At 35.1% G+C, this 110,331-nt stretch overlaps 8 protein-coding genes and 1 long non-coding RNA gene across 9 annotated transcripts; 7 read left to right on the top strand and 2 right to left on the bottom strand.

Moving 5' to 3' along the window:
* The first annotated feature begins 3,069 nt into the window (after window positions 1-3,069).
* Window positions 3,070-5,028, top strand: LOC120329248 (cornifelin-like). Its single transcript, XM_039395812.2, has 3 exons — window positions 3,070-3,420; window positions 3,574-3,716; window positions 3,819-5,028. The coding sequence occupies exons 1-3, from the start codon at window positions 3,147-3,149 to the stop codon at window positions 3,927-3,929; spliced, it is 528 nt and encodes a 175-aa protein (XP_039251746.2). The 5' UTR covers window positions 3,070-3,146; the 3' UTR covers window positions 3,930-5,028.
* Window positions 5,029-15,034: 10,006 nt separating this feature from the next.
* Window positions 15,035-15,592, top strand: LOC120329244 (cornifelin homolog). Its single transcript, XM_078118313.1, has 2 exons — window positions 15,035-15,213; window positions 15,327-15,592. The coding sequence occupies exons 1-2, from the start codon at window positions 15,112-15,114 to the stop codon at window positions 15,435-15,437; spliced, it is 213 nt and encodes a 70-aa protein (XP_077974439.1). The 5' UTR covers window positions 15,035-15,111; the 3' UTR covers window positions 15,438-15,592.
* A 10,816-nt stretch (window positions 15,593-26,408) lies between these two features.
* Window positions 26,409-27,469, top strand: LOC120329259 (uncharacterized). Its single transcript, XR_005567723.2, has 3 exons — window positions 26,409-26,548; window positions 27,010-27,152; window positions 27,279-27,469. It is a non-coding gene; the product is annotated as an uncharacterized LOC120329259 (long non-coding RNA).
* A 3,642-nt stretch (window positions 27,470-31,111) lies between these two features.
* On the top strand, window positions 31,112-32,254 carry LOC144430397 (placenta-specific gene 8 protein-like). The gene is made up of 3 exons (XM_078118327.1): window positions 31,112-31,415; window positions 31,612-31,754; window positions 31,956-32,254. Exons 1-3 carry the CDS (start codon window positions 31,196-31,198, stop codon window positions 32,064-32,066), a joined length of 474 nt encoding a protein of 157 aa, XP_077974453.1. The 5' UTR covers window positions 31,112-31,195; the 3' UTR covers window positions 32,067-32,254.
* Window positions 32,255-37,129: 4,875 nt separating this feature from the next.
* LOC120329250 (placenta-specific gene 8 protein-like) lies at window positions 37,130-39,554 on the top strand. Its single transcript, XM_039395814.2, has 3 exons — window positions 37,130-37,567; window positions 38,013-38,155; window positions 38,359-39,554. Exons 1-3 carry the CDS (start codon window positions 37,348-37,350, stop codon window positions 38,467-38,469), a joined length of 474 nt encoding a protein of 157 aa, XP_039251748.2. The 5' UTR covers window positions 37,130-37,347; the 3' UTR covers window positions 38,470-39,554.
* Window positions 39,555-52,950: 13,396 nt separating this feature from the next.
* Window positions 52,951-69,066, top strand: LOC120329229 (uncharacterized). The gene is made up of 18 exons (XM_039395788.2): window positions 52,951-53,141; window positions 53,779-53,898; window positions 54,172-54,295; window positions 54,939-55,076; window positions 55,303-55,381; window positions 55,864-55,994; window positions 56,525-56,712; window positions 57,254-57,350; window positions 57,939-58,133; window positions 59,007-59,121; window positions 59,596-59,761; window positions 60,203-60,282; window positions 61,454-61,699; window positions 62,359-62,559; window positions 63,014-63,501; window positions 66,133-66,184; window positions 66,591-66,753; window positions 67,764-69,066. The coding sequence occupies exons 1-18, from the start codon at window positions 52,981-52,983 to the stop codon at window positions 67,891-67,893; spliced, it is 2,874 nt and encodes a 957-aa protein (XP_039251722.2). The 5' UTR covers window positions 52,951-52,980; the 3' UTR covers window positions 67,894-69,066.
* A 490-nt stretch (window positions 69,067-69,556) lies between these two features.
* LOC120329257 (uncharacterized) lies at window positions 69,557-71,285 on the bottom strand. The gene is made up of 2 exons (XM_078118694.1): window positions 71,061-71,285; window positions 69,557-70,583 (listed from the first exon to the last, which is right to left on the bottom strand). The coding sequence occupies exon 2, from the start codon at window positions 70,580-70,582 to the stop codon at window positions 70,166-70,168; it is 417 nt and encodes a 138-aa protein (XP_077974820.1). The 5' UTR covers window position 70,583; window positions 71,061-71,285; the 3' UTR covers window positions 69,557-70,165.
* Window positions 71,286-73,955: 2,670 nt separating this feature from the next.
* On the top strand, window positions 73,956-76,905 carry LOC120329904 (bcl-2-like protein 2). Its single transcript, XM_039396693.2, has 3 exons — window positions 73,956-74,326; window positions 74,819-75,298; window positions 75,793-76,905. Exons 1-3 carry the CDS (start codon window positions 74,201-74,203, stop codon window positions 75,910-75,912), a joined length of 726 nt encoding a protein of 241 aa, XP_039252627.2. The 5' UTR covers window positions 73,956-74,200; the 3' UTR covers window positions 75,913-76,905.
* A 707-nt stretch (window positions 76,906-77,612) lies between these two features.
* On the bottom strand, window positions 77,613-82,305 carry LOC120329924 (m7GpppN-mRNA hydrolase NUDT17-like). Its single transcript, XM_039396719.2, has 4 exons — window positions 81,067-82,305; window positions 80,630-80,776; window positions 79,786-80,088; window positions 77,613-79,675 (listed from the first exon to the last, which is right to left on the bottom strand). Exons 1-4 carry the CDS (start codon window positions 81,244-81,246, stop codon window positions 79,235-79,237), a joined length of 1,071 nt encoding a protein of 356 aa, XP_039252653.2. The 5' UTR covers window positions 81,247-82,305; the 3' UTR covers window positions 77,613-79,234.
* Window positions 82,306-110,331: the final 28,026 nt, after the last annotated feature.

The following is a 110,331-nucleotide window of genomic DNA, read 5'->3' on the forward strand; positions in this document are numbered from 1 at the left end:
AAAAAACATGTCTGCATAGCCCCCAACCAATGTAGAAAATTATTGATATTTCTTCTATATCGTCAGCAATAACTTTTAGGCTGGCATGGGTATACAAAAACTTTTTTGACACTGTGCTCACAACAAACTTATCAAGTCAAAGTCGTTTCGCAATATGGAACAGTACAGCTTAATATGCATGCAAAATGTTACATGTACGAAAATGCTGATTCTGGAGATGTTCAGCAGCCTGCGTAGGCGGGGTATAGAAACATCATTGCGCTACTGGGATAGGATTTACATATTTGTCTCGGGGAGAGAAAAGGTGTTAAGACGGCATATTCATATGACGAACCATGGCCTATCGTCCAGTTAACAGTACATGTCGGGTATGGCTTTAGTTAGCCAGTTACCCTACACAGTTTGGGTCAGCTAGGATTAGTTTTGTTCGAGATAATTGCTCGCCGTCGCACGGTATATAAAGAATTGCATACAATGCCATAAGAAATTAGGAATATACCGTATGCTCACTGCGTACTTTGATCCAGTCACAGTTGTGTCACGCCATTGGGTCTGACTCAGCTGCGAAAAAGGAATGCGTACTTCCTGAATGGATAGACACATTTTTACTGATACGTCTCAAACATAAACCTTTATTGAATATATATATGTACAACACCCTAACGCACAATCTATAATAAAGTCTATCGACACGAGTAGAGGCAATACGTCAACATCAGCAACACGGCAGCGATTTCGTACCCATCGTCTTCAAGTTGAAGCGACATGCTAGCTTATCGCGTAAACAGTTGCGTTGTTACTGTGAAACTGAACTCTCGACTAATCAATAAACAGAATTTCCGCCTGTTAAAGTTAGTATGAATTTTCATAAAGCTAGAACATATGTAAGAATGTAAAAATCGTTTGAATGTCGCAAATAAAATGAGAACCCAAGTCTAGAGATCAATTAGGTCATTTTTATGTAAGATCATATGTAAAAAAAGTTCTCGGAGAAGTCCAGTCAAGTCCAATTTAGTGTCTCTTCAGGACGGTGGCATGCTGAAAATTATTTCGAAAATGTAATATTTTACTAAGGGGTTTGAAGTCATACTTCCATACGGCATATCGACTAGGGGAGGTGGTACCATCGACATAGCTGAATAAAACTATGCAATAAACACATTGCTGCATGGTTAAAGCTTTTTGTGTTATGGCTCAATTGATGGCGTAACAAAGCTTGAGGCTGACTTTCCACAGACATATGATCCAATGCAATGTGACGTAATAATTTGAGCTGGTACACGTGTGCACCAGCCGCGTCGTTGTATCTGACAGTTATGGAGTTAGTTTTGTTCCTGATCAAAATTTCACTTTTGTTTTCAGCAGAAGTATGATGGTCAGTGTTTAGTTGAGTTTAGAACATCAGACATGAAGGGGACTTGATTGACAGACATGATTGTTTATAAATACAATTTAGACATACATACATATTAAGGGGCAGATATAGAATCTATTCAGGGTGGGGTACGTTTTCCGAGCCATTTGACTGAGATAGTATAGATGCACCGAACGTTTAACCGACTCTATAATCATGTTAAATTATTGGATCTCCGCTTCTAGGAGACCCTTATTATCAGTCGTTCTGTCTGTGTATCTGTCTGTTTAGTTAGATGTAGCGTCTTAACGTCTGGACCAATCTTGATAAAATTTTCTACGTGGGTTGTCCTGCCACCCTAGTATTGTGCGTTTTATGGAAAGTTTGGATGGAGGTTTTGTTTCCATGGAAACAACGAAAAACGCGCCGATCGTTATGAAATTTTAATTTTTTTCGCAATTTATCGCCGTTTTCTCGCCAACCAAGTCGAAAATTAAAATTCCAAAAACGCTACCTTCTGCATAGCAAAATACTCTTTCCAATAAGTTATCTTTGGTCTCGATACTCCATAAACTGGAGGAGCCTTAGGGATTTTAATGAAGATTATTTTTCAATTTTTAGCCACAATATACCAGTCACGCGAGTAAGACTACGAAACGCGCAGCGTTTGAAATGAACTCAGCGGAACGCGCAGCGTTCAAAATGAACCGGCGTTTTTAGTAGTGTCTCCTATTATCCGTTAGTAAACTGAAATGATGCGGGCCTCAAGCAATGGCGGAGATCCAAATGGGAGCCTACCGGCTTGTTGCTATATTATTTCACCCACAAATGTTTATCCAAATTTGTCCAAAGTGTTTTTGCGAATCGATATGCATAACCGTAAGCTGGGATAGGAATGTACATGTATGCACTCGAGCATGGTATTTAGGTCGTTAAAATCACCACTTTGTTTGAAATTATTCATGCGACTGGGTAAATTTCAGTTGTTGCGGCACTGTTAAACTATTGAGAAAAGTAAAAACGTTGGGGCTCGAAAAAAATCTCTTATGCCCTAGGTAATACAGTATGTATATACAGTATGTATTTAAATGCCGCTACCTAAGAAAGCACGGCAATTCATTCTGAATGTCTATGTAACTGTTCATAATTATACAAAGTACCGTGAAACTAAGAATAAAGTACCCGAACACGCTCAAACCAAACACAATAGATTTGAATTTTATTGACTATACTGAGCTGGTGACTCTTCGCTTGGTTTCTTCGAAACAAAGGAAACTAAATATTTTAAGACTGTCGATACCGGAACCATTGAGCGAAGTGAGAAGAAAAAGATATGAATGAATTGTACCAAAAATTGCTTGCGTGCCCATTTGTTTCATCAGAAATTTTGACTCTTGAAGCAATATTGAGTTCTGACACCTATTATCGGAAGTAATCTGATATTTCAATTACAAAAAGATATATCAAGCGATAATTGGTATTTCCGAGTCCATATCCGCTTTATAGCTCACTTTCAAATTAAGTACAGTATTCGGATGCTGCGGATGGACGCGCGACACTGCGTTAGCAACTTGTAGCAGTAACCTAGTCTACGTTATATCGTGAAAGTATGAATGCAAGAGTAATTTTTTTTGTAATGTTTTGATTACTATGAGTACTTATGCGGTTGCGTACGCAATGCTATACATACGTGTCAATTATTTTTGTTGTTGTAATAGCAATACCAGCGCGAAATTGTGAATAAATGTGAAATTTGATATGCTCATGTAATTTAATCTATAGCGTATAAGTAATGGACGACAAACAGTTACTGGTGTCTTCTAATAATCCTAACCCTTACGATCCTGTTGTAAGCCAACCACACCAAAGTCAGCAGTACTACTCCCCTGGTGCAGCAAACTACCACACCGGGGATCATCAGGTATATGCTGCCCAGAGTCAAGGACAATATGGCGTTCACTCTCACTCAGTTGTTGTGTCTGAGCAACCGCAATCAATCACTAGTTTAGATGTCAAAGAAACTTGGTCGACGGGACTAATGAATTGTGGTGATGATATTCCTTCATGTGAGTCTCGTTTTAATTTTTTTGCTGTTCACAAGTCAATATACATTCAGGTATCAAGTAGAAACACTGTAATTGACTATGACCTCTGTTCAATGGCAACCATTGGATACTAAAACTTATTTTTTGAAAACTGTATCGTTTATTTTATTTTAGGTTTGTTAGAATGTTTCCTTGGTCCGTTTGCTAAAGGAAACTTGGCAACAAGACTTGGGCAACCTTTTATGTATGGATTCTGCTGCGGATTCCATTTCTCGACTGCTATCAGACCATATTTTCGTGCAAAACACAATATACAGGTTAAATCTTTTTTAACGAAATATTTATTTAAGATAACATATTTACTTTTAACGACTGAAAATTTCTTCTGTCTATAATCATAAATCATTGTTTTACATTAGGGTGATTTGCTAAACGATTGCTTCGTAACCGCATTCTGTGGACCATGTGACATGTGTCAAATATCAAGGGAAATGGACAGACGAGAATATCCAAAGGGGTGCTTATATTAGAACTTACAGGAATGCCAATAAATGATGAAAAAACGGAGAATGGCATACCATTCGATGATCTCAACTTCTGCGTATTCAAACATTGGTGTAAATTTTAGCGATACGATACAGCTATTTACCAGTGAAAAAACATTTGAAAATCATCATCGCAATCCGTTTATTACTTTTATTCCGCCAGTCTAGTATAATAAGAGTCTTTTACTATTTATCTCGAATTATATTGTATTGACTTTTATTAGTCATCTTATGGCCTATACCACGTCAGCAAGTATCTTGAATTACAATACTGTCAGTATGACGAATTCAGTCAAAATAATCATATCTGATGAAATAGCAATACCATGAGTGTATTTTAAAACTTAAGGTATTCAAACCGACTTCGATTCTGTAACATTCCCATTACTCGCAGTGAATATTTGTTGTTGTTTTTTTTGTAAAATTCGGCTATACCCGGTTTTTGCTCCATAGTATTATGATATTATATTCGAAATAGAACTTGCATGCAAAGCAAATTGCCGCCTACTCATCGCTGGTTCAAATCTTACAGAAACCAGGTTTTTGCTTCATAGTATTATAATATTATATTCGAAACAAAATTTGTATACAAAGCAAATTTCCGACTAATCATCGCTAGTTCAAATCTCACAGAAAATAATAAAGTAAGGAAGGAAAGAGCACTAATAGTTACAAGCGACTCTGACAATTTACGGATGTATGAGTAAATCTAGTGGATAATATACTCAACTGGCCCCGATCCGAATCCGGGACCTTTCGAGTATTAAATTTGGACCGCAGCTGCTTCTTGATTTCGAATCTTTTTTATTTTATTTCACAGTTGTGATGTAATGAACGCATTTTCGCTAAAACACTGAAGAAAAACTGCGACTTTATAGCAATATACGTCTGTCCAAGCTTGGCTCACTTTACTTACCTTAGCATTTAAGCAAGATGACTGAAGAACTGAAGTTTTAGCGGCCACTCGAACACATTTTTTACGGAATTTAAGCATATTCGTGAACAGTAACTTGTTGTTGCGTTCTACTTATCAGTTTTAGATTGCATTTTCGAAACTTAATAAATAACTCAATTTTGCAAAACTCACATACTGTATACTCTCACTATCTAGAACAAGATTAAAATTCTATGCAAGAACGACCGCCGGACAAATTGCCTTTTTTCGCAGCTAATATATTCTAAATTTCCAGTCTTAAAGATGATTCAAATTTCTTATGGGGCCGAATGTTTCACATGTTGCAGAAAAGTCGGCGCTGGGCTAAACGACTGAAGCTTTGTCATGCCGTTACCACTGCGTGATATTGAAATTTTCTCGATGCATCGAATATATAACGGATTATTCTTTTATTTGTAATTACCGGACCCTAGTAATTCTCAAGTTTCGTGTACGGACCTTTGGTTAAAATAGTTGAGTAGCCCTGATCTAAGGCAGTGTTTTTCAACCGGAATGCCGCGGCACACCGCTGCGCCGTAAAGTATTGTCAGGGGTGCCGTGGGAAATTCTCCAGTTTGTGCGTCTGTGCGGTGTATGGTCCGGAAGAGTAATCATGTAGTACTGTTCCATATCAGCAGGTGGCAATTTGCCTTGTGCTTGCAGACGAGAAAAATGGTCACGCATGGATGCAGCGGCAGGTAGATGTAACGATCATTCTTTTCATAGTGGAATTGCCAACTTATTTAATCATAATTTGAACTAAAAATAGCATTCAGGATTTACGGCTTCCAGGCCATGACTTTGCAGTGTTTTTATTCACTATTTAATACCAAAATAAAACAGCCACAATAGCAAAGTAAAATCATGAAAGTCAACTATCGTCTTCATCAATATCCGCGTGGTGGAATTGACGATTATTTCATATCTTGAACACAAAAACGCTTATCTTTTTATGATAGTTTCGGCGGTCAGAAAAGTCGAATAAGCGTTTCGACGTAGTAAATGCTATGATCTTTGCCATCAAATTATGCTCGGGCCTTGCACGAAATTCAAATGTGAAAAGATACGTCCAGCGGTGAAAAGAAATACAGTTTGTTTGCCTCTTTCATTTCTCTCGCAAATGCCGACAATAACACTATTGAATGATTTTGGCAATGGGAGAAACATATTGAATTGTAACAAAAATGAATTAGGTTGTGAAAAAGTGAGAATACATGTGATAATAATAAGGGCGAGCAAAACCGAAGCGCGTGATCGGCAGTGCGTTTAAAGACCACGTATTACCCGTGCGGCCGCGCAACTTTTACAATAATGTGAGGTGCTCCGAAGACGCTATCGTTTACATTGATATGAGAAAACAGTTGTAATGTCGGTAACTATTACCGATTTGTTTGAACAATCGAGAATGAAAGTTCAATCAACCCGTTGAAGAGATTGACAAGAGCATCAGTCTATTTTTCATTGAATCTTTTCCTGGAATATACGAAACGAATGGTGAATTAGCATATATATCTGTATTATTATTATATCCGACGCCAGTTACAACGTAACGACCAACGGATAAAATCTTAGTTTTTGGGGTCCAGATAGAGAAAACACCGATTTAAAAACGTAAAATATGGAGAAGTTTTCCCATACACGCTATGAATCTGACATAAGATGTAAAAATTCATCAAAAACCGTTCAACATTTTCATTTCGACTCATCTTCGCACTGGCGATCCATGACACAATATGTTTATTCAATCGGTAGAGTCAACCAGTCGTCGTCGAACAATGCCAACTCAAACTATGTTGTTTGACAGTTAGAACCGCACGTGATTCTTGATGAGACGTAATATTTGAGTTGATAAAACAGTCTTTAAGGAGAATTTCACTGAAACCTACGCGTTTGTCACACTTTTTAAAAGTCAGGAAGATAGTGTGACATTTTCAGTGTTATATTGACACAAAAACTTGTTGAAACAGTGAGACACAGGTTGACACTGAAGCCGAGTCTTGTATGACCTCCGCGTGAAACTAGTGTGCCGCGATAACGTGAAATAATTCATTCATCGGTGAAAATTGTTTATAACAACTTTAAACCTATTTAGTGTTTTTAGCGATAATAATTAATAGTTGTAATGAAATACGGTTTGTTTGCCTCTTTCATTTCTTTCGCCAGTGCCGAAAATTACACCGTTGAATGATTTTGGCAATGGGAGAAACATTAAATTGTAATAAAAATGAATTAGGCTGTGCAAAAGTGAGAATACCTGTGATAATAATAAGGCAACACACAGGGGAAGGGCGAGAAAAACCAAAGCATGTTCGCGTCACGTATTACCCGTGCGGCCGCGCATCTTTTACAATAATGTGAGGCAGGCTTGTTCGTGGGACATATTTTTCTGTCCCATTCCCATCCCATAGTAATCATGCTTGTTCCATCCCATTCCATGGGATTCCCATTGGAATACAATTCAATAAAAAATGGTTAATTTAGGTTTAGCGTCTACTAAATAGGACTACATGTACGAAGAGTCATATACAAAACAATAAAATTTACGGACTTCGTTAACTTTATATTAATAAATATTATACATGTGTCAATCAGCCCCTTCACGATGTATATTGTTAATGCTGAATATATTTTGCTCTTTATAGCTTAAAAAAGAGATATTCTCAAATATATGAATAAGAAGTCCAAAACGAAATGTTATACCGTCATTTCCCCGAAACTCATACGGTTTTCGTGTCCCATGGGAAATACAAACTTGTGCTGTCCTACCCCATGGGACGTTTCCCATTGGATTCCCATTACCACGGACAAGCCTGATGTGAGGTGCTCCGAAAGTGGGTCTCGTGTACATTATTGAAAGAAAAATAGTTATAATATCGGTAACTATCAACCATCCACCCTAAATACAGGATATGTTATATCTTCTATGTTTTTTATTATTTTATAGCTAAATGGCTGCAAGAGTAGGAAATGCTCCTGTCTTGTAATAGATGTGCCGCGTATATTTAAATAGCTCAATAGTGTGCCACGACATAAAAAAAATGCTTGGGAACCACTGCCTTAACTAATCACAGACCAGATAAGTGGATTTATGTCACGTTGTTATGAAGTATATATATATATATAGTATGGGAACTTTGGTGTTTAGCAAAAAATTATACGATATTGCGATACTAGCGCTAAAATAATCGCATAATATTGTTGTCAAATATTAAGTACTTTGATTAACATCGAAATAGTACTATATATATATGTCTTGTGTGTATAAACGTATAGTACGCACTTCGACCAAGTAAAACGTTCATTCGGACCATGCTTGAGAATACATAATTCTTGTCAAAGTATGGTATTTTTTGTAGTTTGGAAATGATTAACTAATCAAAAATTCATTGCATGATAAAGTAAATAAAAGGTTACGTCTCGTGCACAGTATGGACTGTAATAGTCTCATGATTAGATGGAGACTTTGATACAGCAATCATACAATAGTGAAGAGGGAGAAAGTTTCATGGACGATTTTGGATCAATTTATCTTCTATATATATTAGAGTCAGATTTTCTCTGTAATTGTTGTTTGCAAGATATAAATTAAGGAGCTCGTCAGTAGGGCAGATAAATGCCCCATTTAGGTACTAAAATTTGTAGAGAACTTTTTGACGTTCGTAGATGAAAATGTAAAATACTTAGAAGCTCAGGTCATCGGTTATAAAACATGGTACAGCTTTGGGATCTTTCGTACCGAGCCCCCGCAACTAATGAAAAAATGTGAGGTTTGAGAAAAACACCCCCGACACGTATTTAGTAATTATCCAGTTGTGGTTACAGGATTGAATTGAATTTCCAGCTCAATCCGCATTCCTATAACCCTAACTGGATAATTACTTATTTTGAGCGTTGGTGGGAGGTGTGTTCAAAAGATCCCAGCTTTGAACTGAAAAATTCAGATAAAGATTGATATTAATTACATCGAAAGGAATGGATCGCAACTTTGTTTACATTTCTGCTTCAAACAAAACTCAAAAACCAGCTGTAGCACATAGAGAGTCTTATCAGTTTTCAATTCAAATTGAAATTGCTTTATATACCGAGCAACAGTACCTGAATACCGCCAAAATGTTACAACTATTGAAAATATGCCTGATAATTATATTCTTGTCCAATCGTCAATTTCTGGCCCTACTTCTGTTACTCTTCGCATTGTTAGCTTACTCATTGCTTTGTTTAGGACAAAATAGATTATACAGGGCACAAAATCACAGTTAAATAGATAATATATTTAATATTCGAATGTGATATGTTCCAATAGGTTGTCTCTAAAATGTGGTGTCGCACTTTTCATAGTTTATGAATTTTACTTCACAGGATTACTATAACTACAAGAGAGCTACGCACAAATATATGGACACGTTAGACCAGAGCGAATCAGTCCTTACCGGTACCTTTGACGCTACCGGTACCCTCAAAAAAGTTCTGAATTTCCAGTAGCAAGAATTTTGCAGAATCAAAACGTACAGCCAGTCATGACACTGACTAAAATCCGTGTTCCCATGGATAAAAAATAATACAGCAAAATTTTAGACGAAATATCAAATTTCATAGAATTCACGCAAAATTTTGAAATAAATAAAAGTAATAGCCTTCTAGCGAAAAATTTAATCTTTAACCACTGAAAATTTCAAAGCAATTGGTCCAGTATTCGAAGAGAAAGACGACTTTTTAAAAACGTGTCAATAAACAAGAACAACAACAACATAATATTGAAACGATCGTTATGTCCACTTCGTGTCCAATAAGTGATATATCTAACTCAGAACATCCCATCCCATCCAATATGCTTACCTTGAGCATTTCTCCAATATCATATTTCCAAACTCATAAGTGTGCTAAAGTAAATGGAACCTATGTAGGGCACTACATTTATTGAGACACCTCATCCCAATGTACATCGTGTTGTTTCAGTTCTGAATATATTTATTCATCTCTATTTTAATAAAAAATCAAATAATTATTTTGTCAGTGGCGTGAGCTTATTTGTCTATTCCTAATCCGACGAAGAAAGTTATCGATAATTGGACACCATGGAAGACAAACAATCTCTTCTACCGCCCACCAACTATAATCCTTATGAGCCAGTGGTCAGTCAAGGTGACAGCACATTTGCACCTACGTACATTTGAACCCGTACATCTGAACCCGTAATTTGAACCCAGGACAATTGCACCTGTATACTATTGCACCTATGGACATTTGCACCTACGGACATTTGAACCCATACATTTCCACCCATGGATTTTAGCACCCGCATATAGATTGAACCCGCGGACATTTGAACCCGTGTACGTTTGCACCCGCGTACATTTGGACCCATGTACATTTGCACCCGCGGACATTTGAACCCGTGGACGTTTGCACCCGCGTACATTTGAACCCATGTACATTTGCACCCGCGGACATTTGAACCCATGTACATTTGAACCCACGAACATTTGCACCCGCGGACATTTGAACCAATGTACAATTGCACCCACGTATATTTGAACCCGCGTACATTTGAACCCGCGTACATTTGAACCTACATACATTTACACCCGCGTACAATTGTACCCACAGACATTTGCATCCATGAACATCTACACCCATGGGCATTTGCATTTACGGATATATGCGTCTTTACATATACACCCTTATCCTTCCATGCTATAGAGTATATACTATAGTATATAGGATTGGAAGGTACACTTAGGATTTTTTGTCCAAATGCATACGTTGCGAAAACACCATGGAATTCTCGATTATATACTCGAAGGCTTTATTACAACTATTTTCTATATATTTAATTTATATTATATATTTATATTATACTCCGTCTGTCATTGTCATCGCAATTGTCGATATCATAAGACTCAATGGACAAAATGTTCCGCTGTAGTATGCGAGCCAAAATTGGGGAGTATGATTTGTGCTTTGAACGGTCGACGACTCTTGAAGAGCGCGAGCAAGGATTTTAATTGATGTGATAGTTCGATCCCGCGCAAAGTTTTTCCACGCATCAATGCCCTTTTCCCCTCGCAGACAATTCCAAACTGTTTCTTTAGGACGTTGCAGCTGCGAAGATGACAAGTCCCTTTGCGAAAATAAGTCGGAAACATGGCGCCTACATTTTCCAAGACCACAAGAGGAAACGACCCACTGATTTACAAAGGCCACGAATATTGTAAGCGAAATGATCGGGTTTCAGATGCTACTCATTGGCGCTGCCGTCAGTTTAGGAAATTTCGATGTAAATCGACTGTTGTTACAATCGTTGAAAATGTAATAAAAGAACTAGGATATCACAGTCATTCTGGCGACAGCATTAAGACTGAAGTTGGGATCATCCGTGCAACATTAAAAGAAGCAGCATCAACACCATCAAATACATCGACAAGATATATTTTAGGTGAAGTATTGAATAATAGATCAACAGATGTAGTAATGCGCTTGCCAGGCAAGTCGACTCTGGAGGCCAATATACGCAGAGTAAGGCGACAGAAAAATTGTTCACGTACGAATCCTAAAAGTGCAAGCTTTGATATTCCGAGCGAATATTTAGATATCATTTTGCATGACACTGGCTCGGAGGATCGTCATCGGATAATGGCCATTGGAGATCGATCACTACTTGCACATCTAGATAGTGACCCATATCTCGGCGACGGTACATTTGATGTGGTGCCCGATATTTTCTTCCAGTTGTATACAATTCACTGTAAAGTGGGCGCATCCTATCCACCATGAGTATATTTCCTATTACGAGACAAGCGACAAGAAACATACGTTCAGATGTTGGAAGCGTTGAAAATCATTTTCCCAAATGCTAACCCCACCAAAATCATTGTTGATTTTGAAATAGCAGCTATCAATGCATTCCATGCACATTTTCCTCTGGCCGATTTTAAAGAATGTTATTTTCACCTGTCACAAGCTATTTCGAAAAGTTGGTTCTATCGGATTAAAAGAGAAGTTTGAATGTTTACCTTCTTTCAATCTGAAAATTAGAAGTTTGGCAGCTCTGGCTTTTGTTCCCATCATTAACGAGGTTGCCGAAGTCTTCCCCTTGCTTTGCGACACCTTTGAAGATTTGCCCGAATGCAATCAACTTTTGCAATATTTTGAATCTACCTACATTCGTGGACCTCAAGTGGGTTCACGTCCAAGAGAAACAAGATTTTCCCCTCGATTGTGGAACTATGCCAAAGAGATTGAAATGGTGCCTTCGGCCCCAAGAACAACAAACGCTGTAGAAGGATTTCACAACGCCTTACAAGGAATGTTCCAATGCAAACATCCGAGTATATATATGGGGTTTGCTGAATGGCCTACGAAAAGACATTGCGGTCCACAAACTGATTGCGGCAAATGCTCATGTAGGAGTTACGGCCCACCAAAGATCAAAGTATGTACAACTTGCCGTTAGGTTGACAGTTAAGTTTTTTCATATGGAACTGAAACCGACAAGCTGAGGTATCTCCACTCAATAGCTCAAATGCAGTCTTTTTGATTTTGATCGTGATATCGTAAAATTTCGTTTATCGTCATTACTTTGATTTGTTGTTTAACTATTGTATCATAATTGATAAATTCCTATTTTGTAAAACGTCCATAGCTACTCTATCTCAAAATTGATCGCCCATTCGACACAAATTTGTGAGTGATAACTTTATTGAGATATTAAAATAAATGTAATCCGTAACCTATGACGTCATTTGTAAATTGCAATATCATATTTAACAGACCCTATATGCTGAATATGTTCGATTCACTCTAAATAGTGTAAACAGCAAAAAACATTTTTGGCCACGATAATGATTTTAAAACTTCTTCACTTTCGAATATTCAACATATTTACATGACTTACGATTTCTATGTATAGTTTTGTTCTGACATTCTAATGAAACAATACTTCAATAAAACTGGCATTTGGCTATGAACATGTTGTTACAAAAATGGCATAGTTTCATTATCTTAATTTCATATTTTCTTAGAAACGAAGAATCTGTGAGTTTATTTATTTATATACAGACAATAGTATTCAATTTATAGATTGATTTTAGGAAAAATGTCAAAACCTGATTTGAGACAACACTCATTTTCAACAGTAAAGCGTGGTCGTGTATGCATACATATAACAATTTTGTAAACATGCTAGCAAGAAAACATGAAGTGGCCACAGAGCTCCCAAATCTCATGCTGGGCGGGATATCATAGTAGGCGTTTTCGGTGCAATAATTCCAGAACAAATTTATAGGAGTTGACCACTAAAAATATTACTGTAAAGCTAGTTTTAGTAAGACCCTCATTTAAGACTTCATTGGTCTGTGAGATATTTGTTCCGTATTAGCCCTGGTTTCAGGTATTTCAACGAAATACCGCTTTCTAGGTCATCGTCTGTTTTGGAGATTGCGGCTAACGAATGAAATAAGGTTTTACAAATGTCAATGTAAAAAAACAGCAAAAGAAAAAATGTTGGCAGAACAATGTTGTTTATATCGTTAAGAGATGTTTATCCCTCGGACTACAATGACACTCAAAAATGCTTGCTTCGTAGAAGCGGATAAATGCATATACACCAAAATTAACTACAAGTGAAACAGTGTTGAAATTTAGAATATTGAGCTTGCGCCTGTAACATGAAAATTATTTGCGACTGGAAATTGCCGTTGGGGCAAACATTTTTTGTGAAAATGTACGTGGGTTCAAATGTACGCGGGTTCAAATTAAGCGAGTTCAAATATAATATACGTTGGTTCAAATATACGCGGGTTCAAATGTCCGTGGGTTCAAATGTACGCGGGTTCAAATATACGTGGGTTCAAATGTCTGTGGGTGGAAATATACATGGGTTCAAATGTCCGCGGGTGCAAATGTTCGTGGGTTCAAATGTCCGCGGGTGCAAATGTACATGGGTTCAAATGTACGCGGGTGCAAGCGTACACGGGTTCAAATGTCCGCGGGTGCAAATGTACATGGGTTCAAATGTACGCGGGTGCAAACGTACACGGGTTCAAATGTCCGCGGGTTCAATCTATATGCGGGTGCTAAAATCCATGTGTGGAAATGTATGGGTTCAAATGTCCGTAGGTGCAAATGTCCATAGGTGCAATAGTATACAGGTGCAATTGTCCTGGGTTCAAATTACGGGTTCAGATGTACGGGTTCAAATGTACGCGGGTTCAAAGATAATGGAACCGTCAGTCAACCCCAAATGGGACAAGGTTTCAATCAACAGTATCAGCCAGGTGGACCAACTTATCAGGCTACAAATCAAGGGTATAATACCGGACAAATTCAAGGACAATTTGGTGCTTCGTTTGGACAAACTACCAGTGCCGTAGTGTCTAATCAACCACAACCTTTAAATATATCTATGTGGTCATCCGGATTGTGCGACTGTAGCATTGACATGAAAGGATGTAAGTGTGTCCAATCGTTTTCTAGTATTGTAACCAATGTTACAGTCACGGGCTGGTGTTGGATGATCACGTTGTGCTCGAAAATGATCTAAACCAGGGGTCGGCAAACTTTTGTCGTTCGCGGGTCAAAATTAAAGGTTGCAAGTCATTGGCGGTGCACATATTTTCAGAAAGTTAAAAACCGAAGGAATGGCCAATGAATCACATTTTTTCACACAGATTTAAGTTAAATTGCAAGCAGTGCGCGAAGACTAATTATTTGAATATTTTCTGTATTGTTAAACCATTTGCACTGAGCATCAACTTTTTTACATTTTGTTGTCATTTGTCTAATTATAATCAATTATAGGCTCATTAAACGAGTGATTGTGAATTCTATACTTGTTAGGTTATAATATAATTTAGTGTCTCAAAACAAATTCTGTCACGTAAAGAATATAATCGTCAATACAACTGTTTTGCTAATCTATTCAGTGAAGCGTCACGGCGTATTATATTGCTCCGCGAGCCGTAGTTTGCCGACCCCTGATCTAAACAATGTGATAGCGGAAATGAGTCAGAAATATATTAATCCTTGTGCATCATTTGGAAAATATTCTTTTATCAAATATTTTTTTAGATTTTCTATCTATAAATAGAAAATGCCTGAACTCGATATAGCTGATTTTTGATCGAAGAAAAGTTTTATACCAAACCGTACCCCGATACTCAGCATTCTTTGACAAGTATATTTCTTCTTTTAGGCTTACTTGAGTATTTCTGTGGTCCGTGTTCCAGAGCAAATATGGCAACAAGGCTTGGAGAATCTGCCCTTCATGGATGTTGTTGTGGATTTCACTTCAGTAGCGTTGTTCGACCTTATATTCGTGCCAAACACAACATTCAGGTAGGTAATCTAACAGTCTACCACGTATGATTCATTTTTATGAAGTTGTGCCTCAAATAAATAAGCAGAATAAAAACCGCTATATTCAGTCACCACATTTATTTTACTTTCAGGGTTCGTTAATGGAAGATTGCTGTATGTCATGTTGGTGCCATTCCTGCAATATGTGCCAAATATCACGAGAACTTGACAGACGTTCCTATCCAAAAGGATGCCTGTTTTAAATAAATGTGACAAAGATCTCATGAAATAAGTCTTAAACCGATTTTCTGTTGAGTATATTTAAAAACAAGGCAGTTGATGTTATCGTGTTTATATAAAGTAATGTTGTACAGATGAAACATATCCTCATTGTTTCATATATGCTTCGAAATTTATAGATATATTCTATGAATAATTATTGTAAAGATACCATTAGAAGTGAATGTTTTGCACTCGACCTTTAAAACCACGCTAACAAGGCTTCGTCGTGAAGATTTTCAATTTATGTATGCTTGAAAGATAATCTTTATATATATGTAATGTTTACAATAATCTGTTTTTTGTCCTTATGCTCCACCATTATGTTACTAATTAAGAATTCAACATTAAGAACTTGAGATTTGTTAAATACTCTTTTGAAACTTTGATGTAATATGATACCTTTTTGCCATTGATTGTCTGTAGTTGGCAAAGTAAGATTTATGTGGCTGAACTATGCATAAATGTGAAATCCTGAATTCATGTTGGAACTGAATGAAGTGAATTATATATATCAATGTTTTTCTAATGTGCAATTATATTTTAAAATATTTCAATATACAGTACTAATACATATCACATTCGAGGTTATCATAAGAACTATTTTACACCCTAAGTTTGCAAAGCAGGGTGATAAAAGAAAGTAAAGCTACGGACGACTATATGTATTCATGACCTCTATCGTAATATACGAATAACCACTCAGGAACAAAGTGATTCTGAACTACTGTATAGAATATAGATGATAAAAAAAAATATAGAAATAAAATGGTTTAACATTTTCTATGACTGTGTTTTCTATGAGGCGGGAAGCCGAATATAGAGTTTTAGGCTTTGATAAACTGAACCCTTAACGAGACTAGATCAAACATTGCATGCTGCTTTTGCCAGTGACCCCCGACATCACATGTAGTCAATTGTTTGTAGTCCGCTAGTTGGCACAAGAGTTATTATTTGCAACAGATTTTCAGGATCTGTATAGGTCTCCTTTTCTTTTTTAATCTGACTCATCTATCAGGCATAGTTTTATGACCTTATTTAATGTTAAGAAAGGTTGAGAAGATTGGTAGACTATAGCCACAATACATAAATAAAATTCGTTCTGCAGTACGCGAAAGTTATTATCTCACTCCAAGGGCAGTGGTATAAATTGTATTCGCAAAGGTAGCAGTGGTATCAGAATGCCCAATTTTTTTTATTCCAAGAGAGCGAAAAATCGGACTTGGAGAAAATCGTAAATTAGATACTGAAGTTTAAGCAGTCATGTAACATTTATGGTTTGAGAGTATTTTTTTTTCGCTGTTTAGATAATATAGATACTTGGCAAGGTTTTATGAGGAATTTTCAACACGTACGACTAGAACTTAGGTAGGCCTTAGATCTGAATTGTATGATTCGAATAAATCTTGAACGAATGATGACAATTTACTCCGTGTACATGTACATAATAAGCTTCTTAAATGGAACATGAAAAATACAATTTTTTTCATGGACTTCGTTAAAAATGCGCCCACAGAGCGGGCCTTTTTGGCAGCGATGGAATTTTTTGTATGTACGTGTGCAGTTATCTGCATATTCATTACGCTTCTGTGTATGACCTTGTCACCGGTCAGTCGATCGCGAGCTTTTTTGAAGATGTTAGTCGATCGCGATGGAAAGCAGGTTGGCCACCCCTGAAATATATCATAGATTTATTTTATAACACTAAGTTTACAATATATCTATCCATAAAATTTCAGTGCTTTTCTTTCGACGTTTAATGTACTGGGCACAAATAACTAATATATCAAAAGCAACATGAATAACCTAATATTATGTCATCAGTTCCATGTCCTAACATCCTTGAATGCAAATGTACAGATTGAAAAATCCATGGTGCAAATGTCCATGTGTAGAAATGTATAAGGGTGCTATTGTACGTGGATGCAAATGTCCATGGATGCAAATGTGCATGAGTGCAATTGTACGTGGGCGAAAATGTCCGTGGGTTCAAACATTCTTGGGTGAAAATGTCCAGGGTGAAAATGTCCCTGGGTGTAAATATACATATGTGCAAATGTATTCGGGTGCAAATATACGTAGTTGCCAGTGGCGTATCTACGTAGAATGGCGCCCATGGCAAAGTCTAAAAATGCGCCCCCACGATAGTTGTTTGACAAATTATGATGACTCTTATTGAATTGATGTACTTGTACGTTATTATTTAAGTAAAAACACGAGTTTCAATTATTCCCAATCTGAAATTATTTCATTGAAACTTTTTATGATTATGCTTTTTTGCAGTCTTTGCCCCTCTGCTCAAACGGCGCCCATGGCACGAGCCATGGCTGCCACGCCCTAGATACGCCACTGGTAGTTGCAAATATAATGGAACCGTTTTTAATGTACATATAGTCACTTTTTTTATTATAATAAATAATATTCCTTTTCTGTAGAAAATGCAACATTATATTCCATTTTGCAAAATGATTTATTGTCATAATAAAAACGTGTACATTTAACGCCATGTTCTCACTTATATAGCTAAGTAAACTTATGTTAGAAAAAAGGGGACGAATATTTTAAAGTAACTAATGGACCAATACAATATTTGATTCCAAATGCAGCATGGAGTCCTTGAGAAGATAAACTCGTTATTTGTGCTATTATCGATGTGTACACAACTACGCAAATTGATATAAAGTACGCCTGGTTTTCGCAAATATTCATTGGACAAGAAATTGACCTTTGAATCTTTTTTTGGACACGTCAGTGTACATAACGATCGTTTTAATATTATGTTGTTGTTCTTGTTAGTCTTCTCTTTCGTCATGATGAAATCGCCTTTCTCTTCGAATACTGGACCAATTACTTTGAAATTTTCAGCGGTTAAAAATTGATTTTGTTGCCAGAAGGCTATCACTCCTACTTTTTTTTTTTAATTTCTGTGGACTTTAAGACATTCGTTTTTTATGTGTTTGTGACGTGTTCATATATTTGAGCACAGCTCTATTGTTGTAATATGTTGTTGTTGTGAATAAATCGCTTACCTATTTTACTAAAGGCTTGGTTGCAATTTTTCTTTACTTTCATACTAACCCTAAAATGTTTACCACATTATATAGTTAACTTCGGGTTCATTTCTAACCGCCTATTTGCATTTTAAGTAATCTGTTTCAGTTTATGCATGTCATTTATCTACTACGAATTACACAAACATAAATTATATCATGCCTGGTTTGGTATAGCTGAGATCCATACTTAGCCAATTGTTAATTTGCCAGGCAAACAAAATTGTTAATATTTAACGGATGCAATGACCTTGAAGGTCTTGTATACTTTCTTTTATAATAATAATATTATATAATAAAGATACTCTGGGAAATCTTTTTATTAAGCGTTTTGTTCGAAAGTACAGTGAGCTCAAAGAATTTACTAATTGCTTATATTAATGCTGAAAGGTATAGTTATAAAATCAGACTGGCCTTGGCAGAAAAATATATCGTAATAGAAGTAACAAAGACATAATAAATGTGTAAAATCCTATTTTTATGATCAAATAAAGCAGTTTCTGAATATTTTACTTCTAACAGATATCAACTCTATAAAACATCATGGAACAGGTTAAATACGAATCAAAGCCAATCGAACAGCAGCCGCAAAATGGTTTTTCGCAGATGACAACAACAATGGGAGATAAACCCAGTTCAATTCCTTACATTCATCAGGCAGATTATAGCCATAAGCCTATAATCAAGGAACCTGTTTCTCAGAAAAAGGACAAATCTTATTGGTCGACGCGATTATTCGATTGTAGGGAGAACTGCACGTCATGTAAGAAAATATATCAGTGTTCAATTTAAGCCAAGGCTGTATATATCTTGATCATTGAATCCTTCGATTTTGAAGCTGGACATGCGGACAAATTGACTCTTGTTTTAGAAATTGAACACAGAACTATTTCATTGTAATCTGTATTATCAAAGATTTGTTGGTTTTTATTTTAAAATTTAGATCCCTAGTAATTTTTCTCACTCCAGATTTCATCTTTGTACAACCATGGCATTTTTGGTAATTAAGCAATTACGTATATTAATTTATCGTAAGTCCAATTCGAACGAAAAAAACGTATCGTAAAAAAGGCAATGACACTATTATTTGAAAGTAGTATAAATGTTCCAACAATGAGTTCCAACTTTGAAGTCAAATTTTCAGTGTTATCTTAGTAGAAAGCAGCAGTAGTGTGATTCCCTTCTGGGTAAGATGATTCCACGCAATTTGCTTTTACACAGGCCTGCTGACAGCATTTTGCCCTCTTTGTTTCACGGCAAACGTGGCAACACGAATGGGTGAATCATGGTTATCAGCATGCTGTTGCTTTTTTGTTTTTGCGGTTCTGCACGTACGTCCCCCGGAAAGGAAGAAAACATCAAGGTATTTATAATAATATAATTATAAGGTAGTTAGCAGTTTTCAGAGTTGAAACGTAGAATATATGTTCTTCATACTTTCTGTAATTATGTTATGGTAATACAGATAACCCACGATAATTCCCAAAACTATCCTCAACGGTTTATCAACTTATGCCAAAGCACTGCACATTTTTGGCTGTCACCATCTTCTTAATTCTTCGTTCATAACAGGGTTCTCTGGCGGAAGATTGCTGCATAGAGATTTTTTGCAGATGTTGCAGAACTTGTCAACTATCTAGAGAACTTGATCAACGTGGCTATCCAAAAAGCTGCTTGTGTGTATAATAAGATACATATTATTTATGCGCGACAGCTGTCATTTCAATCAATCAATCAATGACTGAAATTTTTGTTGCTCATTAGAAAGCAGAAAAACTATCGAAAAACAATGCTTGATTACTGAAACAAATTTGTAGATTATTTCAGGAGATATATTAGTTCAAATTTCTGAAGGTTTTTGGATTTGTTTGGAACATTTGTGTTGTGATCGATATAAACTGTATTTGGTAATGAACTAAGTGTGTGGTGGAGCTGATTTCTGTAAGCATGAACGACAAGTTACTCGGGTTGCAATAGATAGGCTATACGTCTATAGAATAAACAATCCAATTTTAACCAGTTTCAGTTAAAATTATAAAAACAAGGTTAATTTTTCCAAAATTCAAACAAAGACTTCCGTAGGAATCAAATTAGTTCACTTTTGGGAACATAACATGTTTTACCCAGTCATTATCAAATTTCATTTTCCACAATTAAATCTACGGCCTGACAAGTACGGCTCATTCAATTGCTTTATAATTACTGAACTATTATGACGCGAACTCACGAAGTCAACTAAAAAAAAACTAGCTTCGTCTGGAGAAGATTAGGATTCGTTTCTATGTGTTGTGGAAATTTACGAATAAAATCGAATAAAGTTTTCTAACTTCTCTTCATTCACGTGGGCGTTGAAGCTAAAGGGTGAACGTGCGACTGGCAGGTCTGTGGCAGTCTACGAATTAGCAATATACTGTGACATCACATTTATTTACCAATTTATTGTCATACTTCTAGTCTTCTTAAGACTACAAAATCCCGAAAGAAATATTTCATCAATTGCGACCACACAAACAAATGCGTCGAAGTAGGCCTGCAGGCCATGCTTGTGTACATGTTCAGATTATGCCATGCTGTTGAAGATAAGTTATATCATTTACCCTAGGACAATGGTTCTTATACTAAGAGATGCTTGATTCCACTGTCCATGAATGATGATTATTCATCTAATGCAGTGGTTCCCAACCGTTCTACCCTGGCTGACCGGTAAAATTAAATGAACTGTACTCGAGGACCGGCAAAATATTGAAATGAGTGGAACGAAAAGTAATAGCATAATTATATTAATAACAAAGTCGATACTTTGGCACCAGGGTCAAAATCCTGTTGTGCATTACATGGAAAAGAACTTCGCCTTGTGACCACGTGAGATATTCTTAACCTTCTATTTGGGTGGTCATTTTAAGCAGGAAAAGCATGCAGGACAGAAAAAAACGCATGCGACGATCTTTAGGTTTATGAATCTTGCGCTTTCGCGATGAATCGGAACTAAAAAAGCGAAGAGTGTGATTACTCGGCGTCAAGATGTCACCAGGCAATTAATACCGCACTTATCAAACAGCAATATGACGGCGGTGGAGAAAAAACGTAATAGGCCAACGCAACTTCGGGTTCGGTAAAGCAATTGAGACGCAGAAGTTCAACAAAAAAACGAAATTTCTTTCGGACCGGCAAAAAAGTTTCACGGACCGGCACAGAAATGATGTATAATTGAAATTTTTCAATGCTTTGTAAAACTTTTTAGTCTATGCTTTTCCCCCCAAATTTCGTATTGCAACATTTGTATCTTCACATAACAGAAGGGGCCGACATAAAGCTTACGTACTCGAACTCGGCACGGAGGATTCGACTACCCATTTCATTATTTTGCCGGTTTGAAATTTTCAAAATACCTATAGTATTACTAACCTAAGAGTTCAACATGAACTTTTTTAATGAAAAACTGTTTAATTTCCCGTGGCTTGTAAAGTATGATTTACGTGGCTAGACTATGGAAAAATGTGAAATCATTAATCATGTTTCATTCATGGAACTCAATGGGGGGGATTGTATCACTGTTTTTCTAATGTGCTATTATATTGTAAAATATTTGAATGTACAGCACTAAAAGATATTACATCATAAGTTACCATACTACCATATTGCAACATACGTTTCAGAGCAGGGTGAGGAAAAGAAGTTAAGCTACGGACGACTGTATTCGTGGTCTCTAGCCTGATTCCATATACTAAGAATCACTCAGGAATAAAGATATTATACTGAGCTGTGAATAAGAGAAATAGGAATAAAATGTTTAACATTCTATATCACTGTATGTATAAGGCGGAAAGTCGATTATGGCGTTTTAGGCTTTGATAAACTGAACCATTGCAAAGACTAGATAAAACATTGCAATTGCGTGCTGCTTTGCTATTAGACCTCTATATCATTTTGTTGTTTGTAGTCCGCTAGTTGGGACAAGAGTGGATATTTGCAACGGGTTTTCGACGTCATAATGACGTCACATTTTCTTGTTGCACAATGTTTTATTTCAGTTTTTTAATTGTAACCTTCTATCAGACCTAGTTTTATGGGTTTAGTTGGTGTTTAGGAAAAGTGGGTGGCTTGGTAGACTAAATAGCCGCAATACATAAATAAAATGACAGTGGGTGGAAATATCCGGGTGTGCCAATGTCCATGGGTGCAAACGTTCGTGGCTGAAAAGGTTCAGAGTGCAGATGTACAAAGGTGCGAAGACAATGGAACATTACTTTTATGTACATAGATTCATTGTTTTTGAATTATAATAGATAATTCCCATAGAAAATACAACATTAAACGTGTACGTTTACCGCCTTGAAGTCACTTTTTCCTATTATAGCTTTATGAACTTATGTTAAAAAGGGGAAAAGGAATATTTCAATGTAAATAATTAACCCAACGTAAATGACTAACGTACGCAAATTCATATGAAGTATTTCTGACCTGTGGATAGTTTTGGTATTATGTTGTTGTTGTGAAAAAATTTCAATCGTTTATCCCTTTAATTACAAGATTAATTGCTTTGAAATTTGTAGTGGTTAAACCTTGTTGTTGGCGCTTGAAGGCTATTACTTTTACTTAATCATTTCAAAACTTCCTGTAGGCAGTATGGGATTCGTTTTTCACCACGAAGTTTTGTGTGATTACGTCATTAACGTGCCTTGGTTCCGTGATCACATCTTCTATTTTACCGGTATTGTAAAAGATTTATTACTAGTTCGTTTTGACTTTCGTGTTCATATATTTGAGCATTGCTCTCTTGATTTAAAGCAGGGGTCACCAAACTACGGCCCGCGGGCCGGATCCGGCCCGCGGCGTCATTTTATCCGGCCCGCAATAACACGCAAAAATGGCTAAATTTTTTACCGATGGAGATTTTCCCCATCATCGTCTTCCTTGTTTATTTCGTAACATTGGCCAATCAGCAAGATGCAAAAAAGTGACGTATTAATGGGCCTTTTCGCATCCTCTCAGACACTTTTGTCACCCTGACAGATTTTCAGTCGTGGTTGTGAACAATACTTCGTTTTTGCGGCTTTGAATGCTATTCGTTAGTTTTTGGTTGTGTTTCGGAAATTGGAATATGAATCAAATAAGTCAATCATCATTTGCCTCCTTAGGAGTTGTAGTTTTTATATAGTAGTAATGAATAGTAGTATAGTAATGAAAAATTACTCTAGAAATAGCTGTGACAAAATAGGCTAACATTCTCTACCGGCACGCAAAGTTTTATAAAAAGTTTAAGTAAAAAGTTTTATAAAAACGGTCAAGAAATAACGGAGATATCGGAATTTTAGTACCGCCCGACAGGCCAATTATTTCCATAAGGATTGTATTACTTTTTTGATAAGAACTGTAATAAATATGAAAAAAGAACACTTATCAATCACCAATCTTTCGATGTGCGTCACATCAATGGAATATTGAGACTAGTTCAGGATTTTATTCTGGCAACGGTCATTGACACCGCCGAAAGATCGTCGCAAATAAACGCTGGAGTTGTGCATGATAGTTTGACAGTGGTTAATTGTGGGTTATAATTAACGATGTTCTGATTGTACAAACTTCATAAAAATTGGTAAGTATCAAGTTAGGCAAGAAATACACACGTCTATATAAATTTTATTGGTGTCCATAGACAATATCATTAATTTGCACTACGTATAACTGGAGCGTAATTTTTAAAAGCTCCGAATGTTGGAAAATTTATGCGCTAATGGAAAAATTCAAATACCAGATAATAGTTATTTATTTTATCTAAATTATGTCAATTTCATGGAATTCCTAGATACAGTAGGCAATCCGTAGTCATTTTTATGAGCGGTATTCCAACACGGCGTAACGGTATTTTGTAACATTTCTAATTCATGACAGCAACGTTTTAATAACAGCTAAACTCAGGATAGTTGTCTAGATATAGAAATCTTGTATATTTGTTTTCCTGGGATGTTCTCGATCTTTATTCTGCGATATAGATAGAATTTAATATTCAAGTCTTCAGAAATGTAGAATATATATTGTTGAATGAATTCAATGGCTTTCCCAACTTTTGTGAATTTATTGTATTGCATTGACAAAAATATTCATCCGGCCCGTTTCAACACAGTTTGAGTCATACCCGGCCCGCGGTCAAAAAAGTTTGGTGACCCCTGATTTAAAGCGAAAGTGTTTGTCGCTGGAAATTATAATGTTAATCATTCATTATATTCATCGCAAAAATATTTGTTTATTAACCTGCTGTGAATTTGATTGCCTTTCTTAAAATATTTGTTCGAAACATTGTTTGTTTATTGGGTAATATTGAATATACGTTTTTTATTTGTTTACTCAGTCAGGACATTATATTGTATAGAAAAAACGACCTTTTGGTAGCCAAAAAGACGGGTAACCGGTGACATGTACGACCCTGTATTTTCTTTGTCGCCAAAAAATGCTCTGTAATGTTCAACGTCTTACGTGTGACTTACGTTACGCCTATGTAACGCAGCAAAGTTATGTTGGATTCGTTTGTATCGACAGGTTTATAAATTACACGGAAACAGTGCTATATTATAAGAGACGTAACCTCTCTGCTTTTTCGAAAGGCAGCGTCGTCGAATAATCTCGTGTAACTAAACAAGGGAACGATGCACTAATATATGGTCACGAAAACCAAAACGAAGTAGTACAGCCTCAGTACAGGTTTTAAATCTGTCACAGTAGACAATTGGTACCTCACGACTCCGCCAGACAGCAACTCACTTCAACGCGGGACCGCCATAAGCTGCGCAATATTTTAAATTTGCTGACGTCATACCACACAATGAACGAATCCCATAGAGCCCACAAAAATAATATTAAAATAGTAAATGTAAGTACAATCTTTAACCATTGAAAATTTCAAATAAATTGGCCCAGTATTTGATGATGAAGGCGTTTTTTTATTCACAACGAGAAGAAGAGGAATACTAACAAGATGAACAACAACATAATAACAAAATCATCCATGTGTAGCCTACATTTCGTGTTCAATAATGCCGACACTTATGGTTGGTTAATTGTAGGTTTATTTCTGTAATATTTGTTATGCAACGCACAACTAAATATAGAGGCTTTTGTGAGTACAGAAAAAAAAAACTTGATTCTGACAAAGAGCAATCAAAAGTGCGATGACAATTTAGCACAGACTACATGTTTAAAAGAGGCACTTTGTTCAAAGTCAAAAACGAAAACAAATTTTTTTTAACCTGAATGCTTACACACAATTTAGTATTGTGTGTTTCATGGTAAGTATTTGGCTCCAATATCATATATGTTAAATATATAACTGTTAAATATATAATGCATTCTTGGCATTTCGGCTTAATAATTTCTAACGGCCTATTTGCACAAGTAATCTATTATACAAAACAAACAATTTAGGTATTTATTTCATCTGTTACGAATTAAACAAACATAAATTATTTAATGAATGATTTGATATAGCAGAATTCCATACTTAATCAATTGTTAATATGTCAGGCTAAGGACATTGTTAATATTTAACGTATGCAAAGGCCTTAAATATCTTGTTGTCTTTCTAAATATATATATAATAAAAATATGTTGGGAAACCTTTTCAGTTTATTAAGAATTTTATTCGAAAGTACATTGGGGTCGAAAAATTTAGTAATTGCTTGCATTAATGCTCAAACACATATGTGTAAAATCAGTCTAGTCTTGTCAGAGAAAGGTGGACAATGCGTTTATCGAAATAGCGTAATGGGAGCAACAGAGATACAATAAATCTGTGTAAAATCCCATTTTATGAACAAATAAAATCGTTTCTAAATATTTTTCTTCTGACAGATACTAACAATTGAACATAATGGAACAGGTTAAATACGAATCTCCGCAAACTACAACGGGAGAAATATACTGTTCAAGTCCGTACGTTCCCCCGGCACAATATGGCCATACGACTTTAATCAGCGCACCTGTTTCTCAGCAAATGGACAGGACTTCTTGGTCGTCGGGATTATGCGCATGTATGACGGACTGCAGTTCATGTAAGAACATGTATAAGTGGTCAATTCAATCCAAGATTATATATATCCTACCTATTTAATCATTCGATGCTGTAGCTAAACATGCAGAAAAATTGAATTCTGTTTTGGAAGCTGAACACATGACTTTTTGCCAACAATATTGTTGTAAATGCTGTATATCATCAAAAATTTGTCAGTTTGTTTTCCTTAAATTTAGCTGTATGGATTTTGCTCCCGTCAAATTTCAAATTTCGTTCAATAATGGCATTTCGATTGAATCAAAAAAAATTAATCCAAATGAAAAAATGACGTATGTAACGTACAAAATTCAGATAGTAGCCTACTATTATTTAAAGTGGCGTGAATGTTCCAACTATGAGTTCCAATTTTTAGTTTTAAATTAGAAGTTTAAGTTAGAACTTTGGTGATTTGCAGTAATGTAATACACTTTTGCATGAGTAAGGTGATTTGCTTTTACACAGGCCTGCTGACACCATTTTGCCCTGTTTGTTTCACGGCAAACTTGGCAACCCGAATGGGTGAATCATGTTTATATGGATACTGTTGCGCCCCTCATTTTGCCAGTACTGCACGTCCGTACTTCCGAGGAAAAGAAAACATCACGGTATTAATAATAACATAATTATAAAACTAATTAGCCTCTTTCGAAATTGAAAAGTTGATCATTCTTTTTCTATAATTTCTGTAATTAAGTTATGTCTCATAACACTTTTCGATTGGCAAATTTCAGGGTTCTCTGGCGGGTGATTGCTGCATAGGATGTTGGTGCGTATGCTGCAACATTTGTCAAATATCTCGTGAACTCGATCGTCGTGGCTATTCAAGAGGGTGCATGTGTTAATAAGAAGATGCATAATATTTCTACATGACAGCTGTCCATTCAATCATTCAATTAATAATTGTAGATTAATTCATGATATGTATTATTTCACATTTTAACGATTTTAACATTTGTTTGAAATATATTTGTTGTGCTCGATATATTCTTTGTTTGGTAATCAATTCAGTGTGTGATCTATAGTCAGTGGTTTCAGAATAAAGATACTGTAAGAATCAGTGGCGAGCTACTCAGGGTGTAATAACTTAGATAGTATATACCTGGGTGGTCCAAGGTTGCGAGATTGAAGGGCCGCAAAAAAAATTGAGAAGACTTTGCGGGTCGCAGTTGGGAAAACACAAAAGTTATCGACACGGGAGATTCGACTACCCACGTCAGTCAGTATTTTGTCTGGGGTGGATCAAAATTTTCAAAATACCTGTAGCCCACCAATAAAACTGTGAATCATGGTTTCATCACAAATTGCTGTTGGTGATCTTGCGGTTAATCCGTCGTTGCGAAATGTTCAGCGTCAAAGACTCTGCCTACAGCGACGACAGGTAGGATAGAATTACATGTTTATCCCGAGGGAGAGAAAATCCGATAAGACGGCTTAATCATATGGCGAACCACGGACTCTCGTCCGGTTACCAGTCCAGGTCAGATATGGGATTAGTTAGCCAGTTATTTGTTTTCGGAAGCATGGACTTGATGGTGGAGGAAGCCGTGACCGACCAGCGGTTACGTGAACCACCCCACGGCGGCGAGGAGTCCAGCAATCCTCTCGCACATGATCATTCCCGCATGGGATTCGAACCTGCGATCACACGAAGGGTAATCAGAGATGCGGTGGCGAGCGTATTCCTAACGCTTAGCGCGATGCGCCACACCGCCGAGCCAAATTTATTATGAAATATCTAAAAAGCCGTAACATAAGACCCGAGAGCTATGCTCAAGTATATGGTAAAGTAATGTTGTACATCTGAAACATATCCTAATTGTTTAATATGCTACAAAATTTATAGATAATAAGTATGCTTGAATAATAATCTTACATATGTATATGTAATGTTTACAATAATCTGTTTATTGTCTTTATCCACCATATGTTACTAACTTAATAAGAATTCAAAATTAAAGAATTGTTTAATAGGCTCTTGAAACTCGAAAAAAATTTAATGTAATATGAAAAAAATTTGCCATTGATTTTCTGCATCTTATAAAGTATGATCTATGTGGAATATATCGCGGTTTTTCCAATGTGCAATATTATTGTAAAATATCTCAATATACAGTTCTAAAAACTAGTGCATCAGAAGTTAACATAAGAAATATATTACACCTTAAGTTTTCAGGGTGAAAAAGAAAGTAAAGATACGGACGACTATATTCAATATCTCTAGCAACACTCAACATACGAAGAACAACCCGCAAGAGATACCGAACTAAAAATAATGATGAAATAAAAGGGTTTACATTTTCTATGACTGTGTGTAAAGTCGTTTTAGGCGTTGATAAACTGAACCACTACCTAGTCCTAGACTAGATCAAACATTGCAATTGCATTTGCCAGTAGACATCGATATCACTGTGTTGTTTGTAGTCCGCTAGTTGGCAATGGAGTGACTATTTGCAACTGGTTTTCGAGATCACGATGGGTCACTTATTCTTGGCGCACGATGTTTCATTTCGTTTTTTTTTAATCAGACCCACCTATCTGACCTAGTTTTATGACTTTAGTTGGTGTTTTGGGAAGCTTGGTTGACTATATAGCCGCAACACATATATAAAATTCGACTTCAATTGAAAATAGGATAAGATGAAATATATAATGGATTTAAAACACTCTATGTTCACAATACAATATATCTATCTATTTTAGAACAATTCAGTACTTTTTTCGATAAAAAAAAAACGGGTAGAAATATCAATGTGCTATGTACAACTAACTTATTTAGCAAAAGCAACATGAATAACCAATATTATGTCATCAGTAGGGCTGGGAATTTCAGGGAAAACCCTTTAACCGTTAACCGGGTAAAATTAACCGGTTAACCGCTGCGTGACGTTTGATGTATTAATTGATAATTCCAGCTTGTTACGTCACAATGGCTGCAAAGCAATTTCGCGTAATCCCATTTCGGCATTGCTCGAAATTATTGACGAATCAAGATAGATTCTTGTTCGCTCTGCTGCAAAAGATATGCAGCGTGTTTCGGACATGTGGAAGTACTCCAGTACAACCCGATTCCGTTATGAAATGTCATTTATGTGACAAATTTTCAGTGTTCGATGTGCAAATTCTACTTTGAGATATCACAGAGAAAAACAGCATCACAGCGCACTTGTTGGATGACATTGAATATACGATTTTGCAATAAAATCGTGAATAATATAATTTGACCGAAAATTGATTCTGAATTTATCATTGTCAAATTTTCATAATCAGCAATATTGCTACTTAAATTATTTTTCACATGTATTGGGTCCTCACCAATACAGTTAGAAATATTCTTTTGAATTAATCGCCACAGAAAATAAATTTGCGATGACGTAATCATTTTTGAAAAAATTGTACATTACAAAGATGATTTGTACCTGAGATGTGTCAGTTAAGGGCTAAAATAAATCGTAACCGTTAACTATCTAAAATCGATTAACCATTCCCAGCTATAGTCATCAGTTTTATATCCTAAAATTCATGAATGCAAATGTACGCAGGTTCAAATATACATTGGTACAAATGTCCATGGATGCCAATGTATACATGAGTGCAATTGTGTGTAGGTGCAAATGTACATTGGTGCAAACGCCCGCGAGTTATAACAAAATTGGTGCAAAGATCCGTGGGTGAAAGAGTTCAGAATTCAAATGTACGTGGATGCATAAAACAATAGAACCGTACTTTTATGTACATATTAAATATTTATTTAATCATGATAAATAAAAAACAGGGGAAGGAATATTTCAATGTAACTAATTAACCAATGAAATATTTAAATACCAATGCTGCCTGTCGTCCTTGAGAAGATAAAGAGGTTATTTGTGCTATTATCGACGTGTACACAACTACGCAAATTCATTTAAAGTACGCGTGATTTTCGTAAATGTTTATGGTCAACACGAAGTCGACTTGTTGATCGTTTTGGCATTGTTGTTGTTGTGAATAAATCGTTCACCTATTTTACTAAAAAATTGATTGCTTTAAAATTTTACATTTTGTTCGGAGAAGCTATATAGCTATGATGTATTGATGTCACAATTCTTATTCAGTTGTTTAGCAAAAAATGCATTACATCACTACTGTAGAATAAAAAACGATACTTTCCGAATCAAAAAGCACTTAAGTGCCAAATTTAATACTCGAAAGGTCAGGTTTGAATCAGAGTTCATCATTTAAGTAGCCCTGATTTATAGGCTATATCGGGGTGGTCCAAGCCAAGGCTATAAACAGTGAGCTTCGGATAATTTCCAATCGCCTATTTGCACTTCAAGTAATCTATTTCACAAAACAAACAGTTAGGTATATCATCTATCTGCTACGAATTGCACATAAATTATATCATGCCTGGTTTGGTATAGCTGGGATCCATACTTAACCAATTGTTAATTTGTCGGGCAAACGACATTGTTAATATTTAACTTATGCAAAGACCTTGAATATCTTCGATGCTTTCTTGAAATATAAATATAATAAAGTTACGTTGGAAAATATTTTTATTAAGAATTTTGTTCGAAACGACATTGTGCTCGAAGCATTTACTAATTGCTCATATTAATACTGAAAAGCATAGTCGTTGAAATCAGTCTAGCCTTGGCAGAGAAACATCATGGAACACGTTAAATACGAATCAAATCCATACGATCAGCAGCCGCAATATGATCCCGGGCATTCGGCGACAACAATGGGAGATAAACACAGTTCAAGTCCGTACGGTCCTCCGGCACACTATGGCCATACGACTATAATAACAGCACCTGTTTCACAGCAAATGGACAGATCATTCTGGTCGTCAGGATTATGCGCATGTATGACAGACTGCAGTTCATGTAAGAACATATATCAGAGTTCAATCCAAGATTATATATATTCTGACTGTTGCATCCTTCGATTTTGAAGCTGCCCATGAAGAAAAATTGACTCTTGTTTCAAAACTTGACCACAGAACTATTTCCCATTAATGTTATTCTGATTTGTCAATTTTTCCAACCAAAAGGTGATTCCAATCAATTTGTTTTTACACAGGCCTGCTGACAGCATGCTGTACAGTTTGTTTCACGGCAAATTTGGCAACCAGAATGGGTGAAACATGTTTATATGGATACTGTTGCGCACCTCATTTTGCCGGTACTGCACGTCCGTACATCCGAGGGAAAGAAAACATCATGGTATTTATGATAATACAAATATAAGGCTAATCAGCCGTCTTTCAGTATTGAAACGTAGATTATTCTTTTTTCATACTTTTTGTAATTGTGTTATTTCTAATACACCTAACTCGGAATATTTTCAAAAACTATCGCAATGATTTATGAAATCATGCCAAAGCACTTCACCATCTTTTTAATTTTACGATCGGTATGTTTCAGGGTTCTCTGGCGAGTGATTGCTGCATAGGATGTTGGTGCGGATGCTGCAATATTTGTCAAATATCTCGAGAACTCGATCGTCGTGGCTATCCAAAAGGTTGCATGTGTTAAGAATATACATATTATCTTCACATTACAGCTGTGATTTCAATCAATCAATGATTGAAATTTTTTTTGCGTATTGGGAAGCAAAAAACTACTGAAACAATGATTGAATAATGAAATAAAAGTGTAGACTAATTCATGAGATATATTAGTTGACATTTCTGGGTATTTTTAAATTTGTTTGAAATTTTTGTGTTGTGCTCGATATAGTCTGCTGTTCAAGTGTTTGGTAATAAATTCAGTGTGTGATCTATAGTTTGTTGTTTCAGAATCAAGATACTAATTTCTGTAAAAATCAGCGGCTAAGTTGCTCAGTTTGTCATAACTCAGATAGTCTATACTTTAAGACTTCTTGGGATTTCAACAATTTTCACTTAACAATCCTTGATGCACACATACGCTGAAGGAAGTACGCATATTCTTTTTCTTTATAAAGTGGTAATCATTTGAAGCAGTTCTGGGTTTATTTGCACAAGGGCTGATAGGCACGTTCAACCAGAAATGATGTAGAAATATTTTCCAGTGATTAAAAACTCTTTAAGTTCTGCAATCTTATTTCCAAGTTTCGTATAACAAAATCCGTTTCCGCCCCGCATAACAAAAGGGGCTGACGGAATGCTTGCCTAGAGGAACTCGGATCGGAAGATTCGACCCACGTCAATATCTTGTCTGGGGTGGATCAAAATTTCTAAAATACATGTGCCAATGCTATTAAATCTGTGAACCATGATTTCATCACAAATTGATGTTAGTTGTCTTGTCGTTGATCCGGCGTAGCAAAATATTCGGCGTCAAAGACGTCGAAGTTTTGTCTGATTATGTCAATAAAATTTGAATTTACGCGCCGTCCGTGTCGTGGTTCCGTGATCACCTCTCAGTGATTTATCTAGTGCAGGGGTGGGCAACCTTTTTCGGTTCGCTTGCCAAAATAGGCTTAATTTAAAGACAAAATTGTTCCGCGTGCCAACCAAAATTAAAAACAATGCTTTGCCACATTCAAAGCAGAGATATGCAATAATAAACCTTCTAAAACATGCACTGATAGACTCACTAATCGGGAAAATGTCAGCCCGACAAATATATTGGATTACTTTTTCTTATTCTAGTGGGATCAGTGGGACTTCTGCTGCTGCATTATCGCTTTTTTCTGCACTGCTCTCTTGTATTCCCTTCGCTAATCGCTTATATTTCTTTCGAAATCAATTCATAACAGTAAGTTAGCAAGTAACTCTAGCCAACATGAGCTTTACAACTTCATAAATCAATCAGAAATAGAGAAAAACGGTGGCACAGACGAACTGTATTGTGTAATAATGTAGCAAAATCATGCAGCGCTCTTCTCCAAAGCTGACACATTTGTTCTGTCATAATATATTTCTTTGTAGCCATATGCCATGAAAAGACAAAACGAATTTAAATAAATAACGGATTGGTAATAAATCATAATGAATAAACTTTTTTTTTATAAGCTCAAATGTCTCTGCATGGTAATTTGAGATTCCGATATTGATGCGATTTTAATACCCGTCTTATTGGCAGGTTAATGCAAAAATCCCATTTTTTCAGGTTCAAAAACGGGCCTCGTCTTATTTACTGGGCAGACTTATTCCCCGGGAAATACGGTATTTGTTTGAAACATTGAGTTTTTGGTACTCCTGAAATATGCGCACTAAGATATCGTATAACCCAGTGGCGGCGCGTCAATAGGGCCAACCGGGGCAATACCCCGATTGTTTTTTCGGTATAATAAAAAATATTCGAAAAATACCTCAATATCGGTTGCACAGACTGTCTACACTAGCCATATTCTCCCGACATGGTTCATTTTTCGCTCGCAAAGCCTTCGCCGAACGTCGACGGGGCGAAGCCGATTTTGCCCCGGTTGCTCATTGTATATCGTATTCTCTCTTTTATCTTCCACTCGCCGCCATTGTCTCGTTTGTTTTCTGTTTCTTTTACTAAATCACCGGGGCTAGCCCCGAAATTATGACGACACAATGCCGACGTTTCTTACTACAACGTGTTGACATATTCACGCATTCCTTCTCGTTCGTTGGTTGCTTGAAGAGTTGATAGTTTCCTCGCCTTCGTTTTTGTCGCTTGTTTCGCTATTTGAATCAGTTAGAGACCTTTAGTCCATTTGCTTTCGATTTTCCACATTCCTTTTGAGCTCCTCACTTCTTTCCGGCTTCGCATTTCTTAGCCTTAGACCTCATAATGAATAAGGTTGATGCACTACTTCGCACTCCGTTTTCGCAGCTGCCGCTGGAACAAAAATTAGAGGTACAACGTCTTGGGCTTTATCAACCAAAAAATTGTTCACTGGAACAATCCCATGACAGAGGAAAGCGTCGGCGTACATTCTGCGCAGAAACTTGGTATAAAAAAACACGAATGGTTGTGTTACAGCGAGGACAAAAATGCACTTTTTTGTTTTTATTGCCTACTTTTTGCTACCGCCCGTAACTCACGTTGGTGTAAATTTGGTTTTAGAGATCTTAAACATGTTTCCGTGCCAGGGATCATCAATCTTCTATGGAGCAACTGGACAATGCAGTAAAATACCGAACATTCGGAAATGTTAATATTGCAGCACAGTTGGATGAAGGACGCGCGGTTTCTATTCGTCGGCACAACCAAAACGTCGAGAAAAACCGCCATGTTCTCGGTCGATTGATAGATGTTTTGAAGTTCATTGGTTGTCACGAGCTGTCCCTCCGTGGGCACGATGAACGGGCTGGCTCTTCTAATAGAGGGGTATTTTTGGATATGGTGGAATACACCGCATCCCTAGATACAGTATTGAGAGATCATCTTGATGCCGCAACTGTTTCGAAAGGGACATCTAAGGATATCCAAAATGATTTGCTCGACTCAATGTATAAAATTTATTTACAACATTTGGCTCTGGAAATTGAGAATTGCCAGTTCCTTTCGATTCAGTCTGACGAGACAACTGACATCACGTGCGTTTCCCAACTGGCTGTGATTTTTCGGTTTGTGAAAGATGGTAAACCTACGGAGAGATTTCACAGCTTTGTACCAATCGTTGATCGCACGGCTTGCGGGATATCGGCTGTACTGAAAGAAGTGTTACAGCCTTACAACGCGAAGTCAAAATTGATAGCTCAAACTTATGACGGCGCGGCAGTCATGAGTGGGTCGAAACATGGTGTTGAAGTTTATATAAAAGAAGATTTTCCTCATGCGCATTTTTTACATTGTTATGCACACCAATTTAACCTCGTTATTAAAAATATGTGTCTTGATACCCTTTTCGTCCGTATATTTTTTGCAAATGTTTCGGGGTTTTCTTCATTTTTTTCCGTTTCGCCGAAGCGCTCTGACCTCCTCCGCCAGATATGTAGCCGCCGTCTCCCAGCTTGTGGAACTTCCTATCACGCGTGGTGCAGGGCGTGTCCGAAATTAGGAGCTCATTGAGTGTTTCAATGGCATTCAGAGCTCTCCGGTTTGGGACAAACGCTCTGTGAGGGAGGCGGCAGGTCTAAAGCGTCTGCTAGAAGATGGTGAATTTTCATTTTTTCTCGCTTTTTTCTCCACAATATTATATCACGTGGATGTATTATACGGCGCATTGCAGTCAAGGCTAATGGATGGAGCGTCTGTGCAGTCGTGTATTTCAGACTTCTGCGATGCTGTATCTCGTATCCGGGAAACAATAAAATACGACGACACATGGAGTGCTTCTTTACGCCGCGGGCAAACAACGCAGCGTTTGATTTTGTCTGCAAAGGAATGCTGTGACATTCTGGTGAATCAAATAGGCGATCGTCTGCGCACTGAACACCTTGCCGCGTTCTCTTTGATGAACCCCAAAAATTTTTCAAATATTGCACGTCAAATTCCCATCCATTTGTTGGCTACTGTCTCCAAATTTTACCCCATGATAAACGTGGGTAAATTGGAAAATGAATTGCGATGTATATACACCAATCAAACTTTTTTGAACATCACATCAACTTGCGCGCTCTATGGGTTCCTCATAGATAACACTCTAGTAACTACCTTTGCGGCGTCTGCAAAATTTCTGGACATCATTCTGACGACGCCTATTTCTTCCGCCGACGCAGAGCGAACATTCAGCACGCTGAAGCGTATTAAAACGTTATTGAGCATTTTGCTTCCAAGAAACCGCGGCGTGTTGCATATATGTTCAAGCAGTAGAAGTCTAGCAGCATATATATCTATGAGTGAGCGACGCATGTCCTTATCTTTGCATTAACTTTCCTTTCTTCATAGTAACGTTTTAAACCTTATTTTAGGTTTTGTCTGCTTTCCCGAAGTTTCTGTTAATATGTCATTGTATTTATCTGGGTAAATATTGCCTTTCCTTTTGAAAGAGATTTCAAAATAAACTATGTCTATATTTATTAATCCCTTGACTTGGACCGGTTTTAAAGACACTTTCTTATCGTTAAAAATTGTCGCTCTTGCCGATTGGTTGTTACCGATGGAATGGTTTTTATACTCATAAAAAGATGGAAGAACTTACAGCGCTCATCCTGTCCCCGTAAATGGGGGTGACTTGGCCCCGCAGTAGCTTGCCCCGGTTGTCAAAATGACCACGCGCCGCCACTGGTATAACCTGAACCCTAACCTGGTACACAACCTGAATTCAGGTTGTGCGCCATCTTGGTGCGCATACTTCAGGAGGTCCGATTTTTTTATCGGTTGATATTGAATATACGTTTTTTTATTTATTGAGTCAGGACACCGTATACTATTAACACGACTTGACTCCGTTTGGAAGTCAAAAAGACTGGCACCGACAGTAGACTTCGGGTTAATTAGTAATCGCCTATTTGCATTTCAAGTAATCTATTTCGCAAGACAAACATTAAGGTATTATTTATCTGTAACGATTTACACAAACATGTATTATTCCACGCCTGGGTAAATATAGCCATACTTAATCAAGTGTCAAATTGTCAGGCTAACGACATGTCAATATTTAACGTAAGAAAAGACCTTGAATATCTTGGTTGCTTTCTCAAAATATACAATGAAGATACTCTGGAAAATCTTTGTATTTTAAAAATTTTGTTCAAAAGTACAGTAGGCTACAGTGTGCTCAAAGAATTTACTAATTGTTATCATTAATACTGAAAGTCATAGTTGTAAAAATCAGCCTAGCGTTGACGGAGGAAAATAACGTTGGAGAAGTAACAGAGACATAATATATCAGTGTAGAATCCTATTTTATCATCAAATTAATCCGTTTCTGAATATTTTACTTCAAATAGATTAAACACTATAAAACATCATCATGGAGCAGGTTAAATGCGAATCAAATCCAAGCGATCAGCCTCCGCAATATAGTCTTCCGCATACAACAACAACAATGGGAGGTACATACGGTTCAAGTCCGTACAGTCCCCCTGCACAGTATAGCCATACGACTATAATCACGGCACCTGTTTCTCAGCAAATGGACAGATCTTTATGGTCGTCGGGATTATGCGCATGTATGACGGAATGCAGTTCATGTAAGAACATATATCAGTGTTCAATTCAATTTAAGAATACATATAAATTTACTATGAAGCACTCGATTTTGAAGCTGAACATGCAGAAAAATTACCTCTCGTTTCAAAAGTTGAGCACATAACTATTTCCTCGTGTTTTTAATTTGCATTCTATGTATCATCAAAGATTTGTTAATTTTTTTTTTTTTAATTTAGATCTATTGATTTAGTTCCTTCAGAATTTCATCTTTGTTCAATCATAGGATTTTAAACAATTATAATATTGTAGTAAGCTAATACAAACGAAAAAAAATGCATCGTAAAAAATGTCAATGATACTTTTATTTAAAAGTAGTGCAAATGTTCCAACTTTGAAGGCAAATTTCCAGAGTTAAATAAGAAGCAACTTTGGTGTTAGCAGTAATGTGATAAGTGAGGTGATTTTAATCAATATGCTTTTACACAGGCCTGCTGACAGCATTTTGTACAGTTTGTTTCACGGCAAACTTGGCAACCAGAATGGGTGAATCATGTTTATATGGATACTGTTGCGCCCCTCATTTTGCCAGTACTGCGCGTCCGTACTTCCGAGGAAAAGAAAACATCGTGGTATTTATGATAATATAATTATGAGATTAATTAGCCTATCAGAATTGGAACGTAGATTATTTTTTTTCTTACTTACCTTAGTTATGTTATGTCTAATGCAGTTAACCCGGAATAATTCCTAAAACTATCCCAACGATTTATGAACCCCTGCCAAAGCACTTAACTTTTGTCACCATCTTCTATTAATCCTTCGCTCGTGATAGGGTTCTCTGGCGGGTGATTGCTGCATAGGATTTTGGTGCGGATGCTGCAACATTTGTCAAATATCTCGAGAACTCGATCGTCGTGGCTATCCAAAAGGTTGCATGTGTTGATGGAAAGATACATATTATTTCTACATGACGGATGATCATTTTAAATACTAATCAATACGTTGAATTTTGGCTGCATATTAGAAAGCAAATAAACTACTAAAAGAAGGTGATAGAATATTGAAATAAAAGTGTAGATTAATTCATGAGATATATTATTTCACATTTTAACGACTTTTAAATCTGTTTGAAATATATTTGTTGTGCTCCATATAATCTGTGTTTGGTAATAAATTCAGTGTATAGTCGGTTGTTTAGAATCAAGATATTGATTTATGTAAGAATAAGCGACAAGTTACTCGGGTTGCAATAGATAGTCTACAACAACAAGTTTACAACAAGAACAGCATAAAAAGCTACATCCATTTTATAGAAGCCATCAAACGTATTTATTTTGAAGCAATGAAGTCACAAATTAACATCGTGAGCACGAAAACACAAATAAATCAGTTATTTCTCACTTAGAAATTTACCGGAAAAGTGAAGAAAATTAAATGAATGTACAATATGTACATAACATAATGAACAGAAATATTATAGTCCAGCGGATAAGACCTCAAAAATGATGGAATTGTGCACTTTTGGAAGCAAGCATGAAACTTGGCACACATGTACAGTAGCATATTCTGATTAATTTCGGATATGGTGCCATCCATGAAAATACCTCGTTGCCCTGGAAACGAGACATCATCCGTATTGCTATTAAAGGGAGATAAACATTACTTTAGGAAAGGATATTTTCAAGATAAGTAAACCGATGTGTATATAAGAAGTGAAGAATATGATCAGAAGTGCATTTTGACAATTTCCCTCGATAACAGAATACCTGTTACCATGGAAACGAGGTATCGTTATCGACAGAACACAACTATAAGTCGCACGACCTGTATTTTCTGTTATTGTCATGGATCACAAATTAAGCTACATTCACTTTCAAAATGTAATTCCGTTTGTGCGCAATCAACTGCCATCGCCAATGGTATACTTTCAAACTCATAGCCATGTAAAGCTGGTGAAAATATAAAATATATATCTCATAACTGACGGATTATTGTTATCTTGGAGCTATCATATCGTCATCATATATTTTAATAAAGATAAATTCATTCTCTTAACTCTGGCATTAGTATCTCAGTCAGATAAAAACGGAAAACTTGCATTACATTTCAGCTCAAACTCGGCTGGAATTGTTGATTATTCTAATCTATATCTAATGTTGTCAAAGGTATGTACAATGTATGGGGACCAGCGAAGTGCCTGCCCAATGCATTCAAATTATTGAAAAATTCATCGTTCTGCTCTACGATCGGAAAAGTATGTTGTCAAAGGTATGTACAGTTGAACTTAGCAATTACCGAGATGTCAGATAGCGTTGAAATACGGTTGAATCCTAATTGATTACTAGAATCGGCAACATTTCGACGTCTATCTATCGACATGTGCCAGCTAGGTAAGCCAAAAAATAATTTAGACTCTTTGGATATTGAACAAACTTCAGAAGCAGAAGCTTTCCTCCCGGATAATTATTTTATTTCCCTATAGGTTAATGAGCTACGACATCGTCTGTTCACAAAGAAAGAAATAATTGGGGGATGCTACTGTACATGTATGCCAAGTTTCATGCTCGCATCCAAAAGTGCAGGAGTATATATCTAAATAGTAAAATTGCCCCCACTAGTTATTGGGGAGTCTTTGTGGTATATATTTTCGGAAAATATAATTATTTCAATCGTTTTTCTATTTATTTCGTTTTGTAGCACGTACATAAGGCGACGTTAGATATAGATTAGAATAATCAACGATTCCGTCCGAGTTTGAACTGAAACATAATGCAAGTTTTCCGTTTTTATCTGACTGAGATACTAATGCCAGATTTAAGAGAATGAAATTATCTTTATTAAAATATATGATGACGATATGATAGCTCCAAGATAACAACGAGAATATCGGTTGGAAACCGAAGACTTATCGATCGATAGTTAGGGGATCCCCCAAAACAGAAACTGCAGTTTCGATTCATCCGCTCTTGTAACTTGCGCACTGCGCATCGCACACACACACTCGGCGGGTTTCAAAATTCCCTCGCTTTACAAAAATCTAGATCACTATATCAATAATTGATTGATAACTCGCTAATTATACGACATAATTCGCCCAAAATCAATAGGCTTCTGGTCCGAGATAAGATGAATGCAAATGCAAAATCTGGAGCAGATTCAATCCCGCTTTCGTGAGATATCGCGTGCATCTAACAGACACACAGACAGACAGACATACATACAGACAAATACCTATCAATATACTTACCGATCTTAAGATCGATAAGTAATAATCTGTCAGCTATGAGATATATATTTTATATTTTCACCAGCTTTACGTGGCTATGAGTTTAAAAGTATACCATTGGCGATGTCAGTTGATTGAGCACAAAAGGAATTACATTTTGAAAGTGAATGTAGCTTAATTAATTTGTGATTGATGACAATAACAGAAAATACAGGTTGTGCGACAAATAAGCGCGTTTGGTCAATAATGATACCTCGTTTCCATGGTAACCAGGTATTCTGTTATCAATGAAAATTGTCAAAATGCACTTCTGATTATATTCTTCACTTCTTATATACACATCGGTTCACTTGTCTTGAAAATATCCTTTTATAAAGTAATGTTTATTTCACTTAAATAGCAATGTGGATGATGCCTCGTTTCCATGGCAACGAGGTATTTTCTCGGATGGCACCATATCCAAAATTGATCAGGGGATGCTACTGTACATGTGTGCCAAGTTTCATGCTTGCTTCCAAAAGTGCATGACTTTACCTCTTATTCGCTGGACTATTACAATTAGTCTTTTTTTTGTTTATGTGGTTATGTATTTGAACAAAGGCAATATTTTTTTCTAGAAACAGGACTACGGCACTAACAAATGTCCAAAAAAACAAATAAATGATACTTATTAAATCAACTGCAATATCTAATTCATTTTTCTCGAAATCCACTACCTTGAAAATCGACTTTTCCTCCATAAGTGTACTGTGATTTTTGCAGTCAATACAAAAACAAAAATCTGTGCAATTTAAGTTGATTTTGGCACACTTGCATAAACTATTTTGACTATTTTTCTTACACTTGCAGTTTGCCAACTCAAGAACTGATTTGAGGGCCACATGCTTCTTCAGTGAATCATCGTTGGGTGGGAGAGTATAATCCGTATGTTTGACAGTGTTAAATGGACGTGTCCTGGTATCATTTACATTATTCATATCCTCTTTATACAGTGAACAAACAAATTCCTCAGCTTTATTTATTAATGCTTCGTTAACCTCAAAAAATCTTCATAGTTGAGAAAAAAATGAATTGAAAACCTCAATGAAGTCTCCCACATGAGTTTGATAGGCAGTTCCAATTGCAGAAAAGTGCTAAAGTATTTCAATATGAATAGCCCATCTAAGCTGTTTGCAACTATTATGATTCTCATATACCTATACGCTTCAAGACTTCTTCTGTTTTATCCATTTTATAGCACTGATAGCAGCAGGGATTAGAGCCTGCGTTAGGTCGGATTGGTGGAACATTGCCGTTTTCTTTAGTGGTATAATATCTAAAATGCGAAAGAAAATCATATTTGGAACAGCATGAGTGTAAAAATACCACTGAATACTAACTAATACCTTGAATACATAATGCATTTTATCTGATGTACAAAATGAGCGTATATATGCTCATTGCATGTACTACAGTCCAGCAGTGTTTGCATACCATTACTAGACTATATCTACACTAAATTTTGATATATCACAGTCTGAAATGCCCTATAGTATGACAGTACGAGTATGGACTATATACTACCGTATATTTCAAAACATCAACTGTCTGTCTACAACTTGATTTCTCACCTCTCAATCGTTTCCAATGCTACTTTCTTTTCACTCCGGCATAACTTATCATTGCTTCCCAGGTTCTTATCGACTCTATGAATTTAGATTTAGACCAACCGACATTAGTAGAATTGATTATTTTCTTCTCTTTCACACAACCGTGCATTACAGACAAAGCCATTAATTTCTATTTCCAAATATGCTGTGGCCTATATAGTAGTATAACTATAAGTCTGCTGAATAGCCAAGAAGAGTCATTAAATTAATCATAAACATTTCATGCAAGCCAGAAAATATCGCTGTTTGTGACATATTATTCTAGGTCTAGCCTTCCTTGGAGTTACCGCACCGTACCTATTTAACAACGTCATATGAGCTAGTGCTCAACTAAAATTGCTATTTATGGTAAGGATATACAAGTGTTTAATATCTTACTTATACTTTTCAACACCTCCTTTGTTGTGTATTTACGTCATAGCTTGTTGTTTTTAACACGGACTAGATTTGTGATTATGATGTCATAATTGTTTTCTCGTAATTGCTCCTTGCTTTTACCGGTCTGCGTGCTTGTTATTGGACACGTAGTTGACATAACGATCGTTTCAATATTATGTTGTTCTTGTTCTTGTTGTTATTTGACACAGAATAACACACCTAGTGGAAATATTAAAAAACCGCTTTTCTCTTCGAATACTGGACCAATTGCTCTGAAATTTTCAGTGGTTGAAGATAAAATTTTTCCCCAGAAGGGTATTACTTTTATTCATTTTAAATATTTCTGTTAGCTCTGTGAGATTTGTTTTAGTTTGCAATGGCGTCATTAAACGTTCTGCGGACATCGGACGCCATTTTGTGTCCTACTGTACTGCTTCGCTTGGTGTGAATATATTTGTAGACTGTGATCTGAAGGTACGGTACACCGTACTGTACTGCGAACAGACGTGTCCATATATTTGGGCGTAGCTTTCTTGTTGTTTCTTATGTTTTAAACTGTCTAGCGTTAAGCTGCGATATACTGACGTCTTACTTTGCCGTATAATAAACTGTAATTGGACACGTAGTGGACATAACGATCGTTTCAATATTATGTTGTTGTTGTTCTTGTTCTTGTTCTTTGACACGTTTTTAAAAAGTCGCTTTTCTCTTTGATTACTGGACTAATTGCTTTGAAATTTTCAGTGGTTGAAGATGAAATTTTTCTCCAGAAGGCTATTACTTTTATTTATTTCAAATATTTCTGTTAGCTCTGCAAGATTTGTTTTTGTTTGCTATGACGTCACTAAACGTTCTGCGGATATCGGACGCCATTTTGTGTCCAACGGAACATCTTGCAATTTCAATTCACGCTGTCACAAGACAGGACCTTCTAAAGATAGAGAAGTTCTGGTACCGTAACACAGCGCGGTGACACTGAACTAACTCGTAGCTGTCAAAAGCTTGAAAATTCATACAAATATGAGAAATAAAAAGATGAAACTTGGCAGGTGGGTAGAGTTGTGTTTCTTTTAACCATATTTCAAAGTTTCGCGTTTCTACATTTGAAGGAGAGGGAATAGGGGGTGTGCATTTCCGATACGTCGATAATATCTTTGTCAACCAATTTGCGGCCACCGTGTTTTCGTCTGTTTGATTGCTGTGGTGCTTTGTTTATAATTTAACGAGTTTTGTTCGAAATAACCGTGTTCTTGAAATATATGACGGTCAGAAATGCAATTAGAAGCCCAATGTTTTCACGCTGTCACAAGACAGGAACTTCTAAAGATAGAGTAGTTCTGGTACCGTAACACAGCGCGGTGACACTGAACTAACTCGTAGCTGTCAAAAGCTTGAAAATCCATACAAATATAAGAGATAAAAAGATGAAACTTGGCAGGTGGGTAGAGTTGTGTTAACCATCTTTGATAGTTACTTCTCTCCCCCGGGATAAATATGTAAATCCTATCCTAATACGCCGATAATATCTTTGTCAACCAATTTGCGACCACCGTGTTTTGTCTGTTTGATTGCTGTATGGCTGCGTATGCGATAGTCGCGACGCAGCAGAAACGATGATCAAGGCTTGAAATCCGTGGTCGCACACTGGTCGTGCGGTCGCAAATACGTCTTTCGAGTGCCGTACTTTGGGGATTTGTATAGCTTTAACCCTTTGTCGTAGAAAGTTAATACGAGGTTTAGCGTGTAGAATAAATGCCGCCAATGCACCCACGGTGAAAAAATTAACGGGTTAGATATATTGGTTTTTGTTTTATAGCGGTTTGAATGAAATTGTCCGCAGACTGGCTACACCACCCTAGGCCTGGTGAGTTGTCCGTGTAGTCGAATAGACCTTATTCATTAAAAACCCATCCTACGCGTAAAAAATAAAAGTGATGTAAAAAGATTTTTTTTAACATTAGCTCTTATGGGAAATGTGATCACCAGAGCAGAAATTTGCATTTTTCATAATTTTCTAGATATCTTTCATTGTATACGTGAGCAGTTTTGAGGATAGAATATTTTTCACATCTTTTTTGATATTTTTATCATGATAAACATGGTCAAGATTTTTGATAATCGTTCATTAAAATTTTAATGAGCGCGGTGTTTCCGATGACGTCATTCTCACTAGACCATGAGATTCTGCCAACGCGCCGTGCTCTGTGGGATATGCGCTGCAAATGCAGCGCTAATGTCGCTTTGGGTCCGTGTCCGTCCGGTACTGGAAGCGTTTAACATTGACAATCTATAACCCTAACTAAGGTTGACTAAGTTAGGGAATATTTTTGGATTTGGTTAAAAATGTAGTCCATTATTAAACACTGCTTTTTTTTGTAGATTTTCACTTAGTGGACACTTAGCAAGTACGACAGTTAATTTATAAAAAAAATTGTAAATTAATAACAAATCAGTAGAAGTCAGCTGGGGTATTCAAACATGTGATGGTTGAAGTGAGAAAAAAATTTGGAGTCACGTTTAGGATATTACATTAAACAACAATGGAAAAGGTACATTGGAATCAGTCAAGCTTCAAATGCTAATGGCATTAATGAAAAGAATATGCGAAATGAAGACTGAAGTTTCCATCTGAGACATTGGAAGACGCTAAAACCTTATAGACTTTATAGTGTGGAAAGCCTTCTCACAATGCAGTAATAATGGGACATATATTTATAATATCATTATACAGGTTTAAGTTAAACTATATGTTTAATTAAAATATCTATCTTTGCTAATAAATGCTGAAAACCATTTATTTTAATCTGCTGAGTGATTAGGGCCAGAAATTAGCTGTAGGGACCATCACCAGGGCTGGATTTACCAATAGGCGAGGCAGGCTGAAACCTAGAGCCTCGAAATTCGATTTCAAAGTTTGTAATTCTTTTGAAAACTTGACAAGTTTAAACCCTACAAAAAGTATTTATATATATATCAAGCTAGTAGAAAATTCTGTATACAACAAGTTTCAACCACATTGTAAACAGCCATTATTGCGTCGTTTGCATCATAATAAGGGAAATTATTATTATGCGCATTCTGCTGGAAGTTTCTATGTTAAAGTATGGCTGTAGCGGTTGTTTGATCAAAGAAATTGTAAGCAAAACTGCCTTAAGTAAATTATCATTCTTTTAATTAAAAATTCACACCCATGAATGGGGAGAATGAAAAGTTTAATGCTTTCATATTTTTACATTTTAAGCAATTAAATGTGGTGTTGTTTAGAGAGAAATTCTGAGCTCAAAAATATGAAGGGGCCTCTCATGGTCTAAATCCAGCCATGAACATCACCAATTTTGGGATAGGTACTGTACATGGTATGTACAATTGGATTTTGAAAGGTGTACCAGAAATGTACATGGAATTCATGAAATATATAACATCCAATTAAAACCAAAATAGGTCTTTCGTTGAACGCCAGTTGTGTTCCCGGTACCGGTATTCCAGTATTCTGTTATCACAAGCAGTTGGAGCACATATCCCACAGAGCACGGCGCGTTGGCAGAATCTCATGGTCTAGTGAGAATGACGTCATCGGAAACACCGCGCTCATTAAAATTCCAATGAACGATTATTAAAAATCTTGACCATGTTTATCATATTAAAAATATCAAAAAAGATTTAAAAAATATTCTATCCTCAAAACTGCTCACGTATACAATGAAAGATATCTAGAAAATTACATAAAATGCAAATTTCTGCTCTGGTGATCACATTCCCCATAAGAGCTAATGTTAAAAAATATTTTTTTACATCACTTTTTTTTTTGCGCGTAGGATGGGTTTTTAATGAATAAGGTCTATTGTCCATCAGCCCTAAACGACTATGACAGTCAATGTACCAAAAATTGTACCCCGATTCGGCTGGTGTTAAGTTGACGCATGTTATTTAGTAACGTTTTTATGTGAAATGTTTGACTGTGGTTCGGTACCTGATCCGATAATACGGTACATAATTGACTCATATCCCGAGATATTTCAACTGATGTTTCAATTGTCACAGGACCTAAAATATCTATGACAGTCCCTGTACCGTCACGGTACCCCGATACAGGTACTGGTAAGTCACCGCCGGTATGTTAGTCGTTGGTCACCGCATATGATTTTTGGGGAATTGTTCTGCGTGTCCATATATTTGAGCATTGCTCTCTTGTATTTCTGTCTACTGGTGATTTGGTAATACCCAAGACACACACTGGCGATGAGGTTGGGATATTATTGCCTGTAGGGCGAATACATGTTGAAACGAATCAACGTAATTTAAAGAGCGGCAGAAATCCACCACATGTGAGTTCGGTGCTGAGTTAGGAAACACACTTCGCGAAAAATTCGTAAGTGGACTGAAATGCAGCCACTCACAAAATCGATTGATAACTCAGAAAAATTTAACACATGAAAAAGCGTTGCAAATTGCTGTAGAAGTTGAAATTGCTGCAAAAGATACAAAAGTGCTTCAAGGCAAAAATACTGCAAATTATGAAAGTGAAAATGCTCATTACGTAATGCGTGATTCAGCAAAGAAATGCTACAGGTGTGGTAAAATTGGACATCATCAAGATAAATGCTGGTTTAAAGAGAAATGTTGTCTTAATTGTAATAAAAGAGGTCACACCAAATTTGTGTGTAGATCTACACCACACCACAGAAGAAGCACCCAGCCGCGACCTGGGCGTCAACAAAACTGCACTAGAGAAGCAGAGAAAAGCGTCGCTGCAGATAAAGTGGCATCGAAATTTCTATCTAATATACAACTGGCAAAAGTAAATCAAAAGAAGTGTCCGTCCATGCCACTGATATCAGATTGATATCTGTCAAAGTAGCAGTGAAAGTAATACAAATGGAAATGGATACGGCAGCACCAGTATCGATAATATCGAATAAAGATTATCAAAAGCATTTTGAAAATGAGAAGCTCACACCTACTGCTATAAAAATGAAAACGTACACGGGTGAGCTATTAAAACCACTTGGGCTGTTACCAGTTGAAGTTCAATGTGGAAATGAAGCTGCAAAATTGAAATTGAATGTGGTCAAAAAAGGTGGACCACCATTAATGGGAAGAGATTGGATTATGAATAGGACAATGTGAATAGCCTGAATCCAAAGGAAAATCCAATTGATATAAAAAAAAAAAACTGGATACCTTACTGAAAAATTATGAAGATTTATCTAAAGACGAACTTGGTACTGTCAAGGGCCATAAAGCTAAATTTGTATTAAATGAAAATGCATCTCCGGTGTTCAGGAAGGCACGTCAAGTAACCTTCGCCATGAGACCAAGAATTGAAGAAGAGTTGAATCGTCTCGAAAAAGAAGGAATAATTACCAAAGTACCACATAGTGATTGGGGAACGCCTATTGTAACTGTAACAAAACCAAATGGTCAAATACGTCCCTGTGGTGATTTCAAAGTAACTCTTAATCCAGCTTTGAAGATTGATCAATACCCATTTCCAAGAGTTGAAGAACTGTTTGAAATTTTAGCTGGTGGACAAAAGTTCACAAAATTGGATTTGAAAAATGCTTATTTGCAATTAGAAGTCGAGGAAGACTGCAAACATCTACTCACATTGAATACACACAGAGGACTGTATCGTGTAAATAGAATGGTTTATGGAATTGCATCAGCTCCAGCTATCTGGCAACGGGTTCTGGAACAAATTTTGCAAGGATTGCCTAAAGTGGCATGTATAATAGATGACATGATCATCACTGGATCAAATGATGAAGATCACCTCAAGAATGTGGGAAACGTCTTAAAGAGTTTAAAAGAATATGGGGTGAGACTGAATTTAACAAAATGCGAATTTATGAAAGATCGTATTTTCCTTCATTTGGCCATGATATTGATTGTAACGGACAACATATGACAGAGAAACTTGTCAAAGCGATTGTGGATGCACCACGCCGTGAAATTGTATCTCAAGTCCGAGCTTCACTGGTATGATTATTTTTTATGCTAAATTTTGCAAAGAGCTAGCAAGTGTGCTACAGCCAATTTATTGTCTATTGAAAAAGGGTCAAAAGTTCATATGGTCCAAGGCATGTGAACGAAGTTTTCTAACTGCGAAACAATTGATTGCATCTGATCAAGTATTAGTGCATTATGACCCTAAGAAACCAGTGAAATTGAGTTGTGATGCTAGTCAATATGGTATTGGTTGCGTATTATCAAATGTAATGAAAGATGGATCAGAGAGACCCATTGCTTTTGCGTCTCGAACATTAACAAAAGCAGAAATGAACTATTCACAAATTGAAAAAGAAGCTCTTTCCATAGCATGTGGTGTGAAAAAGTTTTACCTATATTTATTTGGTAGACGGTTTACACTGGTTACAGACCATCAACCACTAACATCCATTTTCCACCCGGATAAATCAATTCCAAAAATGACAGCTGCTCGTTTACAGCGTTACGCAATGTTTCTAGCATCACACCAATATGATATCGAATATCGTAAAACTGAAAATCATGGTAACGCAGATTTTTTATCAAGATTTCCATTGTCTGAAAGTTCACATAGAGATGATGAAGAATATTCTTTACGTTGCATTTTTGAAGTATTGCCCGTCACAAGTACGAAAATGAGAAAAGCAACCACTAATGAGCCAATATTGTCTAAAGTGGTAGATTTGGTCCTGAAAGGTTGGCCAAACAAAATCAAAAATGATGAATTACAACCTTATTTCAATAGAAGACATGAACTCAGTGTTCATGAAGGATGTTTATTGTGGGGAAACAGAGTTGTTATTCCACCTAAATTACGTTCAAGAATTTTGGAAGAACAACATGAGTCACATCCAGGCATAGTCAAAATGAAAGCATTGGCTCGATCATATGTCTGGTGGCCACAACTTACTAACTCAATTGAAAATAGAGTAAAAGAATGCGCTTCTTGCCAGGAAACGCGAAAAATGCTTGCAAATGCTGAACTACATATGTGGGAATTTCCCTCAAATGCGTGGGAACGAATTCATGTTGAAATTGCAGGACCGTTCATGGATATGATGTTTTTAGTTGTAATTGACGCGTATTCAAAATGGGCAGAAGTAATCCCTATGCGTTCTATCACGTCGCAAAGAACTATCGAAGAACTCCGACACATATTTGCAGGATATGGTATATGCAAACAACTAGCGTCTGACAATGGACCTACTTGAGGGTTAATTGTAAATGTGTGAATTTAGTGACATTGTTCATTTCTTCCTAAGGGTAGAGGGGTGTTGTGTATTTACGTCATAGCTTGTTGTTTTTAACACGGACTAGGTTTGTGATTATGATGCCATAATTGTTTTCTCGTAATTGCTCCTTGCTTTTACCTGTCTGCGTGCTTGTTGTTTTTTTATGTTTTGAACTGTTTAGCGTTAAGCTGCGATATACTGACGTTTTACTTTGCCGTATAATAAACTGTAATATTTCTGTCTACTGGTGATTTAGTAATACCCAAGACATCACATCCTTTGAATAACTGAACTAATAATAACTGAAAAAAAAAACTATGGAAAGGCTACTCAACGCAAAGGCGAGCAGTAGTAGTGCATTTGATATTTATCCGACCACTGGGGATCCACCTACAGCTGACTAATTTGATTGTTACGTCATGCAGAAGTCTGCGTTCATTGGCCCATGATACCGGAAAAGCAGAGAAAATAGGACAGATGGTAACACATATTTATTGTAGTAAAAGCGTCTTTTCTGTAAAACGTGCAACTTTTGGAAGTGGGAACAAGGCAATATTTGTTACTAAATTTCTAAGGAACATTCTAAAATCATTTTCAGGTAGTTACCTTATGTGCGCTACGAAGCTGAAAGATGAATGGCCTCGGTTCGCGGCCTAAATCCCAAGAAAAGAAGTTATCACAACACTTAAAATACAATGAATGATTTTAGTTATGGATGACTGAACGGGTGATTGACAGATTTTTTGCGCAAAGCGGGAACATTTGATTTTTGCTAGAGTTGAGTTGGTATTTTAGGACAGTAGGATAGGTCTGTAGGTTGCATTGATTTAGAATGGGATTGACATAGCTTTCCAATTGAGGAGGAAAGTCGATACTGCGACAACAGTCGATGTACGGTACGGGATCAGTTAGACATTAATATTTGTTTCAGTTGCATGGAATAAATGGCGCGGCGGTGTGACTCATCGTCAGCATCGTGCTAAGCGTTAGGAATACGCTCGTCACCGCACCTCTGATTACTCTGCGTGGGTTAGATAGATCGGTTCGCAGGTTCGACTCTTCGCCGCTGTAGGGTGGTTCACGTAACCTCTGTTCCAGGTCTGGATTTCATGGCATTTTTGAACGAGGAATTGGACGTGCAAATCAGAATTTCTGTCGTCAGGTCGTGTAATTATAGCTCACGGCGTGCAAAACGAGCCTGTGTGCAAATGACTTTGACTATCTGACTATAGATACTGCTGTACTGTTCAATACATATGTACATTCTCGTAAAATTTTAGGACAAAAAGTACATTAAATCAGAGCAAAAATGGACGTTTGACCTTTGACCCCCAAACATTATTCCCATACTTTGTCATTAATTTTGGGAGTACTTTTACGTAGAATTATTGGATGAAAAATACGTTGAATCAGACCAAAATAGACGTTTTACCTTTGACCACAAACATTATTTCTATACTTTGTCATTAATTTTGAGAGTGTTTGTGCGACTTTAGATACTGGTACCGTTTAGTACATCCGCATAAAATTATTGGATATAAAAATACGTTGAATCAGAACAAAAATGGATGTTTGACTTTTGACTTCCAAACATTATTTTTATACTTTGACATTAAATTTGGGTGTTTTTGGGTAAAATCATCGGATAAAAAGACGCCGAATTAGAGCCGTAACCGACCAGCGCCGTCGAAGAGTCTGGTGATCTTTTCGCCCATAACTATTCTCATGGAATTCCTATCATTCAACATGATGCGCCAAGCAATTATAAAATATGGTCTCTTTTGCCTCGCATTTTTTGATCAGGCTAGATCTTGCAAGCTAGTATGTAGTCGACAGTTGTGGAGCTATAATTTGTTGGCATTGTTATATTACTGGATTTTTGATTTTAACACCTTTTAAACCAATTTTATTGGTGAGCAATTGTAAATTATCGGCGTGCAAAATTGAATTCGCTCTCATGCATTTTTGCAGAGCGCCAGCGACCTCGGTCGTGCACCTGCCATGGAATCCAGTCTGGCCTTGGTCGGTTCCGGTTTCCTCCACCATCAAGTCCATGCTTCCGAAAACAAATACGGTTTGACCAAAACTGCCACCCATCGAACGCATTTCGTCATCCCTAATCTGCCACGCTTCGACCGCATTTCGCCAACCCTAATCTGCCACACTTCGACCGTATCCATCGACCCTATTTCGCCATACCCAATATGACACCTTTTGACTGTATTTTGCCATCCCCCATATGACTTTTATGCTACCAACCCTTCTCATCGCACCGACATGGAATGGTAATCACACGAGAGACCATGGTTCGCTAATCGCTATACTGCCATATGGTTAAACGTCTTGACGACTTTCCTCTCCCCGGGATAAATATGTGAATCCTATCCTACTGGCACCGTAACTCAAACCATGCAACGCTCAGACGACAGGACAATATCAAGCCCCATAAATTTGCCCAACTGCCAGGCTGTGCTATTGCACGATTGTTGCAGCAGCGGCATTCTACAGTCAGACAGTATCAAATTGGTGTAGCGCTATGCCTATGAAGTCTTTGAAAAATTGATCAAAAATGTGCAATGTTTAGTTTGTGGCCAAATTTAACTCTAAAGATGTTCGGTCTGGGCCTCCATATCAACTCATAACTCAACTCGCCAAACTAACAGTGCACAATAAATTGAAAGGAAATGAAATCTGAAAACGCCCTTATTGGATTCCTCAGAAAAAATTATCTAAATTACCGAATGATAAAAATTTTACCACAGCATCTAAGAGATTTTAAAATTACTACCGAGACAAACTTGGCACGATGGGACGCATTTGTCGTCATGCCATATGTCTTTGTTTCGGAAACAAATAGAATGTTTGTTTCATTAAACCAAATGTCTACACATCTTGGAATCTGAGAACTGTATTTTGTTCGACAAAACTATGAAACTCTTTTTCTCATAGACAGATAGTACAAATAGTGAAATATCTCTAATATGGGAATCCAGGGATTGCTGAAATTTCTAAAAGACGCAACGAGTGAAATTCATATACGAGAATACGCAGGGAGATGTGTTGCCGTGGATACCTATTGTTGGTTACACAGAGGAGCTTTTGCTTGTGCTGATAAACTTGCAAAAGGAGAAAAAACTGATCAGTAGGTCTAATGCTTTTCTCTAATTGCCTAGTGAAACAAAACAAACATCTTAAAATCATGACATGCAATTTAAGAGTCCTGCACACTAACACAAATGCATTTTTGTAACGTTTCATATGACCGAAATCAGTGACCATTGTTGTAAACTGCTTGTCTGAGGAAGTCTGATTTTGGTCAGACGGAGCATTACACATAAATACATTTGTATCTATCTAATTAGTGTGCAGCAGGACTTGAATTGCATAGTATGGTATGTTTATTCCTGCTACAGCATCCTTGCATTATACGCATACGAATCCACTAGCGCAAAGACATTGACAAAGGATTGGGACTTAGGTCTCACCTAACTCTACTGATAGTTAAAATCATGAATTGTTGAAATTTTCCTTCGAGATAAATTTTCATGTTTATAGATATATATTTATATACATATATATATACAATAAAACTCTAATTTCTAATATTCACATCGTATATACTTTATTGTGTTTGTTTATAGATAAAGAATCCAATATGTTTTAATTCAAGATTTTCCTCCTATATAGGAGGGAATAATTGAAAACATCACCACTTTATTTGTATTACTGTTTGAAATTTTTGTCAATTCACTTTTTTCCATTTTCACTTCTTTACGCAGATATGTGAAGTATTGCATGAAATTTGTTGATATGTTGGAATCGTATAACGTTCGGCCGATTCTCGTATTTGACGGTTGTCACCTCCCCTCGAAGAAAGAAGTCGAAAAACAGAGAAGAGAGTTAGTATTCAAAATACCCTATTTTGATATTTTCTATGTGCATGCATCTGTAGTTTTGGAAATGGAAAATAGGTTGATCTAGAATTAAACGAAGTGTAAGAAGAGGTCAATGTTTGCAATATGTTTAAGACATTTTATATGTGTTTACACCTCAATGAATACGTATCGCAAAAGAATTTGAATTTGAATTATTTGAATTAAAATTGTAAGCCTACCAGTTGTTGGTTGGCACTGATACTGTTTAATGCTGAACAAAATATTTTCAATTTTTAGGCGTCGGGAACTTTATATGCAAAAAGGAAAGCAGTTTTTAAGAGAAGGAAGACTGAGTGAAGCAAGAGATGCATTTACAAAATGCGTCAGTGTTACTCCTCAAATGGCACTATCAGTTATGAAGGTAATTTAGATGTTTTTTCTATTAACATACATTTTCCAATACTATAATCAGTGTGATATTCATAGATATTGAAGAAGACTATGAAGATTTATATAGTTTATTGTGAAAACTATTTCCAAGATTTTTACATTTTGGCCTCAAAATAAATGACTTAAGTCGGGGTAGGATGTAAATTTTTTCGTCCTCACAGCCCTCCCCGGTTTAAAGGAATGTTTGAAAATTCTCTGTTTGTTATTTACCGAGAAAATTTCTATGTGCAGCTGAAATTATACTTCTTTATGGGTTCCTATTTTTTTATAATACTATTGAGGTGAGGGTTACAGGAAACTTGTTTGTAAGTTTATGAAACTATTTGCTATCAAATTATACATACCAATTTCATCTACTAGTATCCAAACAATTTAGTTGACATTAAATTGCTATTTAAAGATTATTTAGATTAACAAAATTACTGTTTTCTTCTGTAAAATTTGTTAATTTTGTCTAAAATCATAGTTATTTTAGATCTTACCTAATAGAAATTGCTTGCATTTTGTCTTAAAAAAGGTTTTGCTTTCGAAGTTTGATTCAGAGTTGAAAGCTGGAGTGAAAGTCTAAATTTTAACAACCCGGAAACAAAGTCTACATTTTTTTTCTTTCTCAGGTTGCGAGAGAACGAGGAATAGACTGTATAGTTGCACCTTATGAAGCAGACGCACAACTTGCATATCTTTTAAAACAAGGTTACGCTCAAGCTGTTGTAACAGAAGATTCAGATTTGTTGTGTTTTGGTTGTGAGAAGGTTTGAATATGTTTTCAATATTGCTAGGGGTTTAATTGACAGTATATATTTATTAAAAATACGTTTAAAAATTTTAGTCAAGAAAACAAAACTTTTTAGATAGATATCATGATTTTGATTACCTAACTGAACTAATTCAAGGATATGTTCAGTGATATCCCACAAATATTTATGGTAGAAATACTATATCTACTATAATATATACTATATAACCATTGTTTTGTAGGTCATATTAAAGATGGATTTGACTGGTAGAGCACAAGAAGTATCATTAGATAAATTAGAGTTGGTCAAAAATCTTCAAGGTATCTTCAATTTATATTTTATGGAACCTTAAGTTCATTTTAAAATATAACATTAAAAAACAGTGCAACATATTTTAAAAATTTTAAAATACCCAAATTAATACTAACGCCTATGTGAGACAAAATTGATAGAATATTTGAATCAAATCAAAATTAGCTATATCTATATTCAATATCATAAATTCTTGCATATATGAATAATTTAGAATAGTCTCATTTAAAATTTGTCTTTTTAAGCAGTTGATATCTGGTGTGGTGTTCGCACAATAATAGACTTTATTGGACAAATCAATCAGAAAATATTTATTTCGAAATGTTTTTGTGAGAATGTATTCGAATGGTAAATTATTCTGTTTTAAAAATCCCTGATTCCATCTTGTTCATTCTATCATTCTACTATTTTTGATCGAAATTCTCATTGGTAGATGCAAGAATAAGGAGTTTTCGTCTGCTATTAATTTCCTAATTGTTTTTTCTTCCAGGTTTTACAATCGAAACATTCAGACATATGTGTATTCTGTCTGGTTGTGATTACCTACCAAGTATCAAAGGAATTGGCTTAGCAAAATCTTGCAAAGCTCTGAAACTAGCAAAGAACAAAGATATTTATCAAGTTGGTGTTTTTTTATTTACCATAACATACATTTCTTACTGTCTATATAGCCCTGTGGGCCCAAGATTTCAGAAGCTCACTTTTATATGACACGTGGCGCCAAATTATCAGGAAAAAATTACCGGGCACTTGCACGATAATAAATGTTGCCTTTTAATAAAACACAATTTTATGATCGTTAATGAGTACCTCATGATTTTTAAAGTTTGTAAATATGTAGGCCTAAATAATAAAGGCAATGTCAACCTTTTCACTCCCTATAAGCTCTGACCTGGACTGATACTTTATTAACTGCTAGAACATTGTGCCCATCATCTTTTTAAATGAATCTAGAATAAAATATTCCTAAATTTTCGAAAATTGTATCGTATGTAATTAATTTGAATTGATTTCAATATTCAATTCTTTTGGATATCTCTGGTAACAACAAGGCGTCCAACTGTCCTAAAAACTAAATATGTTTACAGTTATATCATATGTTATGTTGATTATTATTTCTCTACTTGCAAATTTATAAAACTTTAATCTAGACTGTTCGTAAACTACATCAATATATCAAAGGTTTGGCACCAGTGGAACCAGAATATGCAATTGGATTTGAAAGAGCAGATAAAACATTTTTGTACCAACTCGTTGTTGATCCAAAACATCGCAAAATTGTTCCTCTCAATGATTATACACCAGACACACAGCAGGAAGATTTACAATATGCTGGACCGTATCCTTTCGTTTTAACCATTATGCATGATATGAAAGCCTATAAAAGGTTAAATTACAGTATTTTACGGACCATAAGATGCACTTTGAATCTTTTTTCACAAACTCGGTTGTGTGCCTTATAAGCCTAAAGTATGGATCAGATAGTGCTTCATTGCCTACACCCAAAATTAGTACGGTATTGCTTCGAAAACCATTGTGTCTTGTAGCTCCAACGCGCCTTATGTATGAATAAAAATCCACTCTAACAAATTTATTGACAGTGGGCCTTATAATACAGTGTTCCTTATGGTTTGTGAAATATGAGTAACATAAAATATTAAATTATTAAAATACATTTATTTCACAAAAAATTATGCCATGTCGCCACCTCACCCATATTGCATTAAATTGGGTAGGCGGATGTTAAACCAGACGACATCAGGCCCCTTTCAAAAACATTGTATCTCATTACTTCAGAGGAACTTGTATATAGCCTTGTTTATATTGAAAGGCTAGAAAAATTGCTGAAGAATAAATTCTTTAACTCAATGATTACTCAGTATGATGTCACATGACCATGCAGTAAATATAGCTTGGGGAAATATTGATATTAATAATGGAAAACGTATTGGAGATTTTAATGTAGATACGTGGATGGTAAGTAACTCCGTATAGAAAGTAGTCAAGACACAAATAAATAATGTGATAATATTGTTGTTTTCATAACCTTTATTCCTGATTATTATTTACTCAAAGTTTAAGATCTCGAATTCAACTCCTGTTCCACCATTTCACACTGTGTAGTGTTTGAAAACAGAAATTTCAGTCTGTTCGAAAATAATCAGTGACTTCTTGTTTAGAACCCTATTTGTATTTGAAGTGTGAAAAACCTTGAATAAGTATAACAACATATTTTTTTAACAATGTCATCTCATGCATACTGATAAGTCGCTGATATATATGAAGCTAGTAATGTTGAAAAAAAAAGAATTTCCATAGGTTCTGCAATGCTGCCTGAATTCATTGTACGCTATGTGGATATAGAGTCTGATCTTGAACTTGTGAACTTGACTATCATTAACCTTAGCTTTCACAAAATTCAAATGTTTCAGTTAAAATAGATTCCACATTTGCAAAATGATAACTTATATTGATTTCGGTCAATTTGGAGGTTTAGTCAACCTTTTTGTGTTTGAACACGCAGAACAGGTATTTATCAATGATAAAAATATTTTCCATTTGTAGAAAAGCAAAAGTTGGAATGGTGAAAGTGTTATGAGAAGATCTAGTATCTGGCAGAAGGATTTTTTCAGCAATAATAAACCTACTGATTCTATTGCTGTCAATAGTAAAAGAGAGAAAGCCAAGCAACCAGAAAAAGTATCTTTGAGAGGAAAGGAAGCAACCATTGATATGAAGAGGTTTCTCTACTCAAGCAAGGTGAGATATTTACTGTCATACTGCCAATGAATCTGTGATGGCCTTGTTTTAGCACAGTGGTTCTCTAACTTTTTAAGCCGCGCCGCGCCCCCTTTTTGGAATTTGTCAAGTCTCGCGCCCCGCCTCAAAAATAACTAGCTAACAATAAGCTACAAATAACAGATAGTATTGGGAAAGTAGTATCATTATTCAAAAACAGGTTGAAAATACACGGATAGAGCATAAATATTTCAAAATAAAGAAATGTAAATATCCAAAATAAGGCGACAACATCAAATCTGTCAAATGTTTTTAATCGGCTCCATGCCACCTCAAAAATTAGTCTATGCCCCTCTTGTGGTTGTGCCCCCTTAACATGATTTTAGCATGTTATTATAACACAGTATACCTTGCAATTCAAAAATCTCGAGGCTTATGCCAAGAAAAGGGTAGTAGATATTGAAGAACGGCCTCTTGTCTAGCTCTACCCGCGGAGTCTGCGTTTGGGAATAGTTAATCTAAGCTTATATGAACTTTGATGACGGGGGAAGCCTGTGGTAACATTAACCATCTTGTGGAGTTTAGGAACTTTCTCATACCTAATAATACAAACGAATTTTGTATTTTGAAAACAACCAAAACTATGCGCTAAAATAACGGAACATCCACCAAGTCTATGGTCAGGATATGACAAGTCCTAATGCGTACGGTTTTTTAACGGCATTTCTATATTTTTATATTTTCTGGTGTACGAAACCTTGTTTTAGCCTATCTTATATGGTTGTGATTTTCTAAAATCATTTCTACCAAATTTCAAAATGTTTTGGTTGACTTTGTAGCTATTTATTTCCAAGATGTTTCATAAATTATTTTATTACAATCCCATATTAACAGTCTAAAAAACAAGACGAATTGCTGGGAGAAAATGATGCACTCAAAGAAGTACTCACTCAGTATGAGGAGGAGGATCATGAAGAAGAGGACGAAGATATAAAAAAAGAAACAAAGGGTATGACATTACATTGATAATTTGGCGCTCCCGAAGTATGTGTACCAATATGGAAGTAACTAATTATGTTCGCCTACCCTGCATCAAGTTGTGTGAAGGGCTGAAACCTATGGGCAGGGGGTTCATACACAGACAGTCCCCGAACTCGTAAGTCGTAATAGAACTAAAATAAGGAAAATCATAAATTATGCCCCAACCCTGACCTGGTACACACACTATGGGAGTACCGATAAATCATCTTAGAATACTTTTGAACAGAATTTCATCAGTTTTCCAATCTAAAATTGGAATTCATTCATTTTAAATTCATGTTAATTCACACATTATTTAATTTAATGATTAATTAACAAATTTATTTCAAATTTTAATCGTGAAATTTTATACATTTGTTATTTCATTTTCAAAATCAAAATGTTTTGTACAAAAAAATAATTTTACTTTTCAATATTGTTTCATACTTTACTACATTTTCAGATAATCAAGATAAAATAAGTGCAGATCAAACAGAATTGCTAGAAATGTATAAAACCTCAAAATCTACCATTGTGCCTTCAAAATCATCGGCATCAGGAAAGTTATCGCGACTAAGGATGACACAGAATAACAAACAAATTTCTTCAAATTGCATTGTGAAAAGCAGGTTTGTATTTATGTAATGTTACTAACCAAATAATTCTTGAAATTTCGGTCGTTGTGTACTAAGCAGGGATTACGGAAATATGGGAAAATTTATATTCAATTTAAAACTACGAGCGATCAAAAACGCAGAGTTGACAAAAATTTTGAACTTGATTCTGGCTTAATACTACCAGTATTGGTAAACCAGAATCAGATAACAAAAATTGTGGAGCATGCGAGTCTTTCAGTTGTTTATTTGGAATGTATAGAACTCAATGAATGTTTCTGTTTAAAATTTTTAGTTTGATTATCACAATTATAATGTCGGAAATTCTGACTCCTAACTTAAGAGTTAAGACGAACAGAGAATTCGATCCTTTGAATCAAGCTCTGATATCAATAAAAAAATTGAGTGACATTACATTGTGGAAAATTCACAACCAACTCAACTTGTACATTTTAGATTTTTTGCTGCTGCCGATAACAATCCTTCATTTATTGAAGACAGTGACGATCACTCTTCAACAATTACTCATGTCGATGGTAATTTATTTTTGTTTACACTCAACTATTTTATGGGTTAGGTCAGGGTCATACAAACCCTGTCACACGGATCGGAAAAGGAAAAGAAAATGAAGGGAAACTTTGTTAAGCAAAAAAAACGCCACCCATGCTATATAACAATAGGCTGATTAGAACAGTAAACTCATTTTTTAATATATTTAAAGTAACGAAACTCGCAGTATTTTGATCACTTTTGGGTTTTCCCCAACTGCGGCCCGCAAAGGGACCACTCTGGGTTAGGTGATTGTATAATTAGTCGTCAATTTAGTTTGACTCCATTAGTAAAACGCTGGTCTGGTTTGTCCAGCTCAGGGTTTTTCTAACTGGCCCCCTTGAGAGGCCATGGAGTGGATATCTGAGCGCAACGAGCAAAAGCCTTCCCTACCGTGATTCCTTTTTCGATGATTACATTAATTTGAAGTAAACTGGCTGTGAACTATAGAAAAAACTGTGATTCATTTATTCTTTTATTCACCGTATTTATTACTTAATGTGTTGCATAAAATAACTGATAGGAACTGGTATTTCTATTTTATTTGTTTTAGAGAAGAGCAGAATGTCTTTGTAAGTGGGGCATTGATAATTAAAGTTTGAGAACTATTAATCTATCCAATTGCCTGTACCCTACATCTACACCTCTAGCATGGTTTTATTACATTGGTTAGGCAATCCAGCTGCTTTTCTCAAATCAAAGTAAAGCTTTAACTTGGAAGTACGGTAATCTTTATAAATGAATTTTGCTGAAATGTTGTAAATTTGACAACGTGGCTAACAATTCTTTTATATTATCGATCCTAATCCTATCTCAAACCTGTATAATTTGAACAAACAAGTTGCTATTTAGAGTTATAGCTTTGCATAGTTCTTTAACTTCTATATTAGAAACAAGAGAGCTATGCTCAAATATATGGACACGTAGCGCCACCCAGTGGCAATAATTTTGATGACGTCATAGCGAGAAAAAAAGTAATAGCCTTCTGGAGAAAAATTCCATCTTTAACCACTGAAAATATCAAAGCAATTGGTCCAGTATTCGAAAAGAAAAGCGATTTTTTAAAAATGGAGACGGAGACAAATAACAATAACAACAAAATTTTGAAGCTATCGTTATGGCCACTAAACGTGTCCAAAAATGATCTTTCAACTTTAGAAACACCAGAGACATCAAATGGCAGCATTATACCTCAACCTACTCTATCAGATGATGGAACACTTAATGAAATTTTACAAGAAATTGAAACAAAAGTCACAATAGAAAGAAAATCATCACCAACAAAACAGTTATCCATACATTCAATCAAGTCACCAAAAAAGCAGAAATATTTGCTGGGAAAATTACAAGAATATCAAAAGCAAAATGATATCAGATCTCCATTATTGCCAAGAAAAGTTGAGAGTGAGTATAAAATTTTTATTAAGAAATTTGCTCGCACACGCACTCAGAAACATATGAGATTGATTTCTGAGTTGAAGTTACAGCCGACCACTAAAGTTAAAAAAGCTACTTAGTCGATTTTATGGTCATATTCAAAGCAATTTACACTATATTTGAGAATCTTTCAATGGGGTGAGATTGACTATATAATTATATCTATCAGTAAAGGTTACGGGAGACGAACTCCCAATCCTTTCTCAATGCCTTTGCGCTGCGCTAGTGGATCTGTATGCGTATAATGAAAGGTTACTGTAGCAGGAATAAAAATTCCATAATATGCAATTCAAAAGTCCTGCTGCTCACTAACACAAATAGATTTCAGTACCGTTTTGTCTGACCAAAATCAGACTTCCTCGGACAAGCAGTTTACAACAATGCCGGTCCCTTTTTGTCTCTTTGTCCTTGTCTTTGTTGTAAACTGCTTGTCTGAATGTGATTTCGGTCAGACGAAACGTTACAGAAATATATTTGTGTTAGTGTGCAGCAGGACTCCTGAATTGCATATTATAATTATATCTATTTGGAATACAATAAATTAATTTTAGCAATAATTATGAATATTTTCATTCGAAAATAGTGCTCTTATCTCTCAATAAATGATTAATACTTTTTTTATTCAGAAAGCACATCTGTAACGCCTTTAAAACGGAAAAATCCATTCGCTGTATTGACTGATGGTTCAGATAAAATAAAGTCAGAGTTTTCTATTTACAACAAAAGGAAAGCATCAACTTCACCTCGCGGTACTCCTGCTTGTTTAAAAAGGTTTAAAAGAAAAGTGATACAACCTCATAAAATGGAGGTTGAAATTAACAATGAAGGTATGGTCGGAAAATTTATTTGTAATAATATATACTGTATTGTAACTTGTTTATAAAGCACTTTTTCGTTCTATTTATATATTTCATCTTATACTACAACTCAAATAAAGTTCATACATCTAAAGTGAAAAACTGGTCATCGCTGGCTTCATTTAAATATCCTCAGTTACAGTTATTCTAATAGTACTCTCTATTTATTCGAACTTCAGTCAGTTGTCACTGTTACTCAAACAGTCGTATGATTGCGACTGATCTTCTACGACGTTGGCGACTGCTTATTTGAGAGTATTATGAATCTATTCTAAGCTGGAAGATTTACTGCCCCTTGGCATTGTGAATTTACTTCTTAAATAATTTTTAATAATTTTAATTACTTCATTGACACAACAGCAGATTTTTTCGACCATTCTAAACTAATACCTAGTTCTTATTTCAATCACAAATTGTATTTCAGTTGAGGTACAGGAGATATTTTCTTCAAATAAGGAAGAAAGCCAAGAAACTAGCCATGAAAATAACAATATGGATGAAATCTTGTATCTCCGAACATCAGGAAATGAAAGGGATAATTTTGAATCTGAGTTAAATATGAACGAAACAAATGAGGATATACCTCTCATAGACGATCCCGTTTTTACAAAATCTGAAATTCATATAAATTCCGAAAAAGGAACAGAAAAACTAAACAATATAGAAAAATTACAATTGCAATTAACGCCACAAAAATTGACTGTGTCGTTAAAAAAATTATCACCAGAGGCTGTATCATACGAGGATTTCATTTCAATTGAAAAATACGAGAATGAAATTATATTAAATGGGAAAAATTCAACCTCTGGAACTACTTTACCTCAACAATTATCAGAACCTATTGTTTTATCCTCGGATGAAGAAAATATACCTTATATTGATGACACTCTCAATATGCCGAAGAAACGTCAAGTAAGTTCCTTAGTACAGTTATGGATGTCCTCAGGCCACCACCGCAACCTATGTGAACGCAGTCAGCCCCAAGCTTTAACAAGCCTTGTGCAAGTCTAGATGAAAACTATAAAATGAATCAATTATATCTTAAAAGGGATAGCGCCATTTGGCTGTCAGTGTCATACCCAGAAGTAGACGATGTATGTTTGTTTTCTGGCTTTTTCTTCAGTATTGTATTCCGCCAAACAGGGATGGCCAATTCGAATAAAGTATTCGAATGTATTCGAATATCTCGTCATTCGAATATCGGAATTAGCGTTCATAAGAATATCGAATATTCGTGTGACGTCACACATTTTCGACGCCGCTTCCAAGACGTTTCCGTTGAATGAAAACACTCTCAATAGAAACTTGCGCGTGATTGTTTTCATCACTCTTCAGCGTAACGTGTTATTTAGGCCGTAAACGCCTTTACGTTTGTGTTATTTTCTCTAAAACGAAAATTTTCCACAAATTTGTTCCAGATAACGACGACAATTATTTTATTTTTGTACCCGCACGGAATTGTGAATCTGGTAAATACGTTATCGGCGGCGAGTTTCTAAAGACAACGCAACTTTTTGATTGAAAAGCGGCAATTTAAAATACTGAAAATAAAACCGCAAACAAAATATGTTTTATTGAGGCCCGCGAAAATTTATCAAAACGCTTTTCTAGGCAGTGAAAATCGCAAAATTTCGTGGGCCTACCGTACACATTATGTTTGGTCGGGCGTTTAGAAACATATCGTCACGAATTGAGGGCGGGATTTGCCTGATTATTCATTACTTTAAATTGCCGTCGAATATTTTCGTGTTAACATTATACAAGGTTTGAAACGCGACTTTTTCTCGGGTTGTGAGGATGTATATAATATAATTAATCTAAAGTATATTCAATCAATTTTATTGTGATGAAATAAATTTTACTCTGAGATGTTACAGCAGATTTATGGATTTTTCGAACGGTTTTATCTGAAAATAATCAGAGTGTCAGCATTTCGATTGAGCGGAGTCACTGTTAACAAGTAGGCCTACATCTAAATATTTGCCGAATTCGCAAAATACGGATCTGAACATTATTTAATCGGCAGTTTACCACAGGTTTTTATTCTTATGATCGCGGATTGCAAGGGTATATAAGAGTGGTGAGGATTTTATTTTGTCGACGCAACCGCAGGTTAAATTGAGGACAATTAAATTAATAAAGCAAGACATTTTAAATATGCCCGTATCGGTCACGAATTCATCACTTTGCACAACAGAAAAATATATATTCGTTGTTATATCATTTGATGTGAAAGTCGACTTTTTTAACAGGTGGCATAATCGCGGCGATGAATATGTATTTTTAATTTACTGCTAAACTTTATATGTATATTCATTGTATGAAATGAATCATACACTAGACTTAACAGGATTTTATATCATTATTTGAGATTTTTTTAACGGCGATACCGAGTTGGCAAGATTGCAAGAATACGTACTAAAATTAAATACATCAGGCGGTTTATCTCGTACTTTCAGGTCACAGATTGCCGTGGTCCGAATAATAATGTTTTTTTGATGTAAGTAGAAGCAACCGCGAGTTACGTTGGACACATTAAATTAATATATAAAGATATTTTAGAATCTCGTAGTTGTCATGGATTGAATATTTTATGCAACAGGATAATCATTACACGCTGAAAAGACGGCTCTTTTAACGAGCGCGGAATCGCGGTGTCCGGTGGGTGTTACATGCGGCAATGGGAATTTCCGATTTCGAAAATCCTGGATGCGCGGCTGGCAGTGGTGGTCATCTATTCTCTATTAATTTATTTCTAAATTCAAACACAACAATATGTTACACATATTAACAATATGGTTCACATAAATTAATATACAAATATACTGGTAGGTAGTAGAATACTCTAAGCTTAAATATTTGCCTGTATTGTCAATAAATTTGATTATTCACAGAAAATATACACAATTATCTGAATACAAGTAGTATTTTTGTCAATAGACTTGACTATTATCGTAATATTATGGTACCAATGATAGAAAGCGCCAGACAACTCCTTGGCTAACTTTTCATATGGTCATTTGTACAAAGTGAATAATTTTAATAAACTTACAAGTTGCTATTATTTTTTATTGAGAGCTATAAACTATCAATTACTTTGTGTACATATACTGTTGGTTTGTGGCTTTATTCTGATATTTCTATTGAAGCTTATTCCCTACTTTACTGGGTTTTAATAAACTAAAACAAAAATGTGTTATTTTCGATTTTAGAATGTATTCGGAATTCCAGATTCGAAAACATTATTTTAGAATGTATTCGGAATAGTTTAGTATTCGGAAATGGTCATCCCTGCCGCCAAACTTATTTTCTGAGAAGCCTTCATTTCTTCTTGTTCGCTTAGTTGTTTATTAGGCTTCAACCAGCACAAAACAAAGTCATATAAAAAGTTTTCATGGTATATTATGGTGATTACATGATAAAATATTTTATTTTTTATTCTATCATACTATTGACGACATTAATGAAATGTAGCACTGCAAGTGGTTAGGTCGGCATCTACTGTGTTTTCTCTTATTTATTAAATCTGATATTTATTCACAGAGAACGGTAGGTCTGAATAGAAAGACACCACCACAGCCTTCATCAGGTTTAGGTAAACTTTGCTCATTACTAGATATGTTCAGTTATGAAAAATGTTATTTTTGTTTATATTATTGTTAGTAATATGATATACCAATAAGGCAATAATACTATTAATGATTATTGTATGTAAAAATGTTCAATTTTCAAAACTGTATCTTTTCTATTTTCTGTAATTCGAACGATTTTTTCAAATGTAAATTATAGGTTTCTATTTGATAACAATAAATGAGATTCTCTGAAAATAGTATCATTTATAAAACACCAGTCTAGTTACCGAACTCTATGTGTGTATGTCTAAAATATGCACACTTCACAACTATCCATCTGAGAATAATTTTGACGCAACATATTCATTCAATATGCAATGCCTTTGTCATATACATCACTATATTTATCCCAACAATTTTATTATTTAGTCAAATCCAAGTATTTCGGAAGTGCAAAGGCAAGTGGGCTTCGAAAAAAAGAATCAATGAAGCACAAGAAACCTAAAAAGTCACCAATGACAGAGAAGTTAAAAAATCAACCAAAAATCACTTCACTTTTTACGAAAACAATCCATCAGCCTGCAACGAAAAGGTATTTTTGGTAATTGTTTCTATCTAAGGCACACCAGAAGCTTGGAATACTGCACTAGGCTTTATTTATATGAAAAACAAATATTTTAATTTGATATTTTTGATAATAATATTTTTCAGCAATTTGATTTTTCATTGTCTGTTGTTTATTGAAAATTTTTTTGGGATTTTCAATTGAAAGTGTTATCCATAGCTTGTATGTAATATGGGCTACTTGTACACTGCTTTGCTTAAATAACAAACTGGTACAGGTATGCAATCTGTCACAGTACAGTACCACAATCTCCACGACTATTCAATCACGATCACCAGACAACAATGAAGGCGACCACACAGTGCGAGATTTTTAATTTTGATGAGGTCATTGCACACAAAAAACGAAATCCATAGAGCCCACAAAAATATTTTAATTAAATTGGTCCAGGGGTATCTATCTAATCCTTCACAGTATCGATACAGAAGCATAATCATTGCGACTCCAACTGGCCACCAGATCGCGATGATTGCGGAAGCGCCGAAAGGCGAATTTTATTTTATTTTGATGACATCATCACTCACACAAAAAGCAAATGCCATCTGGCACACAAAGATTTTTGAAATAAATGAAAGTAATAACAAACAACAAAAACGATCTCCAAACACCACAAATTTCAAAGTCCAGTAGTGGGAGAGCAATAAGAATGAGAATTCCAAGAACAACATAATACCAAATCAATATATACTGTATATCCACTTATTGTCCAATAGTAATCCAATACTTAACTGACTGATTGTGATTTTTTTGATATGCAATTTAAAATAGTCACACAAACTCCTATTGTCAGCCCTTATTTGAACTTTTCAGTATCAGAAAGAGCATAGTGTATGTGTAACTGGAAATTCCTCAACTACCCTCAAATCTTTTTGTGAATATATTATGACATAAGCTGTTTTGTTTTGGCAAAGTATGCCCATATCTTAAATTTGTTGTACGAATAATGTGATTTGAATATTTTCACCTTGTCTTTATAGACGTACAGCTCTATCTCCGAAAGAAGAAAACGTAATAATCAACACTCCCGAAACTGAGGAGAGTGACGTGGAACAAATCAAATTAAAAATGATGGCAACAAGAAAACTATTTGGTCTGAAGATCAAGTGAAACATTTATTGAGTGTGAAGTTTCATTTTAATTTAAATCAGGGCAGATATTGTGATGAGTGAACCATTTGCATACATATGCAACATTTAAAATTCTGGATGATTATGTGCTGGCGAATTGCTATATTCACCATCACAGGATTGTGTTGTAGCTTCGCCTGACCCTAAACATCAGTTGCTAGCCAAGTGGGTCAACGGTGGCCCAAAACTATATTCCAATTCCCGAAATTCCAAGTGTTTTGAGTCACAAATCTTGAATATTAGCAACTGATTAGCTTCCATTTCAAATATGAAATTGTAGCCAAACGAGCGTCTTGCATATCGTTTAGTAGTCTTACCTGTGCGAAATATAAAATCGGATCAAACTGGAGCTAGTAATGCAAGATAAGTTGTATCACCAGCTTCACAGATTGCAACGTACACAAATATTACCTACCGGTAGTTGCTAACACAAAATATATTGATTTTTTGATTTCCATTGCTCTGTAGCAAGGGTAAAGCCTGTACTTTTATTTTATACAGGCTTTTTAGTAGTTGCAGACTTGCAGCAGTCACAAATTTTCATTATTGGTCTGATGACATGTGTTGATCGTTTCGCACAAGCTAGCTGTTAAGGCATTGTAACGTCATCGATAATGAATTAGACTCAGATATAGGCTTTACAACACAAAGAAATTGGAATTACTCGCCCGTACCAGGTTAAACTAAATTAAAAACTCGTTTCACAGGCCGCACATCATACAAAATTGGCACTTCTCAGCGGGCCGCAGGTTGCACTCCCCTTTTCTATAGTATGATTATAGCAATGAAAGTATTAGCCATTCGAACGCTATTATTTGATATGGTCATTGAAATCTGTGCTTCCAACTTTTATTAATATAGGTGAGATACTTGTCTAATTCCAAGCATCTGTATACTGTACTATATCCTAACTTTTTTGTATTACTGATATTTTGAGGCAATTTTGAGGCAATATACAATTTTACTATTTTATTCGTGCTTTTTTATTCTATATTTTTATCGAATAAGATCATGGATATCGTTATTGTTTTTTTTTATGATCAGCGGTGGTGTAAACTGTAAATGATGCTCTACCAGTGCAAAATAATCAATGTCTGCTTGACAGATGGAGGAGTTTTATCTGAATAGATAGCAATGTACACTTTTCAGGAAACCTAGAAAGTTTTTGGAAAATATGGGTATTAAAGTATGCGTTTTTTACTTTCCGCAAGTTAGCACTCAACAAGTCTCTGCACAAGTAAGCATGGGGGACGCCAGGGTGGGGGCATGTCTCACAAAATGTATGCTGTGGTGTGGTCATCGTTTTCTATTGGAGTTGCTGCAGGGTGCCAATTTCAACTCAGTGATATTAGATGTAGCTTTGAGTCAAGTCCATGCTTCCTAAAACGATTAACTGGCTGACAAACCCCATACTCAACATGGGACTGGTAACTGAATGAAAGCCCATGCATGGTTTCTCCATATCATTAAGTCGTCTTATCAACTTTCCTCACCCCCGGGATAAATATGTAAATCCTATTGGATGGAAGTCTTGCCACAGTTATATTTCAGCTGCTGGCTCTGGCTGATCAGAGTTTTTACCACTCAGTCTTAACAGCCTGAAACACAATTCCAAAATCATTTATAAAAGAGTGCACAACCAATTATTTTCATCATGTATTTAATAACACTATTCAGACATGTACAAATAAAATTTGCAATAATAAAGATGAAAAATAATATACAAATTTCACGCTTTCATTCACACACGTATATTGGCTATGCCAATCAAAATAGCAGTTTCTAGAGAGCTGATTAGTGTTACAGGCAACTTACAATTGACCAATGATAAAATGTTGAAATTTTTTAATTCAAATGGACAGAAGAAAAAATATGCATAATGGAAAGGCATTTCAAAGTCAAATTACACTGAAAAAAAAAAATGCATTTTAAAACAAAAAATAATTACGTCAACTGCTATAGTCTAAAATATATACATGCACAAGCTATATTTGGTTTGGTCATGCATCAGTCAAACACACACTGACCACTGAAAGACGAACAGCTGAAAAAAAATCACCAACACTAGATTTATACAGTAACAGTGGATGGTAGATATACCGTATTGTGTGTGACGTAGTTTTTCATAGTTCTTGGTATTAATACACAACTTGCAAAGTCTATTTCATATAAAAAAAACAGCATATTCAAGGCAAAATGGCATTGTATGATAAATACACTATTTGTCATTTAAGGTAGAAGGTATTAAAATCTCAGCATGTATTTTTTCTTTTTGAATGTGTGTGAGAATGAGATGGTGAAGGAGGATCATTAAAACATAATCCTGTGTCATCAGAGTCTACTCGACTCCCCTCACATAGAGTACAAGTTCGTACTGGTTGTCCTTCTGGTATAAAAAGAAATGAGTCACTTCTTCTATAAATAGATTTTCGCAAAGTTTGTTCAGTTGTGTCAGCGATTTTTCCCAAACTCTGTCGCCTTGCGCAACAATCGCCCATTGTTCGTAAATCGTTTGCGCTTTTTGTAATAGCCATCCATTTCTGAAACATCGCAGACTCTGATTGTGATTCGTGGATTCTGGTTGCTTTCGGTGATGTGGTCGATGGACGAGTGGTGTCTTCTCCTGACATGATAATAGCTCCAGAAGTATTCAGTCGTTCATGAACCATTCTATGGTAAAAGAACCATATTAAGTTTGTTTTAAAGAATAACACATAAGAATCATAATTGTATGGAAGGAACTTTTCAATTAATCGGTTAGATTCATTTAGACTTACATTTGTAGCTGTGCAGTTAGGACCGATACCGGTATCAAGAAAAATAAGTTCTGGTACCCAGAGCACTTACTATCTAACCCTATATCAGTTTAATTATGTCTGTATGTGCCAATCCCAATCCAAAAACCTAACGATATGGTACCAAGCCCTCAAGACAAGAAATGTCTGAATGTACAAAATTATAAATGATTGGTTGTGGTTAAAACTTGGCAAAATCAATACTGGTACCGTACATCAACAAATTTATTTACCAGTGACTAATTTAGTAAAAAAAAAAAACCTAACACAGTACAGCAGCAACAAGTAGATCTATTCAAAAAAGAAACCCACCCAGACAGCCAGTATCAAAAAATAATATTATACGACATACCTTGATAAACGAAACGTTTATGATTGCTTGTCACTTTATGCAAGTGTTTTCTTGTTATTTACTTCAAATTTTAGTTATGTAATCCACAGTAGACCTCCGCCCTCAAAGACTGTCAATACCTAATGACGTAGTTCCTGGTGAAACACCTGTGATATATTCCGCCTGCTAGTGCCTGGTACAGTATTGCGATTCTTTGTTGTCATTCTCCTAGGCGACTCGTGAAATTAAGAAAAGGCGGACCATCGATCAGCTGATGGGCGTACTACTTATGGCTCCATAAGTAGAAGTTTATTTTGACTCCATAATTAGCATAAAAGACGATAAAATAATTGACAGAAATAAATATAAAGATTACGGAATCGGGAAAAGCTAACAAAATCCCAAGTAAGGTATAACACGTAGTGTTGTCAAAAGAACTGATACGTGTTCGCTCACCCTCTCCGTGGAAGGTTGGCATCAGCAGAGCGGTGTTAAGAAATACCTGAGACAAAAGAAATAGGAAAAATTGTCATAAAATCAAATAAACTGCAAATTATATCGTATGACCACACTTTCGGCTGCCAAGTTCCTACATCTGAAACAAACAACTGGCTACCTGATCATGGATTGATAGTGATAACCGGATGAGACGCCGTGGTTCGTCGTATAATTATGCCGTCTTATCGTCTTACCTATCCCCGTGGAGGAATATGTAAATTTCACCCACTATTCCAACACGCTAAATTTGAGTGAAGTATTGTTTTGAGTGGCTATTTCTGATAGGGTAGGGTTTACATATTTATCCCGGCAAAATTAATTTGGCGGTGTCATTAGCAATCTTTTCCTATAACTTGAATGTTTTTGAATTATGGGTTACGTATATATTACCAATCAATACTAAATGAAATAAGATAGTGTTCATTAAAAGCATGAATCAAAATATTTTAAGGTGAAATTGCCTAAAAAGCAAGTCTTGAAATATTAAGGAAAATAACAAAATATAGGTTTAAATTTTTATATAAGCTATAGTTATGATAAGTAAATTGCTTTTATTCTGATCATATCTAATGTACGTAATGATAAAAGCAATAAGACGTCCCCAACAACGTAATATAAAACAATGACATGAGAAAATTCGATGAAGCCTAAAACAAGCGATTAGGTTTTTTATATATTTACATTCATTAACGGGAACGGGAAATACGGACAAATTAATAACATGTAATGTGTATTCTAAATTCTAAAATTCTTTAGTTGATACCCATGTGCACCCATCTTCTCCTTGAATAAGACAAATATAGAATCCGACTATCCATGATGTGCTAATATGATAATGGAGTACGGATCTTTTCACGTGCCATTGTATTGCTACATGATACCATATTGGTTAAAGTGTGAAACTGAATTTACAAAATAGCAGCATTTATTATAACTCTTACAACATCGTCGGACTCAATGCTGCGCGGTAAAAATAAATTTGTTAAATGAGCCAACATGTTAAAAATTCATCCAATTCGATTCAAATTTATGTAGACAACTATATAGAGGTCGGATATTAACTTTATTCAACTTCTTGAGAATAGTTATCGATTAGTTTTGGCGAAAAGAGTCTTGGTTATTAGATCAATTTTAAGAATCTGAGCGAGACACTCGAGATAACGCCCGCCTGGATAAATTCTCAAGATTCATAAGTATTTAATATTAGGTATTTAATTATAGTAACTGATACTGTTACCGGCAGCTTTAAGTGCTTATTACAATCTGGACTAAAATTTGGCAATGATTGGCTCTAATTTGGGGAATAAAGTGGTCTAGCCGCCTCTTCATGCAACCAATTCTGGCATCTTGGTTGAACAATTTGACTTTTGACTCCAATTTCAATCAGCTTTGCGATATGTTTTCAATGAAAAAAAAATTTCACTGTTCAATCCCGATTAGAGAATCGATCAATTTGGCAGTGGAAACGATTAAACAAATATTAATGTGATGTGGCAAATAGTTTTTTACTTTTATTATATTATTTTTGAATATTACGATATGTAATTTACCACAAGTTTATCGCATTTTTACATATTAATTCGTTTATAGTTGTGTGCGGGGGGAGGGGGTCGATACGTTTGAGCGTGTGTAAGATAATTTAACAATTTTAGGTGAGTGAACACGTACCACTTCTTCTTCGCAAAACCTTCAATTTTATATTCTGTACGTTTAGTACGTTTTAATCATTTTATCCCTAGTTATGCTGATTATGGAGTCGAAATAAACTTATACCTATATTATTTAAAAGGTAATTTACACCGAACATAGTAATTACGGTTCCATTACATTTGAACCCACGTACATTTGAACCCATGACAATTGCACCTGTATGCTATTGCACCTATGGAATTTTTTTTGTTTCACGGATAGTTATACCCATACTAACCCTAACCCATGGGTTTTAGCACCCGCATATAGATTGAACCCGTGGATATACGCATGGGTTCAAATGTACATGGGTTCAAATGTACGGTCACCAGTAATTACAATCACTAATGCCTAATGGACAAGGTTATTCAAACCTAACTTTCTGCATCCAATGAATTTTAAAATTTTCGCGATGGTATGAAATTATCCCACAATACTTTGTGTGTATGAACTTACTTTCTAGCATGTCGATTAAAAAGTTACTTTGGAAATGGGTGTTATATCCAGAACAATACATAACGTGAATATCCTGCGTTTTATCTTCATAACATCAAATTTTTCGTGACGTAAATTGGTCATGTGATTGAATGAGAGAAAGTCGTTTCTAGATCTTTTAAAATAGAAAAAGGGAATGTTCTCGACGAGAGAATTACGTCATGGAATAATCCACTCAGTGGCGCTAACAAGTCAACAAGCCTTTCGGTTCTTTTTTTTCAAAGGATGGTTTTTATCTTCTCAAACAAACAATAAAGATAGAAAGGTTTCGGCGTTTTGTGTTTCTTTAAATTAAACATTAGGAGAAGAAAAATTATCGACGGCACTATAATATAATGAATCAGCCCTGCCTTGAGCATATTTGCTGTTAGTCCTTACGATATTCTTGTTTGCTGTTGCGAAAGCGAACGCCTTTTTGAATCGGCGTCAATCGTTTACTGTCTCTGTTCGATACTTCGCGTCGGTTGTACAGGTTAGAAATGGCAGCTGCTACAGAGAAACCAGGCGGGGATATGTTTCCCAGAATGGGCAGAAATATATTTCTATCGAACCATCGATGTCTGTCACCTATGTCTCAACTAAAGATTTCGCCTCATTCGAGTATGGTAAGTGACCATCTTTTTACATTTTTGGACAGAATAAAAATTAAGTCCCGCGATCACTTTTCATTTTACCATTAAAAAATATATATAATTACGGTGTAAGCAGGCCTTTAAACTTCTGATTTGTGAATTTTTTAATGTTGAAAAATGAAAATTCTATATATCTACAAAACAGGTGCCTGACTGCTTGTAAAAACTTGATGTTATTCAAAATTTACCTGACTGCCTGAACTGCTGAAAGCAAGTTTGAAATTTACAGACTTGAAATGTAATGACTTGAAAAATAATTCAACTTCATCATACTGTCATAAGACTATCGGAAGATATATTTTGTTATTAGAAGAAAATTTGAAAATATGACTGCATGAAGCTCTCAGATTTATAAGTTCAGAATTTTCTATCTTTTCGTGACTATAAAGCTTTAACTAGTGCTTTGGTATAAAATGATAAATAATTTGAATAGATAGAATAAATATATTTTGTGATATTTTAAAGAATCAAAGCGCAAGTGACCTGCCATCACCAATTGATGACATAGATGAACCAATCACCATTGAATCAGAGGCTCGATCATTGGCAAGAGATTATATCAAATACAAAGTTGAACCTACGCCATCATCTCCAAAGAGTAAAGCAGCAAGAACACTTCGACGTGTTGGTGATGAACTCGTCGATAGACATCAAACTGTTGTAAATGCAATGTCAAAACGTCTCCATTATAGTAATCCTTCAAAAAATCCAGAGCATATTGGATTAACTCATAACCAGCGTGTATTTTTAATGATCGCTCAAGAAATTTCCAAAGACAGACAAGACAATTGGGGAAGAGTTGTATCCCTCTTTGTACTGGGGGGAATTTTAGCCCTCAATAATATGGAAAAAGAGGGTGGTGAGGATATTGAAAACATTATTGATTTTGTTGGAAAATATGTCGGAACACATAAAAAATCATGGATTGAAAAGAATGGCGGATGGGTGAGAATAAATTCTTTAGTAACTTCTCATTGCATTTATCACGATTTTCTTTAAAGCTGTGCCCATGACACGGCTTGAAACAGCATATAACTATTATAACCAAACTATCCCCCAATGGAATTTATGAATATAGATATGATTTTATATATAAATTACCATTCAATGTATAGTTTTCCCGTGGGTGTCGCATATTCTAGTTTACTCAGCGTAACGAAACTAGGTGGTTCATATACAACACGGGAACCAATCGAAATATTTCTATCGTGACTCAACCTCATTCAAAAAGCTTTTTTTTCTTTCAATTTTGAAAGACCCATTGTTTCCGACTTCACAATGTAACGCTCAAAAGACTTTTAAAATCTCTGTACCGCTTCTGTATACACAATAAAACTAAACGCCCTACTTTATACAACAATAAAACTACACATTTTGTTTAGTACATTTCAAGTACCTATTAAAGATCTAAAACCTAACCGATCTTATTTTATTTTCAGGCTGGTTTCATCAAATTTTTCGATGACGGTGCGTCAGAAGAAAAGAAAGTTTGGAAAGGACTCATTTATGCTGGACTTGGATTAGGTGCAATCGCGTCTCTCGCCGTCGGCAGACAGTGAATAATACTACTTATATTCATTTGGATGTTGGAAGTTAATTTATTTTTGGCCAGGCTTTGTAATTTTAACTCGGCTCGGCCAAGAATGATTTTAAATCCATCATCTAAATATTTACTTGCGCATTTCCAATTGTTTCATTGTTCATTTATAATACTGTGTTTTCTGCAATTTATTTTTTTGCGAGTTCGCAAATCGCAGTATAATGTGAAATTTCATCAATGAATACCATAATACGCAAAGTTCACTTGTCAGACTGCAAGATGTTCTCTACACTTCATCTTTGTATAAAATTCAAGATCCGCATTCTGAAAATACTACACCTGTAAAAATGAGAATGATCGCTATTGATCAAAATTTTAAAATTTATGTTTACCAATTTTAGTGTATAAATTGTGATTATAAATTTGACTAGAAAATTATAACTTATTTCGAAAATTCTTTTTTTATTTGACCTGCCTTTGGATATACAAGGTTATTTCGATTTACTTTTAGCATCGTTTTTTAAATTCTTTCAAAAATGTTGATCAAATGATTATGACCGGTCATGTATGTAAAGAATTTCTAATTCGAGTTACACAGTGCACTTATTTTCGTATATCCCAAGTGTACATATAAAATTTCATTTGACATTATTTCACTGTTGTGTTATTTATCAGCGGCCTGTGCTGTTTTAACCCATCTATGTAGCTAGCTGCTTGATTTATCATGGTGCAACAAAGCAAGGCACTATTACTTTTTACATCTGAAAAACAGACTACAAGCCTGCCTAATTGCATGCAGTGATTTTTTGTTGTTTTAGTCAAGTTTCCGTTACCTGTAATCGCATTGTTGTAATTGATAATATTGTGAATTGAATGGATCGTATTATGGTTGTAACTGACACTATCTTGTTTCAGTCTCAATACTTGACAAGCGTACTTTTTGATACTTGGTGTCGTTGAAGGATATTTCGCTGGTGATGTTTTATGAAAAATAAAAATCGAAAATCACTAATTTTTTTGTTGTGTAATTTTAAGCAGGGATTTTCAGTTTATGTACTTAGTAGCCTTGAAGGAAAGATCAGTGATCGAAAGTGGCCATTTATACAAATAAGCTCTGTGATGCATAGTGTTACGCACACCATTACATTTATAGCGCATAGCATGATTCTACTTCCTTGTATGGCTGAACGTGCCCGCTGTTTCTAAAATAAAACTGATCGAATACTTATATGGAACAAATGTGATACAGTCATCACAGTTGGTAAATTTTGTGCGTGATACGGCTCGTACAATTCAGTACGACTTCCTTGTATTGTATCATATTAATGTGGTTGCCTCAGGCATGTACAGAGTGCGCACTGCTGTATTTTTACCATATTCAAATGTTTTCAATCCTGATTAAAGCGTCATGGATTGACCTTCCACAACTGAGGGAATTTATTATGGCCTATATTTATTCAGAATCAAAGCTACAAATACTAATACACTATTTAGAGTTTCATGACTCACTGAAAACAGTGAAACAGAAAAAAAGACAGTTTTAGGTGCTCATGTTTTATTTAAGCCCATCAAATAGAAATTGGATGTGAAAGGCAAGCAAGCCAAATGGGACGGTAGTTCATTTACCATTGTGTAAACTGTATTGCAGTGTATCCAATTAACCCTCAGATGAAGAAATCATCCTGTAATAGCCCGATCACACAATACTGCAAATACATATTTGGACTTTGAATAACATTTAATAGCTAGGCAAGCAATTCACACATTTCTGCGAAATTGCTGAATAAGTTACTGTGTACCAGACCTCATGACTGCTTGCATGTGATGGGTAGGCGTAATACATGCATATTTGTATGTGGTATGGTTTTATATGGGCTAAGTTATACACCAAGACCTCTTGCAATGAAACATGGTTTTATTTGATCATAAAAAGATAACTTTTACATGGATGTGAAAACCATATTCATTCATAAAACAAGACAGTATTTATGATTTGACAATTCTTGCTAAAATTGAAGACATGAGGTGCACACCTTGGAAGCTATGTTCCATCAAAATCCTAGCTTTTAGCTAACTCCACTAGTGAGGTATTGTGAAACAAAACTTGAAACACCTCCCTTTTTGGTCACGAGACCGTGGGAGAATTAAATAATTGAACTTGGGTGGGCTTCAATTTGTTCACCAATATCTTAATGCATCAAAATAAAACTGTTTCTCTTATTACAGTGAGTTTTGAACTGTTTAATAAAAAGTACAAACAGCAGTTCCGCTGCCTAAAAATACCAAGAATTTTTCAATACTGTACAGTCAGCTGATCAATACAAGCTAATAATACAGTACTTGTCATCAATTATTAATAGAGAACGTCACAAATTCTCTGTACTTCTGTAATGAGTAAACCGATTGGCAAATATGTCTAGTATATATGTTCAAACATGGCAAGAGAGTTTCATACCAACTAAGTGTTAATGGTATTTGGTTAAATGATAAATAACTAGGCCATATGTCACACAATGTCTAACATATATTGGAAATATACTTGTGATATACAGACTACAATCATTGGTGGTCTGATAAGTCACACATTTTCAGGCGTTACAACTTGATATAGTTGAACGGATAGAAAAATTGATACAAAATGATCAAATAACAATACTCGTTTCTCAAAAGTACTTGATTATATATAAGTCGTATGTGCTGAATATTAACCTAACTCTTAGAGCACCACAAATCATACTTGATTTTCATATCAAAATGAGTTCATGAACACTGAAATCATATGCTATAATGATATATAATAATCTAAGCATATCATGTGCTTCTTACCAAGCTATTATGCTTTAATTCTCCTATTAAATAATAATAAGTAGCAAGTATTATAATCAATCAGTGAAAATGAAAACCAGACAAGATTAAATGCCAGTTATGTACTCGGATTTGTAATGTGACCAAAGTATTCAAAAACATGAATTTCATGTGTTCACATAAAATGTTTCGGTATAAAAATTATTGAGAACTTTTAATGAATGAAAAATTTATCAATTGGTGGAAATGAAATAGCATAGTGTTGAGCCAATTAATATTTCAAAACAATTTTGAATTAAAAAATTTTAGAATAACGACTCATATTGCATTTCTACAAGCTCAAATGAAATACAAATCTGATATTCAGCAATATAAAATTCTGTAAATTACGAAAATCAGATAAAACTTTGCAATAAATCATGGTTATAATAGAAACAAAATTCACTAGCATTCGTATTCACACTGTAACACGTTGTCTTGAAGCACTAAAATTAAAACTGCATAGAGGATTTATACATTTATGAATGGTGCAGTAATCAACCCTTCCTGCTTTTCAATAAATCAAGCCAAAGTTTTAAAGCATATTTAGTCCCAGTACTGACGCGTTCATTATCTTCATTTTTTCCAACATCCATGAAAAGTGGTGTTGTAGAGATAATTCTTCCTGTTTGTGTCTCGCCTTTATCACCAATCAAAATTCCATCAATATAATCCATTTGCTTCACACACAAATTTGGAAAAGAATGGCATTGTTTTAAATATACATTAGTTTGTTTTGGAAAATCAAATTGTTTATCAGTAGAAACGATGCCTTCGGCAACACAACTACATAACCACGTGCATGCATCCACTTCTTTGGTCTCAAGTTGAATCTTTTCGCTAATATTAGCAGCAGTCTCACTTAACTTGAAATGTAAATACACCACAATATGATGTCGTTTCGGCAATCCCAAATGTCGCATTGGTGGAAATGATGACTGAAAAATATTTATTTTCATATGCATATAAATAATGTGAATAAATTAACGAAAAAAAATCCTAAAATTTTACTAAGAGTAAAATGTTATTACTGAAAATTTCAACACACCTCCCACAGCCCCAGAATAGAACCGGAATTTCTATTTTCAATTTTGATTCCGGATTCCTCCTCTACCTCCCTTATTCCTGCTTCAAAAATTGATTCTCCTTCGTCCACGTGGCCTCCAGGAGGTACCCACACATGAGGAAAAGTCCTCATTGTTTTTGATCTTCTGGTGATAAAAACACTGTTGTCAGAACTCTCCAAGATAACAGCAGCTCCAACATGAACTCCTCTTGTTTTAACATCTTCTGGCAAGTCTTCCAATCCAGGTTCCTCAACTAAAGACTTGATTGGGCAAAAAGGAGGTCTCTGGATGATGATAGTTGAAAAAAATGAGTTACCACTTATTTCCAGAAACTAGTGATTTGAAATACGAGGTCCAAGCGATCACATGTCCACTTGAGTGTTGTATCATTACATCATCCATTGTCAAGGCTCAAGACGTAAGTACATCTCGACTTATATAAAATGAAACACACTTATCCAAAACATTACCAAATTATTCAACAGCCACTTCAGTAAAGAATAGATCAGAGGAAAATGATCTCGGTTGTGAAATAAAATTACCCAGAATGAGTAAAAAATTTTTGATCACAAAAATACTGAAGAACTTTCTGTCAAGATGACTCAAATATATATATAAAGAGAGAGATACTGACGTAATATCAAAAATTAAATTTTCAAACTGAACGTCATAACCAGTACAGTAACATTTTGTTAGGTTTTTGTCCACAACTTTGAATCCCACCTATAAATTAATTATCAGATGAAAAATTTGGGGTTGTTAGGTGTGGTTATTTAGCAAATGGCATAACAGGTGACATCAAAACAATCATTAAATAATAGTTACTCTTAATAAAATTTTCTTTGAAATGTTGGTCTCATGGTGTGATCCAGTCAGTACCAGGGCGTTGTCTGACATTTCGCAATCCACAAAAATCTCATTGTCCACATCACCACCAACGTTTTCCGCATTCTTTAGTACATCCACAATACTCTTAAAACAATGGAAAAGTTATTAATATGATGACAGTACAATAAATACACTTTCCTCATTTAGAATAAGAACCACACACAAAGTCTTAATTCACTGGGTCAGATGCCATGAAAAACATTCCATTATGAAAATATGAAACACAATACAATATGACAACTTGTACTGGCGCCATATAATGTCCTTTCAAATATGCCACATCAAAAGCTAATTAGCACATTCCAGTCCAGCCATACAAAGCGACCATATTGGGTATCATATGAATAGTAATAGGCACATAAAGCATGAATTACCTCCCCAAAGCTGGCAGGTGTCGCTGGTTTTGCCTTGTCCCTTCTGAGATGGACTGTCAAAGACGGACTTCTTTTCATTTTATTACCCCAGATCGCGAAATAAGCACTGTTTGATTTGAATAAAGTGGCAATTCGCTGGGCCAATACGCCAACTGCACACCTCCCAAATGATACCTTCATGAAACAGAAGTCTAAACGTATCAGCCTTCCGCTTCATCTGCCGAAACTAATGATTTGGTTTAGGGTACAATTTTGTTTGATTATCATCGAATGGTATCTTCATAAAGAATCGACTGGTTACAGTAGCGCATGTTCGCTCTAGGTCGCTTGTTTGAAAAACTTATACATTTTTATGTCTCAATACCGTATATCTTTAGTTACACTATATCCAATTCCAACAACGTTATAAAGCTGGGAACGATATGTCAATTGTCAAATCGATGTTATTTTAAGCACCATGGCGCCGGTATTTCGCCTGTAATAATATAGGAAACAATATGCCCGGTTTGTGCTGGCAGCAAAGTGATTTTTCTGAGAATACGTCACAGAAAATATATTGATCGGACGATTGATAATACACAGCCGTTTTCTGGGCAATAGTTATATATTCACAAGAACTTAATACGAAATGGAATTGCTGTCTACATCGATTTACATCTTTTTGCGTTTTGAGCCGGCTTGGGACTGTGATAATTCAGAAATTGATCCAGAAACGTGCGTGCCATCCACATGCGCGGCGGTTCTACTTTACATGCTTGAACCGTTTATAAAAATGGAGCAGTTGTGGCTGTCGGGCCGGAAAACTATACAGACCGGTATATTGATGCAGGCACATATTGAAACGGTGACGTAATATCATTCTGTGGCTGGCAATATGTGTCTTGTATTGAAAACACTTTTCGGAACTGAGATGTCTTATGGTTAATAAAAATATATACAAATACATAGTAAAATTTTTAATTGTCCTATTTTATAATCTTTCCTCCCTTCTGAGACAGTTACGACATTGCAAAATTATACACTAAAGCTCATTTCATACTTACAAAGTATAGTGAAGTACATGACCGAGTGTTTCAGACTGAGAATATTCTCTCCTTACCTTCTTAAGTCAGACAGGCCACGCCCAGTCTCTAACTAATAGCTAATATTAAAGTATGGGTAGATGATAAACATTTATTAGAAGTGGGAAATGACGAATTACAAGTCTTTATTACCAGGCAACACACAAATATAAACTAATATATTATATGTACTATTATACATAGCGTGTGATATTCAAACATCATATCAACTTTTATTGAAAGCAGGCAGCCAACTTATAAAAGGAAAGGTGTTGATTTGAATAATAATCAGGCGCGATGGAAAAGCTATTTTAATCTAAATTTATAATTTGTCTAAACTTGAATATCCGTTAAATATATATATATTTTAGAACCGGCACTTTTGATTTAGAACAAAATATCACGATATTTACATTCAAATGTCTCGATAGATTTAAAGAATCAATGCATGCCCAACTTTCAGGTAATCTCATGCCTTATGTTATTTAACTTTTGTTGAGGCCGAAAATATTAAAATTAATCGGGACATTAAATTGAGCCATCCGCCATTTTAGTTCCTTCCTTTTGGATTTCAACAAAAAACTCCGAAATTACGAAACCGAGTACACACTTAATGTACTTTATAGCCAAAGGAATTTGCTCTCGACTGAAGAGCGTAGGAGGTTCCACTTGATCCGGTACTTAAACTTTCCGGACCCCTACACGGGGCAGAATATCTTCCTAAAATGGGCTTGATGTGGAGTTAGAGTCCTTTTCACCACAACTGTTATTGTGAAGGGGCGTTTTTTAAACTTTATTTTTTTTTTCCAGTGTCACGATTGGATAATTGATGCGACAGGAGCATTGTTAAATTATCCACAATTTCAAATAAAAACAATTGAAATAATGTATTTCAAAACTGACATTAAGAAACAGTGTTTGAAGAAGGGAAATAAATTAACGATGCGTATTTTATCGTAGAAATTTTTTTCTGATGCAGCCTTTTGTTTTTTCCTCATTTCTTTTTCCAAATACATTTTAGCGAACGAATATTAAAAAAATAACAACATTTGGCTTTGTCTGAGTCCGGTTTTGAATTACCAATTTCATAAGTCTATATCTGAAATAAATGTAATTTAATCACTCCGAAATTCACTGCATATCGCATACACTGAAATGCGCGTTTCATTTGTTCTGTGTACATTTTGAATTCTATGTCAATTCCAATATGCAGAGCCTTCTAAGAAATAGACAATGTTTGCGCATGCCAAACGTCTATTTAAAATATATATATATGTATACCAATTACATTGTGCAGAACAGCATAAGAAATGGACTATTATGCACATTAAATATTTTAAATTAACGTGTTCAAAACGGTATACAAGTTCCATCGTGATTCTGACAAGTTGAATCGTTAAACTATACAATTCAAATTCGAAAAAAATGCGTAGAATATTTTAAAACGTAAACAAATGTCATCAGCGTATAATTTACATTTTACCTTAATTATGGAGTCGAATGTGCCATTTAGGTTTAAGAAAGAACCAATATTTATATTGTCACATTTGATTCCGGTCCCGACTCAAGATTATTAAACTTTGTTAATAGGGTGCTGAGCCGGTACACTCAAACACAAATTAAGCAGCTGAGTAAACCAGAGTCAAGAGCAACTCAACTTCACGCCTGGTAAGTTTCCAATGACTTTAGAAATGGGTTGACAAGTCGATTGAATGTTATCTAAAACTTGAAATCAAGCTCAGCCATCTTATAATAAAGTATTATCGTATTTCAAATTTTAAAAAGAACTGTACCATTTGATCCATAAAACAACTTCAATGGCATTGGTCAATTGGTGACCGTGCGCTGTTATCAACAAAATCTAACTTATTATTTTGCTCATCTTTAAAATTTCTTTATTCGCAATTTGCGAATAAATCGCAAATGAACTTTAGGGCACACAGGGGTTATTACAGGCCATTCAAGTAAAATTTCGAGAAAGGGGAACATTTGGTTAGCAGAAACCGTCAACATGTTTTTCCAATCGCATTGGTGGCTCTTCTGGAACATCAATCACATTTCCTAAAAATTCGAGAGAACCGGTTGAACGTAAATATTTCTTTCCGCTCTTCTCTCGAGGAGCAAAGCCGCATTGTGGACGTCGAATTACGTCAAGACGCTCTCAGCACAAACGATTTGACGTATGAAATTCCATACGGCGGGTCAAAATATCTCTTACTTTGAATCAAAACAGCCGCGCTTAAAGTGTAACGAACCAACGTGATAAACTATGTTATGATGTCATTCTATGGTCCAAAGGTGATCAAGTATATTATTTTTCGAAAAGAGACTATGAGATTTAAAAAGCAATTCTCGATACTCAAAAATCTAACCTTGACTATATACATTACTTGTGTTTGTTTTCCCGTGTGATCTCTTATTTTCTCACGATAACCATATTTCTTGGGATTACGTGCTTCATATATAACCTTTGAATTCATATAATTATAAATCTAAGGTCTTTTAAATTCTAGTTGGCGAGTTTTAATGAATATGATAGTTGAATAGAGTAGGGGTTGTACCAACTACTACAAGTTCAGCATTTGTTAATCATTTACTACGTACATTTACTGCCGGTGTATTTGGACATAAAATAGTGCCAGTTAGTGCAAGAGTTTTCAGTCGTACATTTTGGCCATGGTTAATTTTTACCAAATGTATTTAGCTCACTTACTGAACAGCAAACTGTACGCTGGTTTCACTCCGTATGTATAGCATAAACTGAATAGGTTTTATAGTACAATACCGATCTGTTATGGAAGAAGATCGGAGGATTAATTTCAAGATCATTAGTAAAACATTATATTTGCTGAATCATGCGAAATTTGCTAAAAATTTCACTCAACGTCACGGGAAGCCTTCTGTACCACGTGATGAAAATGACCATTGACCAGATGGAACATATCTGATTGTAATTGAAACTACGCAATTCCGGTCCTAACGGGTTGTGACGAGTGGCAATTACGTAATGCATCAACTTCCGGTCCGCTGACGTTCTCCATTGACCACGTGACAATTCTCGGGAACGCAATAGTCATAAATTCAAAACTTGTGTCTGAAATAACTATAATTCTATATATAACTATATACGTAACACAAACATAATCCAAGTTCTTCGGACAAGTTGGAAGTCCGTGAAAATCTTTTCCCCGCTGCTGGTTGTTTACGACTTCAAAGCTAAAATTGCGTCATAATGTACGTGTCGTTTAGACAAGCCGTCTGAGTGAATAATGGTTAGTTGTTTACCCGAAAGTCTTGTTTTGTTTTCGTTATTTGAATCCTACGTGATCAAGTGAGGCTCCTAAGTCCGAGAAGGAATTGCGTAATAGTTTTCTTTCGATTTCTAATGTGGCCCAACTCGAAAATGAACGTGCTAAAAATCTAACGGCATTTGTAAATTTTCGATCAGTTCGTCAAAACAATTTTGATATTTTTATTCGCGAACAATACTTTGGAATCGATCAATTTTGCTATTAAACTAGTACAGTACATGTCCGAAACTAGCATGTGGGTCTGAATCACGAAACTTCAATTCACTTACCTTCAGAGTAGACTGTCGCGTGGATTTTATCGACTTTTAACGTACAAACTGGCTGAGGATCAAGAATTGTGAAATCTTCACGTAGTACGATACACATTCAATTTATTTTCCACTGATGGAAATACCCAAAGGGTGTTAAAATATTTAAATGTGATGAAATATTCAAATGGGACCAAAACATGTTGGTGTTGCGACAGTTCGAATAATATTGCATAGTCATGGTTTGATCGATTTCGCTGACGTATCAAGTGGCAGATGCCTCGTGCTATCCAGTTGTAATGCAGAAAGTAATTTTAGCATCAGAAGAACGTGTAATGACGACACTGACCTTCTTGTTGGAATTTTGAAGGTTGAAAACGTTTTATCATCAAGACGCATTAAAGATTCGTTTTCCCAAAACTCAACTTTTTGTTATTCAGTTATCTCGGAATGTATGTGCCGGAGTCTCAAAAATCTATCATAACAAAGTAGGTTCTATAAATTGCAATAATCGCACAACGATCAGTAATCTCTTGTTTATCTGTGATACTCATGAAACAATTTTGTTCTACCTACATACAGTTTACCATGTTTGGCTTGTGATGAAAGCATAGGAAATGCGTATCTAAAGGAAATGACTATTTTACCCATTTCTGTTTATGATACAATTGAACGGAAATAGTCACGCTAGAGTAAATTTTGCTTGTCAAACAAAATGACACAACAGTTTTCAATTAGCACCGTATATGGATACGTACGATGCCATACAGGATGTAGAATATTGGTGCAGAGGTCATGCACACTCATTCGGTATTTTACAAGACATTGGAACATGGTGTTTTAGTAGCATAAGCTTAACAAGCATTTTCTTGTACCTTGTACAAGTCACGTTGAAGAAGACATTTCCATAAATTTGAGCAACAGGTATTTGACAACATATGTACCGATATGTGAATATGTACAACGAATATGATTGGTAGTCAGTAGAGCGTAAAAAACACCCTCCAGTCGGGGAAGTCCCGCTTTGTTCAGTGCTCGTTTCCTGGCAAGTAAGTATATATGCCTATTTATTCAACAAACTCTGACATGAATTTCGTTTCAGAATGAGTTATATTATCGAGTTTTTGTTTCAATAAAAGTAAGGAAATTTCCAACCAGAACCCATCGACAGACCATGACAAATCACCATTTTTTTACTGCACAGGATAAGTATTGAGACACAAAACAGATAGCTTTAATACTTTCACAAGACAGTCTACGCCTACGGGCATAAACATGATTGAAAATGATGATACTTTTCAGCAGCGTCAAGTTTTTTGACAGAATTCAAATTTGAGATAAGTAACTCTTAAATATGAAATCATTCTCCAGATTATTACAATTTGTCGTGTACGTTTTACATCTCTTCTCAGTATTGGATTCAATAAACGAGAGTTGATGCAACCTTATTTGTACTCTCATGGTACTGCCCAAATTTTGGCAAATTATTTCATTTTTGGAATATGTTTGTAGTGATTATTTCAGGTGGTAGCAGAAATAAATGAACCATTATGCTTTCATTGCATGGTTTTCATAATTTATGTAAGAATCATGGATGAGGTATTTAATTAGGTAAAAATCTCAAGAATTTTTGTAAATAATCGGACATCCCGTTTTCTTTAAACTATGATCCAAACAACAGCACAACACCATAAAAGGATATTCTGACGATTCTATCAGGAAAATTATGAAACATACGTATGGTTTTTCTGCTTACGTTTCTATAGTATGACTCAATAAATATTTCTTACAATAGGCGAAATGTACTATTTAGGCAAAAATACATGCAGCCATGATCAATTTTCTTTTCTCCTGCGTCAGTAAGTGAAACACGAGAAATACCCGAATGTAATTATAATTTTTCATTAGCAAAAATAAACTCACAATTAATTAAAAGAGCATGAAATTTTACTGAAAACAGAATTAATGTACTAAGAGCTACGTCAACGCATCGAACAGCTTTCCCGTTCAACATTTTAAAAATATGACTGACCTACTAACAGGTTAGCTTGTAACCTTATTCGTATGATCTTACCTGCACAGCGATTTTAATACCTCAAAAACCAAACGATTTTTTGACAAAATTCTTATCTTTTTTGTAGATTTCCAACTTATGGGGGAAAAAACTAATCCAAGTCAAATTTCAAGTAGGGCAATGAGGGAAAAATCATATTCACTATAAAAATCAAAAGATCCACCGATTTTGAACAAATTGCTTGTATTTTGTCGAGAAACGGTTTCACTACTTTCACATTGGTTACAGGCTTTTGTGTAGAGTGATGTTCAATCATTTATTATGTCCAATTTTGCACCACCAGCATATTGATATTTATCTCCACAATAGTGTGAACAATTTCCCAGTGTGCTATATAAAAATTTATATCAGGTGCAACAATGTAGAAATTTTCATGACCTTGTGCGCTATTAACGTAAGTAGAGAGGTTGAAACCAACTGAACTGAGTCATCCAATAATAACGTTTGTCCTTTATAAAAATCAAAAAATTTTATGACTGGATATCATACTCATTAGTCATTACTATGATTGTAGAATGATTTGCCCGATACCACTAGTCACAGAGTATAGCAATGTCATCAGAATTATCACCCGGTTATATTTTTATTCTTTTTTGTCATTGGTAATCATAATTTTATGTGAATGCAATAACTTTTAGCATAATTTGCAATTGAGGAAGTGAAAATTCTACATTAATTACTGAAAATTATCATGGCGCATCCCAAAATATACGATTTAATTAGTAATTTTTCAAATAGCCTAATTATTCGACATTTGAAATAGCAATAAAACATTTTGAATGACACAGGCTATGATGACAATTGTCTAAATAGAATTCATTCGCTGATATAGATATGAATGATGTATCTAGATTGATTGTTTCTTTATTTATAAACTATAACTTCGCGAAAAAAAGTGATATTTTGATAATTTTTTAATGCCAAAATTTCCTGAGGCAGTCCTGACTATTATAAGAATGAAATAGCCTACTTTTTTCTGAATGACCACGTATACCATGCTCAACAATTGCGCCTATGAAGATAATTTAGTGTGAAAAGTCACGAGAGTTCGACAGCAAACAACTTTTCATTCAAGTGGTGTGACTCATGGACGGACACAAACGATAATCACGTGATGCTTGGGTTCAACGAGGTCATACGCTACGAGCCGGTCACCGGCCCGGTGCGGTTTTGTATTTCTTTCAAATATTTCAATAAATTTGAACTATAGTCATGTGATGTGTTAAGCTTAAGGGGATATATCATGACTTTGCATTATTTTTAATCTGACCTAACGATGTTGCAACGCGACCAAAGGCATTTGTACAGTATACCTCATATATATTCAATTAGCTGGGCGTGATCAACTGTTCTGTTGATATGCCCACTTCTGTTAATGTAGCTATTAATTTGTTGTATCGAAATATTTCTTAGATCGTAGCCTACCCATTTCCTTGCAATATAGGTCGTACAAACTTGGTAAAAAAAGGCATTACATTTCTCTTTTTTAATATAATTCTTGGTTAGATGAATTATCTGGAAAATGTAATCTGCGGATTTTGTTATTGAATTTGTTGTATCGCCAATGAAATTTTAGTTTTTTAAATGTTTGAAGCATAGTAAAAAATCATACTTAGTAAACTATGCTGTGACGCAAACGTTTAAAGCGACGCAGCAGGACATCCAGCACACTGACTTTTTAAATTAGTAAATTAGGCTTTCGTTGAGCATGTTAGTCGTGGTTCACCGGAAAGCAATTTTCTAAATTCAAAAGCATTCCACCGAAACGGGCAAAATTTTTGCTTCAATGAGCAAGAATGTTCCGGCTTTTAGTTGTTCCACACTGTTAAAAATATTCATATGATAAGATGGATTATTTATGAGTTTATTCAACATAGAATGCAACAAAACATTGCACCTTTTTTGACAGTGTCAGACATGTTCTCTGCACGAATGATTCACAAATGTTTTGGACTGGGATATGAAAATGATTGATATGACAAACTGACATTATTTTGGGTATATCGAAATTATGATGCAATGCTTATAAACAGTGATAGAATATTATGCGTTGTCGATATCCTATCAAAACTATCAATGGTTCATGCACTTTTATGATGCGACTCTCGTTTTCGCTTTCTAAAAATCGGTATACAAGTAATCCCATTTACTTTGTGGCCTCTAAGGCATGGAAGACATGGACTCTTTCTGACCGACATAGAATGAAATGTTTCACTCTCGCGATGACGTAGCCTTTGTTGAACAATACACTTAATTGGCTAATTTTTTGCGGCCCTCCAACGACCCGACTTTTAAAAGCATTAAAAATGATCCTAAATTCATTATTGTCTCAACACGGATTTATGTGGTAACAAGTGCTGCTGTACGGCGCTTGTTTTGTAGTAATTAGCGTCAGTTCTATGTTGTTGGTTGTAAACATTAGATTAAGTTTATGTTGATTATGAAAATTATAAATTCCCTGGGAAACGGAGAGGAGTTTGCGACTTGGACGAAAAATTATTTTTCATTTTTAAGCATTTCAAAATCAGCCATTTCAAATTCGACCCAAGACCCGGGGCTGCGCCACTGTGGAATAGTGCAAAAGGTGTAATGTGCGTGTTCGGAGGCACATATTGCTGTGAGCAGCGTTATATAAACAGCATTACACTGAGAATAAATTTCGTACTCGTTTATCAGATCATCATTTGAACGACGCACTACGTGTCAACGAAGTTGGCATTTGATTTTAATGCTTTGGCCCTGACACAGAAACAACATCATCCTTTACGTTGATAATAAGTAAATAAAAACAACGTATAGTTTAAAAATATATTTAAAACGGCCACATACACGTCTCATTGTGGAAGGCTTTCAACACAGCAATAGAAGGTGCATGTGCGTCGTTCATTGAAGTTCAATGTGGCGATTGTTCGCAGGCGGAAATTAATGCGGCTCGCACGCTACCGCAAATATGTATATTTGGCCCGCAAGTACATGAAGTTTGTGACCACTGGTTTATAGCCATATGCTTCTAACGAAATTTTTATAAAAAAAATTTGGTATTCCTGAAGTATGCGCAACAAGATGTCGCATAACCTGAACCCTAACCTGGTACGCAACCTGAGTTCAGGTTGTACGCCATCTTGGTGCGCATACTTCAAGAGATCCAAAATTTTAGACTAATAGTGAAATATTCGATTTTTCAACCCTATTTTCGGGTCGGGTATCCACCCGTATCCGGCATAAAATTAGCTCAACGTTTGGGAGGATGCCTTCTCAAACCATCAGTTTTGACGCCCAGATATGAACAAAGATAACGCAAAGTTGTCGTCGCAATTAACATCATAGGTATATCAAATTCAAAGTACAATTCGAGTACGAAGTGCATACCATTATACAAAAAACTATATATCTCTTTTGATAAAAATGTTCACATTGATTCAATGGCTAGATCACAGCCAGGGCAAATAAACATTAAAACACATAAAACAAGAGAGCTATGCTCAAATATATGGACACGTAGCGCCACCCAATGACAATAATTTTGATGACGTCATAGCGAAAAAAAAAGTAATAGCCTTCTGGAGAAAAATTTTATCTTCAACCACTGAAAATTTCAAAGCAATTGGTCCAGTATTCGAAGAGAAAAGCGATTTTTTAAAAACGTGTCAAAGAACAACAACGACAACAACAACATAATATTGAAACGATCGTTATGTCCGCTACGTGTCCAAAAACTCTCTTGTCATATAAAGCTGAGCATATTTACGCTCTATGGCCAGCAATAAAAACTCAAAGCAAGCCATAACTATTTGCCTGTGTATAGTTTTATAGTACCGTACATGGGAAAAGCAAACTTATTGTTCAGATATTTTCAATAAGAGTGTACTTTGGCGAATGATTTACATTGGCACTCCTTTCATAAAATACCTTTTAAAAAAACTTCTGCTTTGAATGTGCGATGGCTTTAAGTTTGCTTATCGCATTTTTGCGTGGGTGGAATAGATTTATCGTTTTAGGTGTACTATTGACTGTTTGAAGATATGCAGGACTTGTACCATTGAATCAGCGAAACAGAAATTCATCTTAGAATACCACTGACGGCACTGTGTATTCCAAAATAGTGACCGCAGAAGGACAAATTGGATCTTTAAACTACTCTGTAGCCGTCCAATTGTGACTATTTCAATGCATTCAAATGATGCAACTTTGATTTTCAAGTCACTTATTTCATCATCTGTGTTGGACTTGGTATCAGGTAAACTACCAAGTTTTATTGTTGACATTGTTGTTTGGCTCAAATACACACGCATCATTGCATCATTTTTTCCTCAAGATTCCGTGTGAAAAATCGTACAATGACGTTATGAATGACGTTATGATTTAAATAGGTAATGATGATGAGGATATTGTTGTTCGTCCACTGGATGGATGACAATTTCTAGTCATTTCCCAAGTTCGTTTCAGAATTTCAAAAGAAATATATCCACTCAGACTTTTTCTGTGCATGCTCATTATATTAACAGGACAGTAACACTATAATTTTCCAATTCAGTCTACCCAATCCACCCACACATAGTATAAAGACTGCGCTTTCTGGGGTTTGAAATTATTTCTATATGTTATCTCCTCTAGACATGGAAACAAACAAAGTGCCTTGACTTTCAAGTACATATTATCTCATGATGTTGAACTTCGTACTGGAGTTGATGACGTGTTGCTGGTATCAGTCAGTGAATATGCTCTTGACATTTTGCGTGGGCGTTTAAAGGACTATTGTTAAGTCAAAGTTGTACAAAAAGTATGGAAGCATGCTCGGTTGAGCGTTTCGGTAATAACCACCAAATAACCATGAGTGGCGTTCCTAACGTGATCATAAACAATTTGAAACCATGAGCAGATGTTGACTGTAATAAGCTTCCGTTTTCCAGATGTTTACATTTTTACAAATGCAATTTGATGACTGTTTTTGGAAGAGTTACTTAGCCTTGCTTTTTACTGTGGAAATGTATTATAAATTGATGTCGAACGGTCCATATATCAGTAAATCGATTCATCTGTTGAATTTTCTGCCTCGTGATATCTAAATAAATTATTTGAATTCTGAGTTGGAAACTTTTTGATGTGATCAATTTCAGGATTTTCTGTGGGATGCTATTATGCGACACGCAAATTGATTCTCCCCTTTCAACTCCGGTCTTATAAATCCCGGCTTTTTCATTAAATAGGAAACCGAGCTTATTATTGATTTGAAAATTTCTACAGTCACAAGATTTAAAAATTGAAACTACACTTAAATTTTCGAGTAGCCATTTAGCACATTCTCAGCCTTACGGTTATCATTTCATCTATCACGTCGGTGTCAATTACCACTCTAAATTGAAGCCAAAATATGTCAATTGGTACTCAATATGTTTTCCGGCTCGCGCCATTTTGCACAACACGAAAAAGTTACCAGTACTTTCACAAATAGCTTGTATAAATCACTGAATTTTAGACGTTACAATTTCAAAGTTTTGTTTCAATTACTCCTATAAAATTCAAATTAAACTTTTGCCCAAGATAAAGAAGGTAGCAATTTCGAACTTCATTAAAATTCTATATGTGAACGACTAATCACTATGGAGCCAGACAATCGTAACGGCCAAATTAAGTTGTTCCTCCTTTTCAGCCAAATATGAAATATCGTTTGAAGTTATAATGACATATAACTATCGATTGCGTTTAACATTGGCTTATCTTCAAAGAAAGGCTCTTGTTTACGTTTTGAATTAAATGTTTGACGGGTTTGACCTACGGCTCTAATGGAATCAGCGAAAAATATCGCAATAACGAAATTAATGATATTTAATCATTTGAGTTCTGGAATAAGCCAGTAATTCTACAACGACAATTTATTCCGAAGAACATGGAAAATTCAAAATTACCTCAATCTATTAAAGCGCACAAAATATACGGGTCTGTTACCTTGTTTTCAAGTTTCTATTTTTTGTTTTCCAAACAATTTTTAATTTTTTGACGTTTTACAACCATGTTTTTCAGATAGCAATTTCCTGTTTTCCCCATAAAATTTAATTGTAATACCGACATGAACACTATGGAAAAACTAAGTAAATACGACTCATTTTCAGTGGTTAATGACTTACCAAGTACGCATAAAATACTTTGCTATTTAAGCTTCGTCACAGATAGATAGTTTGTTTTCAAATATTCCTATCAAATAAAATTGTAAATGTAATTATACTTTTTGATACCAATAGTTGTTAAGTTTTCATCCAGAATATGTGGTAGTTATATTATTGGCTACAATTTCTTTCAATTTCTTGTGGTGGAGCGAGACGGTACTCAAACAGACGACTTTGTCCAAACAGTTTTATATGTTATAGCATAAAACATGGACCTTTCCTTGGCAGACGAAAATAATTCCAGAGTAAATTGTAACGTCACAAAGTAAATTTACAATAATTTCAATTACGGAAATTAGATCCGATATGTAACCGGTCTTTTTCGATACATCAAACACGGGCAATATTTAAATAACGAAGGAATACGCCCAACTTATCTCCTAAATTACGAAATTATATCCTAAATTAAATAAATGATATATATATCACAAGGATAGCAAATATTGGAAATTGATATCAATTCGATATTAATAACTTTGGGCGTAAAATTAGAGTTTCGTTAATGACGATCGGATCATTTAGGTCAGCTATTGTATGCAGTTACTATTTGTTTAAAAAGAACAAAGCGACATTTGTTGTGCAATGTGTGTACATGGTGTGTACAGGGTTTTTAGGTGAACGCCGAAACAGGTCGGACTTTCTTACTGACAGAGTACCATATGATCGTACTTTTTGAACACGTATCCATGAACGGAGAACTAACAATAGGCTCTACTTAGATCTATTTTGTTCTATTGAAGTAAGAGAGAATGTTCAACATTGAAATACTGTATTAAAATTTTTAATGGTATTGAACGGTGATTTTGCTCCACAAGAAAAATCATTTGAGGTTATTTTACAAAAAACATTTTCATTCCTAAACATGACTCAAAGATTCTCGTCCGACTTTTAATACTGATTAGTTCGACGATTCAAAATTAAGATGCAAATGTTGCTGTAAAATGTACGTGTACCGGCGAAGCAGAGTGTTAAGAATTGAACCCAGTCCTTTCAACCTTACATTACAACAACATTACATCTTACAGTAATATAGGGACTTTTAAAACGCTGGATTTTCTGCGAGCATTCTCGAAAATTGCACATAATATTTACGTTTGTGTTTGATTATTTTTTAGTCAGTTTTTTCCATCCGTAATCCCGCAAGCCTATTCTTCGTTCCACCGACTTTGGTTCCACCGACTTTGGTTCCACCTCGATATTTTTTATCCCAAAATAACATGTTTTACAGATTTTGTGCAGTGACGTATTTTCACTCACACTTGAACAAGCTGGAATATGAACAAGGTTTTCTGTTATATCATTTTACCTTGAAAATGCATTATAGTTTATTTTACATCCGATACGATATGGAGTGGAGTCGAAACCAATCGAATGTGATGCTCAAGTCACCTTTAAAAGTCAACTACACCTTAGTAGTGAAGTATATCCGTGACCAAGCATGCGAAATACATATATCGCACTGTTTCGCTTGAAATATGTACGGGACTTGTTTGATTAATGATGTATTCTCGCTCCAATGAACACACAACAGCTGTAAGACTCTTCAAGGAGTATATCCCATGTGCGTAATGTCTATATATGTCACCGCTCGGTAATATACGGTCCACTTGGCATGTCAAATGCCAAACATGCAGTTAAGGGGAACCGTTGAAAAAAATTACGTATGTCCTTTAAAATGCTTCGTTTTAAAATGTTTTTCTGTTTCGAAGTTGAAAATATTGAATAAAATATAATTTATGTTTAATATATTCACTTATGATCCAGCCGTTAGTGCTTACTACTCAGAAGAATATACTTTAAAATTGATCTACATTTGCAAAGTTTCTCATAGCGAACAAAACCAACAACTTGATCTAACTTAACATCGTTGTCAAAACGAAACCACAGTCTGTGTTGAGTTGAAATTTTCTTGTTTCTTCTCTCTTATTCTTAATGCTGTTAGAATGTAGTTTAGCTATTCACGAACTGTACAATACTGTGCATGAAATGTCAAATCTTTTAAAATGATGGTATATACAAAATTGAGTTATCGCTGTTTCTACAACGTAACGTTTGTTCACTCACATTTTCTACGGGGTTATAAACAGTCGTCTAATTACGGAAAAAATTTGAAAATATATAAAGTTGAACTGAATCTATAAATCTTTTAAAACAGGAGCTTAGTTTTTATGAGAGTGCCATAAGCCAACAATTGTCCTGCCATAAAATAAAATTCTTCACTATCTGATGAATTTTACAGTTACTATGGAATTGTTTGTTAAATAAACGAATCGCTACATTTGGTGTTGAGGCGATCTGTGGCCAATGATATTCAAAGGTTGCCGCAATATTATAAAAATAAAATATGGCGTTTCGAAAGTCTGTGTGCACACATTACTAATATGATACATAATTATACCAAAATTAAATGCCGATGAAAAAAAAAACGATGAATGATGCTGATTACCCGATAATAATAATATGTAGTTTATTTAAAGCATGATTTTTCATATTTTTGATACTGACAAAAACAACTTTTTCCTTTTATGTATTTGTTTTTTCAATTTATGACGTGGTAGCAGGAATAAAACATGCTTGCTGGGTGGTAAAGTCAACCAAACGAATATAATTTGAGGCTAAAATGCTTAATTCAGTTTCATTACATTTCATATATAAATTAAATGATGCGTAATATCCCTATATTTCAATTTTCTCGTTTACCTGACGCAGGGACTTGGGATTTCATCCGGCTTAAATTAGCCCTGCACGGCTTTCAAGTACCGTAATCGGTCAGAACAGATGCCTCGCTGCCTCCCATGGGGCCAAGGTGATCTTCAACGAAACCTAACGTCTGACCGCGATTTGCCGACACAGTTGCCGCGGAATTCTGTCTCTTTGGTTGGGAAAGTCCGTAATGTTAAATATCTATGTTGCTTTATCGTTTAACCAAATTCCCAAGACGACAAATGAGAGAAACGACAAACTTGGATACAATTTCTATATCCAGTTTCAATAGCTTTGTTTCATTTTATTCCTAATCAAAGTAAAGTTCTCAATATCTATTACATTCGATGTTACCAAGACTCGAAAGTGATTATATAGAATATCAAGTAGGTGAAATTTCCAATGACATATTAAGTCATTATGTTCTCATAATCAAGAAGGTGACAAAACTTTTCTAGACAAGTGTTATTTTTGATGGCTAAATGTAATATCTCAAACACATAAGTGGATAAATGTCACAAAATTTCTCAGGCTTTAGGACATAAACTTTCCCAGCAATAATCAGCCTGGCAAATATTATCTAAAAAACAGTTAACTCGGTAATTTTTGTCGCAAATTTCTGTCATAATAAAATCAGATTTTTATTTGTGAAATAACAATCTACTTCGTACCTCTATTAACATTAAAATTCTGATTTATGACGCAATTTTGACATAACTTTGTGACGTCACTACTGTACAGTTGAACACCTTCAATACGTTATACGTCACAATATTACTTGATTTCGTTTCTATATTGAGGGCAAGTTACAATCAAATTCATTATATTATATTAGGATTAAAACCATTCATACCAATCTTAGATCATAAATAATATGTGTATAATTACTATGATTAATTAACTATTACTTGCTACCATGTATGATCATAGTAATCGAAGAGGCAAAGTAATCGTGACTCGATGTCAGTCACAAGAACGAAGGTCATACGAAATCGAAACCACCACGCCTCAGAAATAGCCAACGACCATTGGTCAGTTTTGCCCTACGTAATAATGTGAATGAGAGATGGAAAAGTTATTAGAAATCAGCAAACCCTCTTGAAACACTGTTGTTAAATTAATAAAGCATCTTTTTGCAAGTAAAAATTGTTGTTTTAGTTATAATTTATAACTGAATAGTATTATGACATATACAGTATAGTAGGTATCCAAGTAGAAACATCTCTTTATAGGTTGTTCGATCACTTTTTGGTTGAGTTCAAATTTCAATCACACCAATAATTAATTACAGATGACCCCCCACCCTCCTAAGAAAACTTAGATGTATTCAAACTCATTTCTCAAATGTTATTTCCGTTTTTATCATTTAGGTGAATTCCATTCCATCATGGGTGCAGATTGGTCATAATATGTTTGGATTTTGATGCCTTCAGATTTCCGACTCTGTTGTGATCTTGTTTGTCTCTACTAGTTGATATCATCAGCATCTGTGAATAGTATTTTGCTTTTGTATCTAAACATATAGTTTCGAAAATATGCACGAAGAATAAATGACGTACATTTGGGAATTAAAAAGCCCAAATGGTTGATTCACATCCTCCTTTCACATCGTTTAACTTGCCTTTAGAGATTTGATGTTCGTTTAATAATAGCGTTGTTGTAATTCTACTGTTTCAACGACCACTCTTGACTGAAAATACACACCAGACCACGAAATTGTGATGAAGCTAGAGGATTGCATTAGTAGGTGACGCACTTTTTTAAATACTTATTTCTTTCGAGTATTCAATATTGGAAATTGGGATTTTTACAACCCTACTCCAAATAATTCACTTCACATAGAGCGGATGATATGTGGAAACATATTTATGATTCGGAAGCTTCTCAATTTTTAGGGCACCCAACATCATTTTATTCTGTTTAAGTTTATGACATCGGGATTTTAAACCCAAGACACCACCATAATCCAATGCGATTTACACTACTGGATTCAGCTTGAATTTAACACAATGAATATTTTCAGATAAAATATTTCATCATCTTCCTAAAACGCAGAATGTTGCGTCACTCATTACTGTTTTATTTTTTTTCCGACTGGGGTATAAACAGCGCAATTAGAGCGAGTGAGACAATAAATAGGAATTTGTACCAGAAACGCAAAAATTTACCCAACTCTTTCAGACTAAGAGTGCACAGCCGAAGTTGGTTATCTTACAATATAATTTCGTTCTATTAAAATATTAACTTCTCAAGAGGTGGTCAATTTCAAATCAAATCGCATCTTAACCCCCGCAAACTTGATGTATAGATACCGTTAGATTATTTTGCTTTTGAATGATGCTTGTGACCTAGCTTTGAGTTTTCAAAGGACAAACTTTTCCCAGATCGTGGCAGTTCATAAAACTCTGACCGTAATATCAGGTAACAGTTATGCGGCTTCGAACCGGTGGGAAAATTCTCGCTTTTGTCTCTTTCTATTGTAACACAGGAGTATTGCTTGTTATTATCAAGTACCCGGAGTTTTGTTGTGACTCTATCTAATAATAAATAGATTTGGTATGGTTCACATATAAAATGTGATTGTATATTTGTTTCACCAACGATCAGACGTGGTAAAAACATTGCAGATTCAGAATACCCAGAAACCCAGCACCGCGTCTCTCTTAATCATCACACCTCATGTCTGACCTTTTCCCAAAACTACTTCGTTAACAAGGATGTTGTATACATAAAACATCACATATTATGTGTGGTTTATGTATGGTTCATGTATACATGGCTGAGTGATGACGTTATCCATTCGTTGACGCTGGGCCCAGGAATCAGAAATTAAACACGTGTTGTTTGGGATGGCTCCCCATTGGATAAGAAGGGTGTTTGTTATGTTCCCACCTATTTTTGCTAAGAAAAATAAACAATAAGCCAGAACAGTTATTACTGTCTTAATAAAAAATATCATAACAATATAGGAACCACACAAAGACTAAAGAACAAGAAATCTCAGTTCTGTTTACGATAAATCTGCAAGTTGATGTGAATTTGACTTTTTTGTTGTTGTTGTTTTTGTTGTTGTTGTTGTTGATATACAGTGGATCGTGTTACAGGTAAAAAAATTCTGGCAAATGTAACATGCCCACCGCCACCTCACAGTGATTGGGTAAGATTTCCTGTACTTATAAGATTGTGTGCTCTCATGGAACCTTTTAGGGCCGGAGGAATGCAAAACCTTCAAATTCCATAGTATAGAAAAGAAATTTTGTGGGAAATTTTCATCTTTTGACCAGTTCATGTTTAGACTGAGCTTCCGTGTTTTGCGAACAACAGCAAATCCAATTAAACAATTTTTTAAACAGATTTTTAATCTCAAGAAATTGTTAAACACGACGAATATTTAAAACTTTGCGCTGGGTTTATGTTTTGTGTTTGAGATGAGGATACGAATATTTATGAATGTCCAACTAAATATGGTCTTCAATGTTGATTTCTGCTTTCTTGATAAATTATAAAGGATAGTTCATGAATTAGATCATTAATTTGAAGACATTTACGAGTGTGCGTTCAATTTGGCACCATTTAAAAAAAAAAAACTCGAAAACGAGATCTACGTAGCTAGAGTCGAATATTTTCCACAAACTTTCCACATCCATATCGACGCGAAGAGACGGTTCATTGGATTCGTATAATCACTTGGTAACCATAGTTTTGTTGATTTAAGTTAGCATTCCAAACCGTCGTCATTGCTTATCTATTCCTCGTAAAATAAAACGATATGGTACACTACCTACTATATGCCATTCATGGACTACAAATGAAATCACCGTCCCAAGTATGTACCACGTAAGGGCTAGTCACGTGTTAAGCCACAGAGGATTGGCTGTATGTATGCTTTTTGTCGGATACGTGATATCTTTAAATTTATTGCGATTTTAAAACTTTCTTTTTCAAATTTTCGAAGAATGACTGTATATTTGTTTTGTACCACCCTTCCCCGGATTACTCAATGGGGCTGTTTTTCCTCAAGATTGTTTTTCATTTACTCATTGAACGAAAAATTCTGATAAATGAACTATGACTACGAATATTGTCTTCGTGTGTCTTTGTCTTCTAATACAGCTATTTTTTTATACGAAAATAGTATTTTTGTATTTGATTATTAAAATTACTACTTTTTTGATTTTTGTTTCTTACGATTGAGAAGTCAACAAGTCACCAAACAAAAACTAAAAGAAACCTAAACTTGATGAACTACTTTGTGTGATACACCAGACGTTACTGTTAAAATCTATCATTGTGCTACTATATCGTTAAATTTAAAATGAAACTGATTTTAGTGTCTATCGTTTGCCATGTCACCGGGAGGTGACTAATTCGATGCGGGTAACCACGGTTTTACAACGCCCTTGGCTTGTGATTTTGTGATTCCCACAGTCCAATATAAAAGCAATAAAACGACGACTCTTAAACGGGAGTGCCAGTGAATATAAGATAAAAGAAGTAAGGTGTGGTGGACCGTCATTTCCAGACAAGTTATTAATAAAGTGAAAGATACGATTTCTCCCAAGATGCTTTCATTTTATATCCTTAGTACGCACTGTGACAACTACTTTTATAGTTAGTTCTCAGTCGTATATTGAAAAAATCACAATTTTATGCTTCTTATACAAGATAGCTAGCTGTAAGTCGAATGGTTTCTCGATTTATTAACAAAAATAAAAATAAAAATTTGATTCTTGCAAGTATTCAATCCACAAAGTCGAATTCGTTTTAAGTATCGTTTCTTTGTAGCAATTAGATGTTGTTATCGTAAATTTCACATTTTCGAAAATCATGACTATTTTTCATCAGTTTTTGTTTCTGTGTGAAGCAGCATTTTACATGGTTACCCATGACCTATTACAACATCATGTTAATGAAAATGGATGTGTTATTTGGTAATTCGAAAGTGGCGGGGCTGACCAAGTTGGTAAGCTATTCCGATTTTTACAACCTTTTTGTTTGCGAGTTCATACACCCTGATTTTTCATATTGATGTAAATAAGATTAGACTGTATCGTTTTCTAGTTCAAAACAAATTTAAACAAAGAAACGTATGCGTGACTAATGTGTGTAGTTAGTTATTGGATACTTGTTTTCCAAAACACATTTTTTTGTTTTCTTATTTTGCTAACTGATAAAAATCATTAACAATATGATGTTGCAATCATTTTTTTTTTTAATTTTGCACTCTGAATGGTACAAGGTGCAACTTTTTTCTACGAATAAATATTTTCTTATATTTTAATTTTGGATAATTGGAAAACATTATGACTCAAAATCGCGAGGTCGTGCAGTGCCTCAGGTAGTAAAAATCATCGATGATTTGATGAAGTACTTTTAAAAATGTGGAGCAAATTAGGATACCATAAAATGTAACCGAGATATAACTTTGTAGAATTGGATAATTTGAGTTTGTTCAACAAGTAGGTCTTCTTTAAATATTGCTAGCATATCACATTAAAATTTAATTTTGTAAAAAAAAATGAAAATAATTTTTAACATCTTATTTTCTAAAATTCCGACAAAATGCTGATATCAAGTCATAAATATATCTCCGTGGCATATAGTTGGCCAAAATAATAATATTTATTTAAAGAAACTAGGATGATAATCGAACCACCTGAGTCTAAAGTCTCTTGTTGATGATTTTCATATTTTGTTGTTATGTTATTACCCTCTCTTGAATAAGCCTTTTATGACTAAACCTCATACAATGAAGACACAACAAAAGATAAAATACGTGAAGTCACTTTCTCATCATTGACTTAAACATCTTGGAATTCGTGAGGGTTGAAGGTTGTCATAACCTATGTTTTGTTTGTTATTCATAAATAAGATGAAAGGATTTTGAAAACGTATTTTCATCACGTTCGTTTTATTAAATCACGTGATATATTTGAATGAGTTGTTGTGGGATTCGATATTTTTTTCGCGTATTTGGGCGGGCAATGTTGTCCTCGTAGTCGAGCGTTTTCAGCTTCAAGCCACCATACATAATTTGGGGAGTAACAAATTTTGGTCAGATATACTCAACAAATACAATTTCGCCCTTCTAAATGTGCCATCTCTCTAGGTATTCGTTCATACTTGCTAGGCTTTTTTCTTTTTCGAATCGAGGAGGTAAAATTTATTATGAAGAGTAAATTCTTGACTTCGAGTTCGAACTAGAATCCGAACTGCGAACAGCATCAGGAGTTGATACGTTATACTCCAATATAAATGACAGAAACCTTGAAAGAATATAAGTTTCGTTTAATATTATTACCAAATTATAGCACGATTCTTGAATGATTATCAATCATTTTGTGGGTACGTTGGCTTAGCGGTTAAAAAGCGGTATAATTGACTGTGGTAACAACGCAGGTTACATATCTCGGGTTCAAATCCCATGCCCACCACCTTGGATTCGGTAGGAAACGCCGAACCGGAAAGATTATGGTACTTTAAAAATACCGGGAATAAATTCAAAATCGTTAGATATCAGAGGATGCCTGAACAGGACCTGGAGCGAACGAGGGTCGTATAAATAAATTTGAAATCAGTCATGATCTGCACGCTTGTGCATTGTTAACGTGGCAATTCCCAGGTCATCTTATGAATGGTCCGAAACCTGCACCTTGCTATTTTCACCTACGAAACTACATACCGTATCATAATGCAACATTTGCATTAAAATGCAATGAAATGATATCTATATATATGACTGCAAGTAACATTCAATGCCTCATATTATGTCATAGACATGAGTTATAAAAAATCAATTGTCTTCAATGGAATGACCTGATGACTTACTCACGATAACTTGTTGCATTTGTTATGTGGATAGATGTGCAATACATGGAAAAGTTAGATATATAGCCTATCCAATAAATAAACTATTATATAATATTGATTTGTTTATTCAGATTTATATAATGAAACAAAAAATAAAGTCGAAAAACGAAAAGTTTGCCAGACACATCCGTTATGTCAGCTATCCTTTTTTATGCCCGGGTTCTTACAAGTGCAAGATGAAATAACCATAGAAATCAAATTAGGAAATAAAATGATATTTATCCAGTACTCCTGAAATATGCGCACCAAGATGTCGCATAACCTGAACCCTAACCTGGAACACAACCTGAGTTCAGGTTGTGCGCCATCTTGGTGCGCACACTTCAGGATGTCCATTTATCCTATAAAAGTCGTATAATTAATATATTTCGCTCAACAGTTACACCAGAACGAGGCGATCTTCAACTTGGGGCATCCATCTTGATATACATCATCTTTATACTTTGGTTGGTTTTTGCGGTCACAAAACAATGCCAGCATATTTGAAAAGTGATGGGTTACAAGTTTTAATTGACATAATGATCGTATAGTTGTTATTTTCATATAAAAGAACACCAAAAATGGATATATTTCACAAAAAGTCTTGAGTTATCTCAAATCACTTTGAGGAAGTGTTTTTTTTTACACAATACCAAAGAAACTCACTCAAGGGGAATTTTGCCTGAGATCATAACATTGACTCGGACTTATAGAAAGTCGGACGTAATAATCAGTATCCCCATTCTAAACATAGACCATTCTATTTTGACTGACAGCTATAGAAAGTGAAAGTTACCCTGGACAGGGAAAGAATGACCCTTTTCTTTGATACTAAATGCTACGCACAACCAAATACTGCCTATATATGGATCGCGATGTTTGAGCGTAGACCATCTATGATTTATAATTTGAATGTATATTTTAGTTTTCGTCATTCTATCTTTTCTCGTTTTTTTTTTTTTTTATCTCCTGACGCTTTATCCAAATAAGGCGTTTGTATGCAAGTGGAAAATTTTGTGTATTTTTTACGTGTCGTATCAGCAACCATCTTCCAGTTTGACGAGTCAATAATTTCCCTAAAAATAATACCCTAGTTCTGTTTATACAACTATGATTGAACTATCTTTTTTTAATCTCAAATGAATTATTTCGTCACGATTTAAGCATATGTTTGCAAACATAAATTTTTTAACTTAAGAGAAAAAAAGAATTTTTTTGAACATTTTGAGGTATTTTTCGTAGAAACACTTAAATTGAGCTAATAAATTTTTATAAAAAAAGTGTTTATTGAAATATAGCAAAAAATACCACTAGAAAGAAATAAGCGGCCAATGCTGATAGAATAAACAAAACCTTAAGATACATGCTCTCCAATGTACTACATCTCAGATGTGAGGATTAGGCCTTGCATTTCACGTATAGTTAAGAGATTTTGAAGACAATACCTATCATGAACTCCATGGCACAATTTGTCTTTAAGTAAGTTTGTTCTAAAAGACAACAAGACAACGGCTTCAAAAAACTCTAAAGTCATTAATTGCTTTTTAAGGCTTTGTTATGTATCCACAGAAGTCTTTGAATTCCCTATGCATTTTATGTATTGATGGGTGTGTGGATGGTGTACCAGTATAACAGGAATACAAAAATGATTTGTATATCTGAAGTACCCGGTTATCTCCGAATTTCATCTCGAGAAATTAAATGGTTAAAAATAAATGACCTATGGATATACGTGACGGTACGTCACATACATTGAAGTCACACATAGTGTTTACGTTCTGTTTATCTGTTCGTAGATTCTCTCACTTCCGTAAAATCGTTATTTATACAAAATATACTTTGTGCCTTAAAAGATTTAGCGCGGATAAGTAAACATTTTGATATTAAAAAGAGAACCAAAATAAAAACGATTGTAAGCATCGCTTTCGCATAAAAATTACCTTCACTTCCTAATTCTCTGATTTATTCGGATTCTCTTGTCGTCACCGATGACGGAACTGTCAAGAAATGACAGAATTATTATGTCATTCAAAGATTTGAACACATTGTTTTTTACCAGGTTATGCACTGTGTTATCCAATTATAGTTTATTTAAGTAGAAAACATCCAATTATGCGACTGTGTTATGTCATAAGATATCACGACACTATGTTTTCGCTCAATACCCATAAAGTAAGACGCAGATTGTTTTGTTAGTGAAAAATTGCCGTTGAGCTTGACTCTAACACCGCAACCCCAATTTTGAGGCAAGATTGAATGAAATCTTTTTAATTGGAATTATGTTGGAGTTGGCTCACAAATTTGAATGATTCATATCGGATTCATATCGGAGATCACATGTAACGACACGTTATTTTCCTAAAAGTTAGGGATTTAAAATAAAGGTTGTTTAATTCCAAATTTATCCCTGCTTCAACCGATTCAAAATTCCCGTTTAAACTCCGTTAAAATTTCTTGTGAGCGTATACATGCACATACTTAGGGGTCTCGAAAAGGTCGTGTCTCACATTTCCCTCTTGTCACACGTGTCCCATTTGCACCACTTACCCCATATGTCCCACGTGCTTCACGTGTCCAACTTGTGCTACTTATCTCACATTTTCGAGACATCGCGCACATATTGTATCCATGAGGCACCCACAAGCATATCAGCTACATATTGATTTTCCCCTAAAAATAATAACCTTGTTCTGTTTATATTACGATAATTAAACTATTTTAATCTCGTATACAGAGCATTTCATCACGATTTTAGCACGTTTGACAACTTAAATATTTGCAGGTTAAAAAATGAAGGGATTCTTTAGAAAATATTTTAGGTGCTGCTTGAGTCTTTAATCTTGAGTTAATAAAAGGAATAAAAATAGATAAGCGTATTGGTACGTCACGACCATTGATGTCACTCGTAGTGTTTACGTTTTCTTTATCTTTTCGTAGATTTTCTCAGCTCCGTAAAATCGTACGATTTTTATTCACACAAAGTGAACTTTGTCACCAAAAATGTACGTTATTTGGATGATTATGTCGTCACCGATGGCGGAACTGACACAAAATGACTGAATTATTATGTCAGTTATCGATGTAAACACATTGTAATTTACCAGGTTATGTTCTGTGTCATCAACAATCTAATAATAGTGGGCTTTATCTCAGCATAAAATACCCAATTAAACGTTAGTGTTATGTCATAATATCACGTCACTCTGACGTTGTTTGATACGAATACAACATGGCGCAGATTGTTTTGTGAACAAAATAAAATTGTCCCCGAATAGGTTCGTTCTCAATTTTATTGGAACGTCTTGACAGTCCTATTTAGTGAGTGTTCACATTTATTGAAAAAGGAGAAAAAAGATCAATGAAATAAAAACGCTGTAAAGAGAATTAAAAGTGTTGTGCTATTTTTGTCTGCGCATTAGGAATGCCTACGCTTTGAAATAACAGACCCGTCCGTAAACTTCCCTACGATCATATGTGACGACATTTCTGGCGCCAAAAGCATCCAAGTTGCTATTTTTATGGCGTTAGTTGACACCCAACTATTAAACTTAAATTGGTATAACCGTTAGATGAGCGAAATTTGAGCCAATTCGGTACCTTCTAAATACTGATTGATAATTAGAAAAATAGTTTGTCATACCATATACGACATAAATTGAATGAAAATATGAATAAAAATCTATATTGCCATAATCAAAATATCCTATCAAATATGATAGCTCAGTAATCTGAAAAAAAAAATAGAAAAAAAATTATTTTCAGGCTACGTTTTCCCAGAAAGGATTTTTTAATCTGCAAAAAAACAATAATTACCTGGTGATATAGTTGGTAAAAATCCGCGTTTTATGCGTTACATATCCAATGACATTAGACTTCGTCGTGGTCGGGGTTTCCGACAAAATTAAACAATTGGTTTATTGGTTTGAAAATGTGTGTGTGTGTCAGTATGTGAGAAAAACATAGGGGGAGAGAAAGATATTATAGAAAAATGGAAATACTTTGCTAGACAATCAATAAAAGCTTTCATTAAGCAAACGTTTGAGTGAGTAAATATGATGTTAGGGAAAACCCCTTTTCCAATTGCTGATAAACAGGTCGCTATTTATTAGACCTGACGGATTTCCATATAGGAAAAAAAATGAACTGTAAAGACGGGACAAAGTATTATAACAAAATTTTCTAAAAAATGGAAATGAAAAACGAAATGAAATTCTGAGGATGTCAATGCGATAAAGTGAAGTAGAAAATTGACAAATTTTATCTATTACAAAATGTTTATCGAATAAAAAAAGAGAGATATCTGAGTGGAAATGAAAAAAAATTTCTGTCGACCGAGCGACAACGATTTTTACTCTCGCCTATCTTCGCCAAATGTGTGTCGTTGTATATCGCGAAACCGGGAATTACCCTTCATACGAAAGTCGGCGATGGCGGATATGTAAAACAGTAGGGTCGCGGGGGATTTTCTTATCTATCAAACAAGCGACAATATTGAACTTGGTGGATAATTTTGTCGTGGGTATTTCCAACGAAACCGAACTTATTTATAGCATTCATGGTATTTTCCCCTCATGTAAAAAAATCAATGACATAAAAATAATATTAGGTTACAATGGTACAAAACAAATTGAAAAGGCTTATTTCGGTTTAAGTCAATACTATTGTTAATGATATACACAAAATATAACCGATGTAAATAATTTGCATACATTAGTTATTAAGATTAAAAATTTGTTTGAAGAAGTGATCATTCGTGTATCGGGTGTTAGAAGAGCGCTGTGTCCACGCCCAGTCTCGTGTTCACGCCCCAGAGTCAAGGGGTATACCTCAAACCATAACCAAGCAGTGATTAGTGTACTTTGTCCCCAAAAGTGTACATTATTCGAATTCTTATGTCGTTACCTATGACGAAACTGACACGAAATGACAGAATTATTATGTCAGTTATCGATGTGAACGATGTGTAATTTACCAGGTTATGTTCTGTGTCATCAACAATCTAATAACAGTGGCTTTATTTGAGAATAAAATACCCAAGTATACGTCGGTGTTATGTCATAATATAACGTCACTCTGTTGTTGTTCGATACGAATACGACTTGGCGCAGATTGTTTTGTAAACAAAATAAAATTGTCCCTGAATCAGTTCGTTTTTAATTGTTTTGGTACATCTTGACAGTCCCGTTCACATTTATTTAAAAAGAGCAGAAAAAAGTTTAATTAAATAAAAACGGTATAAAGAGAATTAAATGTGTAGTGCTATTTTTGTCTGCGCATTGGATATGCAAACGCTGTGAAAATAACAGAACAGTGCGTAAACTTTCCCCGCGATCAGAGATGACGATATTTCTGGCTCAAAAGCATCCAAATTGCTATTTTCATGACGTCAGTTGACACTCCATCTAATAAACTTACCAAATACTGCTTGACATTTGAAAAAAAATTGTCATATACAACATAAATTGAATGTAAACATGGATAAAATTTATAAAATTTTTGCAAAGCACAAATCTATATCACAATACATAAAAATGAATTAATAAAAATTTGGTTGAAATGTACAATTGTAAATTTTACGTGACAGCAACCAAAAATAGGAAATTTCCTCGAAATAATTTATTTTTAGATTTGACTCTCATCAGTTATTTTCAATTCCAATTTCATAATACGCTACGCTACATCATTATCATTGTCTGGTACGTCATCGATAGAATTGCCATGGAAGTAAATTACTGTGTTTTAATCCCGACTACATTTATAAGGTATTGACAATACTGTATAAAAGCGACAAAAATATATTGAAAATGAATATAAAATCAAAGTTTATATTTTTCAAAAATTTTCATTATTTGTTCCCAAAATCATTCATCTGAACTAAATTATATCAAACATTACTCGGGCTATTGTATTTAATAAAAGTGAAATATTTCAGATGGATTCATAAATTGAAAAACTTACTAATACTAGGACAAATATTATAAGAAATTTAGGTCATAATATTGTTGAACCAGAAAATAAAATACAGTGCATGTACGGGTGTGTTTTTGAACGATGTATTAGTTAGTGTGTGTTGTGTACCTGTGTTTGTGAGTGTGTATCACATCATATTCAAAATTATCTTTTTTCTTGGACAATCGATTTGGACGAACGAAGGACAGCTACGACGTAACAAGTCTTTTCTGGTTTTATTCAGTAATGATATGTAAGAATTTATTCATACAATCTCTTAGTTACGAAGTTATACAGGTAGTACAATTGTTCTACTTGTAAGTGACTTAAAAAATAACCTATTATATTTTAAATATGATAGCACAGTAATTAATTTAAAAAAAAATTGTTCTCAGGCTACGTTTTTTCCAGGACGGATTTGTCATTGTGAAAAAAATTACCTCGTGATATACTTGGCAAAAATTGAGGAAGTGATACACGTTTTCCGCGTCACAACGCCAATCACACAGAACTTCGCCGTGGTCGGGGTTTCCGACGAAATCAAACAATCGGTTTATTGGTTTGAAAATGTGGGTGAAAAATGCAGTATGTGAGAGAAACGGAGGGGGAGAGAAAGATATCATAGAAAAATGAAAATACTTTGCTAGACAATCAATAAAAGCTTTCATTAAGCAAACGTTTGAGTGAGTAAATATAACGTTAGGAAAAATCCCTTTTTCAATTTACTGAAAAACAGGTCGCTATTTATTAGACTTGATTCGTTCCTAAATAAATAAATATTTAACTGTAAAGGCAAGGCAAAGTTTCACAACGAAAATTATCTGAAAAAAACTATTAAAATAAACAAGTAATCATATCAAATACAAAAACTGTGAAAACCGAAATGAAATTGTTCATGAGGGTATC

The sequence above is a fragment of the Styela clava genome, chromosome 12 (assembly GCF_964204865.1).
Source record: "Styela clava chromosome 12, kaStyClav1.hap1.2, whole genome shotgun sequence".
In the NCBI taxonomy this organism is placed as follows: Eukaryota; Metazoa; Chordata; class Ascidiacea; order Stolidobranchia; family Styelidae; genus Styela; species Styela clava.

Excerpts from the sequence above, each read along its gene's own strand:
- LOC120329248 (XM_039395812.2), top strand. The coding sequence starts at position 3,147 with ATGGACGACAAACAGTTACTGGTGTCTTCTAATAATCCTAACCCTTAC. Across the intron at positions 3,421-3,573 it reads TGGTGATGATATTCCTTCAT|GTTTGTTAGAATGTTTCCTT; the intron begins GTGAGTCTCGTT and ends ATTTTATTTTAG. Across the intron at positions 3,717-3,818 it reads GTGCAAAACACAATATACAG|GGTGATTTGCTAAACGATTG; the intron begins GTTAAATCTTTT and ends GTTTTACATTAG.
- LOC120329244 (XM_078118313.1), top strand. The coding sequence starts at position 15,112 with ATGGCAACAAGGCTTGGAGAATCTGCCCTTCATGGATGTTGTTGTGGA. Across the intron at positions 15,214-15,326 it reads GTGCCAAACACAACATTCAG|GGTTCGTTAATGGAAGATTG; the intron begins GTAGGTAATCTA and ends TTTTACTTTCAG.
- LOC144430397 (XM_078118327.1), top strand. The coding sequence starts at position 31,196 with ATGGAACACGTTAAATACGAATCAAATCCATACGATCAGCAGCCGCAA. Across the intron at positions 31,416-31,611 it reads TATGACAGACTGCAGTTCAT|GCCTGCTGACAGCATGCTGT; the intron begins GTAAGAACATAT and ends GTTTTTACACAG. Across the intron at positions 31,755-31,955 it reads GAGGGAAAGAAAACATCATG|GGTTCTCTGGCGAGTGATTG; the intron begins GTATTTATGATA and ends GGTATGTTTCAG.
- LOC120329250 (XM_039395814.2), top strand. The coding sequence starts at position 37,348 with ATGGAGCAGGTTAAATGCGAATCAAATCCAAGCGATCAGCCTCCGCAA. Across the intron at positions 37,568-38,012 it reads TATGACGGAATGCAGTTCAT|GCCTGCTGACAGCATTTTGT; the intron begins GTAAGAACATAT and ends GCTTTTACACAG. Across the intron at positions 38,156-38,358 it reads GAGGAAAAGAAAACATCGTG|GGTTCTCTGGCGGGTGATTG; the intron begins GTATTTATGATA and ends CGCTCGTGATAG.
- LOC120329229 (XM_039395788.2), top strand. The coding sequence starts at position 52,981 with ATGGGAATCCAGGGATTGCTGAAATTTCTAAAAGACGCAACGAGTGAA. Across the intron at positions 53,899-54,171 it reads GTCGAAAAACAGAGAAGAGA|GCGTCGGGAACTTTATATGC; the intron begins GTTAGTATTCAA and ends TTCAATTTTTAG. Across the intron at positions 54,296-54,938 it reads TGGCACTATCAGTTATGAAG|GTTGCGAGAGAACGAGGAAT; the intron begins GTAATTTAGATG and ends TTTCTTTCTCAG.
- LOC120329257 (XM_078118694.1), bottom strand. The coding sequence starts at position 70,582 with ATGGTTCATGAACGACTGAATACTTCTGGAGCTATTATCATGTCAGGA.
- LOC120329904 (XM_039396693.2), top strand. The coding sequence starts at position 74,201 with ATGGCAGCTGCTACAGAGAAACCAGGCGGGGATATGTTTCCCAGAATG. Across the intron at positions 74,327-74,818 it reads TTTCGCCTCATTCGAGTATG|AATCAAAGCGCAAGTGACCT; the intron begins GTAAGTGACCAT and ends GATATTTTAAAG. Across the intron at positions 75,299-75,792 it reads TTGAAAAGAATGGCGGATGG|GCTGGTTTCATCAAATTTTT; the intron begins GTGAGAATAAAT and ends TTTTATTTTCAG.
- LOC120329924 (XM_039396719.2), bottom strand. The coding sequence starts at position 81,246 with ATGAAGGTATCATTTGGGAGGTGTGCAGTTGGCGTATTGGCCCAGCGA. Across the intron at positions 80,777-81,066 it reads CACCTGCCAGCTTTGGGGAG|AGTATTGTGGATGTACTAAA; the intron begins GTAATTCATGCT and ends CATTGTTTTAAG. Across the intron at positions 79,676-79,785 it reads CTATTCTGGGGCTGTGGGAG|TCATCATTTCCACCAATGCG; the intron begins GTGTGTTGAAAT and ends AATATTTTTCAG.